The sequence below is a fragment of the Panulirus ornatus genome, chromosome 22 (assembly GCF_036320965.1).
Source record: "Panulirus ornatus isolate Po-2019 chromosome 22, ASM3632096v1, whole genome shotgun sequence".
NCBI classification, from domain to species: Eukaryota; Metazoa; Arthropoda; class Malacostraca; order Decapoda; family Palinuridae; genus Panulirus; species Panulirus ornatus.
The window spans coordinates 12,055,904-12,169,576 of NC_092245.1; the positions used below are offsets into that span (position 1 = coordinate 12,055,904).

The window sequence follows — 113,673 nt, forward strand, 5'->3', positions numbered from 1 at the left end:
CTACGGGAAGGTCGGATCTTACTCAAACCTCCATAATAATACATTTAATTGTAGACTGAGACGGAGGCTGAGGCAATTCAGTTAACAGCCCCTTTCTTGTAACGGCAGCACCCTTGGCTATGATAGCATAGCCTTTTGACCTGACCTTTAAGGGTTAGGTCAGAGGCGAGGCTATCATCATACCCTAGGGTCTTACCACCGTCGTGCCTCAGGCAGCGGAGACTGGAGAGCCTGGAGCAGGGTGATGTTGGTGGGAGATGAGGGTGCCGGACGTGCGGAGGTATGAGACGCCCTGCGGGAGGCCGGATAAAAGGGTATTGAAAGTGTAGCACGTTACTGCAGGCGGGAGTTAACCGATGCGGCCTCTGGGGGGGAAGGCGAGACGACCGCCTGAATGAGAGTTACTTAGCATCTATTCACCCTGGTGGACGGCCGGCCGGGTCTGGGGAAGCCAGCAACTGATGCCTACGTCTGTGATAAATAATTTACGATACGTTTACGACCAGGTCCAAAATATTGGTCTGTGTCCTGATAACTTTTATGATTGTAACAGACGAGTTCTAGGGGATTCCCAGGGTACTATAAATATTATCCATTGTGAGTTACCTTCATTTCCGCGCGACGCTATAAATAGAATTGCATTAACAAATACGAACGATTACATTGAATGATAATTCTGAAACTAGTCGCCGTTGGAAACAGCTCATCTCTCAAGAACCAGAATAAACCAAATTATTTAAATAATGCATCAACTGAACAAGTTATGAACATCACATAATTGGGCAAGACGTCAGATAAGTGGGCGTGGCACTACTTACAAGACAAGAGATAAAACGGTACATATCTCGCTGTCGCCATGGCTCATTTTCCGTCTTTTAGAGCGTTAAAGTGAACCTTACACCCAGAGTGGTCTTCCATGTACCCACCAAGAGAAGTATGACTAATAAAGTGAACCTCAGTGACATCACTGGTCCAGGAGCCTGAGATGCCTCCACCCTGACCTCACATCCTCCTCAAAAACAAGTGCCTCTGATCCCAGCCAGTGACGCATTCAATATGCGAATTTTCGAATGAGTGACAACTGATCCATTTCTGAGTTGATAACAACGGTCTATTTCTGAGTTGACATGGGTAACTATAACACTAGAGGTGTTTCTCATATCAATAACTATCACAAAAATACAACAGATGTATTTCTTAATATCACAAAGATGGCTGAAAAGAATTTTCCAATATGCAAACCGCAATACAATAGTTACTTCCCGTCAAGTCTCTGCCACTCAAGTCTCACTATAAAATTCCTACGTTCAGAGTAAGACAGAGTGAACAAGAGATCTCACAAAGGAGCCCACACGGCTATAATTACCATCGGTTTCCATTAATCATCACACAAGAAACCCAAACATCAGATTCCACCAGAGAACGTCAACTCCACCAACCTGACGGGAACACCTTTTCTGTCGGTCATGTCACATGTACTGACAAACATCATGAATTACGACGGCCCCAGACAACACGGCCGACACGATCCTCATGTTCATTAACTCTCTATTCATGATTAGCCACGAGGGTGGCCAGGAAGGGGGTGGGGGGGTGGTATTTAGTTCCTTACAGAGCGACGGACGGGGGGCCGAGGCATGGACGAGGTGGGGACAGGTATTTTATAGGATGAAACACTACGTCATGATAATAGATAGCGATCAATATGCATTCATTAGCAAACACATCTACTGGGTCTTGATGCCGTGTGCTATTTATGCAAAACGGAATTTCATCCTGTTTCAAGAAAGAAAATCGACGACAATGTCTGCTGGTTTTCAAATAATCGCCGTCTAGGAAAATCTGGACAAAACTTACCAAAGACACTCCTTACTTTACCACCATCATACTATGATCGTCGCCCATGCCTACGTTCACAGGAATTTCCGCCTCCTGTCTCTCCTCAGGACTGGAGCCTTACATGCTGACACACCTCAGCCTCGGACCGGTCTACCCCAGTGGCGTCAGGCTAACCCGGGGTGAAGAACAGCACAAGACAGCACTACGTCGGCTGCTGCTGCTGTCTCTCTTAGTGACCACGGTGTTCAAGAGGACTACTACGACCTATCTAAAGACACTGCTGCAGGAAAGTCTCCCCCTCACTGTCATTATCATTCATCATTATGACTTCAGCAACAGTCGTGCGAACAGAGTATAAAAGGAAGATGTATTTCTTTGGAACATCAAACTGCCTCCCTGTCCATTTCTCGTTTAATATACTCTACGTTCATATTGTTGCTCTCAGTTCAGTTTAACGTCTAAAGTGACCAGAAGCGTGGTATATCGAACCACCTCGAGGATGCTGGAGCCTAATGGGGTAGACTATGGTTGGTAGCCAGTGACCACAGTCTTGGCTGATGGTGATGTGCCTGGCGGTGATCCAGACGTGGTGGCTGTGGTGGGCGTTGTGGTGGGCGAGACGGTCGGAAAAGCTGCTGTCAGCGATCATAATAAAGCGTCGTCGGCTTACTTCCATCAGTCCGGGTCATAATTACGAACGTGTACTACCTCTCTGTACAGTGCAGGAAGGAAGTTCTCCCCTAGCTGGACCCCTACGGTGTGTGTGTGTGTGTGTGTGTGTGTGTGTGAGGGGGAAGGGAAGGCAAACGTCAAGGAACGTTCCGTGGCGCTGTAACATCACGGAAGCCCACAATATTCCCGTCCTCAGATACGATTGTCCCCTAAACTTGTACAAATTACGCTGGGATCAATAAATATTCAAAATGCTGTGACATTTATAGGGCCGTAACGAAAACGGCCATAGGGGGACTAGGGTCGCTCCATCGGGTCATTTGTCTACAGAATAGCCTTCTAGTGCACTACTTAATATTCAAAACGGTCCCTAATGCGCTACTCAACTGCCAAATTTGCTTACGATGTTGAAAGTTGGTCAGGGTTTCTCTGCCCAGAACAGCCCCACGGGGTCACTGAGGTCCTACACAACCAAATATGTCATGGAATCCCAGCCAGTTCACAAATGAAGGAACCTGAACATACAAATGGATAATCCATACCTCCTATCAGGCTTGCAACCACAGTGTTCCCTATAATCAAGCCAATAATGACTCGTCCTCAGAACCCTAGCAAGTCATCACACAGCCTATGCTTACTAGCATGTAAGCCATAACCTTAAAAAGAAGAGAGGTATGTCTGGCTCCCAGCAAGACAACTAATCAAGGACCCGAGCAAGAAAACTAATCCGGGACACCGGCATGCTAAGATGTAATCCGAACCTCATTAATCGAGCAAGTAATCCACACCAATCAGGCCATTAATCAGTAAAGTGAAAAGGAATCCATGACCTCGGAAGTTTCAAAAGCAATCCGCAACCCGATGGCCACTTGTCATCGGATATCCTTACCAGGTTAACAGATACTTGGGATCCCCACTTAGCTCTGTAGTGTAGAAGCTAAGAGATCTAAGACGGTTATCCCAGTGCCTCAATCCATAACAAGTACTCCAAGACTCCTCTAACTGGCAGTCCAGCACTTCATTCAAATATCAAGCCAACCCAGGACCCACACGAACTTAACAAGCAATCTCGTACCCTTACACAGCAACAATTCACACCCCAATCGATCTAATCATGTATCCAAGCTCCCAGAAACCTGTGTAAGGTAAACTAAACCCCAGCTGACCGACAAGTCATTCACACCCAGGCAGTCTGACAAACAGCCCAGGTCCGACGCACTCATACATAATCCATGTCAGCGCAAGTTCGGTCAGCTTGGTGCATCAAGTTACCAGTAAATCCAAGCTCAACCAAGACAGCGAGGGAACGGAGCAACACCAACTTAAAGCACCTAAAGATCCAGCAAAGAAAACAAAGCATCAACGCGTCAGCATAATAACGTACTGTTCTAACTAACTAGCTATCTACACGCCACCAAATTAATTAGGCATTAGGAATGTGCAAGCTAACCATATATCTAGGCGCCAGCAAACTAGCAAACTCTTCAAAGTACCATCAAGCCAACAAGACCTCAAGGCTTCACTAACTTTCCGGGTAATGAAGGCTTTGTCAAGCTTATGAGAAATCTCGCCTCCTAGCAAGATTAATCCCCGACCCAGGGAGAGAAGACCACCTAACATCAAGATATATATATATATATATATATATATATATATATATATATATATATATATATATATATATATATATAGTCAGTAGTCCTCGAAGGAATGACACCATTCAATGGTATCATAACGTTACTAAAGCTTAACAAATCATTATAATGGAATTAGAGAGACATTAGAGGTAATTACAGAAGTGACACGTCAGGCAGCCTTACCTCCTCCCAGCCCCCAACTCCTGCCGGTCATGTACAAGACAGACACTACTACCTCACCGTAGCGAGCACCCCCCTCCGTCACCAGTCTGACTGGTGACTTACATGAATAATTCGAATCGCCAAGCAATTTCCAGGTAAGGTGGCGGGTTTTCCGAGTACGTTTGTGCAGACATTGGATAGCCAACGGGTCATCGATACCGCACGTGACACAGGCGTGGGCGAAGCAGCAGCAGCAGCAGTAGTAGCAGCAGCTGTTACCTGTGGCACTAGAGGCAGACGGCGTGCGTGCCGCCAGGGACCCGGGTCCTCGCGTGCACGTCTTGCCCTGCGTGTCGCAGATTACCTACCCGCCCAGCCTTACCACTTTAAACCCGCACCTGCCAAAGGTCGCGGAATTCTCCGTCAAGACCCGCATGCGGTACCCACACCCGACCCTGCACGCGGTCCCTTCTCCCGGCCCCACATTCTGTCCGCACACTTAGCCCTCCGTACGTGGTTCCTACACGGCCGCACGCGGCAACCCACCCTCCACGTTTTACACGCCTGGCTACTGGCGTCATAAATAACGAAGCGTGAAGGAGGCTGTCTGTCTGTGCCTACCTACCCTCCGCCTCTCCATCTGGCTCACCGGGTCCAAGCTTCCGCTCCCGTGGGTTAGTGTTACTTGGCCATACACAGCCCACCCACACTCACACACGTAAACATCTCAAATGTTTCTTATTCGCTAAACATTTCCGTCATCATGTGAGGAATAGGAATACCATTACTTACCGTATCAATAATACTCTTCTAATTTTTTTTATTATTCCATTATCGACCTAAGAAAATCCTAACCTTAATCAATATCTATTATGTATAATACTAAAGTAAGGTTTCATGTATTCGGGTTTTCACATTAACACCAAAATTCGACAAGTTTATAGTTTCTGATGCTCAGAAAGCCAGACTTCTCGTGGATTAAACCATTGACTGAGTTTCATGCCTCATTACCGTAGCCAGCCTTACCAACGCCACTGTAATCAAAGAAACTATTGCTGAAGCGAAGATTTCTAGAAATAACTTGTGAAGAAGAGAGTGATTCACACACAAGAAACGGCAGGCCGGGTGAAGGAAAGACAAATACAAAGAAAAACAGTAATACAATACAAATTAAACTGACAGATATAAGGAGAGAGACAGTGGTACAGACAGAGACAGATACAGACAGATGTATGCACGACGCAAAGCAGGCAGATGAGGAACGAGACAGGTAAGTGACCAGGAGTACCTGAGGTGTTCTCCCGGCCATTGCTTCCCACATTGAGAGCGTCACCAATCTGCAGGGCCAAGGCTCCCAAATCCTTGCCACTCCAACTAACGAGCTGGGCGACCCAGGACCAATATGGGTACTCGTACTTCAGGCTGCAGATAACCGCCATCCTTGAGGCTTGGCTAACCAATTATTCCATGATGTACAGGCCAATACACCCTCTTGGCAACGAAAGTTAATAACCATTTCGCTTCAGGAGAAGTAATTTTCATAACCACAGTAAGTATATTATGAGGAAACAACAATAATCTACTCGTTCACTATGTCCATAACATCCTTTTCCGCTAACGAACTTCACTCTGCTTACGCCGGGAACACCAACCGTTGTAAAGTGAAGTATATGCAACTCTCCAGCGTCCCTGGCAGCTTTTGTTTTCCTCCTTACTCTCGTATGACGAGAGAGAAAGCTATCCTGTGGTTCAGAGAGGCCATCTCAAGTGTAGAGCATATTAGTAAACCTCACCCCGCCTAACCAACGCAAATAATCAAACTAGGGGTCCTCACCCGTGAGCGCAACACTATTCACACTACAATTTATTATTTCGTTTTCTAAGTCATCAAAGCAACATCTTAAAATAGCATGAAGTCAGCAGTTCATTAATTATACAACCCTCGGAGCCGTTTAATGCAGCTGCTGCAGCTTCGAGGCTCTAGACTCCACACAGGAGCAGGGAAATGATGGACGCCTTTGGAGCGACGGAGTCCTCGACGAAACTGTACTCTTTTCCATCCACTAACGATGATGATACGACTTGGCCAGTGTTGCTGTATAACCACTCAAAGCGGAGTCCGGTAACAAACATCAACAGATTCATATACATCGACCGTGACATCAGTTAACCATACTGTTACCATCCCCTGCATGACCTTAACTTTCCCATCACCCACCACAGCACCCCTCCACCCTACCATCTACCAGTGTAGCATCCTACCACCCCTACCATCTACTAGTGTAGCATCCTACCACTCGCTCAACAGAGACCCATTACTAACTCTCGTAAATCAATGAAAAATGTGTACCATCCTACTATTACACCTCCCCTTGAAACCCATTACACTTCCTCCTCCTCCCTACCATCAGAGAGTGTATCTGTCCACTACTACATCCCATACACCCCCATCCCACACAACACACCCAATACACTGCCCCTCTTCCCCACCATTAAATACTTTGCTACCCTAGTGATGGGCTTATGACGCGCTAAACCACAGAAAAACGTTTTTTTTTTTTTTTGGAAATGTGTTCACTGTATAAACCAATGGTTTGGATCACCCGGTATTACCAGCAAATGGGAAATTTAGACAGAAAATGGAAAATTTAATCACAAGCTTATAATTATTTTCTCAAAAAAACATATGTTTTTTGTAAATAAACAGCAGTGAACTTTTTTACTATTTAACATCACTTTTCCATTACGGTATAATATCATATATATATATATATATATATATATATATATATATATATATATATATATATATATATATATATAGGATTGTGAGGGAGGTAAATGGGAGAGGGTCTTGGAGCGTGGGACTGGCCTATATCATGCTTAGTGTGAGTTGCTATGATCTGAGTGACCAGGGTATATTGAGTGAAGCATGACTGATAGGCCTGACCAGAGTGCAGAAATGGTTCATGTACATGGAAGAATGAGTGAATATATATATATATATATATATATATATATATATATATATATATATATATATATATATATATATATATATATATAAAATGAAGATTCTTACCTAATATATATGTAGCGAACAAAGATATTCGTGATACGAAAATAATTTGTTATTTAATTTTCCTTTTTACATAATCTGAAATCTATTATAAGCATTTCCCTAATGAGCAAGGGTTCTTGCGAAAGTCCGGCAGTAAATTAATTTTTGTATAACACTATTTTCTTCCTGATGTACCATAATGGAAATCTGAGGTGGATGTGCATTATCCTGAGCAGACGCACACACACACACCCCTGACACCACAACACGCACGCCTGCCCACCCCTCACTCTCCTCAGACGATACCTATCTTCCTGAAGACACTGAGCCAAAGAAGGTGTGCTGTTCGTTAAAATTAATCCTTCGATAACCTCTTCTTCGTCTTTTCTTTACTTTTGACCTTTAAGCAACGACATTTGTGGCTCAAGTGAATAACATTAAAGAGAAAAATAAGTATCAATAACTTTTTGTGCACGTTTAAAGTCTCGTTTATTTCACATTTTAGTGACACTACTTTCAATATACATACATACACAGATTATTCATATACGTAGGCATAACTCGTTCCCTCTGGCTGGCCGGGGACATGTAAAGCCACGGGATATTCAGTTGGTTTGTTGTATACACAAACATACGTGATACACACGTGCCAGAGGGTCCCAGGCCGAGGTATGACCGGCCATGGTTTAGATAGTTTTGTTGTGGTTCACAAGACACTAGTGTAGCCTTCCCTGCACTCCACCACCACCCACAACACGACCTCGTCTAACCCATCACAGGACCATTACAGTATTCTTCATTCTTCTCTTCCCCTCACAGTGGGTAGATCACGTGCAGGCAGCCTTTCATTTCACTCACACACATCCTCATCTTAAGTTTAGTACAGTGGACATGGCTTTCTACGCAGCTATTAATTGTTCTGTTCTTCATTTCTCACTATACTAACTTTAAAAGGCTTTTGCCCTTACCTCTTTCTCAAATTTATACTGCATATCTTTCCTACGTCTTCACTTTCAATGAACATAAATTCCTACTAAATCATGTAAGTTATTCATCTCTACTGCCCTTATTTTTTACCGATCATGCATACATCAGAGCTGAAACAAGCATTCCACCATGCAATGCTTTTACACACTCTACATCCAGATTCCTCCCACTACAGTGCCCTTCCCTCCTACAGGATGTTTTCTTCCGAGCTCTACGGTCGCCGGCAGCGTCCCCCCTCCCCACTTTCCAACCGCAAGCAACGAATTAATAAGCATATTCCCGGGGCCTTATCCGTGCGGGTGTACGAAATATCCTAAACATTTTGTCTCCAACACTGCCAATTATTTCCATCAAGCCGCAGCAGTGTGGCGTTACTGGGGGCTTAAAACGTACCCAAGGAAAGCTGTAACGTATCGACGGTGAACTGTAACGTACTGACGGAAGGTTACAACGAATTTACGGGACATTGTGCCATACGAATGGATGGTTACAACACAGCGGGAGAGCCGGAGGCCCTGACACCGTAAGGTACGGGAGAGTAAAGCAAGGGGTTATGACGGGGTGAACCGCGTCGCACTCATGGTTCCACACCCAGATCAAAGCCAAATACTGTCACACCTCGACAAGCAAAACCCAAGCTACATTCCTGAACCCGGGCGAAAAAACCGGGACGGCCATTTATCGCTAGCACCCGTGAAACGTGATTAGCTGGGGGCGCCGCCTCTGGACACCGAAATGCACTTTTGATAGGTCTGCGGCATGATAGTGCTAAGCAGCGTTATTCGTTAAGGCGACATATGATCTCCTGGGAACCAGATGATCGCTCATAAAATTCATGTCTCTGGGGCTTCCCTAACCGAAAGTTAAGGGTCCGTGGTGCCTCTTTATGCGCTCAGTGCGGGGCCTCGCGTCCTCTGGGAGCATGGGGGCCGTCCGAAATGGGGAAGGGGTATATTTGCTCAGTATCGGAGGGCAGAAGCCGATCTGATGCATCGAGGGAACTCCACTCCTGTGTATGGAGGAGGAGGGTCCGTCAGCAGGTTGAGCTTGCGTGTAAGGAGCTGCTATATACGAGTGGTTTGATTCGGAGTGTACGGGGGGTCAATACACTGAACACGGGTGTACTGGGGGTCAATATCCTGAACACGGGAAGTCGAACTGCCACGTGAGGGAGTCCCAGCCACACTGTATGGGATCAAGGATGTATGGGCCTCGAAGTATATTGTTTACGGGCAGATCGGCGCATCAGCGTCAGCCACAGGGGATGTGAACGAAGTCAGCCATGGGGTCTCCAGTCGTTGTGCTGGGGCAGGCGGGAAGCAGGAGCTTAGGTATGGAGAATCGAAGAGTTGTATAGGCGATTCAGCGGTTATGAGGGAGAGAGGGAGGGAGGGAGGCTGAGCTGGTCGAGGACTCCTGAAGTTCATATCGTCCAGGGTTCCTCCATCCCACGAGGCGACGCGGCCCAACTACCTGAGATGTCTAGTATCCATAAACGGGTTCCGGCAGCTGGAGGGAGAGGAGAGTGAGGACAGACTCCAAAATATGACAGCGCCCGAGCCCTTATACGTGATGGGGGAAGGCAGGGCGGCCATTATAAAGCTGGACCTCCCGACGGTGAATGAGGGAGGGAGGGAGTATCCATAAATGATGGGGTTCCTCGCTGGATTTACGAACAAATACCACGAGGGCGTGGAAGCCATAAAGGAGTAATGAATTACCGTTCGGTCACATATTGATGACTGTTCCGCCGATCTGTGGCGAGCACGACGTTCTCAGGGTAGAACGTTTGGTTTGATCTCATAATACACTTCCTGTGTTACTGTCATACACAAAGTGGGGATCATAAACCATTGATGCACACACACACACACACACACACACACACACACATATATATATATATATATATATATATTTTTTTTTTTTTCATACTATTTGCCATTTCCCGCGTTAGCGAGGTAGCGTTAAGAACAGAGAACTGGGCCTTAGAGAGAATATCCTCACCTGACCCCCTTCTCTGTTCCTTCTTTTGGAAAATTAAAAAAACAAGAAAGGGGAGGATTTCCAGCCACCCGCTCCCTCCCCTTTTAGTCGCCTTCTACGACACGCAGGGAATACGTGGGAAGTATTCTTTCTCCCCTATACCCAGGGATAATATATATATATATATATATATATATATATATATATATATATATATATATATATATATATATACGGTATGTATTTCAATAGTGTCTGCAGAGAAGGTAAGAAAAGGGCGCAGCCCTCGACATGTGCCCACACCATATATCACGTCCTGGGCTCCACCTGGACACTGCTCATCAGGAAACTTCCAGCTGCCAGTATGTACCAGTGTTAAGGTCGTCTTCCTCTACCTCGCCCTCCACCTCTAGTTTCCCACGCCTCAATAGGCCAAAAGCAGCCAAAGGGAAGGGTCCAGACGTCCCTGAAGCGCCCTTTAAAAATGTTGATTCACTGTATATATATATATATATATATATATATATATATATATATATATATATATATATATATTATCATACTTAACCACTATATGTGTGTGTGTGTGTGTGTGTGTGTGTGTGTGTGTGTGTGTGTGTGTGTGTGTGTGTCAATCGTTTATGATCCTCACAGCACCGTAGACCACCTCACAGTTAACCAAACCCTCACCCTGTCTGTCAGCCGTCCCCGACACCTATCCCTCACCTGACGGAGCCCAGGTGTCATCCATGCCACACCCACGCCCCTCTGACCTCACATGATATTTTAAGGTGACGTGGACGGACACCCACCATGCCCACCCGTCGTAGCCTTGTTTGGCCTCCGCCCGATGCCACAGTTACGTCATCCGATCCTCCCCGACCCCCCTCACTGAAGCGTACCCGATACCCGTCGTCAGCACAAGCCCTCACGGACGCCCCAGACATGTGGCTTTATACGGACACGTCTTCCAAGACCGCCTGCTTTACTCCTGCCCGACAGTTCGTATCTGCGGCGCTTGTCACAGCTAGTGACACTTCTGTGACGGTGACTCCGGTCACATACAATGATACACTAACATTACTCGTAACATACAGCCAAGTCCATCCCTTCGGAATTGGAAGTCCTGTTAGTATGCCGGAAATTCTTCTCTCTGAAACAGTTGCTTCAAGATTACGGAGAAGGGATTCGTCCTTCTGTGAAATAATGTTTTTATATCTCGAGAGGTTCTGTCTCTACAAACTTACTTGAAAGAGTCGAGTCAACTTCACTCCAACTTATCAACTCCTCCAGTCTTAGCTCAAAACTTGACCCCACTCGCTCTCAGCCGCAAGGTTACTTCTCCTTCCCTCTTCTGTAGATACTAATCTACAGTCTCCCTTCCCGAGAACTGGCTGCAACCCCCGTCATTACTTAGCCCACGTAAGAACGAGCAGGCCACTGCAGCGCATGATTAATGTGCAGCCGTTGTCAACCCATGGGTGAGCTGTGTCTGGGTGTCCTTCTCTAGAACACAGAACCTGGAACTCTTAACCTTCTACTATCTTTCCCAACAGCTTCAGCCAGACTCATTTTAGAGGAGAAGCTTTCTATATCCTCCAAAACTCTTAGTTTAATTCTCCTCTTCTCTCCTCATTGTTGTGCTTCTATCCCAGTTATAATTCATTTACGACCTGGACTCGATACTGCTCGTACCGTATGATACTGTGTGATACAGGTGGTACGTACGATACTGTATGACACAGGTGGTGGTGTATGATACTGTATGATACAGGCGGTGGTGTATGACCTTGTATGATACAGGTGGTAGTGTATGATAATGTATGATACAGGCGATGGTGTATGACCCTGTGTGATACAGGTGGTAGTGTATAATACTGTGTGACACTAGTGGTGTATGATACTGTGCCATACCTGTGGTAGCGTAGGATACTGTGTGACACTGGTGGTAGTGCATGATACTGGTGGCGGTGCATGATACAGTATTATACTTGCTGGGAGTCATGCGGGGGGTGTGAGGTAGAGGGATCGATAGGTGGCGGACAGAAGGAAACTTCAGCCACACAACTTGTGACAGTGTTGGCCAGTACATCAGCTGGTTCTCGTAACATACACTTGTCTGACCCCAGAACTGTACCAAGCTCGCCCTCAAAGGAGCCATTGTGGGGGAAAATCATGAGGTGGTTGAGGGAATTTCCTCCTTATGGCCTCCTTCCTGCCAACTGATGGCGGTGGTCACATCAACGCGCTACTCTCACTCGCCCAGCAAGCAGTCTGAATATTCAGAGGTGCTAATGTCATTTATGTTTCCCGTTTTTCCTCTTTCTCTATTCATACCCGAGAGAGAGAGAGAGAGAGAGAGAGAGAGAGAGAGAGAGAGAGAGAGAGAGAGAGAGAGAGAGAGAGAGATCCTTCACACCATTCTAGGAATAAGCCGACTCAATATTCTCCCGATATCAAAACGCTGTCCATAGTATACAAACCACAACCCTAAGTCTATTCCCCGTTCTATGTCGCAAGAGTGAAGGACGTGATGCGTTCTTATTACATCCTCTCGTAATGTGTGAACATCCCGCCAACACGGAGAATGGAGAGGAGGTGGCGCCGGAAGACTGCTAAAAGCGGTGTTCGGTAAGGGCCAACGAAAGCTAAAATACCCGATCATTAAGCAGGGTTACGTGTTCGAGTCCAGGACCGGGCAGCAGGCGCACAGATAAGCTAAATCTTCCCCCTCTGGGCTGGTCCATAATGCTTACCCGGCGTATGGTGGCTTGTACTTACACATCCTTGTATATTCATGTCCATGTATTCACACATGAAAACACAAGTACTTATATATATATATATATATATATATATATATATATATATATATATATATATATATATATATATATATGTGTGTGTGTGTGTGTGTGTGTGTGTGTGTGCGTAGATGAGACTAGGTGCAGTAAGGCAGGTTGTGTGTGAAGGTAATGAGGCCAGGAGCCTCGACATTAACGCACACTTTCGCCGGTCGTAACACTCGTCAGGCAGACACTGTAACAACATAATGGCGCCGCCTTAAGGGGAATTACAAAGGGGAATTACATCCCTCTCCCCCTTCCCAACTACTTGCCCCGTCCACACTCCTTCCCCTCCTGTAACTCCTCTCTCCCTCCTACCCCCTTCCTTTCGCCCATTCCATCACTGACCCCCAGCCCGTCTTCTGTCCCTTCCCCCCTTCCTCTGAATCTTCGGTCCCCTCCTCATTTCCATACACACCCCTCCCTCACAAGCTGCCAAACGACACCAACTCCAGTCAACCTAAGGATTACATTCTCCGTCGTCCAGTGATACCTTCCTCCCTCTCACGTAACCCTTCCTCTCACCAAGATAAACAAATGAATAATCGTTAGTACGTAAACCTGAATGAAACAAAAGAAATATAAACTTTGTTCTCGTAAGAAAAAATATATATATACACATCCTCCATATGTTTACAAACTCTATCTTTTATAGCTGTGAGTCAGACAATACAATATTCTAATTACAGACTTCCAACCTAGTTAAAGAAAAATTATGGTGCTTGCTGCACTCCCTGGTTGTAAATGACACCAATAAATCATTCCTTTAACATGCAAAACATGTAATTAATATTCACAATATGAATCTCGTAAAGAATACCGTATCTAATATTTGCCTTTGGTCTTTCATCAGCACAATACAGCAATGCACATCAGTGGACAATAACTGATATCCTCAATTCCAGGCATTTCTTGCAGCAAAAGCAAAATACTTGCTGCTCTACAACATCAACGGCATTTCACCCCAGACAAAGAGCAAAGCTCTGTGGTCGGAAGAAAACTTGTCAATTCACCTTTAGGGGGGAAACTTCGAGAGATTAAGATCATATAACATCAACTTTCCTGTTGCCATGAGACTCTCAGTTCTTAGCTCAAAGTTCCAACTCTGTAAGACACGCCGGCACGGATTGCAGAGACGGTTGTGCGAAAGTCTTGAGGAGGAACAACACGACGGCATCAGCGACCACACACGTTTCCACAGGACTGAAACATCCACAACCATTTCCTCGTCTGACATCCTCAAAATTACACGAAAGAACATTTATGAAATTTCACGAATATATAAAACAGCTTTTCTTTAAAGCTAATGACAAGTTAAAAGGAAATAAACACCACAAAATTAGCGGCATTTGCCAAACTTGTACATTTTTGCGTAAGTTTGCGTTTGTGTGTGTGTGTGTGTGTGTGTGTGTGTGTGTGTGTGTGTGTGTGTCTGCATGTGTGTGTGTCTGTGTGTGTGTGTGTGTGTGTGTGTGTGTGTGTGTGTGTGTGTGTGTGTGTGTGTGTGTGTGTGTGTGTGAGAGAGAGAGAGAGTGAAATTTCATTACAACTTGCCCACAATCTATTTTCCCTCTTTAATTAATAAGTCCTCCTGTTGATTCATTCTGCCAATATTCAGGTAATTAAGTCGCACGACTCTCCCCTAAACACCAGGATCTTGTCATTACAAGATAAAATAATCCTTCCTCTCATCCTTATCTTTGATTCCTAGTCCTTTACATTCCTATATGTCATGTCTGAACAACCCCAGCAACCCACCCGGGATATCCACAGGTCCCACGGGTTCCCTCTCCCTGACATCCATCCCCCAAAAAAGCTCCCCCTAGATCCCTCACCTGGGATGTCGGCCGGTCCCACGGGATCCCCACCCCACGCATCAGTCCCAGCGGCTCCCTTAGGTCCCTGGGAGGCAATGTGACAACTCACTCCGGGATCATTTGTCGCTGTGAGGTAGGCTGGGGCCTGGGTACCCCAGGGCTGTCTGCTGAGGCTCACGTCGTAGGACCGTGGTTTCCTCCTCCTCCTCCTCCTCCTCCAGCTGACGACACAGTGTAAGTTATGGTGATGGCGCGGGCTGCAGTGCCGTGCTGCTCCATACATACGGTGTTGATGATGTTGAGTCTCTAATGACGTACTGCTTCGTAGTAGTCATGGTGGAGGCGATGGCGTGAATGCCGTAACTACGACGAAAGCTGGAGTTATAAGTACGGTAAAGATGAGAAGCGCAAGGCAGGTATAATGATACCCCATAGTGATAGTTTTATTGGCCTTGGTGGTTGTAACGACGGATTCAAAGATTCTGCATCAAGTCTTGAATGTTATGACGGACGTATGGTGAAGAAATATCATTTACGCTCCACACATGTAAATCCCCAACAGCGGACACTTACTTCCATGAGAAAAAGTACCAGTAATTCACTGAGGCGGAAAAAATAAGCTAAAAGTTCCCTCGACTTACCCACACGGGTTAAATCATTTAAAGCTGGGGCACATCACATCCGCCAGAAATGCTCTGGTCCAGCTGGGAAATTTCTCAGCCAAATTCTAGAATCAAAAGCCATCCTCATAATCTGTTTAAAACAGGATGAACCCTCGAGTAAGAACAAGATTCTCAGCATACCCGAAGACGTGCGATGTATTGCCACAACCTCCTGCATATATCTCCTCCCTGGCGCACAAGATGTGTATGTCTCAGCTAACTAGGCTGCATACTGGACGTGGGAGCAAGGAACTACAGCAACACCCTCGTTAGCACTGCCATTTACTTAACGGCCTACCCATTAGGAAACGGCCTGCCCATTAGACAACAATGACTTAAGGCCTGCTCAAGAATTCTGTTAGCAGACACGCGATCAATAGCAGTGCCAGCCAGCATATCCTTGGCAATGTAGCATCAAAGTTACAAACAGTCCTGGCTTAGGGAAACCCCCTCTTCTCGCTGCTTCTGGTAAACTGTTGGGCACGACAGCACAATCCCCGGGCACGACGAGGCCATCCTTCAGCACGAAGGTCAAGACCTGTGAGTATGAGGGGACGACACCTGCATATGTTGACCCGGCCTCTGACCTAACCCCTTGTGGACCAGATCAAAAGTTACACCATCATACACACTACCCATGGGTCGTACCGTCCTCATGATGAGTCGTGCCGATCGTGCTTAAGGCCTGTTCCGTGGTCGTGAAGGGTCCTGACCGACAGTGTCCAAAGGGTCGATCCGCCGTGCTCAACGGGTCAGTACCGTCATTGCTAAACCGTCCCTGATGAGGTCTACGACAGTTCCAGTGAGCATGTGGCCCGCCAGCAGCAGCAGTAACGACCTGATCAGATCCTCCCACAAAAGCTGTATTACATGACCAACATGAGTGAGTCAGTGCCCCGGCCTACGGGTCCAGCCTCTAAATCCCTGCCAGTTCAGCAATTGGCTACAACAATAGTCAATCCACACCTCCGCCGGATTACCACACTCCACAATCGCCATGTAATCACTGAGCACATGGAAGTAATCTAGCGTAAATCCTAATCCCCTCCAACGTAATTCCGAATTCTTTAACTGACATCTTTTGTTGTTGTTTTTTCTCGTCAAGTTCCAAATCGTCAGCAGTTTACTGTAAAACTAAAAAAAAAAATCACTTTCGCGAGACGTAAATGCAAGTACTGAGCGAGGAAATAATGTCAGACTGAGACCTTTAAAAGCGTAAAGAAAAATATTCCCGAACCAAAAACCCGAGTTGAGGAGAGAGTATAGTAAGAGAGCAAGCCAGCGCTTGGGGATCGGAGGCCTGCCGCTTGCCTCTGACTGAATTTGAAACGGAATGAATAACAAAGGTGGATGAAAGGGAAGAGGGATAATGCGGTAAAACAAGATTAAGGGCAGACGGCTAAACACGATGATGAAAATACTAGACACGGGAACGTGACGGAGTCTGAAAATGCAATTAGAAGGGAAACAGGAAATTTGACGTGATAATCAGGTTGAGGAAAAGAAGGAAGTCGACTGATCGAGGACATGATAATAAAGATGGTAAATACTACGTAACAGATAAACGCCAGTAAATGATTGCCATATTCACACTAAATGAAAGTACACACATAACATAAACACACAAGAGAGGAGGAGGAGGGAAGAGAGGAGGAGGAGGGAGAGCTGCACCATATAAATCTATGAATAAATGTATGTACAGAGAAAGTGGAGATAAAAGTAAGACTAGGGCGCGGTGGGTCCCTATCATCCGGCCAATAATCCAGTTGACGTAATGGAACAAAGGAAGAGGGGGGAAGGCAGAGGGGGCAAGACAAGGACTAATAGCCTTCTCTTCTTGGTAAAATTAAACTAGCAGAAGAGGAAGGAGGGAGGAGGCGAATAAGAGGCCACCACCACGGCAGAGGCCTAGAAAATGGAAGGCCCAAAATATATGGAAAGAGGAAAGAAGATCATTGCGATTGCTAAATAATATACAGTGTAGCGAAACCATGATATATATATCCCCTGGTGAGGACAGCTGAGGGGCCGAAGAAAATGGGGGAGGAAGGTGGACATGAAGGGGGAAAAAAAGGGATAGGGAGGCATTTTTTGTGTCTATAGCTAGTGTGGGTAAATATGATGACGAGATACAATTGCATATACATAGCCAAGCGAAAGACTGACAAGGGAGGTCGGGATGGTGACTGGTGGGACGGGTGTGGCCTGCTGGGCAGGATGGTTGAGGATATGGGAAGGGAGGCGGACTGGTGGATAAAACTGTTGGTGGAGGACTGAGAGTTAGGCTGGGAGATAGGATTATGGGTGGGGTAGAGAGGTGGGCTCGTGATTGGTAGGGTGAGGTGGTGAATAGGGAGAAAGACTGGTGGGTAAGAAGGTGGGCTGGTGGGTGGGAAGGTTAGATGGTGGTTAGGGAGGTGGGCTGTTGATTAGGAGGTTGAGCTAGTGGATAGGGAGATAGACTGATGGCCAGAGATGCGGCCTAGAAGGTGAACTGACAGGCATGGAGAGAAGTTGATGGGTAGGGAGGTGGGCTGGTGGGTGAAAGGATGGTTGAGGTAGTCGGGTAACACAGCCCACTACTGTAGATCAGGTAATGTGGAGCTGTGAAGGCTCCCTACACCACAAAACAGGTCCACAGGACCATTGGTCCACCAAACCACTGGACCACAGGGCCTCCGGTGTACAGGATCACTGGACCACAGGGTCTTTGGTGTACAGGACCAATGGACCACAGGGTTAAAGGAAACAAAAAACTAGATAAAGCTGGGACACTAGGCCAGGGTTGCCAGAACTGAAATCTGGTTCGTTTTCCACGTCATTCAAATTGGCAAACTTTATTCGGCAATGATTTCATTGTTGTTTTAAGATTCTTAATCACGATAAAGAACTGGTGAACCGATGTAGTCACATGATCTATCACTTCAAACCACAAATCTCACGTAATGAACGTTGAAACAAAACAAAACAAAACAAAACATTACGAAAATAGCAAAAATCCTCATACGAGCAGGAAGGAAAATTTGAGGGTGTGATGGTAATTACAGCCAGGGGGACTACAGTCCATTCCTGCAGTTCATACCGGCAATCATGAGACAGACCGTGTAGATAAAGTACAGGCTGGAGAAATGGGTCGAGGCATGTCTCGCGTGCCGGGATAATTAAGAATGTATCGGAGGATGACAAGAGAAAGACGTTCACGCACACACACACACACACACACACACACACACACACACACACACACACACACACACACACACACGAGGGGCATCCTTGCCTTTCTTGCCATGCATGTAACAACTAACGCATAGAAAAGGCCAGGAGTGAGGACTCTAGAGAGACAACGAGGAAGAGATACAAGAGAAGGGGGAAGGAAAAGAGACGGAAAGAGGAGGAGGAGGAGGGGGAAGAAAGAATGAAGAGGGAGAGGTGGCTACGGGAGGAGACTGGACCGACCGCCATTGTATGGTGCCTGAGCTTTGACGCCTGACACAATGGGGCATTTGAGCTGCCCAGCGGGACGGACGGAGCAAACTGGGACAATGGCAAAATAGTCGGCTGGCGAGGGGCAACCCGCGGCAAGGGGGCCGACCCTACACTGCCACACAACCTAATCTTTCTGAGTTGGTTATCGTTAAATGATAATAATAATAATAATGATAATAATGATAATAATAATAATAATAATAATAATAATAATAATAATAATAAAGATAATAATAATTAATAATAATAATAATAATAATAATAATAATAATAATGATAATAATAATAATAATAATGATAATAATAATATCATTATTACCATTATCATTATTATCATCAATATTATCATTATCACCATTATTAATATTATTGTCATTATTACAATTATTATTATCATCATTATTATTATTATTATTATTATTATCATTATTATCATTATTATTATTATTATTATTATCATTATTATTATCATTATCATTACAAAATATTTTCCAACAATAAATACAGTTTATTCCACTTTCAACATTTCACTTTCTCAGTTCTGGATATCCTATTACATAAACATACAGGTAATGTAACCTCTCCTTCCGTATATAAATGATTTACCGAATATGTTAAACAGAGTACACAATATAACACCAACAGACCTCGCAGGAGAGGCTTAAGTCACAGCTAAGTGAGCGTTATTTCCAACTGAAAAGAGCAAATTCTACAGAGAAAATGTGTATGCCTCCCGCCACCTCTCCCCTGCAGACTCTAATCAATAACATGACCTCAACAGATTCAGTTCACATCCGGCGGTCGGACACGCTCGCAGGCCTACTTTGCGAAAAGCTCAGTGGAGGATGACATGGGCGCACCCTAGTTTAATGTATCACCGCACAACTGTGAAGAATCTGCCGCACCTGAGTCACAGGGAGCTTGTGAATCACACATCCACAGCCACCACACGTCACCTCGTTTACCGTGCAAGGTATCTCAAAAGTACGGGATCGCTGGTCTATACAACTATTTATTACTAGTTCAACGTATGTTCAAATTACATGGCATTAACTTGTATACACCAATGAGACGATACCATTTTCATATCAAAGTTTAAACCAAAATAATACAGTTCTAAATTATTTAGCTACATAAATACAAAACTATATAACTTGTTACGATACTAATAGTTCAAGCATGGCGTAAGTACAGCAAAACGTACAGTAATCGAGACAAAACGAAAGATCTACAATTGAACCTATATTCTCGGCACTGTGCTGTGCTGTGTGGGACAACGATACGCCGTCGCAAAGCTGTAACAGCGTAAGACCCGGAGACATGCAGCAAGACGGCCAACCTCCCCAGTGTGATCCTCCCGAACACTGCTCAACCCAGTGCACCACGTCATGATCGAGACTGTTGTGTGTGAGAGTAGATAACCGACGGGATATACGTACAAACTGGAAAACACAAGCATTATGAGACATTAAAAGTCATGACAACAAGCATTATGGGAGATGATCATCCATAATGTAAGCTGGAAGCAAAGACGTCTTTATTTCTTGCGAAATATTGAGCACAATTATGGTCGCCACGAAAATTTTCTCAATAGAAATACGATATTACATAAAATACCCTGCAAAACTATTTTATAATGTGAAGAATGCGATTAACAGCAGCAACCGGGCACAAAAATTCGAGCCTGTAGTGAATATCAAAACGGTAATACGAGATCAAGGGCCAAAGGCTTATGTTTAAAACATTTATAAATGAATTCCGATGAATGTCCGCATAAATTCGCATTTCACAGAGACGAAGGACCAAAAGGAAAGAAAGCGAGGACTTACCGGAGGAACATTAATGCTGACAAAGGATTACAAGGGCTTCAGTCCCTGGGTAGCATGGGAAAAGTGGAAGAAAACAGGAGGGGAGTAAGAGAAGAAACGTTTGTACGCAGGAGAGGAAGAGGTGCGGGAAGGTCGGAAAATGAGAAGGGAGGTTGTGATGAGGAGGAATGGCAAGATTGGAGAACATCAAGAAGACTCAAAAGAGAACGAAGGAAATAAAGACTGAAAGAAGTAAAGGTTCAGAGAGAAGTTGGGAAAAAAGAGGAGAGAGGAAAGTAAATGTAGGAGAGAATAGGAAGGAAGATAAGGGGAAGTATACTGAAGACTCGAAAAGGACCTTACAAAAGGGACGTGAAATTAGAGGAACAGGAACAAAGGACGGGAGTACTATCCCAGAAGTTAGTAAGAGAAAACACACCAGGATATAAAGCCAAAGTGTCAGCCAAACAAGTACGAATATCTTACATTTCCACTTGGAAGGTGAGGATCTGTACCGTTTACAGAGCCTATGTTCTAATCATTACGAGGAAGTTAAGGATACTCAAGCACGGTGCACATCTCCCGTAATGACGACCTTACTGACCAGGCTCTACGACCTTAGAGGGATTGGCCTCAATGTTCAGCATGTTTACAGCAACAACGAAGTCAAGAGGTCACACCATCATACCTAAAGGTTGTGCTATAGTGCTGAAGGGTGAACAAGAAGAAAATCAAGAGGTCTTACAGACCTTGCGAACCAGCTACATAATGATTTATGACACTGTCTCCCCGAACACATATGATGGAGTTAAGGTCGTCAAGACTCGACCAAAGCAAACTAAACAACTTGTCAGGTGATACAAATCATCATCCCGTGCCCTCGAGAATTACAACATTGTATTACATCTTAAGAGAAAAAATAAAGTTCTGGTAGGAGCAGCCTACGATCATCACACGTACCAAAATACAACCACACCAACAACATTTACTGAGGTACAGTGGAACTCTTGCAGCATTACTCCTTCAACATAACTACATAATTCAGATCATCTGGGCGTGACTCGCTCTGCAGTCGACAGGATATCCCGCATGCCTGATTCTGAGGGCATCAAAAGCAAAAGAGTGGCGGCCTATACCACTGCTCGCCATTTCCAATGCGGTAAATGAAAACAAAAAAGTGACAAACACTTATCTTTGAAATAAAAATGACGATTCAATTCTATCAATAAAGAATAATAGCAGAAACCATAGGAAATGTACATTTATCAAATATGTTAATATCTCTCTACCTCGATTCAGAAATGGGGAGAGGGGGAATCCCTCTTGGATAACCTTTCCCCTTCCGAAAATAACTGCATAAATATTTTTCCTCCGTTTAGAAAACGGAAGGAATTCAATTTCAACAACCATATTCTCTGCTCATGACACAACTCATCTTCGGAGATGAAAAAAAAAAAAATCTGCGACTTTGAAGGAAATGAAAAAAAAAATTGATAGAAATAGAAATGAGTGAGATGTGAGAGTAAGGACAAAGTTGATGATGCGGAGATGAAGCGAGTGAGGGAGGCGAGCCTCATCTCCCGACGCCTCACCCTAGCTCATCCAAACTCCCGCCTCTCCAATCACCGCTACAAAGGACGCTGAAATTGTGCCGGGACGCGGGGGCTCCGAGCCCCAGGGAACACGAGCTCCGGAACAGGAGGAACACACACACACACACACACACACACACACACACACACACACACACACACACACACTTCCATGGAGTACTGGTTAACTTTGCTGATTATGAGTCAGCACGGCCGCATCGGTTCAAATCATGGGCGTGGCAAATGGCCCACAAACAATCCCACCTGTTCATCCTCTCTTCTGGGCGCGTACCTGGCTTAAGCTGTGTGTACCGGGGAAAAGGGAAAAAAAAGGGGGGGGGTCTACCAAAGAAAACAAGAGATAACTGGAATAAGTTTGAATACAAAGGAATAAGACTTACCGACACCTTGTCTAAAGACCGAAGAACGAGAGGTCAGAAAGGTTAACGGACGAAAGGTCAAGAAGAAAAGGAAGATGGGAAACTTGAAGTCCAAGAGACCAGCATGGTGCGTGGATCGAGGCACGAGAGGACAAGAAAGTGCGAGGAACGTGCGAGGACCGAGGAACAGTCACAGAATATGGGAACCTAGAAAATGGAAGAAAATGGGAAATGGTGGGAGGACTCATGAAGAAAATGGAAGCCGTGAAAACTAAAGAAATACGAGTCAAGGCATGAAAACCAAAGAACGAGAGGCAAGTGTGATGATCAAGAAACAAGATAGGGGTGTGATGTTCCAAGGAACTAGGGAAGTGCCCGAAAACCATGGAACCAGAGAAGAGTGTGATGACCGAGGGATAAGAGGAAATGACAGACTGGGGAAGGCATATCCACGACCATAGACGGGTGACACGCGGATAATGGAAGAAAATGATTTAAGTAAAGATGTGAATATACGAGAGTAACCCAACACACACTGGAACAGACAGCCACTGTGAAAAAAATAGATGGGTGATAAAAATGACGGAGGGGGGGGGGATGGGCGACCGGAAAGTCATTTCGGGAACTAAATTGAAAACATTATAGATTAGAGGAGAAAGGAGAGGTAAAAATATTCCTCATAATAATGGATGAGTGTTGACAGTCCACAAGAAAAACACACGATAAAGGAGTTGGCGGTAGAGGGGAAAAAGATAAATCTGGAGTTGTGCCGAGGGGGTGGGAAAATTCCAGGTATTGGGGTAGGAGTGGAGCGGACCCCTGCTAGGAGAGCAAGAATGGCACTGTGATAGGAGGACACGGGGAAGACCAGGGAGATGGCTGCGTTACATGTGCATGGAGGTCAGGCTTAAGGATGGTGCTAAGGAAAGATGGTGGTGAGGGAAAATCACAGAGAATAGTGACACAAGGAGGGACAGAAGTATAACATGGGATATAATAAGAGACAAAAATGACGGTGAAGCGAAAGGAAGAGAGACGACAGGCAGTGAGGCGTGAGGAGGATGTGAATATATAGTATAGGACTGGAGGAGAGCCTTGTGTGTCGCTAGGATAGCACATGTATGATGAAGGGAGATGGCAGTGAGTTGGTCGGATAGTAAAGAAACGACAAAGAACTGGATGGCAATCATTAGCATACGGTAAATCATACGACAAACAGTGGCAGGGAAGTCTATGAAGTGGTAAAGGGATGGGAGGATAGCAGAGTTGGTAATGAGGAGGACAAACAGAAAACGGAAAAATAATAGAATTAAGAGCAAGATGTCATAACACGAAACCAGCGACGGCATGAAATTAGACAAGAAACGCAGATGACAACGTGACTATATACACAGGCATACATACTCATATACACGAGCAGGCAAACACAATACAAACACAAACAAAAACGAGAAGCATTTACCCAGCACATCCTTATAACACATTGTACTGTATAATCAACCAGGCACTAATTTGCAGCAAGAGGGCATCCCCACCCGCCCTCCTTCCCCGTGGGAGCCAGACAAGGGAGACGAGAAGAGTCTTGAGCAGAACAGTGAATCAACAGGTGCAGCAGGCAGCCGCACCCGGTGTCGCCTTGTCGCTCCTCTGTAACACTTAACACCTTCAGTGAGGTGGCTCCTACTGCAAGACTGAACACCCATTACCTCCATCCCTTCTCCACAAACTCCAGCTGTACCACGACTGCGTTACTTCCAGCAACAGGGAAATGATGGATCCCTTTGGAGTGAGAAGTCTTTGACGAGACTGGCCTCGAAGGTACAAACTCGCAAAAAAGCGACTTTTCGCTCATAGTGCAACCTCATGCAGGTGGAGTCCGGTAACATCCATATTTTATACTTGATCGCCGTTTCTCGCGTTAGGGAGGCAGCGCCAAGAGCAGATGAAAGGTGTCCTCAAGACCCTTGTTTCGGGGATCCTGCAGGTTCAGGGCTACGTTACCATCAGCAGCCCGGAAATAATGAACTCTTGTGGAGTGAAAAATTCCTCCACGAAATTGTATTGCTTTCGTTCAGTGACTATAATACAAACCATAACAACTGGTGACTTTCAACTAGTGGTGGAGGATGAGTTGAAAAAAAAAGAAATAAGAATAGTTCAAAAAAAAATATCAGGTTTCAGACACCATTCACAAACACAGACTTCCGTGCTTCCTGAAGTTTATCTATACTGGAACATTAAACTGTTCCTACCTTCCTTATCCTTGTGCACACTAGACCGGCCACGATGAGGTACGAGTGTGGGCAGTGTCACCAATCCAGGCTGTTATCAAGTTAATTAGTTGGACTGATGGTCAGGGTAAAAACTGGCCACACTGGCCGCAAGATAACCACCAACAGGCTCACCAAGAAGCCATCAAAGCAACAACAACAGTGATGGCAGATTACAGCCAGTCCAAAACAAGTGTTCCTCAACTCGCAGTGATCTTATCAGTAAACATTCCCGTCCGGGATATGACCTGATGCAGAGTCGTTACCATACTTTGAACAGGTTCATGTGCTTAACTATAGTTTTAAGCCAATTAAAAGCTCTTTAACTTTTCGAATCTTAAGTAAAACATGCCATCTGTAGTAATAAGAAAACTCATATTAGCTAATTACCAACTGATGTTGCGAAATGCAATTCATTCTTCACTGACAGCAGAAACTACACCTAATCTTTCTTGACGCTTCACAGTTCGAAATTCTACAGATGAAATTAAGCTGTACCCAAGCTTGCACACCATTTCACGTCAAAAAGACTTAGTTAAGGAGCTAAAATCTTTGGGAAAGAAAAGCAGAAGGTCTTGAGTACTAGCATATATAGGGAATGACATGGAAGCAATGTGTGCTAAGTTTCGGAGATATAAAGTGAACAACACCTAATTACTACAATTTCTTTTGAACTGACGTTCGTTACGGTATCACCAACAGGCAACTGAAAACTCTGCGATCCTGTTATGAAAGCAGACAACGAATGAACAAAGTAAACTTATAAACAAAGCTATTTTCTAAGTCCAGTAACCTTAAAATGGTTACCGGTAAGTAAGGGCAAAATTTTGTATGCTATAATGTATGTCTTTGCTAAATACTTACGGTATTCTATTAAGAACTGAACTTACTAGTTCCTTAGTTCTCCAAAGTTATAGCACCTGGGGGAATAAATATCTAATCAAATTCATGCAACTATCATATATCCCAGAACTCTAATCACATCGTTATCTTCACTGGGTGCTACTTGATTTGTAATTTCTATCATGCAGTGTTCTAAGGTTAACGTGCTTACAAGAATGTCTGTACTGGGAGAGGGGCTGACAGACGCAGTTGTATTGACATAATGTCCCTCAAGCACTTTTGTTGTAACGGGACACAAACGACAATCTTTAAGAAAGGCACAAAACATCAATCAAAAGTTTTCTTAACATTAGTATTATGGAAATTTTTCCTTCGCTGATAATGTCTGTCTTGTTAAAATGGGTTGAGAAGCTGAGGTTCCAAAGTTGAATTTAGTTACTCATCACTTGATATAATTTTTAGTGCATCAGGTCATGCTTCTCACTGCTTATCATCCATACAATTATCTGTTCTGTAGTAACTTCCAATCTGATGCAGCATGTTTCACTCGTACAACACAGCAAGCCCAAGCTATATCATATCGTTTGACCTCATAATTTATGCATAAAAGCTGGCGAATATGACCATCGACCAGATGTTAGACCACACGTCACTGATGCATTGATGTGACCAGTAAACATATATCGTTGTACTACGTTAAGGATCATCCAACAAAGATCTTGCGCGAACTCTTTGTTGAGTGAATTCCTTGGAACAAAGAGTAACTTTCTTGCGTGTTTAACATCTTGCACAACTACACGAGCGCCTTCTTCGGAGCAACACAACGGAAACAAAATGAGACAAGTGGGATGAAAGGATGGGAAAGACACTGCAAGAAGATGGATCTAAAGATTAGATTCCTCCTAGACTCAACCCACGACAGAAATGCGATAAAATCAACCCAATGTTTATTTTACAAAGTGAAGCATTACTCTCACAAAAGATGAACATTCGAATCCTGCAGACGTGGTAGACGAAACAGATCAGAATGCAGTTGACGTTGTCGACTGTGATCACACGCAAGGGCCCCGCTTCGGTTCGAATTCTGGGCGTGGCAGCCGGCCCGAAGTTCAACCAGCTTTTAATTACACCTTCTCCCGGGGCTGGTCAGCAAAGTGGGTACCTGGCTAAGGCTAGGATATATATATATATATATATATATATATATATATATATATATATATATATATATATATATATATATATTCCTATGAGTCCACAGGGAAAATGAAACGTACATATACGTATGCATGTGTGTGTGTGTGTGTGTCTGTTTCTGTGTGTGTCTGTGTGTGTGTGTGTGTGTGTGTGTGTGTGTGTGTGTATTCTTACTACACAAGTGAACGCCTGTATGAGGCTGCAACACGAGTGAAGTCACCAATGGCTATCGTTTGGAGTGCGCTGGCGGGGATAGAGACTTAAACCTTCAGGTGCCCACTAGATCTGTTTATTAAGAACCTAATTTCGTACAAATTCCATCTACTGCCTATCTACATCATTACACAAAACCACTGCATATTTTGACAGCCTACGTCTGATTACCATCTATCTGCTGTCAGTTATGAGCGGACGACCAATCTAAAGGGCCTAAGTACTTCGTTTCGACACTTATTTGCTTCCCCTTCCTAACCTACTTCAGCACTCTCTCAACGAATTCTATTTACGTCCAAGACCTATCCTTCTACATGGACTCCCTATCAGGAATAATTTGCTTTCTTTCACAACCATCTCCGTCCTAGCTAACTATTTACGACCTACGTAAACACTCGTTAAAGGCCCAGGCACTTAACAATGTTCAGAGCATATAACAAAGAGGAAAGGCTTTTTAATTAAACAGCTACCGACCAATCCTTTTTCGTTAACCTAAGAAACTTGTCTAGTCATCAAAATTCGATTTCTGCTACTTGACTACCGTGAACAACTCGCCTCCCACTGCACAATGCCATAAAACTGATGCCGCGTTAACTACCGAATTGCACACTGCTCTGTTTGTCCCGCGCGTTCCTTAGCGTGTTACGAGCTAATCGACTTCCTCAAAATCTTACAACCCTGGTACTTATTGTTATCTAACTGTTGTACAGCACTAGCGATTTCTATTACCTAGTCTGTTGCCTCAACAACACATATCTAAGCGTAACATGCAAAACAGGCCAATTGAAAATTCAACATCAAAGTGGAACACAACGGCACACTACCATTAATGACCAAAAACAATCAGTGCATGAAGATTGTCAACGTTCTGAGAAATAACACCAATCTTCATTCTTACAGATATATGGGAATTTCCACACATGGAAACTTGCAGCCAAGGTGCGCTCATTACCAATGATGTAAAGGACATCGGAATGGACTTCTAAAATATACAAGTAAGTTAACCTTTGTTTCATTCAATATTTATCAATAATGCAAACATGCGACATTCATAATATTGTTATTCCTTGAAAATGACTTATTGTTAAAGATGAAAGCCAGTATAGAGCGAAGAACACTGGGCATAAATTTTATGGCGTTATCTTTGTACAGCTATATTTTCTGATAACACAAGTATTATCTAATTTATAGCTATGCAACTCAAAAACTACAACGGTGTTACAAGACAGGTGTTAGCATACATTCTAACTATCAATCTGGTTTGTTGAGGTAAGTCAGAAAAACTAGGATGATTTTCCAAAAGTTTCCATTAACATGTAGGTATCATTCTGGTTCGTCCAGGTTGTTAGGAAAATACACTTCACAGTTTAACGTCTCGGTACCGGATACCAACATATATCAGAATGTAAGGTTAAAATATATTTCGTAACAGTACGTTACAATATCGGAACTCCAAATCTGGTTAGTTAAAGAATGACTGTCGAAATCGTCGAAATTAAAGTACAACATTTAACATTACAACACGTAACTTCAACAACCTCATAGTTTAGATTATGCACATAAAATGGTTCATTAACGTTACGATATTGCAACGCAATCTCCAGCCTTTACAAAATTCGCAAATCAAATTACAGGCGTACTCCATCAAATTTCTATTAACGTATGACTGCAAGGCAGGTTTTTTGGTGCTAAAATTGAACAATTTCACCCAAAACTTTTGATTTTCCCGAAGTAATGGGAGACCTGATCACAAAACTGTCGGGATGCTTGCAAGTTGTGAATCCAATACATCACTACTGAATGTTCGCGCGTACAGCTTACACGAATCGAAGTTTATATTTTCTTTTATTTTCTTTATTTTGCACGATCTTTATTCCTTTGTTTCGTCTCATAGGCTGTTAGGTTTGATTACGGGTTTATATTCCCCCCCCCCCCCACACACACACACGCACACACACACACACTCCCCTCATTTAACTTACCCTAGAAACAAGGTGGCGGAGAGGGACGAATATACAGGTGATTCAATTCTACATGGAAAATACCGACACAGTGTGCATCAACTGTTAGCCATATATATAGATACACCTGAATATCAATATAAGAACTATCACTACTCATGTCTAATATCTAGTCGACAATGATCGGCAAATCAAAAAGCAAAATATAGCGTGTGCAGTCAGCAAAGAAATATAAGCAGTGCACAACAAACCAGGAGCTTCATGTGATGTCCCTGACTTAGGGAGCGTCATTAACCTGACCCAGACGCAAAATCCCAAACGAACTGACCTTGTTTTAAGAAGATAAGGAAGAGGAGTCCCACGGAGGTCGTCCTCATGCTGAAGATGGTACCACAGCCGAACATGAAGAAATATTCCAGCTGGAGACTTGACGCCAAGTGTGGCGGGCAGTTGCAAGGCCAGTGCCTCCCTTCTCACATACTTAACCTCCTCTTGTTGTTTCCAGCACTTCTCACACTCGCCGAACACAGAAATACTAGATTTCAGAGAGAAAACATCTGGTTATCGCTCACTGTAGCAGCACTTCCTGATCACTACAACTCTTGTTACGGATAAGACTTAACAAATGTACTAAAACTACAAAACCAACACTGAAATAGGCGCTTAAGATTTATCTTGCAGGTAGCTGTAATTCTCATAAACCAATCTCCAAGGTCACAACTGACGAACACTGTACGATTGACACAGGTATTTTACAGCCTGGTTTGACTTTCTTCGACGTCGTGATCCTGGAAGTGCTGCTCCAAAGCCGTGCTCAAACTTCGGTATTTGTTTAGAAATAGCTGACGTACACCTAAGTATATAATCTTTAAGTTTATGTTCTTTTTGTGAATTAATATAATATTTGATTGATGACAGGTGCAACACTTGCGGATGAAAAAGTCATGAATCAGTCACTTGTTACCTGCATATCCATGAAATCACAGGCAGCCTTAACAGCTTCACACGGTCCAGTGCCACCAAATGTTACATCATATCGAGTTTTTCAAACGTCAAGTTAAACGATACTAATTAACAAAAATAATCCACAGTCAGCGTGTTATAATCCCAAGGACGGTGACAGCGAACACCTCCTCTCCGCACGGCTCACTGAGCGGCACTGAATGGTGCTCCCACCACGGCGAACAGTGGCCGTCTGCTGCGCGACCAGCCTTGAACGTGAATATCCAATGGGATCTGTTTGTATCCTTTCCCTCTCGCGTACATACTAAAACATAAATCCATTCTTTTATTATCGTTTAAATCACCAGTGAAATGGTACATATTAAACATTGCTGATTGTATTATCGAGTTATCTCTAAGAAGATTGCCTCCAGCATTTAAAAATGTTTTTGCTTTATCGACTAACACTCTACACGCCAGGTATTTTTGCCAGTGATATTCCGTAAACCCATGTCGATAACTCCCCTCTGATTTCTCTAGTCTACTTGGTTCTTTACCGATAACCTGCCGTTTCCGTAATCTAAAGTGATCATTTGATCTATTAACAATATTTCTTTCGTGATTTTTCGATCCCTTCTTGATACTCTTGGTTGTCCCTGTTCTTCTATATCTTCTACGCACTGTCTGTATTTCCTACCTTGGTTAACATACATCAAACCATTCTCTATTTGTTGTTGTCATCCCTATTGTCCATTTCTCTCCCCTCATTAGACTTAGATACTTTGTCTGACCGGATTACGATGAGTTAAGGCTGGTAGATTCGAGGCTCCGAATCCCTGCTGGTTACGTAAGGTTGATTGATTGTTGAAAAAATTATATTTCAATATAAGTTAACTGATATCATAACATACAAAAGATATGTGATATAGTATTAACCAGAGCACTATGGGAATTTGTATGACGAACAAGTGCTGGAACATATATTCACATTATAGTAAACCGTAAAGAGTAACTGGTGATTATATAAATCTAAGATTATATCGTAGATATCAGTCATTTCACATGCCCCAATCGTGGCCATCTAAGATGAAGGGGGAAATGAAGAATATGTGAAAAAGATCAACTTAATTTGAGCTCGTGTTTGGAGACCTGATTATTAGAGGTGGAAAGGTTATAATAGGAAGAGGAAAAGAAGAAATATGGAACAAAACTCTACTGCCTCGTTGTTCCATGAAAGGTATCAAATGGTCAACCCTCGTATGGATGATCCCCAAACAGAAACCATGAGAAGCGTCCCTCGGGTCTAGGCCTTAATGGCTGGGACAAACTCAAAAACTTACGAGAGCAGTAGACGAGATAATGCCCCTGGAACAAAGAGAGGGCAGTAACATCACGGCGAGCGGAAAGCCGTGATGGAAGAGAAGAGATAGTAGATCTGATAAGGTGGAAGGCTTTTGTTTCCACCGTGGTTAAGAGGGTTGAAAGAACCACTCCAGATTGCAGACAGTAACCTACACTAGGGAGAATGAAGCCCCTGTAGATGATGAATTGTTGCTCACATGATAACCAATTGCAACCCCAACACAAACTCTTTTTTGAGAAGCGGTGAATTGAGGATTACTTTTTCCTCAAAATGTTATGTTTGAGGAGTCCATAGTTTACTTCTACCTCATGGACTAATTACTCTACCTAGAAGGGCTAATCTACCCCTCTGTCTACTTTCTCATTCCGTTATTATACATCCCTCGAGGAAAATCATATGCGATTCGGTTCCCTTTCAGAGTCTTCTGAACTATGCCTACGATTTCTAAATTAAACTCACCTGTAGTATTCATATTCAAGCTTTCTACTGTGCCCTAACACTTCATAGGCAACAGCTGACACCATTTTCAGAAAACCTAATATCATAACCTCTTGCGCTAATGCTACACAGGGCTTTCTTTACCTCCCCCTCTCTTAGTCATTCGTTTTCTTTGATTCTTTCTCTCCACCTCTTTCCTAACCGTTTTCCTTTTACAAATATCCTGCTCGTTTTTTCTTTACTAGACACTTGGCTAGTTTCTGCGCTTCCGTCAATTCTCCCAAACTGTCTTCCCATCCTCTTTATCTTATTCTTAATATCCTCTCTCATTATTCTTGGATAATCTCGAGTGCCCCTGATTTTCCTTATGCCGATTGAAATCTGTACTTGAATTCCTTGTGTTCCTTGTAGCCAAAAGCTGTGACTGATCTTTTCCCTTTCCGCTCATGTCTCCTTCTGGCACCATTTTGATTTTGTTGCACGTCAGCTTCAGTCACCATCATTCATCTAAGTGTCCTTCAACTCCTCTTTCAACATATTTACAAACAATGTTTTGTAGTCTTATGTATCCTTCCAGAAGACTTCATTAACCTGACAGTTCATACTGTCCTGTACGTCATTACGTCTGGTTTCCTCTAATATCTTCAGTGTTCTTCCCACATACTAAAATGCAGCTTAGCACTTCCTCTCTTACGTGCCACCTGCCATCAGTTTTCCGCTGTTATTATCTTTATGATGTAAGGACACCCATCACTTTTTTTTCCGCCAGTAAGGCTATTCTTGATCCTCATCCTCCAGTCTGGTTCTACGTGGCTGCGTTCTTGTATTTGGCTGACATATATAATTTCACCGTGGATGTCCGTCAACATTATAAACGTTGTAGTTTTACCATTAACAGCTGCTGCTGCCCCTTCTGTTCCTCTTAGTATACGTTGTAGAGATCTTCTATCACCTTGCCATTTCACACTTTATGCACGTGTTTTGTTTGATATACTGACTGTCGATTGCCAGAAATCATAATACACACGTTATCAATAAACACAACTGAAAAGAAAACTAGACTTCTGTAAATAATTCACTCTGCTCACCGATAAAAGATTTTTCTAATTCGATTTGTTTTCTTATATCTGAATGATTTTGTGCGCAACTACCTGGACAAACTCAGTTGTTACCTTTGTAAACCTAGTACCCCTTTCGTGGGGTTCCTGCAGGTTCAATGCTGCGCTCCTGACAGGAATTAGGGTATGGTGTGTCCATTTGGAGTGAAAAGGTCCTTGACAGCGTTGTGCTCCCTTCCGTCTGCAAACGATAATGACCCATTGTTGGTGAGTTCTTGCTCGCGGTATCATTTGTAAACAGAGTATCGATAAGCCTAAATGTATGAATATACAACTTTAGGATGTGGCCAGCGACGGAACATGGAAATTCCTTACGGTAGAAACTGATCTGCGAGAGTCCTAATTTCGTTACATGCGCTTCCTAATTGATTCCACTTTAAGCACAGTTAATAAACTCATTCACTTGTAAAAATATTGAGATTTCATATACCACAGCTGCGGACGATCCCTAGTTATATTCTGGTTCACCACTGGACCATATTTTCTGAAAGTGAGAACCGACGCTCTTTCATCCTGGGGTGCACCACTAGTTACACACTAAAAGTTATTTCACAGTTTCACCTTCAGTGGAATGGTGACATGAAATGTGTTTATAAGCATGAGTTATAAAGGTGGACACGTGAGAGGAGCGAAAAAAAAAAAGGGAGGACGATTTGTCCTGGCTGGCACTAGCTGGCTGAGAGAACATGATCTAGTTAACTAGGATAATGAACCTACATCAGTCCATATGTTTCATATCAATATATAAACAAAACCAGACTAAAATGATAATTACCTTTGTTAAACATAATTCAATAATATCACACAACATACTATAAGATTTAGAACGAATGTTTGCAATGATACAAAATTCTAAGGTCTTCACAACAGACTACGATAGATTTTTATTCTACAATGATGGGTATGATGTTGACATGACCTAAACAGGTCACAGCCTGTCACAGCCACAAAACATCTTGTGTTTAATTTGTAAAGCTGCTCAATTCTTTATCTTATCATTAGCTTAGTAAAGGATATATACATCCAACGAGAACTGGTATGATTATGTTATAATCTTAAACAACTGAAGAAATTGTTAAAGATTTTTAGATTGATGATTATAGAAACAATTGAAGGCCGATAGACTTTTAGCCCAAATATCAAACCAACCTTAACTTTAGCGTCAAAAATTCTAGGTTAGTATCGATTCAGTAGGAGATATACATGGGATCCAGCAACATAACAGTATACTGCCTACTTACCCGCTGGTACAAGAACAATTTTCTTTAGGTGACGACCGTAGCGGACTACACAGGGGAGCCAGTGCGCGATGAGCGCTTATGACAAAGGTACACGACAACCATACTCATATATACAATCTGTTCATGAAAAGCTTCAATAATCAAAACTACCGAAACTCTGTATCACAAAGCAATTCATGAAATAATGTAAATTATGTAAAATGAAATAAATTAATGAATAAATAAAACGAATGTACAAACGAAAATTCAACTGATATTAAATCAAACAAAAGAAAGGGCAAGCCAGCAGTAACACAGGATCTGACACGTTCCTAAAAAAAGAAAACAAATAATAAACGTGAAGAAAGGATCTCTTGTAGAAACAACGTGAAGAAAAGGATGTCAAGTAGAGACAAAAGGACCTACCAAAACCCTCTGTACACAAAAAACAGCGAAATGCAAATGACGCAACAAAATCTAGCCAGTAGCTTGGGTACCTTCTTAAACCGTTACCTCAACGTTGTTTTCATTGCTAAGACAACCAAATGGGGTATCAAGGATTTTTAGGCTAAAATGTTCTCACTTCCCCTTTCCAAGGAGGAAGGGGACATTTTCATGGACCTCCAACCTATCAGGTCCTGGATAATTTAAAGAAAAGTTGGGTCAGTTCATTTTCAGGGCCCCCAAGGCAATCGGGTCCTGAAATAATTTAAGGAGAGTCAGATCCTCTTTTCAGGGCTTCCAAGACAATCGGGTCCTGAAATAATTTGAGTCGGATCCTCTCATTTTCAGGGCCCCCAAAATATCGGGGCCTGAAATAACCTAAGTCGTTTTCATGAAATTATGAAATCAAATAGATGGGAGAGGATGAACTCAGGGAAGCGGGAGGTTGACAAGATTATCCGGCAATTGTGGCGAGGGGGTTGGCTTGTAACGAGTGGCAAGAGTACGTGGAAGTTGGATTGCCACAGGAAACAAGTTTTTGTGGAACAGGTGCCGCAGTAAGAACTAAACCATCGATGATCAAAGTAAAAGTGATTGATTATTACGCGAAATACCTCTACGTTCCAGAGGACAGAACCAAATCATGACCTTTTTGACGCCGATCGAGTGTAGGGTTTTACTCCAAAAGAAAAAAGAAAAAAATTCCCCACACATCCTCTTGTTGTCTACGGATCTTGCGCACACGGTTTTTCCGCAATGTTATATCCACACTTAGTCCGTCTGAAAGCCAGGGAATGGACTGTCAATGTTGTCGACAAATACCACCAACTCTTCAGCAGACCGCATAGTATATAAGTTATGTTTGGTTGAGAGTTATCACAGAGAGTATCAATGTATGCTGACTATTGGCAATTCGGTACAGTCGACAGAATAACGTCTGACCTACAAGTACCAACAAGGCAAAATAAGATTTGATCCGTTGATGCCGACTGGTCAGCAAAATATCATTTAATCCAATGAGGCTGACTAGTCTACAAAATAAAATTCCCTGCGGTATCAACAACCATTACCGGGTTACGTTAAAGCTGAATAAGGAAGGTGTGGGGCGAGGGAAGACTGAGAGATCATTCTCTCGTATAGGATATATGTAAAGTTGATTAGCAAAGGCAGAGTAAAAGGATTTGGTAAAACGTGAACACCTAGGTGAAGCAACCTTATCAACAGTGGACTGCAATGGAATTTTTCACGACGTGAAAGGATTCATTGTGGAGAATAAGTAAACTGTGGGGTTTATAAGAATTTGGAAAACTGAGGTAAAGGTAAAGGGAGGGGAAACAACTGCAGAAATCTACATATTCTGTGAAAGCCTCACATAACTTTGCTTAAGAGCAGAGACATCCTATAAATTTTCGGTGTTATACTCAAAATATGCCAACAACGTTACTGTTCTCCTGCCACCAAGTGAAGAACGTTCATCAGAAACTATAATTATACTCCAGTGTAGTCCTACGAACTTTCTGACACTAGAAACGGATTTTCTTATAAAATAGTTTTATTTCCTTTGTATACCAAATTCAAAAGGGAGTGTGATGGAAATAATGTTTTTCTTAACATGCTATATTAAGTAATAACGCAAAGTACAAGAACCACCAATGAAATAACTTATGGATTTGGAAGAAGTGCATACCAGCGAATTACTCATTCTATGAAAAAAAAAAAAAAAGTTTAGGAACATTTTAGTTTATGCTAGAGTAAGAGAAAATGGGAATTGCTGTGAAAGGGGGGGGGGGGGAGGAATACCGCTCTAAGAAAATGGGTAAAACTAAGGGACACCTTTCTAGAAATCAACAGATTCTATGAAAGCCTAACATAACATCATCCAGTAACCAAGGTGTGCAATATGAACTGGGAAAAACTATGAATGTTTTGATGTAATCTTTATACAATTGTAGAAAAACTATACCGTTAAGTGGTTTAGTTTTCAATGAGCCTGTAACTTCCAACAGTTGCTAATAAATAATTTGGCAGAATAATACTATCTTAAGTATATCATAAAATACAACAATTTTGGCTACAATGCTTGCTTCAGTGAGGCTTTCAAACGTTCTTTCAATATATACTTACATTCCACTCGGTTTTACCTCTCATTATACCAAGTCATCTCATCCTTATATCACTTTTCATGGCGTAAATCAATAAAGAACTGAATCGTGCTTCCCTGGCTCAAACCAGTTTTAACAAGCATAAAGAGCTAAATTACATGATTGCGCGGAGGGCTTTTGAAGATCAAGGAAAATGTACGTTTAATAAAGTAGGTGAAACACTCGTGCAGATCAACATAAGTATGAAAACCTCACCCAGTTTCTCAGAGTAAGTGAAATTCTATTAGTTATAATGATCTTAAAGAAAGTTGCCATGGTCTATGGATGCAAGCAGTTTCTTGGTATTGTTTGCAGTCATGGGCAAAAGGATTCTACTGAATTCTCTGCACATATTTGTCTATGACGTCATACAGCTACCTAACGTACCACTGGTATTTATAATGTATATAACATTGAAATTAAAGGCGTATATAGCCTGCTGAGGGTAATTACTCGTGATTTTCATTGATGTGGTTTTATTCACTTATGTTCTAGCTACTTTTACTCTGGTCAGTGTACTCCCTGCTATGTTCAAACCCCTTGTCAGCTGAATCCGTGTAAGTGCACAGGGATGCTAACTTTGACCAGCTGAGTAACTTCAGTGATAAGTTATATATTAGCTACTAGGGGAAGGTAGGTGAGGTTTTTGTTGCTTCTGACATATACAAGTATTTCACCTCTCACTCGACTTGACCCTACGTTTTTCTTGATCTTCATAGCGTTCCCCACTATCAAAATATTTTGCAGGGGTAGAACAATCACCCCAATTATTATCCTCTCGTCTAAATACATTATGTGCATGACATATAACTATTGTATAATAAAAACTGTAAGGCAATTCAACTAGTATCGTAGTAGAACAAACCTGAGACATTGAGTTTACGGGAAGTGTTTTTTGTGGAAGCAAACACACACACACACACACACACACACACCACTCAAACCTCCCAGCATCTGGAAATAAAGATAGGCTAAAGTACAAATGTATTATTCACACCGAAGGTATCATAAATTTTGGCTACTTTATACAGCTAGTGTGGTTTTTATGGGTTATCGATGTATACATTTCACTTCTTTTTCCTCACATTTTCCATAATCTTCATAGCCCTTCTCACTAACCCATTAATTAAAGCATGACTATTTCTTCTCATTTTACCTCATGACCCCACAGCTTCCACTTCCAGAGCTTACTTTTCTGGTGGCCTCAATCAGCACAGTTACCAATAAAGTTGAGACATTCCTTATACAAGTACCACAAGGAAGTCAACATATGCTCCTGGTTCCTTGACCATTTCCTATGCCAATGTAACCCTCAAAAATATCATAATTTGAAATGACCGAGCAAAAAGTCTTGACTCATATATCTACTCGAGATGAACATCCTGTTGTGGAAACTGGTGTCCTATACCCAGACGTTTTAGCTTTAGTATAAAAGATCTTTGTGACTAATTTCTTTAAGAGTGGTAACAGAAGTTGGCTGTTGATTCAAGTATCGAACCAAGAGTAGGAAGTTTTGATTATAGTTTGTCTAGTTTTATGGTCTTCCACTGTCAATCATTGTTTTTAAGATACAAGTAAAATTGAGAGGGTGAAGGCATGTACAGAGCATCAGATTGGAGAAGAGCAGTGTGGTTTCAGAAGTGGTAGAGGATGTGTGGATCAGGTGTTTGCTTTGAAGAATGTATGCAAGAAATACTTAGAAAAGCAAATGGATTTGTATGTAGCATTTATGGATCTGATTTGGGTGAGAAACTGCAGAAGCTGGTGACTGAGTTTGGTAAAGTGTGTGAAAGAAGAAAGCCGAGAGTAAATGTGAATAAGAGCAAGGTTATTAGGTGCAGTGGGGTTGAGGGACAAGTCAATTGGGAGGTAAGTTTGAATGGAGAAAAACTGGAGGAAGTGAAGTGTTTTAGATATCTGAGAGTGGATTTGGCAGCGGATGGAACCATGGAAGCGGAAGTGAATCATAGGGTGGGGGAGGGGGCGAAAGTTCTGGGAGCATTGAAGAATGTGTGGAAGTCGAGAACATTATCTCGGAAAGTAAAAATGGGTATGTTTGAAGGAATAGTGGTTCCAACAATGTTATATGGTTGTGAGGCATGGGCTATAGATAGAGTTGTCTGGAGAAGGGTGGATGTGCTAGAAATGAGATGTTTGAGGACAATATGTGGTGTGAGGTGGTTTGATCGAGTAAGTAATAATAGGGTAAGAGAGATGTGTGGTAATAAAAAGAGTGTGGTTGAGAGAGCAGAAGAGGGTGTTTTGAAATGGTTTGGTCACATGGAGAGAATGAGTGAGGAAAGATTGACCAAGAGGATATATGTGTCAGAGGTGGAGGGAACGTGAAGTGGGAGACCAAATTGGAGGTGGAAAGATGGAGTGAAAAAGATTTTGAGTGATCGGGGCCTGAACATGCAGGAGGGTGAAAGGTGTGCAAGGAATAGAGTGATTTGTTTCGATGTGGTATACCAGGGTTGACATGCTGTCAATGGATTGAACCAGGGCGTGTGAAGCGTCTTGGGTAAACCATGGAAAGTTCTGTGGGGCCTGGATGTGGAAAGGGTGCTGTGGTTTCAGTGCATTATACATGACAGCTAAAGACTGAGTGTGAACGAATGTGGCCTTTGTTGTCTTTTCCTAGCGCTACCTCACGCACATGCGGGGGTAGGGGGTTGTTATTTCATGTGTGGCGGGGTAGCAATGGAATGAATAAAGGCAGGCAGTATGAATTATGTACATGTGTATATATGTATATGTCTGTGTGTGTATATATATGTGTATACGTTAAGATGTATAGGTATGTATATTTGCGTGTGTGGACGTGTATGTACATACATGTGTATGTGGGTGGGTTGGGCCATTCTTTCGTCTGTTTCCTTGCGCTACCTCGCTAACACGGGAGACAGCGACAAAGCAAAATAATAATAATATAGCTAATCTTCAAAATATTACAAACATATACTTTTACCTAACTATTACCTCTATGAAGACTTTCATTTTTGGAAAATTAAATGCTTACAGGATTGCAATACATGATCTGTGATGTACAAGAACAGTGCTTTACCTCTACTGCACCAGCTACCAATTACTTTCTAAACAACAATGTTAGAGAGCCATAAGGGCAGATACATACAGCAAGACAAATGATTTTAAGAGAATATGGATGTAAGTATCTACCAAATTATTTCTAAGACCTTTAATAAAAAAGAATTTTGTGGATTGTAGGGAGTGCCTCTTCCCTGTTGTATTCCCAAAATACTGCTGATATTCTATCAATCATTCACATACAATAATACTGTAATGGGTATCTATTATCAGAAATGGATTATTTTGACTATCATCACATCTTTATTTGTATTCTTTTTGGTTCTACACACAAGTATCAGGCATTAGTAATAAAGACTTGAAATTCATACCATCATAAAGCTTCATTTGATTATATGGGATTGACCCAGGGAAATATATAGATATCAGAATTTTGTATATCATGTCTGTATTTCTGTCCATAACAAAGAATTGAGTATATTTAATCATAACCATCAAGTTACAAATTTGTAGTTTTTTTATTTACATAGCTGAACTTGCCCTTTACCTTCAAAGAAAGTTTTGTCCAGCTCTTATTATTACTTTGTAGCCCCATTTACATTTCCAAGTAAATGTGTTACTGCATGCACTGGATGTAAAATAGCGCACAAAACTAGTATCATAGCATAATTATAAATGGTATCATTTTCTCATTGTTTATGGTAAGAGTTTAAACTGAAGCTGTTGCTTGTGTCTTTTTTCTCAAACTGAAGCTGTTACTTGCACCTTTTTTGTCACTCTTTTATTCTGCTGAAGCCATGTCTATTTCCTCAGCTTGGTATTTTGTATATCATAACCATAATTGATTAAGTATGCTCAGTAGCATCCAAAAGTGCTGCAGTTTTCAAATGATTATGTAATATGGGAGAAAATGCACTAATTTTTGTAATCATTAAGTCATGATGCAGTCAACAGCACCAAATAACACAGTGCCCACAGTACAATTGCACTGGTAAATACAATATTGTACTGGATATCCTGTAGAAAGTATAGATTAATATTCATACTGATGGGGTTTGGGATTGAGTAAACATAGGTCAGACGTTTTGAGTTTTATTTCTCAAACATTTTGGCTGCACAGAAGCCTTTCTTTGAGAACGACATGTTCAAAGACATAAGACTATGTATCCCCACAGGCTTACTCCTTCATCTTGCTGAATGCCACACTGTCCTCCATCCTAGTTATCTGGATCCCTCTCATCTTCTTTCCCTATTCTTGTACCACTATTTGCACTGCCAGTCTGGCATAATCTCCTAAACAATTTCTGTTGTTTGTCACTACTCTGAAGCATGTGTGGACTTTTGATACTTTTCACATTTATCTGCCTAATACATTATGCACTGTTTCAGCTACTGCCATTCTAATAGGTGTCCATACTTGTCAACCTCAGCAACAACCATACTCAATGTTGTATGATGACATATATCAGCTTAATGTTCACTGATTCTCTTGGCTACGCCTCACTTTGTTTCCCCATACAACACGGCCAGACATCCAGCACAAGGTATACCATATACCACAGTATCCTTGCTGATATTTCTACCAATAATTAGTTTCAACACATCACCTATGTTCACCCCTGAAAAGTAGCAATGTCAATTCCCATTGTTTGTAAGCATCTAAGCATCTATCCATTTCTGAGGCCTTCCTTAAATTTGGGACTGTTGTATACACTTTGTTTTTCTGTGTTGCTTTCACCAATACCTCTGTGCCTCTCCATTATGTTTTGGGTCTATTTCTTGAGTTTTATAAATAAACCCAGAGGGTAACACAACTTTATGAAAGCATCAATAACGAATCTGTTCTTCCTTCATGTACTTATCACAGCATACTCTTGAAAAGAATCCAGCAAATACTTCAAATTTAAATTTTTTGCTTTAACTCACTTATTCTACTTCTTTATAGTAGTGTATGAAACTTTTTATTGTACTGGTCTTGCAAAATACATAGTGGATATGGTTCAGTTTTACATGTATTGTTTCAGGCTGTGAAATAACTAAGCAGCATTGTGATTCAGTGCAATGGTGGAAATGATCTTCCTGAAATTTGTCATAGTGTGGGGAGGATTGCTTATTACTGCTTGGCCTGTAAACAACTTTGTTGAGAATTTGGTACTGAAATTGCCACCCAAGTGAGTACATTATGTTTTATTAATGTTGCACTCTGAAAGAATGTTGTTAATTATAGTATTTCTTTAAGCAGTAGTACTAAGTATATGAGTTCAATGAAGTTAGGAGAAAATAAAAATAATAATCAAGTACCATTTAAGATCTCATGAAAACAATGAGCAGTGAAAAATATTTGGTCATATGACAACACTGTAATGAACATTGGATAGAATGACAAAGTGTATCTAAATGAGGTTATTTGATTCAGGTATAGACTGGAAAGACAGAAAAAGTCTGTGGGAGGGGCATCATGGTGGAGGAATAAGGGTACTTCTTTTTCTGTATGGGGAGGGAATTTAACACTCATGAGGTTCCATTTCTTTATAATGTTTTTGCATCATACAACTTTTCAAACTTGTTTGCCATTTCCCAAGTAACAAGATAGAACCAGCAACAGATGAAGAACAGCCTCATTTGCTCATATCCTTTCATTAGCTGTCATTTAGAATGCACTGAAATCAGAGCCCTGCAGGCCTTTCCATGGTTTCCCCTGACTGCTTCATATGTCTTGGTTCAGCCCATTAATAGCAGGTTGCCCCCTATATATGACATTCTCTCCAATTCACCCTATCCCATACACACCTCACATGCTCCTACATGTTCAGCCCCAATCAAGAAAGAGGATTTACATTCCATCCTTCCCCCCTGTTCCCTCCACTTTTGACATATACACCCTCTTAATCAGCCTCACCTCGCTCATCCTCTCTGTATATCCACACCATTTCAGTACACCCCTTTTCAGCTCTCTCATGCTCACTGCCACAACTCTCTCATCATATCATTTCATATTTGATTAAACCTCCTCACACCACATATTGTCATTAAACATTTCATTTCCAATAAATATACCTTCTTCCATAGTTCATGCCTCACATTCAAACAACACTATCAGAACTACTATACCATCAGACAACTCCATCTTTGTTCTCACAGACAGTGACCTTTCCTTCCACACTCCTCAATCTGCCAAATCCATTCCCAGGCATCTAAAACACTCCACTTCCTCCAGGTTCTTTCCATTCTAACTAGTACTCCAATCAACCTGTCTCTATCCTCTGCTTAACTTAACGCCAACCAACCTGTCTCTCTCTCCTCTGCTTAACTTAGTAACCTTACTTTTATTTACATTTACTCTCAACTTTCTCTTTTTACACTATATCAAACTCAGAGACCATCTTGTGAAGTTTCTCTTTCGAATCTGCCACCAGAGCCATGTCAACAACAAACAGCAACTGACTACCCTTCCAGGCCCCCATCCTCCAGCAGACTGCAGACCTACCTCTTTCTCCAAAATCTTTACATTCACCTCCCTCACCATCCTATCCATAAACAGATTACACACCCAAGGTGACTTCACTCACCCCTACCACAGACCCACATTTACATGGAACTACTCACCTTCCTATATACACACATGCCATCCTATATTGATAAAAATCACTGCTTCAGGGAACTTTCCCCCCACATCATCTTTAAAGCAAAATGTATGGAGCACTTTGTGCTAGCCCTGCCATTTTGGCTAAATCTTGTTATAGATACTCATAAGTAAGTAGGTACTCTCACCCTCTCTCTCTTTTTTAGTACAGTCCCATCTCAACATACTTAGCACTCAATTCTATGCAACAGCCCTAGCCCCCTCCCACACAAACCACTCTTTTACTAATTACCAACTCCTATGTAAAAATCCTTACTTATGCATCATATTTCAGTTATCTGTACTCACTGATCCCCCCACTCCAATGAATATAACACTGACAAAATACATACCTCTGGAATAATTCAACAAGCATGACACAACTGACCTCCCAACTCGGTCTTAAACTCCAAACCCATCAGATGTACACCAGTCAGAAACCATACTACCCAGCCAAACAAGAGTCACTTTCTCCCACTAATGCTCTGGATATCACACATCATTACAACACTACAAACACCGTTTCAACAAATCTCAAGACCTTTCATGCCAATGATGCAACTACCATAAAGAAGACAGCACTTACTACCTAGTAACCCTACACATAGATGTATTGATAAGTGGTTTAATATTGTCAGTAGTAGTATACATTGACAAAATGACGGGAATGGGTTATTAGCAATTAATATACTTTGGAATTCCTAATTATGATTCTATTTTTTTCCTTTAAGATCTTTGCTGAGAGCTTCAGATACAGTAGTACATGGTCTGATTGGTGGCTTCTCCTTTTGGCTGACATGCCACCTTTGTCCAGACCTTGTGCTTGATGTATCTTGTCTCTTTTCTTCCTTTGGAGATGGGTGTGGCAGAAAAAATAAGAGATCAGAGTTTTCATATGCACCCCTTGCCAGTATGTTCAACTTTGCTGTGGCCTTCATGATATCCTGCATTGTGGATCTAGACCATGTCTTTCAGGATTTCATTCAAATGATAAATGTAAGTGATTTGTAGTAGATATCATGCTTTTACAGACAGTGTGGGATGATTAGGATGATGAATTGCTTCTAAGATTCCCCTTAAAAAGAAAAAAAAGATGCTTCTAGAAGAGGGAAAAGGAACAAAATTGCAACACAGGGCAAATAGGTTAAGTTTGGAAATTAGCCTGGGAGAGTAGATAAGTCAGACCACTTTTGACTCAACTCTTGTCAAGTAAGGATGCAGACTTAGCTATTTCCATAAAGTGAAGTTTGTAAGATAGTGTGGATGTTACAGTAATACCAAATATGTTCATTACTTCAAGACGTGGAATTACAGATCCATCAAACAAGAGAGAAAAGTTGTAAGGAATATATAATATATATGAGTAGTGCTAATAAGAATACAGAAATACATAAGTTTGATACATTAGTAGATCATTATTAAAATATTTGACTACATAAATCAAATTAGTGTACTATAATCTTTTGTGGATTATTATGGCATGCAATGTAACTGCTAATTTCTAGTGACAAGCTCCTTGGCTTTTAGTTAATATTTTGGAAATATTTCATGGTAAATTGTTTTTTGTTCCTTACTGACAGGGTGGAGTACGTGTGCCATGGGAGAGAGGTGTCCTTCATCTGTCCCTACCACCACTCATTCTTACTCTTATTTTGTACATATCAGCTGCCATATTTCATTACATTTGGTGCCTGAAATTTGGAACACTTATTATTGTGTGCATCTTTAGCCATCATGTTCGTGATGGGATACATCACGGCCTCTGGTTGCACCCTTTGGGCATAACTCCCAAACTTCCTCAGTGGCTATATATTTTCATAACACAGTTCTTACCTTTAGTGACTAGTGGAGTGGTCTCCATTCTTTTATACAGAATAAAATCCAAATTGATTCTGACCAATGAAATTTATATTGTATAGAATTATTTCATATTGTATACAGTTCATTGTCAAATACCTTATTTATTAGTTTTTATTTATCATTTTCTATGTCTCTAAATGATGCTGAAAGATTTTAGAATAAAAAATAATTTTCAACTGGTGTGAGTTATGAAGCATACATTCTAATAATCTTATGGAGCTGTAATGACTGGGTAATTACACTTCATAATAAACAGTAAGTTCCCTCAGCACTAAGTCCTAACTCAGTTTTTCATAAAAATGTATCCATTCAAATTTTCAACTGGTATGAGTTATGAAGCATACATTCTAATAATCTTATGGAGCTGTAATGACTGGGTAATTAGACTTCATAATAAACAATAAATTCTCTCAGCACAAAGTCCTAACTCAGTTTTTCATAAAAATGTGTCTATTCAAATACTGGGTTACTTGGCATTTAGTTAATATTTTGGAAATATTTCATGGTAAATTGTTTTTTGTTCCTTACTGACAGGGTGGAGTACGTGTGCCATGGGAGAGAGGTGTCCTTCATCTGTCCCTACCACCACTCATTCTTACTCTTATTTTGTACATATCAGCTGCCATATTTCATTACATTTGGTGCCTGAAATTTGGAACACTTATTATTGTGTGCATCTTTAGCCATCATGTTCGTGATGGGATACATCACGGCCTCTGGTTGCACCCTTTGGGCATAACTCCCAAACTTCCTCAGTGGCTATATATTTTCATAACACAGTTCTTACCTTTAGTGACTAGTGGAGTGGTCTCCATTCTTTTATACAGAATAAAATCCAAATTGATTCTGACCAATGAAATTTATATTGTATAGAATTATTTCATATTGTATACAGTTCATTGTCAAATACCTTATTTATTAGTTTTTATTTATCATTTTCTATGTCTCTAAATGATGCTGAAAGATTTTAGAATAAAAAATAATTTTCAACTGGTGTGAGTTATGAAGCATACATTCTAATAATCTTATGGAGCTGTAATGACTGGGTAATTACACTTCATAATAAACAGTAAGTTCCCTCAGCACTAAGTCCTAACTCAGTTTTTCATAAAAATGTATCCATTCTAATTTTCAACTGGTATGAGTTATGAAGCATACATTCTAATAATCTTATGGAGCTGTAATGACTGGGTAATTAGACTTCATAATAAACAATAAATTCTCTCAGCACAAAGTCCTAACTCAGTTTTTCATAAAAATGTGTCTATTCAAATACTTTGTGTACATTTCTTCACTAGTCAATTACAGGTGTGTGTACATGATGTTGCCTAGTCTGTATGTAACTGATCTACCCCATCTGAACTGGGGATACAAAAGCAAGAATATTTTCCATACATTGCCTGTGTTTTGTAGAAGGCACCTCAGGTGCTGGAGTGGGGTGATGGCAATGCCCCCCTCTTCTTGTATTTCAATTTCTAAAATATTAGAACTGTAGGAGCAAAGTGAAGAGTGTTCATCATCCTTGAAGGCTCAGGCTTGGGTGTCTGAATGTGTGTGGACATAAACAAGATAAGAAGGAATAAGTCTGTGGAAACCTGGGCTTTCTAACTCTGAGTGAAACAAAGCTCAATGGTAAGGGGGAAGAATGGTTTCAGAATATCTCTGGGGTAAAGTCAGGGGCTAATGTGACAATGAGAGCTAAGGAAAGGCTAGCACTTATACTGAAGAAGATTTGGGAATGTGTGAAAAAGTGCAAGCAAGCCCCACATTGACCTGGGTAAAAATGAAAGTGGATTAAGGGAGATTGGAGATTAAACATGGTCATGCACGTGGCCATGAGAAGAAATACGAAGAGAAGTGAGTTTACGGTCAGCTAGTGTCTCAGCAGATCTGATGCAAGAGATTGGGTATTAGTAATAGGGTAATATGAAGGCAAAAATGGGTAACCTAGCAGTTGAGGGTATAAGTGGGGAAATGATGTGTTCAGTGATGTGAAGGGATATGGTCTGCTGACAAAAGGACTAGTGATTAGGAATACTTGGTTTCAAAAGAGGTACATACATAATTATGTGTGGAGTAAGAAAAAGATGGAAAGGGCATAATTGGATTACATATTAATAGATAAGTGAGCAAAAGAAAGACATTTGGATGTGAATGTCCCGATGGGAACAGCTCGAGGGATGTCTGCTTATCACCTTTTAGAGGCAAGGGTGAAGATTTGTAGACTTTTCGAAAAGTCTACACGGAAAACAGGCTGGTGCAAAGAGATTCCAGGAGAGGTTGAGTGAAGAATGGCAAAAGGTGGGAGTAAATGAAGCTAGGGAAGAGGGTAAGGAATGGGAAGTATTTAGGGAAAAAGTGCTAACATGAGAGAGAATTGTGCGACATGTGGATGGTGGAAGGAGGGTATGTGAAAAGGGATAAAAAGTGGTGCGATGACAAAGTTGCTTGTGAAAAAGAAACGAGAGGTGTATGGGAATTACTTAGAGGGAAGGCATGAGTGATTAAGAGATTTAGAGAAGAAATGGAAGGTGCAGAGGCTGGAAAAAAAGGGCAAATGAAGATTAGGTTAAGCAAGTATGTGCAAACTTCTGGAAGAATAAGAAAATCTTTTGGAAGGAGGTTTATAGTATAAAAAAAAGCCCAAGAGAACAAATGAGAACTCTTATGAAGGGGATAAATGGGAAAGTGGTAACAGGCAGAGATGAAGTGAGTACTCTGAAGGATTGTTAATTGTATTTGATGAGTGGGTGGCAGATGTTGGGTGTTTGGTTCATGGAGGTATGTAAAGTGAGAAAGTCATGGCAGGTGGTTCAGTGAAAAGAGAAGAGGTGATGAAAGCCTTATGTAAGATGAAATATGGCAAGGTGGCTTGAATTTCTTAAGAAAGGGGGTGACTGTTCTTGATTGGTTTGTTTAGATTTTCAGTGTATGCATGGATCATGGTAAGATGCCTGAGGATTGGCAGAATGCCTGTATAGTGCCATTGTATATAGGAAAGGGGAACAAAAGTGAGTAGTCAAATTACAGATTTAAAAATTTGTGGAGTATATCTGGCAAGTTGTGTAGGAGAGTGATGATTGAGAGGGTGCTGGCATGCACAAATTATCAGACAAGGAAGGAACAGCGTGACTTTAGGAGTAGCATTGGATGTGTGGATCAGGAATTCACTTTGAAGTGTTTGTGAAAAATGCTTAGAGAAACAGAAGGATTTCTATGAGACATTTATGCATTGGAAATCAGATAATAGGGTTGATGGAGATGCTTGTGGAAAGTGTTATGAATATATGGTTTGGGAGGAAAGCTATTAAAAGCAGTTAAGAGTTTTCATCAAGAGAGTATGGCACATGTGTGAGTAGGTAGAGTGGTTCCAGGTGAAGGTAAGTCTGCGACAGGAGTGTATATTGTCACCATGGTTGTTTAACCTCTTTATGAATGGAGTAATGAGGGAGGTGAATGCAAGGGTCTTGAGAGAGGGAAAGAGAAAGAGAGGCAGGTATGCAGTCTGTTGGGAATGGAGTGCCTGGAAGGTGGGTCATTTGTTGTTTGCTGATGACACAATGCTGGTGGAAGATTTAAGTGAGAAACTGCAGAAGCTGGAGATGGGCATCCTTGGAGGTGACTCATGTTTGTTGATGACATGGCACTGGTGGCAGATTCAAGTGAGAAACTGCAGTAGCTCATGTCTGAGTTTGGGAGACTGAGTAAAAGGAGCGAGTTGGAAGTAAATATGTATAAAGGCAAGTTCTTAGGTTTAGCGGTAAGGGGACAGGTTGGTTTGGGTGTGAGTTTGAGTGGAAAACACTTGAAGGAAGTGAAGTGGATTGGATAACTGGGAGTGGACATGGCACCGAGTGGATCTATGGGAGCAGAAGTGAATTATGAGGTAGTGAGGGAGATGGGGGTCCTGAGATGACTGAGGAGTGTGTGGGGGGAGAGGTCACTATCTGGGAGGATAAAGATGGGTGTCTTTGGAAGTATGGTTGTCCTGACAGTGTTATATGAATGTGGGGCATGGGCAACATATACTGTGAGGAAGGTAAAAAGAGTAGGAAGTGATAACATCAAAGAGAGGTGTGGTGATGAGCAGAGTACTGTTGAGAGAGCTGAAGTGGTTTGGACATATAGAGAGAATGAGTAAAGAGAGATTGACAGAGGAAATATTTGTCAGCAATGGAAGGGAAAAAAAGGGGGAGACTGTACTGGAGGTGGAAGGATGGAGTGAATGAATATGGATGCGAGTGCTTGGGACCTGAACATGCAGGATAAAATGAATTTAGAATGATGTAATGTCATTAAACTGAACGAGGGCATATGAATCAGGTGGGGGAAACCATAGAAGGATCTGAGACCTGGTTGTGAATAGAGAGCTGCATTTTCCAAGCATTACATATGACAGCCAGAGAATGTATATTAGCAAATGAGGCCATTTCTTCATCTGTTCCTGGCACTACCTCGCTAACACAGGAAACTGTGAATAAGTATGATAAAAAGATAGTGCACTTATTATACTTTCATATCTAAATTGCACTGAAATTAATGAGTCTGACTATGTCTGTAACTTAATAAAGGAAAGCAATGGAAAAGGCATTTTATTATTCTTTTACAAATAACATACATTAATCAGGACCCCAAATTTTAAAAGTACGGTCAAAGGAGCAAGTGGCAATAATACCATTCGTAGGTGAAACATCTACACTCATTACCTTCTGACCATGTCCTTCCAAAGCACGCATTGCCTGAAAAGACCCATGACACCAAAGACGAACTGAACCATCATATGAACACGTAACAATGTACTGACCCCCAATTCGGTCATAACGGGCACCAGTAACAATACTTGTGTGAGCAGGGATAGTATATATACATCGACGCTGCCTCACATCCCAAACTCTCGCAGAGTTATCTTCACTACCCGTCACCAAGTGATACCCATCTGGGGACCAGTCAATAGCCAACACAGGATTCTGGTGCCCACTTAGGAACATGACACATCTTCCTGTTCTAATATCCCACATACGTCCATATGCATCCATGCCACCAGTAGCGACCAAAGATCCATCACTCTGAAAAGTTAAGCAGTACACTGGCTTTGAATGACCTTCTTGGAAAAGAACCTCTTCCTGAATTTCTAAATCCCACAATCTCCAACTGTTATCATGTACACATGCACCAAGGAACCTTCCACTGGGATGAAAGCCAACCCTTGATACTCTTGCTTCAAGAGATGGAAGCTCCCCAAGTGGTTCCTCTCCATTTAGGCTCCATAGTTGCACACTTCCATCACGTCCACTTGATACTAAGTTTAGGGCTGTTGGCTCCATAGATAAAGTGGCACTTGGGTGCCATTCCACACAGTCTACATAACAATTGTGGCCACGAAGTGTTTGCTCCTCGACACAACCAGGCACTTTCCACAACTTGACAAGACCACTCCATGAGCTAGTAGCTAAAAGCTTCCCATTAGGACTAAAGCTACAGTAACATATTGGTCTTGTGTCAGCATTCTGACTACCAAGAAGACCAAATGATCTCAGTTTGTTCTGAACTTCTTGCCTCCTAGCAGTACGTGTTGCTTCTGGGACCTGGTTATCTAAATGTTCCTTTTTCAATCTTGCCCTAGCACGGGGAATTGAATAATTTGCAATAAACAGCCGTGCCTCTTTCAATGATTGAGGTCCCTCATGATACCAAGTCTCTTCTGGCCTTTGTTGATCCCGTTCTTGTGTATCTACTTCTTGCTGCCCAGCAACTGTCTTCCTTAGAGCATCTTCACCAAGTCTTGACAAAAGTTCTTTTAGGCGGTTTCTCCTGTCAGCAGGACCCTCACCAAACAAGCAAATTGGTTCACCCAGTTGTCTTAATTGTTGTTTTACCTGTTAGCAAAAATAGAGTATAAATAATGTTTACATCATACAGACACACATTTGCATAAATCAGCAACGAATGCTTCTTTCATACCTGTGTACCATTTCCCACCTTAATGAGGAAGCCTTAAGAACAGACAACCAAACCTCAGTGGAAGAATCCTCACTTGGATCCTTCCTTTGTTCTCTCTTTTAAAAGTAAATAATACAGGAAGGGAGGATTTTCAGCACTCTCCCCTCACTCGTGCCCCATAGTCACAGGATATAAGTGATTAATATTCTTCCTCATATCCCAGGGACAGGAACTTTTTTCTTTAAAGACTTGTTTACCATTGCCTGCATTAGCAAAGTAGTGCCATGAACAGACAAAGAAAGGGCCTAAGTTGGTCACATCCATTCTCAATTTGTCAAGTGTAATGCATCAAAACCACAGTCCCCTATCCACAACCAGGGCCCACAGACCTCACCGTGGTTTCCCCTGGCTGTTTCATATGTTGTTTCCGTACACTAAGAGCTTGCTGCACCTCAGTATACCACTTTACTCCAATTCCCCAACCCATGTATGCCTTTCATCCTCCTACATATTCAGGCCACGAACACTCAAAAACTTTATTCGTTCCATCTTTCCAGTTCCAATTTGGTCTTCCCTTCTCCTAATCCCCCCATTTCCAATGCAAATATCCACTCTGTCAACTTATCCTGACTCATTCATTCCATGTCAAAACCATTTTGGCACTCTCAACCATACTCTCCTTACACCCACATCTCTTTCTTATCCTATCATTTCTTACTCGATCAACCCTCCTCACTTAAAATTCCATCGTCAGGCATCTCATTTCCAACCCATTCACCCTATTTGTACAATCTCATCATAAGCTTTAGCCTCATATCCATTCTACATAATTGGGAATACTATATCATCACACATGCCCATTTTCACCTTACCAGGCAGCATCTTTCTCGCTACATATTTCACAATGCTGCCAGGATCTTCAACCCCTCACCCAGCCCATGACTTACCTTGTTTCCATGGTTCAATTCGCTGTCATGTCCACTCCTATTTCTCCAAGTTTTCTCATTCTGCTAACTAACCTGTCACTCTGCACTGCTAAATCTAATAACTTTCTTCTACTTACATTTATTTCTAACTTACTCCTTTCCTACACTCTCCTAAGCTCAGGCACTAAATTCCACAGTTTCTCAAATGAATCTACCACCAATGCCATGTCAAAAACAAATAACAATTGACTCATCCCTAATGGCCTGCATAACTGCCCCTACCTCTAAGACATTTGCATTTATCTTCCTCAACACTTTATCTGTAAACAAATTAAACAGCAAAGGTGACATCACATATCCCTGCTGGAGACCCACCTCTGTACCTACTCACACGTGCTTTATTCTCTTGATAAAAACTCCTCACTGCTTCTAATAGCTTTTCTCCCACATATAACATCTTCCACAAAGCATCTCTATCAGTCCTATCATATGCCTTAACTAGATCCATAAATGCCACATAGAATTTCTCACCCACAATCTTCAAAGCAAACACCAGATCTGTTCCAGCTTTTAGGATTCAAAAGTATTTTCTCCCCTATCTCAAGGGAGTTAGAAAAAAGCACAATCTAAGTAAACTGGGCAATGAGCTGGGAGGTTGACGAAAACAAGCTACAATTTCTTTCATAACCACGTAATATTTGGAAAATGACAGCTCATCCCTTTAGATTTCTAAAACATCTTTTAAAATAAGTTTCACTGAAATAATGAATTACTGTTGTTTGTCCTATTTAATAAACAATGTTTTTTTTTTTTTTTTTTTTTATACTTTGTCGCTGTCTCCCGCGTTTGCGAGGTAGCGCAAGGAAACAGACGAAAGAAATGGCCCAACCCCCCCCCCCATACACATGTACATACACACGTCCACACACGCAAATATACATACCTACACAGCTTTCCATGGTTTACCCCAGACGCTTCACATGCCTTGCTTCAATCCACTGACAGCACGTCAACCCCTGTATACCACATGACTCCAATTCACTCTATTTCTTGCCCTCCTTTCACCCTCCTGCATGTTCAGGCCCCGATCACACAAAATCTTTTTCACTCCATCTTTCCACCTCCAATTTGGTCTCCCTCTTCTCCTCGTTCCCTCCACCTCCGACACATATATCCTCTTGGTCAATCTCTCCTCACTCATTCTCTCCATGTGCCCAAACCATTTCAAAACACCCTCTTCTGCTCTCTCAACCACGCTCTTTTTATTTCCACACATCTCTCTTACCCTTACGTTACTTACTCGATCAAACCACCTCACACCACACATTGTCCTCAAACATCTCATTTCCAGCACATCCATCCTCCTGCGCACATCTCTATCCATAGCCCACGCCTCGCAACCATACAGCATTGTTGGAACCACTATTCCCTCAAACATACCCATTTTTGCTTTCCGAGATAATGTTCTCGACTTCCACACATTTTTCAAGGCTCCCAAAATTTTCGCCCCCTCCCCCACCCTATGATCCACTTCCGCTTCCATGGTTCCATCCGCTGACAGATCCACTCCCAGATATCTAAAACACTTCACTTCCTCCAGTTTTTCTCCATTCAAACTCACCTCCCAATTGACTTGACCCTCACCCCTACTGTACCTAATAACCTTGCTCTTATTCACATTTACTCTCAACTTTCTTCTTCCACACACTTTACCAAACTCAGTCACCAGCTTCTGCAGTTTCTCACATGAATCAGCCATCAGCGCTGTATCATCAGCGAACAACAATTGACTCACTTCCCAAGCTCTCTCATCCCCAACAGACTTCATACTTGCCCCTCTTTCCAGGACTCTTGCATTTACCTCCTTTACAACCCCATCCATAAACAAATTAAACAACCATGGAGACATCACACACCCCTGCCGCAAACCTACATTCACTGAGAACCAATCACTTTCCTCTCTTCCTACACGTACACATGCCTTACATCCTCGATAAAAACTTTTCACTGCTTCTAACAACTTGCCTCCCACACCATATATTCTTAATACCTTCCACAGAGCATCTCTATCAACTCTATCATATGCCTTCTCCAGATCCATAAATGCTACATACAAATCCATTTGCTTTTCTAAGCATTTCTCACATACATTCTTCAAAGCAAACACCTGATCCACACATCCTCTACCACTTCTGAAACCGCACTGCTCTTCCCCAATCTGATGCTCTGTACATGCCTTCACCCTCTCAATCAATACCCTCCCATATAATTTACCAGGAATACTCAACACACTTATACCTCTGTAATTTGAGCACTCACTCTTATCCCCTTTGCCTTTGTACAATGGCACTATGCACGCATTCCGCCAATCCTCAGGCACCTCACCATGAGTCATACATACATTAAATAACCTTACCAACCAGTCAACAATACAGTCACCCCCTTTCTTAATAAATTCCACTGCAATACCATCCAAACCTGCTGCCTTGCCGGCTTTCATCTTCCGCAAAGCTTTTACTACCTCTTCTCTGTTTACCAAATCATTTTCCCTAACCCTCTCACTTTGCACACCACCTCGACCAAAACACCCTATATCTGCCACCCTGTCATCAGACACATTCAACAAACCTTCAAAATACTCATTCCATCTCCTTCTCACATCACCGCTACTTGTTATCACCTCCCCATTTACGCCCTTCACTGAAGTTCCCATTTGCTCCCTTGTCTTACGCACCCTATTTACCTCCTTCCAGAACATCTTTTTATTCTCCCTAAAATTTACTGATAGTCTCTCACCCCAACTCTCATTTGCCCTTTTTTTCACCTCTTGCACCTTTCTCTTGACCTCCTGTCTCTTTCTTTTATACTTCTCCCACTCAATTGCATTTTTTCCCTGCAAAAATCGTCCAAATGCCTCTCTCTTCTCTTTCACTAATACTCTTACTTCTTCATCCCACCACTCACTACCCTTTCTAAACAGCCCACCTCCCACTCTTCTCATGCCACAAGCATCTTTTGCGCAATCCATCACTGATTCCCTAAATACATCCCATTCCTCCCCGACTCCCCTTACTTCCATTGTTCTCACCTTTTTCCATTCTGTACACAGTCTCTCCTGGTACTTCCCCACACAGGTCTCCTTCCCAAGCTCACTTACTCTCACCACCTTCTTCACCCCAACATTCACTCCTCTTTTCTGAAAACCCATACTAATCTTCACCTTAGCCTCCACAAGATAATGATCAGACATCCCTCCAGTTGCACCTCTCAGCACATTAACATCCAAAAGTCTCTCTTTCGCACGCCTGTCAATTAACACGTAATCCAATAACGCTCTCTGGCCATCTCTCCTACTTACATAAGTATACTTATGTATATCTCGCTTTTTAAACCAGGTATTCCCAATCATCAGTCCTTTTTCAGCACATAAACAATGTATATAGAAATACAAGAAATGATAAGTTCCAACCATACCAAATCAATCACACTACAACTGCTATAGTTCGAATTCCATGAAACCCAAGGATAGCAATACTTTTGTGCTAACTACATGATCTAATATATTCAGAAGGTTACATGTATCTGCCTAATATACATCTGATGTGTATAATTCATCAGTAACAATACTCACCTCACTATCATCTGTTGTAACATGAATCATTCTAGCTCTCCGCTTCCGCTCAAACTCCTCCAATAATGCCTTTTTCTCATCCAACATCTCTGGTTCATCCAATTCCATGTACTCATTGCTGATGTGAATATTTGTTGCGGCTACTGGACTTCCTGGAGAATCTGGCGGGGAGTCCCCTCTTGCTATAGCATTGTCTAGGGGTGCATACCACTGACGTTCACCAGCCCCTCCACCACCCATTGCCACTGGGGAGTCTTCACCATCAGACATTGCAAGGAGATATTGTCAGACTGATGTAAGTGTGAATTTATTTTCTCAAGAATTGATATCCAGAAATTTCCTCTTCATTCCAAAGAACAATGTACTACAGCTTCAATTTTCCACTTCTCAGTTATAATACCAATTATAGTGCGCCTGTATGGAGAGAGAAGTGTTCAGTGAAAATATTTTTTGTAAATCTTCATTAAGAGAAATTAATTTCACTGAAAATATTTTCTGTAATCTTCATCTAGTATGAGAAATAAAAATCAATGATCTTTAAGTTCTTATATATCATACATGCTTCTCAACAATTCATACAAGGACTTTTAGGCCAGGAGTGAGTCCTCTTGAAGAGGATATGAGGCTGAACATAGGACAAACAACTTAGATCGGGTAACAATTTAGAGTTAACATAATTTGGAAGTCAATGTATGTAAAATGATAGCCAAGTGTTACCATACTGGATAATATACAGAATAATTAATATAAATTCCTGGACAACTTGCATAAGACTACAAAATACAATTTCCATGTAACAAACATAAAATATACATGCATCAAAATGTAAGTGTTCCACGGATCATGAAGGTCTTAGAGGTTGTTAACAGAAGCACTCCAGACAGAAGCCATACGTGTACTAATGAAACACAAAAAGAAGTGTTTGAAAAAGAGGGACAAAGAGTCATCAGTCAGAAATAAAATATTTCTAGTGATACTGTTTATAAGTATCTAAATAAAGATCCTCAGACTACTGGCAATAAAGATAAGAAGGGACATATATGAATGAGAGTACTATGAATAAAAGGAAACTATTTGGTTACATCACCATCTCTGGGTTTTCAAAAAAAAAAAAAGTCACAAGGAAAATGGGGGCTAAATGTAATGATCTCCAAACACAAAACAAAACCTTATTTCACCAACCTAACCTGACCCAATAAATCCCATGAGCAATTCTCAGAAGCAATGAGATAAATCAAAATAACACAGCAACAATATTTTTTCACTGGATTGAAACAAAGAATCTGGTAGTGAGCCAATTCATACTTCATACTTGAGAAAAATTTCTCCAATAACTCAACGACAAATGATATTCCATATATGTGACACCCTGCCTATGGAAGATAGTGAGCATCCCATTTTAAAATGGTTCACATGCAGATGTAGGGATATTAATCAGAGTTCAATTACTGAGTCCTCAGAGGGTGATTCCTTAAAAGGCCATATAGTTTCTGTTTGAGTGGCCAGTAATCAAAATATACTGGCTGTCATTTGTAACATATCAGAGCCTGGATCTTTTATCCGGGGCTAAAGTTAAGGGTGCAGATGTGATCAGATTTCATGGTCAATTTAGCATGAACAATGGTTGGCTGGTTGTTTGACATTCAGGCCTATCAACTGCCAAGAGTCATTCACGATGCCAGTGTTAAGTAACATCATCCCACCGAATAATCTTTAAAACCATTTTCCAATGTTGAGAAAAAAATCTGAGACCATGCACAATCTCACTGTGCAAGCTACCCTTGGTATACAATGGCCTGGCTTGCTCACTAAAAATTATCCTCATGTGACTGTCCTACTATCCTTTGGGTGCCAGCGGCACTTCAGCCTCTGTTCTCTACATCAGTTCTACAAGATTGATCTACTAACAAATCTAACTTAAACGCTCGAGATGAAATCCCAGAATGACAAAAGGTTAGTTTTGATAAATATCTACATCAAATAGTACCTAGGCCTTTCTCTGCAAGGTCCTCTCCAAACTCAAACGTTTCTCTGACAAAACTTGTCTTGCTTTATTACAGTGTTATGTGGATTTACGAAAAACCTTAATATATTCATATAGAAAGAAAGTAATCCTAGATATTGATAAAAATTTTAAAATAGAATCTAAGTGAAAATCATATATTACCTTTGATTTCATAGTAATGTAGACAGCGAATAAAATACATACATACTAACCCCAATACAACACGATTCTAAAGGTATCAACACAAGCGCTCGGATTGGACGATTACTTAAAACAAATGTTATTATTAACTCCGTAGTGAATTATTCCAAGTATTTATTCATACATTTATTTATCATTTATTTATAATTACCGTTGAAATAATTTCTACAAAAGTCCTGGTGTCGCAAAGGAACTACTTAAAGGTTTCTGCAGCTCAATTGTGCCCTACTTCCAGTAACAGGGAAATGTAGACTCCTATGGAGTGAGTTTTTTGACAAAACTCGTCACTCACTTTTTACTTTCCGACTGTGACTAAATATGAATAAAAGCATGGTTTTTATGCTTTGAAGAACAGAGGAACGGGTTAGTTGAGGTGTGAGATTGAATGTAGAAATTTTGAAGGAAGTGAAGTGTTTAAGATATCTGGTTGAGGAGACGTTTCTGAAAGTAGAAATTTTGAAGGAAGTGAAGTGTTTAAGATATCCGGTTGAGGAGACGTTTCTGAAAGCACTGAACAACAGATATATACTGAAAATAGATATATACGAAGATGTAGTAGTCTCAGCGATGTTATACGATGCTTGGTGATATATATGATGTACAGAGGAGGGTGGATGCGTTGAAAATGAAATGTTTAAGGATTATATATGGTATGAAGTGCTTTGGCTGAGTATTAAAAGGGTAAGAGAGAAGTGAAGTAGAGAAGAATGTGAAGGAGAACAGGGTCTCTGACAGAGGGGTGCTTGGGGTTCATCGTTCCAGGGACCGGGGATCCAAAAAGGGCCCCGATATTTCCTAGGATCTTAGAAAATGTTTGTATATAGTGAAGACTATCATTCTATCCCTCTCTCATCTTCCATGCCCTTTATGGCGTTAGAGCTCTTGGCATAAAACCGTGGTGGATAAAAACAGGATGACTGATAAAGGGAAAGAAACCCAAGAGAAACTTTGCACCCCCTGACAAAATTCCTCTCAGGGTCCTGGATGAAAGAACTAAAGCGAGTGCTGAAATGTTTGGGACAAGTTGAGAGAGTGAGGAGAGGTAGACAAAGATGTTACATATGTCAGGGGTGGAAGGGACAAGAAGAGAGAGACTTAGTGAAAAATGGAAGGCTGGAGTAAAAACAGTACTGAGTTCTTTCGCCTGAATATGCAGTGGGGTGAATGGCGTGCACAGGATAGTTAACTTAAGGGGCTGGTATACAAAGAGCGACGTGCTGTTGTGGAATCAATCACGGTATATGAAGCAGCCGGGGAAACCAGGAAAATGTCACTGGAGTTTAGAAGGCTGTCGTTTCGGTACATTAGATAAAGTAGCCAGAGAATGGACGCGAGTACTTTTAAGTACTTTTATTTGTACTTTACAAACTGTAACAAGTATTAAGTGTATATAAATCACTATTCAAATAATTGATAGAAACTCTTAAAACTAGTAACCTTACCATTTAACTATCATCATTAATTAGTTTTATTATTTAACTATCAGTATTAATTAGTTTTATAATCCTTCAACATCATGTTTTTAATACGTTTAAAACTGATCAGATCGTTAGTTTTCATTAATTAGTTTACAGTTGTAAGTTTATTGGGGTCTGTTCAAAATAATTCGATATCATGGCATCTCACATATAAACTGGTTGCATCTTGTTAGATAACAGAAGTCGTTTATCATGGCATCTCACATATAAACTGGTTGCATCTTGTTAGATAACAGAAGTCGTTTATCATGGCATCTCACATATAAACTGGTTGCATCTTGTTAGATAACAGAAGTCGTTTATTGCTTTGTCTCAACCATATATTAGTGTTTGAGGAACTAGTCTAAACATAACCTGAATTAAATGTTCACCGCTGCTTGTAGACCTAGTACCTTCTACAGGGTACTGCGTACAACTGTGTCTTCAGTATTTGGTCGTGGGGCCTTTCATGATAAGGTGACATCCAAGATAAGAGGAACTCTGACTACTCAACTAGCAACCAATAGGCAAGTCATGCATGCTCCGCTCATTTTACGCAGACCTTACAGCAATCAGAAGTTAGATAGTACGTAATTTATCAGTATAGCTTACACATCGAAACTAGATTTGGTTACAGATTGACCTATTTTACCTTTTTAAGACGAGTGCTTGGAGAAAACATGGCAAGTGCCATGGTTTAGGTGATGCTGGTACCCCAGAGGACACTGCCATCAACACGGCAGCCGAACCCCCACAGGACGAAGAGTGACGTAATGACTGACCACGGCGTCCCACAAAACTGTTAGAAATAAGTTTAGACATCTGCTAACCTTCACACAACCTCTAAATTCACTTACAACCACAACCTTATTCAGAACCTGCCTCTAAAAGAAGAGCTTTTTCAACCTCCAAAACCTACATTTTTCGTCAATCTCCTTATCGTTGACTGTTATTCAGTAATAAAACTTTCATTTCTTTATATGATTGTGGATCACTTGCAGCTATTGTAAAGAGTGATATAAAGAAGTCTTCTACAACATCAGCCTTAGCACTCACTATCATTAATCTGTTTTAATTGTCATGTTGTAAGTCTGGTACTGATAACTTTGATCTCATTTTTGACTTTACATACTGTATACCCAAAATTGCTTAGGATTTCCTGAACATTTCACTGTAGCTGGAATGTATAAGTCCTGTTAATATATTTCTGTTTACTGCCTGCCAAAAGGCAAAATATATGGCCATTAATGCTTGTAGTGGCACTCCATGCATTGCTACCCTTTGCTACAGCCTTTGTTTTCTAATACCTTGGTAAATGTATGTGGTGATACAAAGGACGGCTGTATAAGATCTGGACCCTCACCTAATGTAATACCTTGTGAAGCTGTGACTCTCTTGCAGGTTAATCAATAAAAGTGATAAAACCCTCAGTAATATGTTGATGATAAAAGCATCTCCAGAATACAAAATGCTTGTGACAAATGCACTTCAAATACCATGCAATTCACCCATGCCTAAAAACGGTATCGTACACTTAACATAGGAGATGTTAAAGTGTAATAGTAGACATAAAATAGTTTTATGTAATTGGTTTTGTAAAACTATGCTCTAGTTGATTTTAATAGAATTATGGAAATATTTTTATTGATTATTTGAGAATATCCCACATAATGTACCTCATGTATTAGGACTGTACTAGTAAACATGTAGAAATATGCTGCCAAGAATTTCTGGAAATAATTCATCTCTGGTTTATATAATCAGATTATTCTTTGAAACTAATTTAAAACTTGCTACACTTTCCAGAAGTACTAATTGTCTTTATGGGCACAGCATTATTTCACAAAGAATTCTTTGGATTAAGACCATTGGCATGACCACAAACCTCCCAGATATAGCATGTTGAGAAATCTTATTAATAAGTGCTGAAGAAGGAAGGATTTTTCAGATTTAAGGCTTGTTGAAATGTAATCCTAGATTTGAAATATGAATATGAATGCCACCATGTACTGTCAAAGAGTATGTGAATATTTATGCTTTGTTTTTAGATGTATGTATTATATAAAGTATTCCCCTTTTTCAGTTTTTCATATTTTCCTATTTAAAGTGTCATGTATTTCAGAGAAGAATCAGAACAAAAAAGTAGGATGTCTGGGGAAGAAACTGATGGTGCTCATGTTCTAGTGGATGCTCTTGTTCAGCAAGGTGTTAGATATATGTTTGGAGTAAGTATGCAGTATTTTCAGTTGAATGCAAGGTTTCACATTTTAAACTTTTTGTCACTTTCGTCTTTTGTAAGCTCAGTAAAAACCTTTTTGAATTGTCAAATAAACTACCTCTTGATTTTCTGAAATTAAATTAAAACACATATGCATCATCTCTGATATTCTATATTATGAAAATCATGGTATAGTAACTGCTTTACTAATTGTTTATAGGGTCAAATTAGAAAAGTGGAAGTATTTCTGATAGTTTCAAGGCCAGAAATTATTGACCAATATTCTTTGTATTTGCTTTTCAAGAATATGAAAGTCTAGAAAAACTAGAAGATATGAGTTATATACATAAGTTTACAGTGGCACAAAACATGTATATTTATATAAGCTATAAATCTTCAATACTTTGTGGCATATAAGATGTACTCTGATTTTAGAATGAAATATTCTGCAAAAAATCATTCAGTTCATACATTTGATAGTTGCTCTTACAATCCGCACATAAAAATCATTAGTTTAGCATGCTGTTACAAAGAGATGTAGTGCCTGCAAAATCACAGATGCCTCTTGCTGATCACTGATACTCTCCTACCTGGTAAGATCAACTGGGATGGGCCCATTTTTGCTGTGTAATAATAGCTATGATTTACATGACCTTGATTTGTACAACATTGTCTTGGAACACATCCGTCATGTTCAGCAAGTTTAAGATGTATGTTGTATTTGATACATGGATGATATTTCTGCCTACCTGCAACCTGAAACAAAGTCTCCTGTGAGGGGTAACCTTTGGCATATAATATGCAGGGTAACTATTGGAAAGACTTTGTGAAAAAGATTGCATCTTATATACCATATTTCCATGGATCATCATTCACTGGAGTTTTTTATAGGATATACTGTACTGATAATGGTCTCGGTATGCACATGGATAAGGAAGCTCTTTTTTGTCCTACAAGATGAATTTGGTCTATTTTATTCATTATAGATAGTGGGAATTCCTGTTGTCGAAATAGCAGTGGCAGCTCAGCAAGCAGGTATTAAGTACATTGGGATGCGTAATGAACAAGCTGCATGCTATGCTGCCCAAGCTATAGGTAAGCTGTATTATAAGAAAGTAATTTTGCATTAATTTGTACTAATAGAAGTTACTTGCATGGTATAAGAAAACTATTAAATGTGTGACATATATTTTTGCATTAATTTGTACTAATAGAAGTCACTTATATGGTATAAGAAAACTATTAAATGTGTGTGTGATATATATTTTATTCTAGATTGTAACATTTTATTACTCTTAATTAAACAACTTTCTCGAATAACACAGTATTAAAACAATTCGTTCCTTTTTATTTTCCATAGCTATCTATATGCAGGTGGATCTGCATCAAGAATGTGTATGCCACTATGACTGATTTGTTCATGAGGAGGGAGATAAATGCTAGGACCTTTGAGCAAGGGTGGATCTTCGGTATGCTTGGGGTAGAGGGGCCTAGGAGGGTAGACATTTGTTTGCAGAGAGCATGGTTATGGTGGCAGACTTCAAAGTGAAACTCCAGAAGCTCATTTCATAGTTTGGGAGAGAGAGTGTGAGATTTAATGTGAACAAAAGTCAGGTTGCTTGATACAGTGCTGGGGGTAGAGGGTTTGATACTGATTAGTTTTAGTGAGTTTGAACAGGGAGGACGTGGAGGAAGAGGAATGTTTTAGATACCTAAGAGTGGACATTGGCAGTGGATAAAACCATCGAGGCTGAAATAAGTCGTAGGATGGAAAATGGGGTGAAAGTCATGGGTGATTTGAGGAATGTGTGGAAGAAGTTATTGTCATTAAGGGCAAAGATGGATGTGTTTGAAGATTTAGTTGTCTTGACAGTGTTGCATGGATGTGAGTCTTAGGCCTTAAAAGCACAGGAAAGGAGGGCGGATGTGTTGGAAATGAAATGCCTAAGGATGATACTTGGCTTCATATGGATTGATCATACAAAAAATGACAGTCAGAGACAGGCTTAGTAGTAAGTGTTGTTAGACTGAGAGGCCACAACCAGGATGTGCTGAAATGGTTTGGGCATATGGAGTGTGAATAAAGAAAACTAACAGAGAGGATACAGTATGTACTTACGTCAGAAGTCAAGCGAGAAAGGGGAGGAAAGAATTGAGAAGGAAATTGAAGCATGGAGCAAAGGAGGCCTTAGAGTATCAGGGCCTGAACATTCAGGAGGGTGACAAGCATATAATAGATACAGCGAATTGGATCAGTGCTAACTTTTGATGGGGGAGGAACATGCTGCCAATGGCCAGATGAAATGGTGAAGAAAAACCATGGATTAGTTTGTTGGATTTGGCAGTGAATGGGGGCTCTGGTTTTGATGCATTAGACATGGCATCTAGAGATTAGATGCATATGAGTGAGGCCAATTTTCTTTTGTTTCTAATGCTACCTCACTGAAATAAGAAATGGCTGTCATGTATTAAAAAAAAGGGTAGAATGTGTAACATGATTTTCAGTAATTATTTCAACACAGGTTACTTGACGGGAATGCCTGGGGTGTGTTTGGTTGTGTCAGGTCCAGGACTTCTCCACACAATTGGTGGTTTGGCAAATGCTCAGACAAACTGCTGGCCATTGTTGGTGGTTGGTGGCTCAAGTGACCAAGAGCAAGAAGGCCTAGGGGCCTTTCAGGAGTGTCCACAGGTTGGTTTTGATTACTTCATCCTTTTTTGGATTACTATTAAATACAAAGGAATGCAAACAGCAGCAGGCCACCAAGTCCTTTTGATGCTGTTTGTGATAATAGAAGCTTGGTGTGGAGAGAACAGAAAAGTAAATGATTCCAATGGGAAGTGTGAAATCACTCTAGGAAAAAACATTAAAGCATTCAGTGTGATATAGGTGTATGTAGAACAAAATCACACCCAGAAAAAGACCAAAATTGTCATATGCTTACATTAACAGGGAGCATCACTGTTGCCAGACAAGGCCCTCCCCATTTACTCAGCATCCTCCCACACTGACATAGAGAAAAATGAACTATTTTTTGGGTATTTTCTTCAATAACTTGTTAAATAGACATTCTGTAGATAAAAAGTATATTTAGATGTTTACTTCACTGGGAGCCTCATTTCAGATAACCTATGCAGCTTAAGGGTTACTTGGCCTTGTTTTAGAATTTCAAATGCAGGTTGTAACTCTTTAATCGTGCAACCTTGGGACCTGGCCATTCCTGGACCACAGAAAATGCCAGAAAACAGAAATTGACCCCAAAGTCATACACAGTTGACAGTCTGATCTCATAGTACTCACACACAGTCTAAACAGAATTCCCTTTATCTGATTTTTCAATAACTTCATCTTCTCAAGCATAAATAATGATTTATGCTTATGCTTATTAGCTCTAGAACCATCTTCTGCAGCTCTTGGTCTCTTGGACGACATACGTAAGGGCTAAAATACAGTTGAAAATATATTAAGAGGACTGTTGATGAGCTCAACTGCAGTGTAAACAGATTTTGTTGCCGTAGTGCTGCTAACAATGCCACCCAAGTGGCAGATCCACAAACTAATAACTAATGGTGGCAGATTCAAAACATGCCAGACCATGGGAGTGGCCAGATTAGGAAGTTGCAACCTGTATAACTAAAAATGGCCCATCTGTGGAAGAAAACTTTTTGGGAAACTATCATCTCAAAATGTATCCTGTAAGAGGGTTCAAGAAAAATTGTAATATATGATAATCAGGTATTTAAAAAGAAAATTTGTCTCTTTCATCGGAAACTTTCACTTTGCAACAGCTTTTTGTATAACTAATTGCTTTTCCCACTATAACAAGGTACCTTCTGGAATAGATGAACAGAAGCCTCATTTGCACATATCCATGCTCTAACTGTTATGTATAATGTACAATTATACCTCAACTTATATTTCAGTGTGAGACACTTCACACTTGAGAATTCAGATACTTTGTGGACTTCTAACATGTACACTTTGTAATTGGGACAGATTTGAAAAAAAAAGTATTGTTTCTATGTTTTTAATGTATAGAATAATCTTTTGTAAATGGACTGTAGGTGTTTTCCTTTTTTTTTATACTTATACATTTTCTCCAGTAGTTGGGAATTGCTAGGAACAAATGAAGAAAAAGTACTTACCTGCTCACATCCACTCTCTAGCCGTCATGTTTAATGCAGCAAAATCAGAGCTCCCTTTTCTGTAGTCAAAGCCACACAGACTTTTCTGTGGTTTCCATTGACCTCTTCACATACCCTGATTCCACATACTGACAGTACATTGCCCCATGAATACCACATCACTTCATTTCACTCAAACTGTGCACACCTTATATCCTCCTATGTGTTCAGGACCTGAAAACTCAAAAGTATCATTCGCTCCTTCCTTCCATCTCATCTTCAGTCATTCCATGTCTCCATGAACCAATCTGGGGAAAATGTTCCATATGTGGTTGTCCAAGGAATAGTGCTATTTTAATACTCTTTATGATAATATCAAAAATTGACAGCAAAGTAAAGAGGGCATTGTAAGGAGCTTTGTCCCTGAGTTTGTAATTAAGTTCATAATACAGTAATATGCCAACTCCATGGGTTTATGTGCTTCACAACATTTCATTGTTTAAATGGGCTATGCCTAGATTATTTTAGCTTATCTCTTGGTATCCGTTAAGAGTCCATTATGCTTTGGTTGCTTTAAATATTGCTTAAAGTTATAAAAATATTTTAGGCTTATAGGCTTTTAATCTAGTTTGGTCATTTACCTTCCTCTTTCTCTTTGAGACATGGTACTATTAGAAATATTCCTTATTGCCTTTTAATAGGTTGAGTCATGTCGCATCTATTGCAAATACTCAGCCCGACCTCCAAGAATTGATACTATACCATACCACGTGGCAAAAGCTATTAAGTGCACAATTTATGGACGACCCGGTGCTGCATACCTGGATTTACCTGGAAATCTCATAGCTGAGAGAGTAGATGAGTCACTGATTTTTCAGCATCCCAAGTAAGATATTGGAACACCACTGTGTGTTAATTTTTATTATTTGATTGATTAATTTTTAAGAATTTCTTCAGATATAAAATATAACATGATTCTCATAGCTAAAAGTTGAGGGTATGATACAGACACAGCTGAAACGGAGTTGGAAAGACCATGATTGTAGTGTTTTTGGTCAGAAAGAATACAAGTATTGACATTGGGTAAGGTAAAAGAGTGCAGTGTTAGAGGCTGCTATAGAGGTTTGTTGAAATAAAAGTATAAATTGTGATAGAAAATTTCAGTGTGGCAGAATTACTATAAAGGAATTTGGTTGAAGTGAAAAAGAGAGCTTGAAAGAAGTTGATTCTTTCAGAGGGTTATAATGAAAGTGTAAAGATAAAGTCTTGAGATGAAAAGTTAAGATGTTTGTGTAAATGAAAGAAAATGAAATGAGAAATATTAGAGAAGAGTGAATTGAAATAAGAATAACAAGCCATTTTGGATGGAGGTAAATGTATACAAAGTTGTTTTTTTTATGGAGCAAGAGTATCAGAGAAGTTTGGGAAACTGCTTCAGATTTGTAACAGTTAATGAAAGTATTGTAAAGAAATAAAGTAGTTGGTTAGAGAGATGAGGGTTGTTGCTAAAACAAGATGAGAGGTAAAGAGAAAGCAGCTCACACACTCATATATAATATTTCTTTTTCATTATACTTTAACGCTGTCTCCCGCATTAGCGAGGTAGCGCATGGAAACAGACAAAAGAATGGCCCATCCCACCCACATCACATGTATATACATAAACGCCCACACACGCACATATACATACCTATACATTTCAACGTATACATACACAGACATATACACACATGTACATATTCATACATGCTGCCTTCATCCATTCCCACTGCCACCCAGCCACCCATGAAATGACACCCCCCTCCCCTGCGTGCATGCAAGGTAGCGCTAGGAAAAAACAACAAAGGCCACATTCATTCATGCTCAGCCTCTAGCTGTCATGTGTAATGCACTGAAACCGCAGCTCCCTTTCCACATCCAGGCCCCACAAAACTTTCCATGGTTTACCCCAGACGCTTCACATGCCCTGGTTCAATCCATTAACAACACGTCAACCACGGTAGAACACATTGTTCCAATTCACTCTATTCCTTGCACTCCTTTCACCCTCCTGTATGTTCAGGCCCCAATCGCTCAAAATCTTTTTCACTCCATCCTTCCACCTCCAATTTGGTCTCCTACTTCTCCTCGTTCCCTCCACCTCTCACGCATATATCTTCTTTGTCTATACATATATATTCATGGCACTGCCTTGCCTCACAGGAAACAGCATACTTTATCTCCATTTCCTGTGTCAGCTAGGTAGCACTAGAAAACAGACAAAGAATGGCCCATCCACTCATATACACATATATATACATAAACACTCAAATACATACATATACATATCAACATATACACATATACATATGTACAAATTCATATTTGCTTGCCCTAATCCATTCCTAGGGCCACACCGCCCCACAGAAAACAGCCTCACTACCCTATACTTCAACGAGGTAGCGCCAGGAAAACAGACAAAAAAGGCCACATTCATTCACACTCAGTCTCTAGCTGTCATGTATAATGCATCAAAACCACAGCTTCCTATACACCTCCAGGCCCCACAGACCTTTCTGTGGTTTCAGTGCATTATACATGACACATGACAGTGAGAGAATGGATGTGGTCTGTTCCAGGCATTACCTCGCTAACTCAGGAAACTGACCACGTATGAAGAAAAAATGTTTTTAACCAAATTATCATCTATCATACCATCTTAAAAGATTTCATAACGTCACATAACCTCCTCACAAGATCATTCGTTATCAGTCTCTTAATTCTGACTTTATTAAAGAAACCTTAACCTTCATTGTAGAATGACCATTAGTAAGAAATTTTTACTGAAAGAAAGTATGTTCAACATTGCAAATTATGTAGTAAAGTTTTCTTTCCTATGTTTTCAATATTTTATCTTTAGGTGTCCCCCACCTCCAATATCTCTAGCATCACCAGACTCCGTCTTGGAGGCAGTTACACTGCTTTGTGGTGCTCAGCGTCCTCTGGTGGTGGTAGGGAAGGGTGCTGCCTATGCCCGTGCTGAAGAACAGATCCATTGTTTGTTAGAAAAGACTGGTATACCCTTCTTACCTACACCAATGGGTAAGCAGCAAAAAGCTGTTCTCTTAATGTCTCATGTGTCTTGAGTTACAAAACAGTTCTCAGCTTATATGTTATACAGGTAAGATGATGAAAATCCATATTTCTGACATATAAGGTATAAGGTCCCAAAATCCATAAACTTCCTGGTTCTGTGCTTTCAAGCTTACAGCCAACTTGGTTGGCCACCCAGTTTAGCAAGTGCTGCCATAGCCTACTACCGTCCATGTTATCTGAATGAATAGTAGGAGAGTCCCATGCTTTTTTTTAAAATTGTTTTATTTTCATTTGGTAAATTCTGCTATTTGGAAAGCATATGAATGATAATGCAGAGTTTTAGTTTTGTGAAGAAGGAAATTGCATTTACCATTATGCAGTGGATGGAAATCCAGTAATCATTTAAAGGGTATTTAGCAAGAAAAAATGAGCACCTCATTTCAAAATCTGTACCATGCATCTCCCATGCAGAGCATGGAAGATACTGCAGAAAATATCAGTATAAGCATAGAGCTTTTTAATGTGATCAAAAATTTTGAATGGATGGCAAGATCACATTCTTTGAAGTTAAAAGACTGGTCAGATTACTCTTAAGTCTGTAAGGCTGGAGTTGAGCAGAAGTTGGCAAATGTGTGATTGACTGTCAGACTGCTGTTTGCCAACTCAAATGTACAACATTGTACAGCAAGGCAGCCAAGATTAAAGTATCTCATGTTTGGTCAACTTCACAGGCATTAAGGATAACAACCAGTGTAAGAAGGAATCGACAAAAGATGTATAAAATGACTCAGCTGTTGCTGGCTGATGAGCCTGATGACTCCATACGCTATTGTACCATCTCATCATGTACAGCAGTCATCACTCATCTTGTACACGAGAAAACCACCCAGTTTGTTGAGTATTCATTTGTATGAAAACCACCCAGTTTGGTGAGCAGTCATTTATACAAAAACCATTCAGTTTGTTGAGTATTCATTTATACTATATTTGTACTTGATTATACTATTCAACTTAATATTGATGTATAATTTGTTTTTGCTTAGCTAATGCAAAAAGCCTTGGATAGGGTCTTGGAACATATCTGTCTTTGCACTAAGTTAAAGTGGTTTGCTTTAAACAAATTCTCTTTGAATGCCATTTTCCAGGAACATGACCTTCATGTAAAGCAAAGGAGCCCAGTGTTTACAATGTTCCTTTGTTCCTATGAGATTTTGCCAGGCAATGAAAATCTGTAGTTTTCACAACTTTACTCTTATATCAAAGGCTTCATGCTCCTTCAGGAACCATGTTGTTGAAGTGGCACAGGTGTTTGACCTGTTGTAGAAATGTTTTCACAGATTTCCACAAAAAGTTTTCCCTCATTCAAGTTTACTGGTTAAGAAAATTATATCCTCAACCCATGATTAAGTCAGCAGTGCAGTTAAAGCCATCCTTTGTCAAATGACACTGCCACTGAATGTTTAACATAACTCAGAGGGGAAGACCTTCCCAAGAGAATCAAACTTTCAAGCCTTCCTCAATGTCCCTTTTCAATCAGTAATATTTCAAGTTTCTGGTTTTCAAAGTATTTTATTTATTTATCTATTTATTTTGCTTTGTCGCTGTCTCCCATGTTAGCGAGGTAGCACAAGGAAACAGACGAAAGAATGGCCCAACCCACCCACATACACATGTATATACATACACGTCCACACACGCAAATATACATACCTATACATCTCAATGTACACATATATATACATACACAGACATATACATATATACACATGTACATAATTCATACTGTCTGCCTTTATTTATTCCCACCGCCACCTCGCCACACATGGAATAACAACCCCCTCCCCCCTCATGTGTGCAGGGTAGTGCTAGGAAAAAGACAACAAAGGCCCCATTTGTTCATACTCAGTCTCTAGCTGTCATGTAATAATGCACCAAAACCACAGCTCCCTTTCCACATCCAGGCCCCACAGAACTTTCCATGGTTTACCCCAGACGCTTCACATGCCCTGGTTCAATCCAGTGACAGCACGTCGACCCTGGTATACCACATCGTTCCAATTCACTCTATTCCTTGCACGCCTTTCACCCTCCTGCATGTTTAGGCCCCGATCACTCGAAATCTTCTCCACTCCATCTTTCCACCTTCAATTTGGTGTCCCACTTCTCCTTGTTCCCTCCACCTCTGACACATATATCCTCTTGGTCAATCTTTCCTCACTAATTCTCTCCATGTGACCAAACCATTTCAAAACACCCTCTTCTGCTCTCTCAACCATGCTCTTTTTATTTCCACACATCTCTCTTACCCTTACATTACTTACTCGATCAAACCACCTCACACCACATATTGTCCTCAAACATCTCATTTCCAGCACATCCACCCTCCTGCACACAACCCTATCCATAGCCCACGCCTCGCAACCATACAACATTGTTGGAACCACTATTCCTTCAAAGTATAGGTGGATAATCCCAAATCAGTAATGCATGGGACATAAGCAGATGGATTTGAAATTTTCTGTTTTTTGGACTATTTAGGCTAGCATGTAGAAGTAGGCCAGTTATGAGCAGCAAGACCAATTACATACAATAATTTTACTCATAGTGCATGTGAAATTCATGGCAGGGTAAAATTTTATCATATTTTATGTTTAATGCATATGAAAACCAGGGGAAATTCAGATACAAGCAATATTTGTGATACTTAACAAGGCCATTTACATGGAATACTCAATCACACAGTGCATGTGAAAGCCCAAGAGCATAAAATGATGTCATATATCGTACACAATGAACATACTTTCAGTTCGAGATTCAGGACCACCTTCCTCTTAAGTGCCAATTTGGTACCTATACCTGATTTATGGTTAAACTGCTTATACACCATCTCTGTCTCCATCATATACCTGGAGAATATTTCACTTCTCTTCCTTTAATGGTTTCTAAGTTTACAGTTTAACTAATTATAGCATATATATTTCTTAGCACTCAGATTTAGGAACACTGTAGATGCTGTGGATTAAAATATATCCTTTTCACACTTTAAATTCAGAAAAAACATTTATTCCTCATCTATGAAATACAGTACTGGGTAGAAATCTTCACAACCCTTTTTCTATGCATAACCTTAGCAGTTGGTTGATAAGCAGTAAACTGTGCAGGAAGTAAAGATCATGAATACCATCATTTACAGGCAAAGGAGTTGTACCCGATGACCACCCTTTGTGTGTGGCTCCTGCTCGCACCAAAGCATTGTTGGAGGCTGATGTGATTCTGCTTCTTGGAGCAAGATTGAATTGGATTCTTCATTTTGGTCGCCCTCCACGATATGCATCAGATGTAAAGTTTATACATGTAAGTGTAGTCTTTCAGTACATGATAACTGCTGAGAATAATAGAAATAATAAACATGAAACCTACTATTAATATTTTGTGTCAGTCTTAAGATTGTTCAAGAAACTAATATATTAGAGAGGAGGGAATGCAACTTGCTGCTATGAATATGAAAGTGTTTTAACATAATACCCTGGCCAAGGCACAAACACATCCATCTTCTGGGTAATTACACAATTTGTAAGATTTCCTAAGACCTTCAGTTTAGGAAACATTTTTCTGTGCTCAGCATTGAGCTCTAGGGATCCTCATGTCAGGAGGGCTTTTAAATCTCAAATTTGGACTGTCTGATAATGGAAGTCCAAACTTTGATAAAAATTACTATGGTTACTACACATCATTAGGTACATCAATATTTGATTTTAAACATGTCTCAGTAAACAGGGAAAAGTTTATTTTTGAACCCATGTGCAAATGAGGTGTTCCCATGTCTCTTAAGGTTTGCAAACCACCAAATCCATAGTTGCAGTTGCAGCAGTAGCTTGTTTCAGAGCTGCCCTCCAATCAGCAGCCACCACCCATTAATGACATCATCATGCCACCAGCTGTCAAGTTGCATTGACCAATCTGTAGAATTCTGTGGATCTCCAAGAATGTCAGGTGTATTCTAATGTGTTCCTCTTTTTAGATTATGACCAGGGCCACATGCTGGTGCAGTTTTATTATAGCACAAAGCATAGGGCCATATATTTACAAAAGGGATGTAAACAGTGATAAGTGGTTCTGCAAATGTATTGTGTCAAAGGATGTGTTGAAGATTTTTCAGTTAGTGGATGTGACTTGGCATTAATGGCCTTTATGACCATGGTATTTGATGGGCTTTGGGTCCAAACACTGAAGCGACCAACCATATATCTATTACATTGATTTGTTTTGAAGTCTAGAAACAAGTGAGGGTGTATGAAAGATTTAGTATGGAAGGGAAAGCAAAGGGATAAATGTGGTGTGATGGAGTGGGTGAAATTTAATACTGTTACGTGGTTTGGTCATGTGTATGAGAGTACAATTACAGGGATTAGGGTGAGAGAAAGACCACCTGTGACATGGGGAAATAAAGTGTAAGAGCACAGGAGGGATAAAATGGTTGAAAAATGCATGGAATGGTGTAAGAGAGGGAGGCATGTAAGGACAGGGATAAGTGGAGACTTTTGCCACAGCCATCTCCTTGATGAGAGTTCCCAGAGGGAATGGGTATCAGAGATATAGCGAGATAGTTTGTGCTGTTAACTTTTGATACATTTGTATTTGTTATGGCAAACACATTGAAACTGCTTCAACAATTTACTAACCTGAACATCATAGAGAATTTTGAAGATATTTTGACCTTAATTACTTGGTTTCCAGCACTTGAAAGTGTGAACATGGTTAGATGACATATTTCAGGAGGATTTTGAATGTAGTTCCATACAACTTCAGGTGCAAATAAAAGTTGACATTTGACATATAAATTTCTACTAAGTTCCACTTTGTTCTTGTACTGTAATTCAACTCTTCCTCTTCATAAACTTGTTTACTTCTCTTGCACAAGTTCCTTTAGTCATATGGTGCTATTTTCCTCTATATCTTCATCATTTACTTTATTGGCCATTCCCTTCACAACTGAATGTTCTCTTTCATCTCAACCCATCTTACTTGATGTGCACCACTTGAATAGCAAACGGTGTTCTTGTACCATAAGTGCAAGATTGAGTTGTGGCATTATGCAATGAGTTGTCAATATTAAAGCAAAAGAACTTTATGTTTAAGTACTTTTGAAAATGCCAGTCAGTCAGCTTTAGATGTAATAAAAGAATCCTCCACTTTCCTCTGATTTTCAGGTGGATTTATGTTCTGAGGAGTTCCACAACAGTGTGAATGGAAGTGTTGTTTTGCTAGGTGACTTAAGGGCAGTTTGTGGCCAGCTCCAAGAAGCAGTACCAGGAACTCTTGTTGCCTCACACTCACCTTGGTGGTCTCAACTTCAAGAGAAAGTGCAGGACAACAAAAGCATTAGTACTGTAATTCTTAGTTGTTATTTTCTTGTATTCTAACTGCTGTAAGTCAGCTGTTAGACCAGCTATTCCTTACAGCAAACACATGGATGTATAAAGACGTAGAGTAAGTGTAGTTCACCATCTGCTCTGTACATCAAACATGAGGAAGTATGAATAATTCAAGAATAGTTGAAAGTTTATCAAAGGGTAGAATTTCCTCTGCAAATTTCATAAGTGAAATCAGCTCAGTTTGCAAAGTGAAAAACAGAAGCACTTGTAGTGTGGAATCCTTCGTCCATATGGCACGCTTGATACAAATTGAGAATACATAAGCATGAACCAATAGACTATGTGCACTTGATCCACCCTTTATAAACAGATAAAGATAAGAAATAGATACACAACTTTCCCCCCTTAATTTATCTTTAGGCTATATCTTTTGTACATGCTTCCTGTTATGCTCAGACTCAACACTCATACACTAAGAAATTAAATTTTTTGATGAATTATAAGAGGGGGCAATCTATATATCGGTGTACTTCTATCTACATCTAATAAGGTATTAACATAACTGAAACAAGATGGTTCTATGTTTGATCCTTTCACACCCGCACACCCTCCCTCATCTGTCATACTTTATTTCCCCCATACACCTTTTAATTTTCGTCTCGATGAAAAACCTAATCTGTTAATTTTACATTTCACTTCATGTAAACATATTGTCCTTAACAAGTATTCTTTTTCTTATTATAAGCTATTAAATGTAATTGGAAAAGATTAGCAAGAAAGAATAGTGTGTTATTACGATGTGGAATTTGGAAAGAATAAATAGGACAAGATCATACTGGTATTTGAGGCAAGTGGGAAAAGGTGTAGAAAAATGGAGTGTGTGTGAAGGGAGCAAATGTGGAGGAGTGTGATGTGACAGAGAAATACATACCATCTCATACAGTTGCAACCCTGCCTTTGGCTGTAAATATCTTGTTGAATTTAGATAAGTGAAACTGATATACTGACTGCTTCTGTTGCAATCCTCATGATATATTATTCCATGTCACCAGTACATGACCATAGTGGTATAGTTTTCCCTGTTAAGAACAGCAGTATATTGATGTTCTTTGATAAAATGTTTACAGATTATATTTATGTTGTGGAGCAAATCTACCCTAACTCTATATGAGGTTAGGATTCAGAACCCTAATTCTGAAAGTTAACTCTCACAGAGGGTGTTCATCTGTATGTGCTTAATCCACTCCACTTAAATGGGAGTGAAGTTAATGACAGTCTGCTGTTTTATTGCTGTTGAGGAGGGTGACTTACAAGCAACACCCAGAAGCATCAAATTAACAAAAAAATCACGCACAAATACTCATCCTTGCTTAATATGATAGAGGTCATGTAACTTGTATAATATAAAACTGCATTCTACAACTAAACCACTCTATTGTTTAACACTTAATTTGGACAGAAAATGGCCCAGGATATTTCAGAACCTTTGAACTACTACGCAGTACTTCATCACCTGTACCAGCTGTTACCACATGATTGTATTATTGTCAGTGAAGGAGCCAATACCATGGACATTGGACGGACTATTTTGCTCAACAAGTAAGAATTTGGATCGTGGGTTGATGCATTGCCTTCCTCCCCCATACTATCTTCTACAGTATCTGTCTCTATCTCACTCCCTTTTCTCCATGTACTTTTTCTCTTCCTCTACACCCTTATTCTCTCTCTCTCTCTTGCTCTTCCCTTTTTCTTTCACAATCACTATTGTTCTCATTCTCCCACAGCCCTTTAGTTATGCTGGATATGTTTGAGTTCCTGAAATCAAATATCAGACTAGACCAAGGCAAGGCCATGGCAGAATTCATCTTAAGGTCAAGTATTCAATGATCTCAGCAGTGATGCTGTCCAATACTGAGATGTCATTACTGATTCTCATTCAAATTTACCAGGGAGTTGCATTCTAGTAGATTCCTTATGCATTCTCCTTAGGAGTGCAGTGATGCATATACAGTTGTTAGATACATAAAGAATACAAATTCAGTTCAATGTAGTAGCAGGACAGAGTTTCTTCCATTCACGTTTTTTAATCTTTGTGTGACACTGGGGTAATTGCACTTATGCTCAAAACTGCTAATTTTCAGATTTCCACGCCACAGACTGGATGCAGGTACTTTTGGTACAATGGGTGTTGGTCTTGGTTATGCCATTGCAGCAGCCTTATGGGCACAAGACCATGCTCCAGGCAAGCGAATCATATGTGTTGAAGGAGATTCTGCTTTTGGTTTTAGTGGTATGGAAATGGAAACAATTTACCGCTACAAACTACCCATCATAGTCATCATTGTAAACAATAATGGTGAGACGATCATGTTTAAATGTACATATGACTATATAATCACATGCATTAAATCTTTGTTATAAAAGAAAACTGCACAGTATACGGGGGACACCCTTTCTAGGAAACTACAAATCTCTTATACCAAGAATGATTTTTATATATTAGAAATTTTTAGTCATAATATACCAAAAGTAACTTTTATTGATCAATACAAGTAGAAGGGCTCAGTTTGATTATTCATGCTATGAAAACATCCAAATACCACAACTTTAACCCACTGATACTTTAGATAATTAGTGTTCTCACTGTAGCAGTTTTCAATTAATTAGAGATTCACATGATTTTTTGTCTTACTATTGGAAATTTTTTTGTGGTTCCCAGTGAATGTTGGTCTGCAGCTGGGGTGTGTCATGTCCCCATGGTTGTTTAATTTGTTTATGTATGGGGTAGTTAGGGAGGCAAGTTCAAGTGTTTTGGAGATAGGGTCGAGTATGCAGTCTATTGGGGATGAGAGGGCCTGGGAAGTGAGTCAGTTGTTGTTCGCTAGTGATACTGCACTGGTGGCTGATTCGAGTGAGAAACTGCAGAAGTTGGTGACTGAGTTTGGAAAAGGGTATGAAAGGAGAAACTTGAGAGTAAATGTAAATAAGAGCAAGCTTGTTAGGTTCAGCAGAGTTGAGGGACAAGTTCATTAGGATGTAAGTTTGAATGGAGAAAACTTCTAGAAAGTGAAGTGTTTTAGATATCTGGGAGTGGACTTGGCAGCAAATGGAACCATGGAAATGGGTCATAGGGTGGGGGAAGGGGCAAAAGTTCTGGGAGCGATGAAGAATGTGTGGAAAGAGAGAATGTTGTCTCACCCTCCTGTATGTTCAGGCCCCGATCGCTAAAAATCTTTTTCATTCCAACCTACCACCTCCAATTTGGTCTCCTGCTTCTCTTTGTTCCCTCCACATCTGACACATATATCACTTACGTGCATGGTGAAATTATTAAATGAAGAAATGTTCAGACTGCAACACTGCCAGGTGTACAAATTTGCCTGAAGTTCTTGATTTTCAATTGATTGAAAGTTTTCAAACAGAATTCCTTTTCATTTTTTCTGAACAGCTAACAATGAAATGTTTATTTTCTTTTTAGGCATCTACAGTGGTTTGGACAAGGAATTGTTCAATGAAATAAGAGATGGAATGGATGCTGCTATTGCAACTCCACCAACATCACTTCTGCCAACTGTACACTATGAATGCATGGCTTCAATGTTCAGTGAAACTGGTTACTTCTGTAAGTCTGTCCCTGAACTGCAAGAGGCAGTTAGTCAGGCTCTTGAAGAAGAAAACAAGCCTTCACTTATTAATGTGATGATCAACCCTGGAGCTCAACGTAAAGTTCAAGACTTTGACTGGCTGACACGCTCCAAACTTTAAGTCAGAAGAATATGATGCATTTGCATTTCAAAATATCAAAACAACATGTGAATGAATAATTGTTTTGTATTTTTCCTTGTGTTCACAAACAAGGATTGACTGAATCCTTATTGGTTTTATACATAACTTTTTGGCTTTTGTGGGAAGGCAGCAGATTTATTTTAACTAAATTTGATAACATTTATTGTAAAGTATTATTAGGGATTTATCCCTGGGGATAGGGGAGAAAGAATACTTCCCATGTATTCCTTGCATGTCATAGAAGGCGACTAAAAGGGGAGGGAGCGGGTGGCTGGAAATCCTCCCCTCATTTTTTTTAATTTTCCAAAAGAAGGAAGAGAGAAGGGGGCCAGGTGAGGATATTCCCTTAAAGGTCCAGTCCTCTGTTCTCAACGCTACCTCGCTAACGCGGGAAATGGTGAATAGTTTGAAAGAAAGAAAAGATTATTAGGGATTATGAGTTAAGTTTCCAAAATGCAGGTCTTTTTTTGCTGCACTGTAAGTATTCCTTATATTACCCATGACCATGACAATATGGGTCCATCATTACAAAATGTGATTATCTTATATCTTATGCAATTACGGAAAAACTGAACATTATTGCAATCTCAGAAACATGGGTAAAATCTGAGAATAAACACTTAATTGCCGAGTTACCAATACCCGCTTATAAACTGTTTATGAAAGATCACTTATACAGAGTAGATAGTGGTTATGATCTACATTAATAACAATGTAAGTGCTATTAAAATAAAGTAGACAAACACACACTTATAACTCTCTTTAAATTGACATTACCGACAAGTTCAAAAGTAAACTACGTCTTGGCCTTATTTACAGACCTCCTGAGAAAAAGACGACCAAGATGCTAAACAATGAAGTTAAAACTATAGTAAACAGTAAAGAGGTTATAATAGTCTGAGACTTTAACATTTCAAAAAAACAGGTGACCAAGAGGGAATGAGACTAACGGAACTGATTGAAGATGCTTTTCTAGAACAGTTAATCAAAAAACCAACTAGAGGTAAAAACATTCTTGATCTTGTCCTCACCAGTAACACAAATGTAATCAACTCTTGGGAAGTAAGCAAGAGTCTGTCAATCAGCGATCACAGTTTGATTAGATTAGAGATAAATTTATTATACTTTATTTTTATTTTGCTTTGTCCCTGTCTCCCACATTAGCGAGGTAGCACAAGGAAACAGATGAAAGAATGGCCCAACCCACCCACATACACATGCATATACATACACGTCCACACACGCAAATATACATACCTATACATCTCAACGTATACATATATATACACACACAGACTTATACATATATACACATTAACATAATTCATACTGTCTGCCTTTATTCATTCCCACTGCCACCTCACCCCACATGAAACAACAACCCCCTCCCCCCTCATGTGTGCGAGGTAGCGCTAGGAAAAGACAACAAAGGCCCCATTTGTTCACATTCAGTCTCTAGCTGTCATGTAATAATGCATCGAAACCACAGCTCCCTTTCCACATCCAGGCCCCACAGAACTTTCCATGGTTTACCCCAGATGCTTCACATGCCCTGGTTCAATCCACTGACAGCACGTCGACCCCGGTATACCACATCGTTCCAATTCACTCTATTCCTTGCCCGCCTTTCACCCTCCTGCATGTTCAGGCCCCAATCACTCAAAATCTTTTTCACTCCATCTTTCCACCTCCAATTTGGTCTCCCACTTCTCCTCGTTCCCTCCACCTCTGACACATATACCCTCTTTGTCAATCTTTCCTCACTCATTCTCTCCATGTGACCAAACCATTTCAAAACACCCTCTTCTGCTCTCTCAACCACACTCTTTTTATTACCACACGTCTCTCTTACCCTATTATTACTTACTCGATCAAACCACCTCACACCACATATTGTCCTCAAACAATTTAGAATATGAAATATATGACAACAAACTCTTGATCCCAGATTATAGGCAAGCAAATTTTGAAAACATTAGACACGAAATTCGCAGCACCAATTGGAGAAAACTTCTTGATGTTCACACAGTAGAGGAAATGTGGAATAATTCTAAAAACACACTACTTGAGATTGAAACAAACATTTATTTATTTATTATACTTTGTCTCCCGCTTCAGAAAGGTAGCACAAGGAAACAAACGAAACAATGGCCTAACCCACCCACACACACACAAGTATATACATTAACGCACACACACTCACATATACATACCTATACATTTCAACGTATACATACATACACATACACAGATATTAACATATATACACATGCACATATTCATACTTGCTGCCTTCATCCATTCCCACTGTCACCCCGGCACACACACATACCCTGCACGCACACAAGGTTGCACTAGGAAAAGACAACAAGGGCCACACAAGTTCACATACAGTCTCTAGCTGTCATGTGTAATGTACCGAAACCACAGCTCCCTTTCCACCTCCAGGCCCCATAAAACTTTCCACGGTTTACCCTAAACACTTCACATGCCCTAATTCAATCCATTGACAGCACATCCACCCTGGTATACCACATCGTTCCAATTCACTCTATTCTTTACATGCCTTTCACCCTCCTGTATCTTCAGGCCCTGATCACTCAAAATCTTTTTCACTCCATCCTTCCACCTCCAATTTGGTCTCCAACTTCTCCTCGTTCCCTCCAACTCAGACACATACATCCTCTTTGTCAATCTTTCCTCACTCATTCTCTCCATGTGACCAAACCATTTCAATACACCCTCTTATGCTCTCTCAACCACACTCTTTTGCACCCTCCCCCACCCTGTAACTCACTTCTGCTTCCATGGTTCCATTCGCTGCTAAATCCACTCCCAGATACTTAAAACACTTCACTTCTTCCAGTTTTTCTCCATTCAAACTTACCTCCCAATTAACTTGTCGTTCAACCCTACCAAACCTAATTACCTTGCTCTTATTCACATTCACTCTCAGCTTTCTTCTTTCACACACTTTACCAAACTCAAGTCACCAACTTCTGCAGTTTCTCACCCGAATCAGCCACCAGTGCTGTATCATCAGCAAACAACAACTGACTCACTTCCCAAACCTTCTCATCCACAACAGACTGCATACTTGCCCCTCTCTCCAAAACTCCTGCATTCACCTCCCTAACAACCCCATCCATAAACAAGTTAAACAACCACCATGCACTCCTACCGCAAACCGACATTTACTGGAAACCAATCACTTTCCTCTCTCCCTACTCGTACACATGCTTTAAATCCTTGATAAAAACTTGTCACTGCTTCTAACAACTTACCTCCCACACCATATACCCTTAATACCTTCCACAAAGCATCTCTATCAACTCTTATCATATGCCTTCTCCAGATCCATAAATGCTACATACAAATCCATCTGTTTTTCTAAGTATTTCTCATAAGTTCTTCAAAGCACAGCCTCTACCACTTCTGAAGCCACACTGCCCTTCCCCAATCTGATGCTCTGTACATGCCTTTACCCTCTCAATCAATATCCTCCCATATAATTTCCCAGGAAAAAGGAGAGATAGGTAATATGTTTGAGGAAAGGAACCTGGATGTTTTGGCTCTGAGTGAAACGAAGCTCAAGGGTAAAGGGGAAGAGCAGTCTGGGAATGTTTTGGGAGTAAAGTCAGGGGTTGGTGGGAGGACAAGAGCAAAGGAGGGAGTAGCACTACTTCCTGAAACAGGAGTTGTGGGAGTATGTGATAGAGTGTAAGAAAGTAAACTCTAGACTGATATGGGTAAAACTGAAAGTGGATGGAGAGAGATGGGTGATTATTGATGCCTATGCACCTGGGCATGAGAAAAAAGATCATGAGAGGCAAGTGTTTTGGGAGCAGCTGAGTGAGTGTGTTAGCAGTTTTGATGCACGAAACTGGGTTATAGTGATGGGTGATTTGAATGCAAAGGTGAGTAATGTGGCAGTTGAGGGAATAATTGGTGTACATGGGGTGTTCAGTGTTGTAAATGGAAATGAAGAGCTTGTATATTTGTGCTGAAAAAGGACTGGTGATTGGGAATACCTGGTTTAAAAAGAGAGAAATAAGTAAGTATACGTATGTAAGTAGGAGAGATGGCCAGAGAGCGTTACTGGATTATGTGTTGATTGATAGGCGCGTGAAAGAGTGACTTTTGAGTGTTAATGTGCTGAGAGGTGCAACTGGAGGGATGTCTGATCATTATCTTGTGGAGGCAATGGTGAAAATTTGTAGAGGTTTTCAGAAAAGAAGAGAAAATGTTGGGGTGAAGAGAATGGTGAGAGTAAGTGAGCTTGGGAAGGAGATTTGTGTGAGGAAGTACTAGGAGAGACTGAGTGCAGAATGGGAAATTGTGAGAGCAAAGGGCATAAGGGGAGTGGGGAATGAATGGGATGTATTTAGGGAAGCAGTGATGGCTTATGCAAAAAATGCTTGTGGCATGAGAAGCTGGCTTTCATCTTCTGCAAAGCTTTCACTACCTCGTCTCTGTTTACCAAACCATTTTCCCTGACCCTCTCACTTCGCACACCACCTCGACCAAAACACACTATATCTGCCACTCTATCATCAAACACATTCAACAAACCTTCAAAATACTCACTCCATCTCCTTCTCACTTCACCACTACTTGTTATTATCCCCCCATTTGCCCCCTTAACTGATGTTCCCATTTGTTCTCTTGTCTTACGCACTTTATATCACCTCCTTCCAAAACATCTTTTTATTCTCCCTAAAATATAACGACACTCTCTCACCTCAACTCTCATTTGCCCTCTTTTTCACCTCTTGCAACTTTCTCTTGACCTCCTGCCTCTTTCTTTTATACATCTCCCAGTCACTCACACTACTTCCCTGCAAAAATCGTCCAAATGCCTCTCTCTTCTCTTTTACTAACAATCTTACTTCATCCCACCACTCACTACCCTTTCTAATCTGCCCACCTCCCACTTTTCTCATGCCACAAATTATAAAGAGAACTTGAAATGTTTCAAAACCATCATGGATGAATATGAGAGTAGGACTAATTTGTCAAAAGAAGGAAGCACATAAGAAATTTAAATCAACTGGAGCTGATGAAAATCGCCAGGAATTATTCAAATTCAAAGAGAGTGCAAGGAGGTCATAAGACAAGAGTAAACACAAGGGAGAAACAAGAATTTCCTTAAAGGTTAAGAATACTCCAAGGAATTCTTTAAATATATTAGAAAAAGGAAGACAGCAAAAGAAGGAATTGGACCATTATGAAATGAGCATGACACACTAACTACTGATGACAAGGAAATGGTTACCATACTAAAGTATTCTTTTAACTCCATATTCACAATTTGAAGGAACATCTCAAATACAGCAACCAATGAGAATGTTTCAAGGATCTGGTGAAGAAGAGTTGAAGGTTAGAGAAATAAAGAGCTCTGAAGTACTTAAATACCTGGACCAATTAAATCCTAGCAAATCTAATGGCCCATATAACTTAGCTCCAAGATTTTTAGAGGTCAGCAGACGTATCAGATTGAATACTCCACACGTATTCCCTGCGTGTCATAGAAGGAAAATAAAAGGGGAGGAAGTGGGGACTTGGAAATACTCACCTCTCATTTTTTAATTTAACAAAAGAAGGAACGGAGAACAGAGGGTATTCCCTCTAAGGATCAGTCCTCTGTTCCTAACGCTACCTCGCTTACGCGGGATGGCGAATATGTATGAATGGATGAAGGCAGCAAGTATGAATATGTACATATATGTATATGTCTGTGTATGTATATGTTTGTATAAGTTGAAATATATAGGTGTGTGTATATGTGAGTGTGTGGGCGTTTACGTATATACATGTGTATGCTGGTAGGTTGGGCCATTCTTTTGTCTGTTTCCTTGCGCTACCTCGCTAACGTGGGAGACAGTGACTAAGTATAATAATAATAATAATAATAATAATACATTTTGTCTATTCAAGTCTACATTCTCAAAAAAATTAGTTTATATTCTTAATGCTGTTTCCTGCTTTACACGAAAGCAACCAGCATCTTCGAGAAGGACTGTAAAACATATGTAAAGCATAAATAGCAATCTGTGAATGCAAAAAACTATCATCGTGCTATAAAGCCTTTAATTTTTGGATATATTTGCCTAAATAGCATCATGACCATGTGTTATTCAAATAAAAATCATTCTTTCATACTTTATTCATACTATATGTTCAAAAACAAAACCCTTCCCTTTGAGTGTTGTCTCCTGTTAATACATTAGCCTCATAAAATTACATCTGATGCTGAGCATATTATAAAGGTAAATAATTGATTTGTTTTAATTTTTGTGTGGACCAAGAAAATGATGTTCATACATTTTTCTTATTCATCGTAAGGAATAAGATATTTTTTATGCTGAGGCTAAAGTAACACAAGCGACAAATAGGAATTTAAAGACCACTTTATATCAAACAATTTTCTTAAGCATACAATTTAACAAGACGGCTGAACTCCTCCTCCTTAGCAATGATGTCTTCCACAAACTTGTGAGTTTTATGTTCATCTCTAAGCTGGGCTAAATACCTGCTGGCAACCTGAAATAGACGATATTTTTTTCTTTTGTACACATTCCTGATAATCACTTAAAGTTGTGTCACTTATTTAGCCTTACCTTTCCTTTCACATACTCCTTAATCCTTTAATTGACAGAACAAAGAAAATTCAGGTGGGTCCCAAGGATGGAGGGTTTTATAAATATATGTACATATACATGCTTACTTACTGCCCCTGGAGTCTCTTCTATGTTTATGAGGCTACTGCACTTAGAAAGCTGGTCACATCCAGCAGCTGGACAATAGGTCATTATGTAGTGATGGGCACGTCTCTGTGTAGCAGAGCTACTGAGAAAGTGTTTGTTGTCTTCGTTGTGGTAGGAGCACTGTGGGGATGAAATGTCTAGCTATATGGTGAAATGGTGTTTGCAGTGTTGTAGGGATGGGTAATGTCCAGAGTATAGATGGAAAGTGTGACTCATGTTCGTCTGTGGAGTGTGGCTTCTGCTTGGTGTATGCCTAATGTGTTAAGAGTTTTAATACCGAGTTTGGAGGATGGTTGTTTAGTGCTTGTCAGATTATTTCATACTGTATGTATTTTGTAAGTTATAATTGCACATTTCATCATTTATCTAATCAGCACCAAAATATCAATTACTGATTACTATTATGCTTTTTCATATGTAACAAATCTTTAATTGTTATAATCAATATCACTGATATTTTTTCTATAGCTGAAATTTTGTAAAATTACTAGCCATGCCAGTCAAATGCAGTGTTATCACAGTCTGGCAGGCACAGGCAACACTGCCTCCACCTTTGCTAGAAAACCTTTTCCCACCTCATCTTGGTAAACTTTTAACGCTGAAAGTCAGGGTGTCCATACAATCATTCTCCATATGATTCAAAGACAGATCAGTCTTCATCAAATAATTCAGGATCATCTGCTTGGTTCTCTAAATATAGCTAAAAGCTGCTCCATTTCTTTCCTTAAAAACTCATGCCAATGTGCTTTCATTGGCATGGCTGGAGGATGAGACAGTGGGGAAAAATAATTGCACACTGTCACTTTATCTATCACCCAGGATAGGTGCACATCCTCAAAATTGATGCGCAAATTTTGATGGGTAATTAGCTGTGTAAAGGCATCACCCAGCAAAGTAAATGTCCATTTGGAGGCTTTAATAGGATAATAGAATAGTTTTGAAAATTTTTCTACATTAAAAAAGGAAAGTATGGGTAACTTGTTTATGTAGGATTGGCCAATATTGAAGATAACGTGTTTTTTCTAACATAAGAATAGTTATTAAGCCTTAATTCTTTAGAAAAAGTTTCAATATTTTCTGTGTACCTTTCAACTGATTAAAGAAAAAAAAACTGGAATTAGGCTCAAAAATCAATTGCACTTCAATGCAGCTGAGAGTTTTTACCACAAGAGTAAGGCACATGTAAAATTGGGAAGAGAGGAAGGTGAGTGCTTCTTGGTAAAGGTTAATCTGTGTGAAGGATATATGATGTCATCTATCTATCTATCAAGGATGTTTAATCTATGGAAGAGGTGGTGAAGGAGGTAAATGCAAAGGACGTAATGGAAAGGGGGGGGGGGGGTCTATGTTGTACTGGGGCAGAAGATGAATCTGCTGTTTGCTGATGGCACAACTCCAGTGGCAGACTCAAGGGAAACTCCAGAAGCTTGTGACTGAGTTTTGGAAAGTGTTCTAAAGGAGGAAGATAAGTGAATGCAAACAAAAGTAAAGTACTGAAATGCAGCAGGAAGATGAGACAGGATGGTTTGAGTGTAAACAATAAGGACCTAGAAGAAGTAGAATGCTTCAAATACCTAAGAGTGGACTAGGTAATGAATGGAACTGAGGAGGTTGAATCACAAGACAGGAGAGGGGGCTAACATCCTCTATGCAATGAACAGTGTGCAGAGAGATCATCATTTGCTGGGACAAAAGTGGTCGTGTCTGAAGGTATAGTAGTCCCAGCATTACTGTATGGATGTAAGCCTTGAACCCCGAAGGCAAAAGAATCGAGAGTGGAAATTTCGTAAATGAGATGAGTGATTTGAGATGGATTGATTGTGTTAGAAATGACAATGTATCAGAGAAATGCAGCAGTAAATGGTGTCTAATAGAGAAAGCTGACTTGGGTGTGCTGAAATGGGTCAGAACATATGGAGAGGATTGGCAAAGGAAGACTCACTTAGAGGATCTACATTTCAAATGTGGAGGGAGGAAGGTGTGAACAAGACCAAGAAGGTTATGAAAGAATCGAGGGACGGGCTCAGGGACATTGGGGCCTGAACTTTCAGAAGCGTGAAAAGCCTGCGACAAAATGATCTGCATTGATGTATACAAAGGGTGACTTGTTGTAAGTAGGGTAGTCTAGGGCATATGAAGCATTCAAGGTACATCACAGAATAGACTAGGGCATGACTATGGATGACAGGCTTTGTTTACTAAACATAATCCATGACAAGCATGAGTGGATCTGTGTAAATGAGGCCATCATTCATTTGTTCCTAACACTAACTAGCTGAAGCAGGAGAAGCTATTGTGTAAAAATAAAAATATAATGATTGATAATCCTTACCTCTTGAGGCTTTGCAGTGTGGTGTGCAAGAACCATCAAATTAATAAGAGTATCCGGATTATTAGGATCTTTATCCAAGGCTTCCTGTAGAGCTCCTTCTGCCTCTTCATATTTACCCTGACCAAGGAAACAAACAGCTTGGCCATTCAGGAGGACAGGTGTGCTACTGTTCTTGTCCATCAACTCCTGGTAGATGTAGTATGCATCCTGAAGTTTCTCTCCTCCCTGGAATAATAAAATGCCTGCATTTACAAAGACTATATAAAAACAAATCTACTCTTTTAAACACAAACAGATCTTCCAACAAATAACACTTCAAGGACTACTGTCATTCTTTCCAAGGAAAATATGACCTATCATCATGTTGTGAAGTTAGCTTCATTTCCAATCTGCTGTTGAGCAATATTTGAATTTTTGAAAAAATTTAAGTATATACTGGGAATAAAAGTGCACTAAGAAGGAAAAAATACAGGCCTCAAGATGATATACAACACATCCTCAAAAGCAGCCCCCAGCCTTGGGGTGATTTGCACTGTGTAACACGTCTCACAAGCAGTCTATCAGCTACAGTGTAAATGTTTATGATAATTATCAGTTTATGACTGCTCTGGGCCTTACACTGTCTATTACTATATGCATTTGTCCAAAAATAATTGCTCTATAAAACTTCATACACTAAACTGAAACCTATGCCAATTTCATCATTACCAATCAAATCTGTTGATATGTGTGCTATTGCTAAGAAATAAATATTTACAATTATTATTAATCAGTGATGCTTTTTTTGTCTTACATTATGTTTCTCTACATGGATTTGCTCTAAGCGTAACTGCCCCAAAATTTACCACCAGTGTAATTAATGTTATTATACTGTTCAGATGAGGATGATGGACCTATAGACATGGTGTGTAAAGAAAGAGGTATAATTAGCAACAAGATAAGCTAGTGAAAATAAAAGAAAAGTAGATCTGATTCAAAGAGATTTCATTATATGAAATAATACTGAGCTAAACACCTTTTAAATTTTTTCTTTTCCTTTAGTTTTTCATTATTTTCATTTTTCTTAGAACTCTGCTTCCCTTTTTTACATTTCATTTTAGGTCTTTCTTTATAGACTTCTGTCTACTTCTAGTCTTTGGGGTAGAAGATGGGAGAGCAGGGACAAATTAACTAAACCTCTAAAGGTTGGCCCCACAGATTCCTATCTATGTATCTCTATCATGTAAGGTTTTTCCTGCATTAGAAGAAGGGTGCTATAGCCAATTTCCCCTTAGTTGATTTTTGTCTGAGAACTGGTAGTTTTGTGATACTGGTTGATTTCAAGTAAAATTTTGTCATACAAATCATCAGTACTTGGCTAATATTCATTTCAACAGCAGTGACCATGCAAAATAATTATTTAGCAAGTTAAACTTACTGTGGCAATATAGGTCCAAGCTTGTGCCAATTGGGTGAGAGTAGCATCATCATCCTTTTCCTGCAGTGTCTTTAACTCCTTACGGGCTGCATCCAAACGTTCCATTTTCAAGTAAGTCTGCACCATCAAGGCACGACTGAAAAATCAAAAACTTCAGAAAACAGTGGCTCTAAAGAATTAATTTGCTTAGAAAAAAATGTTTACTTCAATAATTTTAATGTAATTACTTATTTACAACTGCAAACCAAAGAAAGTCTTAAGTATGATAACTGTCATAATTCTATAAGTATTATTTTCTTCATAAATCAGCCCATATACAATCATTAATTTCATAAGTTTAGTGAAGCATTTTTCCTACCTCTCCCATATCATGATTTCAAGATCTTTATTCTCCTATGAAATTACTATCATCATAAAATCAAACATGATCTGTCACTTTTCATTCATAAAATCAAAGCAGCATGCTCAATTTACTTAAAAAAACAAATTGCATCATGTAAACTCTATGATGTATTACCATTCAAGTGCGTCTGACTGATTGAGAACCCTGAGAGATGCTTCATAGTTTTCTTCTTGGCAATAGATGGTCGCAGCTACCACTAGCATGGCAGTATTTGTCAAATCAACATTCCCACTCAGCTGTGACTCCAGTTCATTCACAAGAGTAGGTCTGTTAAGTTAAAGGGAGTTAGAGACATTCTTTTATAACTGAAGACAAGTCGAATGATGAAGCTAGAATAACAAGTTTACACAATTCACAAAAGTGCCATCAAAACCCTAGGTCATCTCAATTTCTAATCCTTTTTCCTTAAAACTCCATACTTTGTTGTAACATATTTATACTAAATTCATGAATCAAAAATAATATCCTAGGCAAATAGCACAATAAGATGAAGTTCTGGGTACTAGAGTTACAAATAAAGAAATGAATCCCCTTCAAAATTTTTCTTAAATACTTCATAACCACAGCAGAAATTTCATCATAGTAATATATCAACACAAAAACATCATTTGCAGACATTTTGTGGTGTGAGACTGAATGAGTAAGTAATTAAAGGGTTAGACAGAGTAGAAGGTGTGCTGAACTAATTTGGACAAATGGAGAGAATGAGGGATATATGTCAAAAGTGGAGATGAAAAGAAGATGGAGAAGACCAAACTGAAGATGGAAGGATGAGGCGAAAAAGATTTTGAGTAGTTGGGGCCTGATCATAGAGGAAGGTAAAGGCATACACGGGATAGGTCGAACTGGAATGACATGGTGTACAAGGGGTAATGTGCTGTCAATAGTCTGAATCAGGGCACATGAAGTGGCCAGGGGAATCCTCTGATAGGTCTGTGGGGCAACGTTTTGGATAAAGGGCTGTGGTTTCAGTGTATTGCACATGACAGCTAGAGAATGAGCGATGTGGCCCTTCTTTGTCTGTTCTTGGCACTACCATGCTAACAAGAGAAACAGCACATAAGAAATATGATGAAAAGATCTTGGTCCAAGTTCTTTAACATTTGGAATTTGTTATCCATCCATGACAGACCTCCTACATGATGTTTATTCATGCCAAAGCTTAAATTGCCTAATAATATGAAGTGATTAAATATAAAGAAAACTCTAACCTGCTTTCTGGAGACTGAAGGTAATGTGCCAGCAGCTTCAGTGCCTGAAGAGGAGCTGCACCAGATGACTTTATCTCACTCTGGACAACTCCATATTTGCGCTGACCTATTAGTGCACGGTAAAGGAAAACATCACGCTCTTGACGTAGCTCTGGAGTACTTGGCTGAAAAACATATTTCTTAAATATAATCAACATAATACATCTAAATAGAATTACATTATTGCAAATCCTGTGGGAAAATGTAATACGAGTCTGATATTCCTTTCTCAGCAAACAGGGTGAGGTGAAAACCCTTTAGGTTCTACATTCCTGTCCTGATTTTCAAGTGAATTACGTTAGAGGAAAATTTCCTTTTAAATACAGCTGATTCAAACAAGTAATTAATATTGAAAACAATGATCCACAGCCAAATTGCTAAAGTCCAACAAAGAAATGGCATGAACCAACCTAAAGCACTATAAAAAAAAAAAAAATTAAAAAAAAAACAAATACACTAAAGTCTCTAACTGGAGTGTGCATGTGCATGCTTGCCCTATTACTTTCAACAACAGTGCTTTTGCTTCTGAAGATGAGTACATTATTTCATTATGCCTTTCATTCTGGTATTACTTTATACATTCATACGTTTATGGTCATTACTTCACTTCATCACAGCATTTGTATCAGTTATTTATCTACAATGAATATATCAAACAAGCTACCCACCATCTCATCATTATTCATCATAGTCTTACCTGAAATATATTCATAATAAGATCGATAATAAATGAAAAGATTTTGTTAAATTTTCAGTAGACATATTGACTACAGGATTCGAATAATCATCGTAATAAGGGTGGACCAAGATTACTGGGTTGACATATCAATTATGTCAATTTTCATAGATTTTATCTAGATATTATACTTTGTGTGTGTTCAGGTAGCTACCTACTGATCTCTATCTATGACAGCCATCCCTGCAAGAACTCCCACCTAGGTGATGGCCTCTTACCCTTGTACTTATGTGCCTCCCTTTCATGTAATGACTGTATGTATTGAATATTTCATTACTAATCTATCAATGATTATCCTCTTATCACTCAAAAATAAGTACATCACTAATAAGGAGGAACATATATCCTTTTGGGTCAAGATCAGCAATCATAATTAACTAATGAATATATATAAAAATAATTCATATGATGAAATCAAATAAACTACTAAATATATATGGATGAAGGCAGCAAGTATGAATATGTACAAGTGTATACTTGTGTATGTGGGTGGGTTGGGCCATTCTTTTGTCTGTTTCCTTGCAATACCTTGCCAACACAGGAGACAGCGACTAAGTATAATAAATAAATATATATATATGTGTATATATATATATATATATATATATATATATATATATAATAATAATAACACCACAATCCCAATGAAATTGTATTGCTTACATAACTAATATGTACAATAACAAAAGCAAATGCAGAGGCTAAAGTGTAGGAGTCAAAGTGTTGATAAATATTTGGGGATCAATTTTACAAGATAGCTTGTGGAAGATATGGATATACCCAACATATTCCATGTTATTCTGTGGATGAACTGGGGTGTTCTTGCTTGAGAAAAAGAGCAACAGAGAAATAGGTATTTCTTCTTATATCTTAGCATTAATGATCTCAACCAGTTTACAGCTTCCCCATTCTAAGATGCTGCACAGGTTCAAATTACGACGGGAGACATTTAAAAGTGTCTGAAAGCCAAACATTATTAGAATGTGGGGAAAACTAAAGTGTGTACACTGGGATCATAATATGAATGAATATTGCTAGAAACTGATGACAGATCATTTATGCAAAAAAGAAAAAAGTTGAAAGAAAAAAGCCAGAAAACATTATTGATAAGAATTCACACCATCAAAAAAACGCAGTACACTGGCCAGAGAGGATGCCACATATTACAGGACAGAGAGAAGCATAAAAACCAAAGAAAGGGAGCTTATAACGTAAATATTTGAGTCATTTTCTGTGAAATACTTAAAAAATGTTGCGGGCCACCACAAATGTTTTACCAAAGTCTGGGCACAATGTTAGGTTACCACAGTCACACCAATCAAACTTACTTAATCTTAACCACAGAAGGACCACAATCCTTCTCAAAGTAACCCAGTGCATAAAATGAGTACTAGCCATTCATTAAGTAGAAAATAGCAAAGTATTGTTTAAACCATAAGTGCCGATTAGTCGGCAAAATAATCACTATACTCAATGAGGTTTTAAACAGCCTTAAGTGCCTTCAAACGTATATCTAAGAACAATAACACTACCTGCAGCTTCTGGGCTTCATTAATACAGTGTTGATAATTTCCAATATAGAAAGAATTCTTGATTTCGAAGAGTTCGTCCACTTCTTGGTTTGCCATGTTGACACTTGACAGTTGTGTCAGTCTATCAGTAAAGCAAACTTAAGTGAGTTAAGGTTTCAGTATCACAACTTTGTAAGCCAGTAGATTATTTTGATATTAAGATGAGATAAGTACGAAATTATATACTAACAAAAATTCGTGTAAGACTGAACGGAATATTTAGATATTTTAAGGATAAAACAATTTCAGAAAAGTCGCGTTGTGTAGCTGTAATTGGTATGCTTGTACGTGGACGTGTATCTCGATTCTCTCAACTTATGGGTTATTTCAACTATTATAAATGGTTTTCCTCCAAATAAGAAACAAATTTGTCAGTTCTATTTGTAAATTAAAGTGCGATACAGTATTCTTTTTTCAAAAGATGAATTATATATATATAACAATCGCACCCAGCTATAATTCGTAAAATAATCCTTACAGCGACCAGTCTTAGTAGCAAACAAATCCTTCAACACTATTATGTACAAAAGTGCACCAAAATGCCAATTATACTTCTTTAAATAGCGTTGTTGTTGCGCACACTGATGCTACATACCATTTTTACAAGACCACTTCCTACTTTTACGTATTCAGATCATGTATGTCATGCACATGACGTAAATACAGCACAATACATGCTACTGTGTGCTTGCAACACCATAATTCCGACTAAACAGCATTACACAAACAATCTTAGATATGAGGCACTGCTAATCCCAAGCAGCCACACACAGTTGAAAATAAGCAGGCAAATATAGGAAAATATAGGCAGGCAAAAGATATCCTTATACAAACAAGATGGGCAACTAGAATTTTTTATTATCACCCCAAAGATAGTTTTCTATATTTTGAGTAGGGGACTCACAAGTGACTGCTGTTTTTCCTCTGCTTCTTTAACAAAGTAAATGATCTGAATGCCCATACTCTTTTGAATATCTAACTATTCATTGACATAGTTAGTTTTAACTTTACCAAACTGAAGAATTGCGTACACTTATGGGTGACCAACTTTTGAAATGGAAATAAAAATATATATCGAAACAAGTCTGGACAACTTGGGGTCACCGGAATTTAAAATATAAAAGATATTGCAGTCTAATTTCTTAAGAAATGTCACTGATACAAAAAAAAAATATATAACGTGGGAGATAAGTGGAATTGGCAACAAGTGATATGATTTAAATATAAAAAAATATGTATGAACATGAAAAGGTACATTGCATGAGAATCGAAACAAACGAGATTGGACAAAAGGTATCATGTAAAAAAGTAACAACTGGTGTTTGAAAGTATTTAGTAAAACAAACGACTTCATCGAAACCTGCTCATCCTAGTCACCACCAAAAATACTGAATATACATCACTAGAGATATGTTTAATTCTTGACGTAGATATAACAAATCATTAGAAATATATATTCACAGCTAAGCTGTGAATGACTCCTACCATGAACTATCCACAGGTCAATGTTGTGAGCTATTCATGTGATATAAAGACCCAAGCACACCAGGTGGGAAGCATTCAATACTGAAACCATAGGGACAATGCATAACCACAAGGATGTGTTGCAACCAAGACAATGAAAACTTAATGCAAATGAGACCATCATACCATTACTAATTTTATATTCTCAACTTTTAGTGATACTTGTTCTGATGAACGATTAGGGTCGTTATGGAAATCAATTAATCGTAAATTGTTTAAATGACCAACTTACCCGCATGTTATGTCAGTGCGAACTGGTCTGAACACACAAAGAACACAGTACATACTGAAGCATTAACATGTTGAAATACCTGGAAAATTTCGAAACCATTTTCTGTCTCGAACAGGAAATTGGTAAAAGAGAAATTTTATTAAGTCCCTTCGAATATTGCACGAATCAGGCCCGAGCTCGGACGTGCTCGTGGCATGTCGGCTAGCCATTTTTGCCGGCAAGCTCTCTATAGTTTGCACCATGTCTGGGGCAAGTTGTGGGCACAAGTCTGGAAGATCTGTGGCTGAAGGAGGAATGAATGCTTTGCCGAGAACCTTGGGAGAAGACCTGGAGCTATTAAGTAGCGATTATGAAGCAGAAACCTCTAGAAAACTATGGAAGGAATTACTGTCTATCAAGAAGTGGTCAGTATGAGGGAAATGAAGAGGAGGCGAGAAGAGGGCAGGATTGGCAATAGGAAAAGGAATGATCATTTAGAAGTAAGCTGAAAGAGTATTTATGGGAACCGGACTCAGCAGGTTACTTGAACAATTTCTCAAAACGGTATTAAAGTGACGAGGAAGCCTGGTGGTGTAAACACAGGTAGGAGGTTATACTTGCCAAGGCCGGGATTTCCGTATATGATCACGAGCAATTGTCGTGGGCTGCTACATTGGGAAGGCAACACAGAATTTGTACCACTGCTTAAGGAAGGCGTAATATGTCCTATTTAACTGTAGCTAGGGAGTTGGCAGTTAAACTCTCGACAATCAAAGGGTTTAAGAAAGTGATACTGACGGAACCTGAGGACAGAGACGTGCGCCAAGGCACGTAACCGGCTTTGCTGGATACTGATTTTATTTTAGACGATGAAAGATTTGTTTGGGCAAATCGACACGAGGTTCAAGTGATAGGAAAGATCAAGAGGTGGCCTTGATGAAGGGAGATGTTCCAGAGAGGATTTTTATTGCGGAAGTAGGGTATAAGAGGATTGCAAAGTTTATTGAACCACCAGAGTTTTGTTACAAGTGCAGCAGGTGGGGCTATATGGCCTGGAAATATGAATGAGTTTCGGTGTTGGTACTGAGGAAAAAAACTAAATTCTCTGGTGTGGAAGTAAAATCAAGTCTGGGCAAAGTATTGTGCAGTGTTGTAATTGTGATGACGCACATAATGCAGGCTCCTCACTTACCATGAGGCCACAGGTGCGGGAGGGCTGCAACTTGCTGAACATTTCTTTAAATATAATCTTGAATGCTTAACTATCATTTGCCAGCTTTACTGCTCTCCTAATGTGGAACTCTGGCGTTAGATGAGGGACGATGTCAAATTCCAGATTCCTCCGACACAGATTTCCTTTTGGAGTAATGACATTGCTAAACAAAATGACACCATGCTTTTTTTTCTTTGTGCATCATTGCTTAAAAAAAGCTCATATTGTGTCAGAAATAAATGTAAAATTTGTCGAATGATTTGTGTGCTTGGCTTATAAACCTAAATTTTATAATCGTCCGATGATTTGTGGGGCGATTCACTGGGTTTGATATCATTATATAGTTCGCAACAGCATAAATTAGTTTGAAAATACTTCCTAGGACCTTTTTCAGTTCTAGTAAACTATTACAAGTTAATTTATAGAATGGAAAATAAGTAGTTCACCTAACACTCGATTCACAATAAAGTCATGTTTACTAATAGAACGTAAAAACATAGATTGTTTACGTTCTCAATGGCGTTCGTCTAGTGAGAGCCTCGCTTTAGCAGCATCCCAAACGAAAACCTTCAGTTATCTTTTTGACGTTAAGCACTACTTGAATAAAGATATTTACTCGATGAAATATTGTAATTAACCTTTAAAGGATTTTATCTTTTGACAAATTTAAAAAGTCCCGCTTGTCTAAAATACTTAACAAATATTATGATTGGTTATCGTGTGGGAGTGCGACCAATCAGGTATCGTCTCTCTACTCCGTCTATATTGTGACAATGGCCGACAACCTCAATAAGAAGCCCAAAAAGGGCATACTGAAAAATTCGTCTAGTTTTGAAGGAAATGAGAGACAGAGAGAGTAAGTAAGAAATGTATGATGCAATGAATGTAAATCAGAGTAGTTTAGTGGCTTATGTCATGAGGAAGATGAAGTTGCTGGAGAGGGCGATGTTGACATCTTAAGTCGACTGTGGCTTGTCTGGTTTCTCCTTAGATGAACTAGTAAAACTATCGGCAAATACAGTAGCATTACGCTTTTGTATGATATGGTATTGACGAAATACTCGGGTCCTTGTTGAATCTGTTTGGGGTCCTTGTTAAATCTGTTTGGAAGTATGTGGTAGTGAAAGATATAGAGTAAATGTCACTTGGGGGGGAAAAAGAGCTGTCATACCATTCATAGTTACATGGTCGAGTTCTGGCAGAAAACATTGTCTGGCACCAGTCTCTCTCCATTGTCTCCTTTGTACTATAGGTCTAGTTCAGTCTCTGTGTGAATTTGATGGTTGAACAGAAATTTTTTTTTACAATAGAATGTCAAACTTTTCTTTGAGTATTCTCATTAATAGATTCAGTTTCATTTGGTGATAAACAGGTCTATATATGTAATACACTATGGGTAAATGATTATTGATAAATACTTAGTCTTGAGTCTTCTGTACACGTAATTATTCATAATCTGGTTATTGTTAAAATAGATTGAATCATTTGATTAGCAGTGATAATTTGGTCTTTGACAATTGTGTACAGAACTAATGATTATACGTGTGGCATTAACACTGATATGTCAGACTGTATTAAATTTAGTGCATTTCAAGAACTACTGCTAGTTCCTGACTTCTCAGAAACCCCATTGATTGCCAAGGTTATTATCACAAACGTCTTTTTGAAAGAGACCATTCAGCCTGTGATTCCAGCTTATGGATTTTGAGTCACTTTGGTTGTGGTGGTCAAAGTGATCAAACTTCATACATTTTAGTTTTTAATGATATGCTGACTAGGGAATATAAATTAATCATTCTTGAATGGGCCACCTCTGTTTTAAGGCAAAATACATGGTCATTAACCCTTTCATTGCTCCTAGGGCATATTTGGCAGGATTTCTTTCTGTTCTAGACCTTCAGTAAGTTTATAATATATATATATATATATATATATATATATATATTATAATTCTTGAATTGAATGGACTGCCTCTGCCTTGAGGAAAAATAATACAGGCTATTAACACCTGTAATGTCATCCCACTAACCAAATGGTTAGCATTGTTCAGTCTCATCTCAAAAATGACTGGAAGTTGCAATCAAATTTTTCAGGGTCCTTATGTCATGAAAAAAGGTAGAAAATCTTCAAGCCCAAAATGTGTCTGGGACTTGGAGGGGTTGAAATCTTGTGAAAATACTGCTCCTATTGCATGCACCAGAATGTTGAATAAACACAATAAAAATTGTACTACTGTACTTGTTGGTGGTCATGCATTTGAACAACTCCAGAATGCAAAGAATGTTAAAAAGCTCAAGAAATTGTGTGATATTGAGGTTAAGGATTAGGTCCCCTAGAGTGTAAAACCCAACTTAGGAAAAAAAATGCCAGTTAGTTTCAATTGTGTACCTTTGCACATGAACAAAAACACAACAATACACACAGACAAAACAACACTTCCTCTTAAGTGCAGGGGTAAATGTATTAAGTATTTAACGTATTAAACCTGATTATATTTTTCTGAAGTTTTAGTGATAGTCTTATATTCTTATACAGAAAGGGAACAAAATGGGATGAGATGAATATTCTAGCAACCCTTCATCCCAAAGACAAGGACTATGGGCACATGAAAATTGAAGAACCCAAGACACCATTTGCTCAGTATGAGGAGGGAGATTCTGGAGATGAACATGATGGTCTGGATGCTGATCTTCTAGCCAAAAAGTTAGTAGTATGTGCATTTTCATGGGATTTCTGTTAGGTAAATACAGAAATTTATACTTGAAGATTATTTATTGATAATTTGAGTCATGAGTACCATTAGAAAAGAAGAAACTTGTCTTCATACTGGAGAAATAATTGTCATGAGTATCATTAGAAATAGATAGAATAAACTTGTCTTCATACAGAAGGAATATATTATCACACATTCTTTCTAAATACAAGCATATGACAATTGTCTCACTTTTGAGATAACCAGATGTACGAAGCATTGTTTTTGGGTCATCAACACATGGAAAGCTTGCAGGAGATAGGGTATAAGCATAAAATCTTGTATAGGTATCTTGTGAATGAAATTGGTGAACAGTTGGAGTTTTGTGCAGAAAAATTACTGGGGATTGGGAATACTTTTTTTAAAAAAGGGACATATGTAGGTATATCTGGGTTAGTGGGGTTACTGGTGAGCAGATATCAATGGATTATATACTAATTGATAAGCATGCTAAGGAAAAATGTACTGAGAGGCAGTTGGTAGGATGCCTGTGAAGCATTGCCAAGCATCACATTAATCCTGGTACACTATAACAGATGAAAAACTTCATATTTTGAATATAATATAAGGGCAAGTGGTCTTATGCACCAAATTCATTTAAATAAACATGTGATATTATCATGATGTGAGCCTTGAGTTTCATAAAGTTACATAGGTAGGAAATAAATGCACTTTAACCAATTATTTTATTTCCATTAGGATTCAGTTAGGAGGAACTGAACTTCCTAAAGCATTAATTGAACCAGAAGATGAAGAAGAGAGTGAAGATGAAGAAATTTCGCCAGAGGAGAGAGGTAGGGCATTTATATAAGGAGAAATATTGTACACTAACAGCAGGTAAATATTTATATTTATTTATTATACTTTGTCGCTGTCTCCCGCGTTAGCGAGGTAGCGCAAGGAAACAGTCGAAAGAATGGCCCAAGCCACCCACATACACATGTATAGACATGCATGTCCACACACGTACATATACATACCTATACATCTCAACGTATACATATATATATACATACACAGACATATACATATATACACATGTACATAATTCATACTGTCTGCCCTTATTCATTCCCGTCGCCACCCCACTACACATGAAATAACAACCCCCTCCCCCCGCATGTGCGTGAGGTAGCGCTAGGAAAAGACAACAAAGGCCACATTCGTTCACACTCAGTCTCTAGCTGTCATGTATAATGCACTGAAATATTGATAAATATTGATGTTTATAGCTTAGGTTGCAGAATTCACTGATATGAAATTAATGAAATTTTATTCCAATTATGTCCTAACTAGATTTCTTCAACCATTTGCTTACAGATGAAAGGTATTAATTGTATGACATATAACACTTGTTTTCCCCATTTTCTTGATCCTTTAGCTGGGCATTTGGACTTAACTGCCACTTCTCACCAGTACCATTTCACCATGAAAGATTAGATTATTAACTTTGGATTTTTTCTTTTCATTCTCTCCTGCCTTTTCCTGCATAAGCAAATTAGCATAGGAACAGACAAAGAAAGGCCTTATTCACTCACATAGATTCTCTAGCTGTCATGTGTAATGCACCACATGTTCAAGCTACAGAGGTATAAATTTGTAACATCATTGTAACATTGTAACATTAGTATGGTAATCTTTGTTGTATTGTGAGCCAAATTATTCATTCCATCATTGTATTCCACATTACCTTTAATTTTTAAGATTACATCCTATTGAACACATAAGAAGTTTCAGTTAACACTTGTACTTCACATGAAATCTTATCCAATATATTTTGTATTTTTTCAGAAAAAAGAAAACTTTTTGAAATGAAAAGGAAACAGCATTATAATGAGTTTTATGCAGTAAAACTTGCGCGAAAGCTAATGCAGAATGATGATGATGAAGATGATGATGAACTAGAAGAGGAAAATGATGTAGAAGCTAAAGAAGAGAAAGATAGTACAATGGAGGAGATAGTAGAAGATGGAAATGAAGCTTTGGCCAGCCCAAGTGAAGAGATGTTGGTAGGTGAGGAACAAGCATCAGGAGACTGAAAGCCTTCAAACCCATGCAGTATTTGAGTGAAAGTAAAGAAAGCAATCCAGTTGTAGCACTTGCTTACATATTGGACTTCCTTAATGCTGTTTTTACCATAAGAACCCATCTCATACTTCGCCTCATACCCTGAAAATGGTCGTGACAAGTCAGCAGACTTTTTGACACTGATTGTAAACCATTATATTTTACCACAGCCAGTTATATGAGTTCCTGATACTGGAACAGTGAATCACAATAACAAATGAAAAAATATATATCAACTATTCATATATTTACAATGGTGATCACAAGTAGTAGCATAGGCTTCACAAAACAGTCAGGCTTGTAGTACCCCATTCCCTGTCCTCAAATAATTGGCAAATACTTGTGTTGGTAGAGGGAGAATCAATTATCTTTGGACATGGCTTCATAATCTAAAGTCTAAGATTATGAGTATATCGTAAATCCTTAGCAGCTGTAAGGAGAATGAGCGTATAATAAGTGAAATTTTTGATACGATATCCATATAGTGTTTTGTAGTTGGGACACTAAAAAATAAATTTATATCATTCTTGAAATAATGTTAGTCACCTGACCATCATGCTTAATATTGATAAAATATATCTGAAAATGTTCATCTATCTGGTGATTTTCAAAACTTATTTACATATGATTTCTAGTGTAATCAGACAATTGTCCTCTAGTAAAACCATATATTAAAAAGCGAGTGAAATAGTTTAGTAAGATGTATATAGGCAGGAAAATCTGGAAAAGAGCTTGTATGTGTAAGTATATATATATATTCCAATGAATCCATGGGGAAAGTGAAACACGATAAGTTCCCAAGTGCACTTTTGTGTAATAATCACATCATCAAGGGAGACAAAAGAGAGAAATATATGTCAGTTGATATACATCAAAGAGACGAAGCTAGGACGCCATTTGGTAAACAATCTTATGTTTACCAAATGGCATCCTAGCCTCGTCTCTTCGATGTACATCAACTGACTTTTGTGTCTCCCCTGATGATGCGATTATTACATGAAAGTGCACTTGGGAACTTATCGTGTTTCATTTTCCCCGTGGACTCGTAGGAACAGTATGAAAAGAAAAAACAATATATATATATATATATATTGCCGGACTCCACCTGCTCGAGGTTACACTGCAAGTGAAAAGTCGCCTTTGGCAAGGCTGTATCATTCGCAGTAAAGTCTTGTTAAAGAACTCACTTTAAAGGAGTCGATAATTCCCTGCTACTGTTATTAGCGTAGCCTTGGGTTGCAGCAACCTTTAGAAAGGTCCTGGATAACACCAGGACTTTCATAAAATTGGTCATGGGGTAATCGTAAATAATATCTTGAGCAATTGGGGCCTGAACATACAGGAGGGTGATAGGCGTGCAAGGAATAGAGCGAATTTGAACGATTTGGTATACTGGGGTCGATGTGCTGTCAATGGACTGAACCAGGGCATGTGAAATGTCTGGGGTAAACCATGGAAAGGTCTATGAGGCCTGAATGTTGAAAGGGAGCTGTAGTTCTAGTGCTTTACACATGACAGCTAGAGACTGAGTGTGAATGAATGTGGCCTTTTTTGTCTGTTTTCTTGATGCTCCCTCGCTGAAGCAGGGGGTAGTGATGCTTATTTTCTGTGGGGCGGGGTAGTGCCAGGAATGGATGAAGGCTAGCAACAAAGTATAATAATAAAAAAAGAATAAAATGTATATATGCATGTAAGGGTGTTTATGTGTATATGAGTGCATGGGCCATTCTTCGTCTGTTTCCTGGCACTACCTCGCTGACATGGGAAATAGAGATCAAGTATAATAAGTGAATAAATGAATGAATAAATTATATGGGAGGGTACTGACTGAGAGGGTGAATGCATGTACAGAGCATGAGATTGGGGAAGAGCAGTGTGGTTTCAGAAGTGGTAGAGGATGTGTGGATCAGGTGTTTGCTTTGAAGAATGTGTGAGAAATACCAAGGTAAGTGGATGGATTTGTATGTAGCATTTATGGATCCGGAGAAGGCATATAATAGGGTTGATAGAGATGCTTTGTGGAAGGTCTTAAGAGTATATGGTGTGGGAGGTAAGTTGCTAGAAGTAGTGAAAAGCTTTTACCAATAATGTAAGGCATATGTACATGTAGGAAGGTAGGAGAATGATTGTTTCCCAGTGAATGTCGGTCAGCATCAGGGGTGTGTGATGTCCCTATGGTTGTTTGATTTGTTTATGGATGGGGTGGTTCTGGAGGTAAATGCAAAAGTTTTGGAGAGAGGGGCGAGTATGCAGTCTGGTGGGGATGAGAAGGCCTGGGAAGTGAGTCAGTTGTTGTTTGCTGATGATACAGCTCTAGTGACTGATTCAAGTGAGAAACTGCAGAAAATGGTGACTGAGTTTGGAAAAGTGTGTGAAAAGGGAAAGTTGAGAGTAAATGTGAAGAAGAGCAAGGTTATTAATAGGGATGTAATTTTGAATGGAGAAAAATCAGAGGAAGTGAAGTGTTTTAGATATCTGGGAGTGGATTTGGCAGCGAATGGAACCATGAAAGTGGAAGTGAGTAACAGGGTGGGCAAGGGGGTGAAGGTTCTGGGAGCAATGAGGAATGTGTGGAAGGAGAGAATGTTATCTTGGAGAGAAAGAATGGGTATGTTTGAAGGAATAATAGTTCCAACAATGTTATATGGTTGCAAGGCATGGGCTATAGATAGGGTTGTATGGAGGAGGGTGGATGTGTTAGAAATGAAATGTTAGAGGACAGTGTGTGGTGTGAGGTGTTTGATCGAGAAAGTAATGAAAGGGTAAGAGAGATGAGTGGAAAGAGTGTGGTTGAGAGAGCAGAAGAGGGTATGTTGAAATGGTTTGGACATATAGAGAGAATGAGTGAGGAAAGATTGACAAAGAGGATATATGTGTCAAGGGTGGAGGGAACAAGGGGAAGTGGGAGACCAAATTGGATGTGGAAGGATGGAGTGAAAAAGATTTTGAGCGATTGGGGACTGAACATACTGGAGGGTGAGAGGTGTACAAGGAATAGAGTGAATTGGAATGATATGGTATATCAGGGTCAACACACTCTCAGTGGACTAAATCAGGGCATGTGAAACTTCTAGGGTAAACCATGGAAAGGTCTGTGGGGCCTGGATGTGGATAGGGAGCTGTGGTTTCAGTGCATTACTCATGACAGATAGAGACTAAGTGTGAATGAATGTGGCCTTTTTTGTCTGTTTTCCTGGCACTACCTCGCTGAAGGAGGGGGTAGCGATGCTGTTTCCTATGGGGCAGGGTAGCAACAGGAATGGATGAAGGCAAGCAAGTATGAATATGTGCATGTGTATATATGTATATGTTGATATGTATATGGGCGTTTGTGTATATATGTTTATATGAGTGGATGGGCCATTCTTTCGTGTGTTTCCTGGTGCTACCTCGCTGACACGGAAACAATGGTTATGTAAAATATATAAACAAATAAATATATTATTATTATACTTGATCGCCATGCCACAGACATGAACATAATGGCCTTAAGCCAATACCCTCAGCACACATACTGGTACCAGATTTGGTCAAGCAAAAGAATCCCTTATTATTTCCAAAAAATTTTTCATCCACTTCATGCTAAGCTATGGTTCATCTCCCTGGTTACCCACTGGCAAGAACAAATATAAGAAAACTACAAACCATATTAAATAAGCAATTTGAACAGTTACTCGTGTCCCAGCAAATATAAGTATTTAACACTTGCACATTGGAATAAAATCTTTTTATATGATCTAAACGCATTATGATTGGAACTCATTTCTTTGTAACAGCTTTAGACCCTTCATATCCAAACAATTCCATAACCAGCCATTAATCCCCCCAAGTAAAAATAAAAAAAAACTGACCTCTCCCGACAAACGGTGACAAAGTATATACACCAAAATGACGCAAAAGGCACAAAACAACCACCCATCCCATCCCATGACTTAACCCCTTAATTGTTAACTGAGGTTTCCTTTCCAATCCTGAAATTTTGTTTTTTTCATGTTTAAAAAACCTACTTGTCTTTACAATATTAAAGATATTCATAAAATAAAGGAAAAATCTTCAGAAGTATATGTCATTTACTACTTTCATTCTGATAATGTGTCCAGACTTTGCAGATGTTTCTCCACAGAGTGTGGGAGTAAGGCCTGAGTGTCAAGTGAATTGCTGTTGTGCATAGTTTACTTTACTTACATTTATAAAAAGATTACTGATTAATGTTATATTTCATCTAATAAAACTTTCTTTGTTATAATCAGTATAAAGCACTGATAATTTTTTCATTACAGCAAAATTATAAAGTTTTTAAAACCACTAGCTGCACCAGTCATGCATTGTTGTCAAGTTTAGGTGAGCATTGGCAACATTGCCTCTCCTTGTGCTAGAAACGCATTTTCCTGCATTATCTTCGTCAACGCTCACTGCTGGAAAAGCCAGTGTCTTTAAAATCTTTCTTCACATGATCTGAAGACATCATCATAAAGTAATTCTGCATCATTTCCCAGGTCTTATTCATTTAGCTAGAAAGCACTCAATTACCTAGAAAATTCAAAAAATTTTCTCTTATTGGCATGGTTGGAAGATCATTGACTATAAGATGAAAAGAAATGATCACACTGTCAGCTGAACCACCACCCAGGCTTGGCACATGACACTGAAATAGAACTATAAAACTTCATTCATCCATCTAGAGAAGTTGCCTGACATAATTATCCATCTAGAGGAGTTATGTGGCTAAACATCTCTCTATTTGACATACACTGACATGAAACTACATTCCACAGACTTATAAGAATTACTCTTTCCCGTCTACATTTTGGACACCCACTGCTCCAACATTACAAATACCACTTGACATCCCAAGACCCCACATGCCTGAGATGCAACTTCACTGATGAAAACAACAATTAATCCTTATTTGCAATACACTTTCCCCACAGACAAAAGCAAACCTTTGGTACTGCCCAGTGGATGTGACCAGCTTTCTGAATGCAGTGGGAGTTGCATAAAAAGGACTCCTAGAGTGGAATTTTTTTTTTTTCATACATATTCACCATTTCCTGCATTAGCGAAGTAGTGTTAAGAACAGAGGACTGAGCCTTCAGAAAGGGGTCCTGGAACTGTTACCCCATGATCCCCCATTCAGGGACTCTTGCAGCTCTAAGGCTATGTAGAGAGAAGATAGACATATTTTATAAGACTACTATTATTTCGTCAATGATGACACTGCCTTGCTAAAGATTACTTATCACTCAAGTTTTAGCCTTAAAAAGGCAGAGTTTGGTTAAACTGGTATGTACTTCCTTCCTATGTCAGTAGTCCCTTCTATCTATAATGAGGCTCCTGCATTACTCAAAAAGCTGGCCATGTCCACTAGTCAGGACCATGTCATGAAGTGTTTGACGTGTGGGTGTCTAAGAGCAGAGAGTGCAGGGCAATTGAGTAGTAAGTGGTTGATGCTTTCTATTCAGTAGTTGCATTGTGGGGATGAAGGGTCTTGGGATATGGTGAAATGGTGTTTGTAGTGATGAGTGATGTCCATGGCATAAGCAATTTGTGTGACTCATGTCTGTCTAAGGAATATGGTTTCTGGTGGATGTATGTTTGATGGGTTGGAGTTTAAGACAGAGATGGGAAATTGGCTTTATAGTACTTGTCAGGTTTTTCAGTGGTATGTGCTTTATCAGTTTTATTTGTAGGGAGCAGGGTTTTCTTTTGAGTAGAGGTTACTAAAGTGTGTGGCTCGTGTAAGCTTTTTATTTTTACTAGGGGTTGGTGGTCAGTTATATAGTGGTTTGGGTGGGAAGGGTCTGGTGCTGTTGCATAGAATTGAGTGATGAGCCTGCTGAGGTTTTGTGAAGGTGACTGAGTATTTGTGGTTGCTAGGCAGCCAAAGATTATTCTAATTGCACTACTTTGTGTGGTTTGCAGCTATTATATGTACTTTTGAGAATGTGGAAAACCAGGCAGGTAAGGCATAGTTTAAACTAGAGGGGATGAATTGTTTGCATAAGACATTGAGGGATTTTTTTTCTTGTCCAGATCTGGTGCCAAAAGTGTTCTGAGGGCATTTAGTTTGAGCATTGCTTTTTTGGTGGGGGGAGTGAACGTCAGATGAGTATTGTTGCTTTTTTTGGTGTGGGGAGTGAACATCAGATGAGTATTGTATGTAATACCTAGAATGCTTGGTGTTTTATTCAGTGGGAGGTATTGACCATTTAAGATAACCAGAGGGTGTGAGCTGGATTCCTGTCTGAGTCAGTTCCAACTGTGTAATGTAGTGTTGTTGCTAACATGGTGTTAGGGTGCTGAAATGTGATTGTGAGGTCATCTGCTTATGAAAGGTCCTTCAAACTGTGGTTTGCTGGAGGTCCTAAGAGGTCATATAGGAAAAGACTGAAAAGGGTTGAAGGTAGAATTAAATCTTAAGAACTTAAGTGTTTTGGAGGTGAAGCCATTGTCAGTGACTGCAATGGTAGTTGGCTGTGGAGTTAGCCACCTGCTTTTTGTTGTTGTTGGCGTGGGGCATACTGTGAAATATCTTTTGTGTGAGGATGTCAGGGAACATGTCGAATGCTTTGTTGATGTCTATTGCCACTAATGTCTTGGATGCAGGTTGTGGTTGGTTGAAGCCATGTTGTGTGGGTGAGAGCAGCTATATTGAGAGAAAAATCAACTTTGGGGAGACTGTATCCTTGGAGGATGATGAAGTACAATCTTATTGAGGAATTTCACTCTAAAGGGGTCCATCATTTCCATGCTACTGGAAGTAATGCAGCCTTGAAGTTGCAGGAGCCCCTTCAGAGGAAGGGGTCCTGGGGTTATAAAATAATAATCATAAAAATATATTTTGATTTATATTTCCTATCAGATATACCTGAAGTAATATAATAAATGATAGAATTACAATTTATAGTACTTATGTAAGGGGTCTAGGATGATGTTTCTTAGATATATTTAATAACCACAAGACATAATAAAGACATGAAACAGTTACTGAAATAATTTTTGACTAAATGATTTAGATAATGAATACAGAAGACAAGCAGTTGTATCTCAGAAATAATTGTGCCATGAGCCTTTAATAAATGTTGGTTCCCCAGATATATTTTAGATTTTTATGCAACTGATATGTATCAAGATCATAGTATATTTTTTGTCCAAGTAGATACTGTTATTATAGAATCAAAATGAAGTGATAGATTTTTTGATGATAGAGACATTGTATGTGTAATAATTTTGTATTTAATTTATAAGGCTCCTCACATTCAGAGTGGAACTTTCAGAATGGATATTCATCAGGATGTTTTAAATCCTAGTCTTGTACTAGTGCAGGTACTTCACCCACCACTTGCAGTGTTTCAGAGTGAAACCTTATATGTTCCATATAGTAACTGATTTTCAGGTGTTATTTGAATACACAGTGTATGCAATAAATTTAAGGACTTTTAAGTCTGTTGTTGCTGTGTTTATCATAGTTGTATTATATGAAAGGGTTGTGTTACTAATGATTTAGTTTTTTAATGTTAGATCAAGGAATGAAACCATTTATGTGTCTCTAACCATTCACAAGAGTATACTGTGAACATGGAGGATTATTAATGTATTATGCAAGGTAGTGTTAGCCAGTTTTGAATTTATATGTTGGTCTTATTGTTCTCATTAGCAGTGAAAAAGCTAATTTTTCTATTGGAAAAATACATTGCTGGCATTTTCTTGAGAATTATTTAACATGTGGCTTTTGTCTTTTTCAATTTGGAGCTTAAGTTTCAGACCTTTTCCACGAGTGTCACCTATGCCACAGAAAAACATACAGTAACTGCAAAAGAGATTGAACTTCACTTCTGCTTTCTTTATCATCACTAACACCTTGCTGCAAGAGAACCTATATGATAATGGGAATGAATTCAGGGTTATGGAACTCAGGATGTAGATAATATCCTGACTCAAACAGTATGCACGTGTACATATTTCATAGAAAAAATACAAGTACATATTGAAAAATGTAGATAGGAACATGCTTTTAAGGATTAACGATTTTATACTTTTGTTAAGTCAAATAGGAAGTATTCCTCAAAATTTTAAAGACTGTGATTATCATAGATAACCAGTAGTTGTGACTTAAAAGTTAGTGGTTGACAGAATTCATAGTTTTGTATGTCTGTTTTTATCTGTTTTGAGCATGCATGTAAATGGGCAAGCTTGTATTTTGTGCTTGTGAAAACATCCTTTAACATGTTTAGGGAGGGTTTGTACTCAGAGTGCTGTATTTCATATTTTTACGTACTTATCGTACAAAATCTTACCTATCTTAATCCTTACAATGTTTACTTCTATAGCTTTTAAATTATGAAAGTAACCCACTATTCATATAAGGAATACTCTTTTTTCAACATTTCTTTATCAGTTTCTTGCTCTACCTCCCTAGTTTTTTAAATAATTCCATTTTCAACTTTTAAGATCTTTAGATCATTACTGCAGTATATGGAAGAGTTTACTTACTTATGCATACTTTCATGATGATTTTGTCAAAAGGCAGGGCTAGCACTCAAAACATGAAAATAAATAGCTGCAAAGAATGAGTTTTGTTACAAGTGTTATGTATGATAGGGAAGGGTTGTATGTAAATGGACTGAATGCCAGCAGCATAACCAGGGCCAAAGTAGTGAATTCTGCCAGCTTCTGAAGCACTGGCTCACTGTGTAGCCATTGCTAACCCTCCCAATACCTAAGTGGACAGAATGAGAGATTACCCATTTGCACAGTATGGGAAGAGAGAACTGTACAGTCCCACCCTACCTCTTAAAATGTATTCAGGTCATTGTTATTTAAACTTTTACATCTGCATATTTTTTTTCTTTAGCTTGGCCCATTCATCCACAACTCCAGTATAAAATTATCAATGAACTGTTTGTATTTTGTTTAAGTTTAGTGCTACAACCTCTATCATTTCCTCCCTTTGAAGAATATTTTTAAAATAATTTCACCAGATATATTAAAAAATTGTGACTTTGTCTCCTTTCATCTTTTTTTTTTAACATGGGTAATGCAATGAATACCATCTCCCAACTGTTCAGTTCTCTTTGTACGTGTGGTGTTTGAAATTTAGTATCTTTAAATAAACTTGTGTACGAGATTTTATGTGCCTGTTTATATGTGAAAGAACACCTCCATGCTTGCTTGTATTTGGGCTTGTGCATTCGTGTGTATGTATGTAAATACTTTTTTATAACCTTGTATTTGGGAAGCAGTTATATATTTAAACTGAGTACTTTAATATGACTGACATTATTGCTTTTGTTTAATGTGGATATTATTGCTGTTACATGTATATTTCTCATATGCTTTGGAAATACATAATTTATATTTTCTTCTAGAAATAAGATTATGTTAAAAACGACCTGTAGATTTTAACAGTTATTATTCAATATTTATTTTACAAACACAGACTTGAACACTGCTTCTTTACCATAAAGCTTCTAGTCCAAGTCAAGTCACTGTTCTGTTGAGTGTATTTGCAGTAAGATGTGCTATTCCCATGTTACTATCTAAACTATGTGAATCAATCTTCAAACAAAAGACTTATTAGCAATACAGCCAGAACTTCATGTGTGTTGTGCTTGAATATTCTACACCTGAACTGAATATCAGGATTATCAGTTTTCTGTAGTTGTATTTTAAGTATTCATAAGCCATCTACCCAGTGTGCTATGTTCTGAACTTTAGGCTACAATCCCAAGGAAAATATGATATATATATATATATATATATATATATATATATATATATATATATATATATATATTTTTTTTTTTTTTTTTTTTTTTATACTTTGTCGCTGTCTCCCGCGTTTGCGAGGTAGCGCAAGGAAACAGACGAAAGAAATGGCCCAACCCCCCCCCCATACACATGTACATACACACGTCCACACACGCAAATATACATACCTACACAGCTTTCCATGGTTTACCCCAGGCGCTTCACATGCCTTGATTCAATCCACTGACAGCACGTCAACCCCTGTATACCACATCGCTCCAATTCACTCTATTCCTTGCCCTCCTTTCACCCTCCTGCATGTTCAGGCCCCGATCACACAAAATCTTTTTCACTCCATCTTTCCACCTCCAATTTGGTCTCCCTCTTCTCCTCGTTCCCTCCACCTCCGACACATATATCCTCTTGGTCAATCTTTCCTCACTCATTCTCTCCATGTGCCCAAACCATTTCAAAACACCCTCTTCTGCTCTCTCAACCACGCTCTTTTTATTTCCACACATCTCTCTTACCCTTACGTTACTTACTCGATCAAACCACCTCACACCACACATTTTCCTCAAACATCTCATTTCCAGCACATCCATCCTCCTGCGCACATCTCTATCCATAGCCCACGCCTCGCAACCATACAACATTGTTGGTACCACTATTCCTTCAAACATACCCATTTTTGCTTTCCGAGATAATGTTCTCGACTTCCACACATTTTTCAAGGCTCCCAAAATTTTCGCCCCCTCCCCCACCCTATGATCCACTTCCGCTTCCATGGTTCCATCCGCTGACAGGTCCACTCCCAGATATCTAAAACACTTCACTTCCTCCAGTTTTTCTCCATTCAAACTCACCTCCCAATTGACTTGACCCTCACCCCTACTGTACCTAATAACCTTGCTCTTATTCACATTTACTCTTAACTTTCTTCTTCCACACACTTTACCAAACTCAGTCACCAGCTTCTGCAGTTTCTCACATGAATCAGCCACCAGCGCTGTATCATCAGCGAACAACAACTGACTCACTTCCCAAGCTCTCTCATCCCCAACAGACTTCATACTTGCCCCTCTTTCCAGGACTCTTGCATTTACCTCCCTAACAACCCCATCCATAAACAAATTAAACAACCATGGAGACATCACACACCCCTGCCGCAAACCTACATTCACTGAGAACCAATCACTTTCCTCTCTTCCTACACGTACACATGCCTTACATCCTCGATAAAAACTTTTCACTGCTTCTAACAACTTGCCTCCCACACCATATATTCTTAATACCTTCCACAGAGCATCTCTATCAACTCTATCATATGCCTTCTCCAGATCCATAAATGCTACATACAAATCCATTTGCTTTTCTAAGTATTTCTCACATACATTCTTCAAAGCAAACACCTGATCCACACATCCTCTACCACTTCTGAAACCGCACTGCTCTTCCCCAATCTGATGCTCTGTACATGCCTTCACCCTCTCAATCAATACCCTCCCATATAATTTACCAGGAATACTCAACAAACTTATACCTCTGTAATTTGAGCACTCACTCTTATCTTATATATATATATATATATATATTTAATGTTTTCATACATATTTGCCATTTCCTGCTTTAACGAGGTAGCATTAAGAACGGAGGATTGAACCTTAGAGGGAATATCCTCACTTGGCCCCCTTTGTTCCTTCTTTTGGAAAAATTAAAACAGGAGGGGAAGATTTCCAGCCCCCCGCTCCCTCCCCTTTTAGTTGCTTTCTACGACACAAATATGTGGGAAGTATATATCACGGTGAGTTCTATCTTATAAGAAGTAAAATTTTACCATTTTACTCTTTGTTAGATATTATCCTGTGCTATGGATATAAATTCTTAAAGAAATGGAGAGGAATAGAATGTAAGTTTAGGGTAATGAAAGTGAAAGACATATCTAGTTCTTGCAAAGATAACAAACTTAAAAGAAAGTTCTTTATACATCATTGAAGCAGTGCATCTTTTCAATAATGTTATAATCTATTTTTACTGAATGGGGAGGCCATTTTACACTTGTGATGCCCCATCTCTTGAACTCAAGCCTATGTGCATGTTTGTGTGGTTGGTTAGGACACATACATGCACATGAATGCTTGTGTAGGTTGGGGATCACATGCTGGTGTGTATAGATATACACAATAAGTGTACAAACATTTGCAATGTACAAACATTTGCAATGTTTGTATATACACATTCATCTGGACTTCAGTTTGATGTGATTACTAATCACGTAAGATTGACAACCTTAATTTTGTTAACGGGAATACTTTTGCCCTTGTGTATTTCTTGTCACTAAGATATACATCATTTTGAAGACCTATTATCTCAAACATTCTTATTATTTTTTGTGATTAAGATTTCTTTACTCTATTTTTTGCAGTTACTATGTTGTTGAACAATATACGTCAATTACATTCAAGTTTTTTTTATTATACTTTCACACCTGTTTGCAGTTTCTTGCTTTGGTGTGGTAACATCAGTAATATGATTGAGCTTTAAAAGAAAATTCTCATGGCATCTTTCTCCTTTCTTTTGGAAGCTAATAGTACAGGAGAGGAGAATTGCCATCAACCCACCCCAATTCCTTTAAGTTACCTTTTAACAACATGCAGGAGGTACATGGATAGTATTCCTTCCCCCCATCCCAAGGATAAACACTAAATTAAAACACCTTTCCTACTGAAGTGGAGCTTCATGTTTGATCTGCTTAAATACTTGATAGAGTTCACTTTTAGCATTGCTAATCCTGAGGGGGTTTGCTGTAGTCAGGCTTCAGTAGAGAAAAGCCTGTTGCCTAATATATTATGTTTCTTAGATGTTTAGGCTTAAGCCTTATGACTTGCACTTTGAGAGATTTCTTTATTAAAAATGTATTTAGTTTAGTATGTTTTCTTATGTGAATTAAAATTTAACTGTTACAAGTATAACATGGTTTAATAATTTTAATTTCTCAATAAATAGAGAAATTGGAGGCAGAATGTGGACCATGCAAGTGAATTTTTGTTAATGATGTTATAATTCTGTGTATTTGCACATCTGTGAATGTTTCTTCTGGAAAGTATGTGCATATGCCATTTTTCAAGTTATTTTTACTTGCATATTTTCAGTTTTGCACTATATATTGTGAAAGATATACATATTTGAAAATGTGTACATCTCCATGTGCATTTGGGATGCACTCAGCCCCACTTACATATGTATAAATGCATACTACTGCACAGAGCTGGAATAATTTGTTCACTTTTTAAAATATCAACATACGTTACTATAGTGCTTGGCCT

General features: G+C 39.6%; 5 protein-coding genes across 21 annotated transcripts; 3 read left to right on the plus strand and 2 right to left on the minus strand.

The window, feature by feature from the left end:
• The first annotated feature begins 37,152 nt into the window (after positions 1-37,152).
• Positions 37,153-45,793, plus strand: LOC139756550 (transmembrane protein 267). Of its 5 annotated transcripts, none has more exons than XM_071676129.1 (5): positions 37,156-37,317; positions 40,110-40,253; positions 42,158-42,304; positions 44,487-44,751; positions 45,336-45,793. In XM_071676129.1, exons 3-5 carry the CDS (start codon positions 42,195-42,197, stop codon positions 45,672-45,674), a joined length of 714 nt encoding a protein of 237 aa, XP_071532230.1. In that variant the 5' UTR covers positions 37,156-37,317; positions 40,110-40,253; positions 42,158-42,194; the 3' UTR covers positions 45,675-45,793. The 5 variants fall into 5 exon arrangements, with proteins under 5 accessions (XP_071532233.1, XP_071532230.1, XP_071532234.1 ...); XM_071676130.1 differs by lacking the exon at positions 37,156-37,317 and adding an exon at positions 37,410-37,533; XM_071676131.1 differs by lacking the exon at positions 37,156-37,317 and adding an exon at positions 37,421-37,480.
• A 662-nt stretch (positions 45,794-46,455) lies between these two features.
• Positions 46,456-60,557, minus strand: U4-U6-60K (U4-U6 small nuclear riboprotein factor 60K). Of its 3 annotated transcripts, none has more exons than XM_071676125.1 (3): positions 58,100-58,173; positions 56,113-56,526; positions 46,456-51,491 (listed from the first exon to the last, which is right to left on the minus strand). In XM_071676125.1, the coding sequence occupies exons 2-3, from the start codon at positions 56,380-56,382 to the stop codon at positions 50,235-50,237; spliced, it is 1,527 nt and encodes a 508-aa protein (XP_071532226.1). In that variant the 5' UTR covers positions 56,383-56,526; positions 58,100-58,173; the 3' UTR covers positions 46,456-50,234. The 3 variants fall into 3 exon arrangements, with proteins under 3 accessions (XP_071532226.1, XP_071532227.1, XP_071532228.1); XM_071676126.1 differs by lacking the exon at positions 58,100-58,173 and adding an exon at positions 60,428-60,557 and having other exon boundaries at positions 50,191-51,491; XM_071676127.1 differs by lacking the exon at positions 58,100-58,173 and adding an exon at positions 58,280-58,390 and having other exon boundaries at positions 50,191-51,491.
• On the plus strand, positions 58,366-79,101 carry LOC139756546 (2-hydroxyacyl-CoA lyase 1-like). Of its 11 annotated transcripts, none has more exons than XM_071676117.1 (12): positions 58,366-58,396; positions 60,198-60,302; positions 61,898-62,000; positions 62,980-63,088; positions 64,516-64,685; positions 66,820-67,004; positions 69,018-69,199; positions 72,387-72,547; positions 74,404-74,583; positions 76,028-76,167; positions 76,710-76,924; positions 78,047-79,101. In XM_071676117.1, coding segments are annotated over exons 1-12 (1,839 nt in total). In that variant the 5' UTR covers positions 58,366-58,394; the 3' UTR covers positions 78,334-79,101. The 11 variants fall into 11 exon arrangements, with proteins under 11 accessions (XP_071532218.1, XP_071532223.1, XP_071532220.1 ...); XM_071676119.1 differs by having other exon boundaries at positions 58,384-58,521; XM_071676116.1 differs by lacking the exon at positions 58,366-58,396 and adding an exon at positions 58,474-58,580.
• A 5,401-nt stretch (positions 79,102-84,502) lies between these two features.
• epsilonCOP (coatomer subunit epsilon) lies at positions 84,503-93,135 on the minus strand. The gene is made up of 6 exons (XM_071676128.1): positions 92,792-93,135; positions 90,485-90,648; positions 89,388-89,540; positions 88,871-89,006; positions 87,454-87,678; positions 84,503-84,897 (listed from the first exon to the last, which is right to left on the minus strand). Exons 1-6 carry the CDS (start codon positions 92,885-92,887, stop codon positions 84,784-84,786), a joined length of 888 nt encoding a protein of 295 aa, XP_071532229.1. The 5' UTR covers positions 92,888-93,135; the 3' UTR covers positions 84,503-84,783.
• A 3,346-nt stretch (positions 93,136-96,481) lies between these two features.
• Positions 96,482-101,133, plus strand: LOC139756553 (protein phosphatase inhibitor 2-like). Its single transcript, XM_071676135.1, has 4 exons — positions 96,482-96,634; positions 98,314-98,481; positions 99,230-99,324; positions 100,322-101,133. Exons 1-4 carry the CDS (start codon positions 96,552-96,554, stop codon positions 100,567-100,569), a joined length of 594 nt encoding a protein of 197 aa, XP_071532236.1. The 5' UTR covers positions 96,482-96,551; the 3' UTR covers positions 100,570-101,133.
• The last annotated feature ends 12,540 nt before the right edge of the window (positions 101,134-113,673 follow it).

What these genes read in the sequence shown, in the direction of transcription:
- epsilonCOP (XM_071676128.1), bottom strand. Translation starts at nt 92,887, where the DNA reads ATGGCAAACCAAGAAGTGGACGAACTCTTCGAAATCAAGAATTCTTTC. An exon ending in ATGAAGCCCAGAAGCTGCAG is followed by an intron (nt 90,649 to 92,791) that starts GTAGTGTTATTG and finishes TATGTTTTTCAG; the next exon opens with CCAAGTACTCCAGAGCTACG. An exon ending in CTTCAGTCTCCAGAAAGCAG is followed by an intron (nt 89,541 to 90,484) that starts GTTAGAGTTTTC and finishes TTAACTTAACAG; the next exon opens with ACCTACTCTTGTGAATGAAC.
- LOC139756553 (XM_071676135.1), top strand. Translation starts at nt 96,552, where the DNA reads ATGGCCGACAACCTCAATAAGAAGCCCAAAAAGGGCATACTGAAAAAT. An exon ending in GGAAATGAGAGACAGAGAGA is followed by an intron (nt 96,635 to 98,313) that starts GTAAGTAAGAAA and finishes ATTCTTATACAG; the next exon opens with AAAGGGAACAAAATGGGATG. An exon ending in GCTGATCTTCTAGCCAAAAA is followed by an intron (nt 98,482 to 99,229) that starts GTTAGTAGTATG and finishes TATTTCCATTAG; the next exon opens with GATTCAGTTAGGAGGAACTG.
- U4-U6-60K (XM_071676125.1), bottom strand. Translation starts at nt 56,382, where the DNA reads ATGTCTGATGGTGAAGACTCCCCAGTGGCAATGGGTGGTGGAGGGGCT. An exon ending in TTACAACAGATGATAGTGAG is followed by an intron (nt 51,492 to 56,112) that starts GTGAGTATTGTT and finishes TTTTGCTAACAG; the next exon opens with GTAAAACAACAATTAAGACA.
- LOC139756546 (XM_071676113.1), top strand. Translation starts at nt 60,160, where the DNA reads ATGTTCACCGCTGCTTGTAGACCTAGTACCTTCTACAGGGTACTGCGT. An exon ending in GTGTTAGATATATGTTTGGA is followed by an intron (nt 62,001 to 62,979) that starts GTAAGTATGCAG and finishes TATTCATTATAG; the next exon opens with ATAGTGGGAATTCCTGTTGT. An exon ending in CTATGCTGCCCAAGCTATAG is followed by an intron (nt 63,089 to 64,515) that starts GTAAGCTGTATT and finishes ATTTCAACACAG; the next exon opens with GTTACTTGACGGGAATGCCT.
- LOC139756550 (XM_071676132.1), top strand. Translation starts at nt 42,195, where the DNA reads ATGGTGGAAATGATCTTCCTGAAATTTGTCATAGTGTGGGGAGGATTG. An exon ending in GTACTGAAATTGCCACCCAA is followed by an intron (nt 42,305 to 44,486) that starts GTGAGTACATTA and finishes TTTTCCTTTAAG; the next exon opens with ATCTTTGCTGAGAGCTTCAG. An exon ending in ATTTCATTCAAATGATAAAT is followed by an intron (nt 44,752 to 45,335) that starts GTAAGTGATTTG and finishes CCTTACTGACAG; the next exon opens with GGTGGAGTACGTGTGCCATG.